We start from the raw sequence: 118,859 nt of genomic DNA on the forward strand, positions 1-118,859 counted from the left end.
TTACTGTAGTTTTAATCTGAGTCAATTCAACATTGTCCTGCTGTTGTAAACAGTTATTAGCTCAACAAATCCAGTCAAAGCACTTCTAAATAAAAGCTTTCTTCCTCTTTAACACCTGTTAAAATAACATTTCCCACTACATTGCTAGCATTTGCAAGTGTATACATACAGAATATATAGCATATATGTGAAAAATGTGTTAAATGTGGGCATCACTAAGATAAATGATATTTTAGACAAACCTTTTAGGGAATTCTTTCTAAATTCACATTCAAAAAAGTGATTTTAAACCATGTTGTGCTGTCTCTATCAATGTTGTACCTTAGATATTTTTATTCCATTCATCTCGGTTGGAAAAGGCAAAGCTGAGATCTGAAACTATTGCGTCACATCTACCTGTTTGGCTCACACTGACCCTTTGCTGAACCAACCACCATTTGATCTCCACTCCAGGCATAGCTGTGCACGAAACAGTGCAGTTCATGATATATCTGAGACACATCCAAGTTCAGCAGTTCACAGACTGCAGGTGATGCTTTCATGTCAAGCGAGAAGAATCAGTTGAAATGTGAAGGCTTGTCTTCATGTTTCTTTCGATATTTTGCCCGTTGGCTACTTCCAGGCTGGAGTCGTCTTGATAACTCTGGGCTTTGCTTAATGAGACTGACTGGTGTGTCGAACAGCTCAGCTCACTCAGAAAATGAGAGTGTGTGCGTGGCAACGGCAGCAACACTCATGCACGAACACGCACGTGGTAGATAAGATGGGATAACTGTGTGGGAGAGCTGACCAGTTATCCAGCCCTCACAGAGACCCCCTGTTTAATCTGCCTCACACATTAAAGCCACAGCACCTCAAAGCAGGCATGTCCTAACAGCTGTGGACATGACTCCGTCTGTCCCTCTGAAATGAGGCAGCACAGCGGTGTCCACAGCCGTGCAGCAGTGAAGGAGAGGATGAAAACTGGGAGGTTGCCCACTATGAGTGAGTCAATCTCACACCAGGGTTATGACAATCCAAAGAGCCCTCACAACCCAACACAGCCCTTCAAGCCCACACAAAGAGCTTTACTCCACCATTAAAGGCGTCACAGTGGTCCTTCAGCGCTTTGAAATGCTGATATTGTTTTCTACAGGCTTTTCGTCGTGCTTTGAACACAAAATCCCCAGAAGTAATAATAAAAAAAGATCAAATAAAAGCAACAAATGGCTTAATATTTAATCATTGTTGATCATTAAACAATTTAAATAAAGCTGATTACAATCTGTGCTCTGCCTTTTAAAGCAGTACAGAACAACCGCAGCTGTATCAGGATTTATTTATTTGCGACTTAATTAACTGTAGATGGCTCAAAGGCGGCCTGCTGCTGCGTGGAGGTCCAGCTTAGAGGCCTACGAGCAGTGTGAGGAAAAGCACCATTAATGACATCTATCATCAGCTACTAATTACGCTGCCTGTAGGGCCGACTGGATCCGATTTCAGCTTTGGGCCCCAGCCACCAAACACTTAGCATTCATATTTAATCACACCTCATTATCTACCGACAATGAAGGAAGGAGACACAGACCTTACCTGATATGCCAGACAGACACAGTCAACATACAGACAGAAAAGAAAAGCTGTCACCTGCAAAGACAAACAGCAGTAACACATATGTAGCCCCCCGTCAGTGGGCATGTGGAGAAAAAAAAAAAGTCTCTGCTCTTGAAGTGACTCAACCTCTTTGATGAGAGGTAGTGCTCCAATTCTGTGCTTTCTCAGCAACTTGGTCTTTTCATGTGAGATCCTTTTCTTTTCAGTGTTTTCTGGTTCAAAGAGCAGCAAAAGCAAACGGAGGCTAATCCTTTATCCTCATAACAACTGCTGGTTTGTTGCTGGGTTATCAGCTTAGAGTCATCCTGATGTCACACTCTTCAGGTGTACATAGTCAGATGTTGGACATCAAATATGACTTTAGTCTGCTCAAGCCACCTGGCCTTGTTGTTGTCATGCAGTTCAAACAGAATATAGTGATTCATGCTCTTCACTTATGGAACAGAAACAGGTTCATGCTAACAAATCAGTGTCAAGTTTTTCTTTTGACTTGACTGGACGTGAGTGTGGGCTCTCAAGTGGTCTTTACTTGTTTGTATTTGCACGAGCAAAGGTTGCCAGTGCGAGTTAGCAGCCAACTGGCGAGTTACTGTATCTGATGTGCTTCAGCAAGCCCTTTCAAGAGTCGGTCTGTGCAATTTGTACTTAACACTGGTGCGGATAATTATCCACCACTTGTTCGTCTAGATCTAGGACACCAGCCAGCTGTAACGGGAGCTGCTCCTGAAAGATGCAGGAGCTATTAAACAAAAAAACACTGCAATATCCTCTTTCTTCAAGCTGTGAATCAACACATAAATCTAGTCCCTCATAAAATATTTCTGTCTTTTTATGACTTTCTGATTCTTAGATTTAAAATTAAGCTAGTATATAGAAATAACCTCAACTCCCTTACAAACAAAGGGCTCTCACCAATTGAAACAATAAATAATTCCTGAAATTCAGATTTTGGGTGATGTTTCTTTTAAGAAGAAATATAGAGAATATCCATTTTTCAATGATATTTTGATCTTGTACATGTTAATTACATGTTGCCACATCTTATTTTCCTCACTACATTTGAGAACTCAGTTTTAGTCTTCAGAGTTCTCTAGAGCTGGTTCCGAGCCTATTCATTGTTGTAGAAGTGTAAACAAAACATTTAAGAGTCATTTGACCCCATGTGGGGACAAGTAATCAGTGTGTGACCTCAGACACTCTCATCTCACATTTCTCTTCACAGACAGGAGGCCAAGAGAGAAAGTCATCAGCAGGCACGTACTTGCCCCTCAAATTCCCCTAAGATTGCTCAGAGACCTATCTATGTATACAGAGATTCACAAATACACGAGTATGGTATTTGGATTAAAATATATATTAGGTATGTATTTCATCCATTGTAAGCCTTGTAAACTGATTGTTCTTATTAGCATTATTTAGCCTTTTAGTAATGTCCAAAATCTCGTGATGCAAAACATGTAATGGAATATGCTGAAAGTGTCACAAGCTATAACTCTGAATAATTCATTCAAGAAAAGCAGCCTGATAGAAAATCAATCATTCAATCCTGAGCTGATTCACAGTCTGCTGAAATATTAGCTGTGGAGAAACATCATGTATCAGCCCATGAATGCTCCTTAATGTATATTTCATTAAAAATTTACACTCTGGACAGGAGGACCTGAGAGTGTGTGAAGTATGTGCACGTATGGGTGTGTGTGTATGTATTTGTGCAGTGAAGACACTATATATGTGTATGTGTATGTGTATGTGTGTTGGGGTGGTGGGGTATGAGTGTGTGGAAGTGGGGTGGGGTCACTACGTCCACTGTCTACGTCTCGGTCAGGAGGGTTGTGATGGCCTGTCATCAGGGCAGCCAGTAGACAACAGGGGTCACAAGGGTGCAGTGACCTCCAGGCAGTGTTACGTGAACCCCCTCATGGACTCTGATGAAGTCAGATTGGCTAATCCACGGAAAACAAAAGTGCTGTCAGTCAGGCTGGACAAGCCATCAACAACAGCAGCACCACCAGCCTGAGAGAATTTCACCAGGTCAGGCCCTCGTTGTATATATAGAGGTCCACTTATGGGATATTGATGATGGAAAGGCGTCTGGCTTTTACACTACTAATGGTCTCTAAGTGTTCACCAGTGAAAATGCACTATGTATTTTGTGTTCAGTTAAATAGGATATGCTCATTATGACTGTGCTCTGTATTTTATTATAAGTGCTGTTGATGATTGGTCTCAGAGCGTCAAATAACAATCAATGCTGGTCCTTTAAAGCAACAACTGCATGTGGGACTTGTATGAAATGTATTTAGGTGGGAGAGTGTCTGACGGAATAAACAAAGGCGTAATGTGTTTGCCAATAGGGATGGATTATATAAATCTCCTGAAATTATAAACCATCTGACATGTAGCGGGATGGTGCTTATCACTTTCACAACACTCTCGAGCACTTTTCCCTTACTGCTCACCTGTGACTAACGCGCTTTTTGTTTCCCAGCTATTGTTTGGGTAGGTAGTTGTGTAAGATAACAAACCACTCTTTAGTGCAGTTACTGCCATTGGCATTTCGTTTCCATATCTGCCCGACGCACAGTGACCTTCTGTAATTTACACTGTTTACATACTGTCCATAGTGTGCATCACTCAGCTGATGATAAGCATCTCCAGTGAACCGTAATGAGCATTATGGATGAGATCATCATCCTCTGTAATGCTCATCCAGAACATGAGCCTTAACAGATAATGGAGAAAAGCCAGTCCGCCAACAGTTTCTCTTAGAGGAACCCCCCTTTGGCAACTTGCCCCACAACTGAACATGTCCTCTCCTTCCACTTCAGATGATGTCATTTCAACAGCTTTGTTATTCTTCGTGAATATTTAACCGAGATAAGCGGCGCTCAGACAGAATGGACCAAATAAGAAGTAAAAGGATGTGAAGAGATGTGATTGGTGGATGAGTTCTTGACCACATTCCAGGAGTATGAAGTGACCGGGTGTTGACTGCCCCATGAGGAATCCCTTTGATAGTGCTCCTATCTGCCTAGCGATCAATACATAGTACTGCACTGATAAAAGAACACAGCTCACATCAAAGCCTGCAACGATGAGGGGGATAAGTAATAAAATGTCAATTATTAATGGAGGGTAAGGGTCCCCTTTCAAGTGGGAGAGAATTTAGATAATGAAAATCAAACAGAATCCACCGTCTACAAATAACATCCTCAAGGTGTTTAGAAGCTTTAAAACTCTTACTCTTGTAAAGCCACTTCTCATGAAAAACAAAAGCTCTAATTTTTGTGTTGCTGATGCTGCTCAAACATGAAATCCAGATTGTTATGCATCAACAAAAGACGTAACCTTCCTGTAACCTTCAGACAACATTTCACCACAGCTGCTGTGAGGCTGAACCCGTAACCTTCACCTCCACATAACCCTGACATCTGGCCCACCAAACTAAGGATCCACAGATCCATATTCACATGCACCTGAACTCTCCACACCTCTCTGTGGCTCCAGATCAATATTTAGCCCCTAGAGTGGTTTTGTTCTTTCATGCTTTGATTCAGGTGGTCAGGAAAGTTTTTTGTGGTTCAATTTCAGCCAAGTTTGAAATTCATGTCTTTTTGATGCAGCCTGTCAGGAGCTATGATTTATTGATTGGCAGGCCTCTAATAATTGGCACCGTACTTTTCCACGATTTTGCCACTGTTATTCGACAACATAAAGCCTACATCCTTCTATGAGACTTCTGTTTGTCTAAATATTAATGGAAAAAGATTCAACATATGGATTTAGATGCATATTTTATGCTGGCATTCCCACATGACCAAGAAGTGTACTGTATAGCACCAAAAGACTTTCCAATAAAAACATCTTCCTTTTCTGTCCTTTTGCCCTTTCTCTTTACCCAAAGGCAACTGCTTGCAGCCTTCTCCCTGCTAAGAATAATCACTAATGAACCCGTGTGAGTGTTTCTGGCTCATTCTTTCCCGTGAAGTTCACATAAAAGCAGTTTTATCGATTTCTCAGACAAACAAATGTCCTGTGAAGTTTTCTCTCTGCTTCCACCTTCAGCCGTGTACCCCCTACCTCTGGTAAGCTCGACAGAGGGTCATGTTTGTTTATTTCTATCCAGCTGGTCAGGGAAATTAGTCTCTAAATGTTTTGCTTCATTACTTGGCTGATGGCTACTTTATGAACTCTTTGAGCATTTCTTTTGAATAATAATTTAAATTTCCTGGGGAGATTAATCGTGTGGTATTCATTCCACAGAGACTCTGTAAACTTTGGGTCTTAAACTAACTCTAAAACAAGTGCCAGAACAAATAACGGTAGATGCCTATAATAATTGTTTAAGTATGCATTGATGTGTAAACTAATCTTGTGGAATATTACCTGGTAAAACAAACATGAATGTTTACAGCTGTAAAGCAGTTGCGATCAGGGGCTGGCAGGTCAGAGGGGCTGCAAAGGTCTCTCCTAATCTGCCTAATCTGCTCCTTTTGACAGGCTAATGTGCTGACTCTGGGATTCTCCAGCGCTCAGCAGGGAGCTCCTGACCACCTGCAGCTGAGGACAGCCCAGGAATGATCACATCAACTTCAACAAAGGGGCCTCTTTAAGGTCAAGCAGGGATGCCTGTTTTTGTTCCCAACATCAGGGCAGCTGCTAAGACAAGTTTCTATACTTTGATTCCAGAGGAGCAAATGATTTCTTTCCATTTTTGCCCCCTTTAAATTTTAACTACTGTAACATAGAAACATTTGGATTTAGACTCTGCACCAGCAGCCAAATCCATAATTTATTAAGAGTGCAAGAACAAAGAGACTGAAGTGCTACAGTGGTTTTGCGCTTCATGCTGTGCACAGATGAACTGTCACAATTGTGGGACAGTTTGCAAATTATCTTAAGTATTGTGAGAATTGTTGTCTTGTGGTATGTATGTTCCCTTCACAGTGCAGAGGCTCAGCTTGTTTCTTTAGACTCTTAACTGACCCCGGAGCAGATAAAATGCACAGGTTCACTGAACTGTTCCTTCCCCTCGGCCATTGTTGTTGCTGTTCACTGAGTTAATGTCACCGCTAATTATAGTTTCCATAAGCCATACTTACCTCTTTCATTTTACAGTGCAGATTCAAAGGAATTGCTTTGAGTATGTGCCATTTTTAAAGTGTATGTTAAGATTAATACCATAATCATATATCTGTACTTCAAATATGAAGCCAGAGCGAGCAGGTGATTAGCTTGGCTTATGGCATAAAGACTAGAAGCAATATTATGCAGAGCTTAGCTACCTGTTTCGTTTACGTTTAGTATTTATGCAAAGCTAACTGACTGCTGGCTGTACTTGTATATTTACTGTACACTCCTAAGAGGAGCTTAGATTCTCTCCTCTAAATTTGAGCATAAAAGCAAAATAGAATTGAGCTATTTGTTTAAAAAGGATCTAGGTATCTTGCTAAATGTCAACCCACCCTACATATTGTCCACTGGCTCTTTCCAGGCAGGGATTCCTGGCAAACACCAGACAGACAGACAAATGAAGGCGCTGGCAGCTTTTTCAGACAGATAGCAGACAGTCACCAACACAATGCCACAACACAAAGAGAATGATGTCATGCTGTTTTCTGCCTGGCAGCGGTGGCACTTCCCAGTCAGTATTGTTGCTTTTAACAGAACAGCTTAGAAGAAATGGCCCATTTGAAAGACAGCAACAAACCACAAAGTACTAATAATATAGGCTTTGTAAAGAAGCACACACACCACGAGAAATCCACACCACGCCGCAAAGAATCTATCGTTTCAATCAAACCGCCTTGAAATATCCCGACTAGCACACATACGTAACTCTATTCCTGTGTAATGAAATTGTCAATTCATAATGAAAGTGGATCTGAGGCGTTTTCCAAAATGACATCATTGCTTTCCTCCTTTGTCCCTCTTACCTAGGAGAGTATCCACGAGACAGAATGAGGGGATGTGGTAAAGTGTGCTTGAGGAAACAAATACCTGTAGGGACATTTGGAAGAATTAAAAAATATATCATTTTTCAATTGGTTGGTTCTTTTCTATCTTTCTTTTTCTTGAAATTTAAAAATGACTTTTTCACACACAGGTTAAACTTTAAAGAACAAGTAGTTAACCCTAATGACCCTTCCAAATATCTAATTAAAATGTTTTTAACCTCACCCAAGATGTTTGTCCTTCTCACCTACCCACCCCTCTCAGGACACCTCCCAGTGACTCATCATCACCTGAACATCCGCATTTCCTTCCTTTTATTTCCCACTTTTTCACACTCCTCTGATACTCACCTCTTAGATCACACTTCTATTGTGACAAAAGTCTGAGGTTTGTAATCTTGATCCTGCTGGCTCTGTGTCAGGGCTGTCACACCTCAGTGTTGCCTCCACACCCCGCACCTGAAAGAATATCAACAGCCCATTAGCCTCCCCTCCTCCCTCCGCTTTAGCCCTGACTTCTCACTCCACACCTTGCTCCTGCATTGCCACATCTCCTCACTGCCCCAACTTACCCCCCTCTGACCGGCCTGCCTCTGTGTCAAGCCTGAGGTCCAGGATAAGGTTACTGCTCTGGGGTCACTGGACAACAAGAAGAGGTAGGTTATTGGGTCATGGGAAGGAGAGAGACACCCCCCGCCTGGGTGCAGACGCTGATGTCATGGCGAGATGTCTCGGGGACAGGCTGCAGACTGGTGATGTCATAGTATGCTTGAAAATCTGGTGGGTGGGTTTTGGAGGAGATTGGGGTATGAATGTGTTCAAAATTAGGCAGATGATGGCAAGGGCAGTGCGTCCAGATAGTATCACCCCTATTGTGTGTTTCTTGTTAACACAGTGACACAGTAATCTCATCTGAAGCAACTCATGAAAACAGGATGGAATTACTGACAATTGACATTCCCCTATGACCATCGATGTGTTTATGTGAGTTTTTGTACTGCCATAACCAGCACTGCAGTAAAATAAAAGCAGATTTTAAATCACAAATGTTCCCCCACTGGCCAAGGTGACATTAAGCGAGCCTACTGTAATTCTGGAAGGTGGCAATCTCATTTCAGTCAAACCACAAAGATTTTCCACCTCAGATGTTTACAGTGCTCATCTGTCTGTGTTTTTGTTTGTTTGGCTGGATGGGTGGTGGAGGTCCAGGGAGGCACAGTGTAGGGTGCAGCCTGCGACCTTCTATAAATGAGAAGTGATGAAAAATTAATGTAAGAAATTTGACCAGTTGTTTTTTTTTTTTTTTTTTCCTTCTGTTATTTAGAATCTCCACAGTTAATTAATTCATAAATCATTTTGGCTCCATCTTTTATCCCTTCACCCTGACACCAAACAATTGCATGGGTGACAAAGGCAGATGTTGTGGTTACAGTTAGATAAACATAAAGTAAGCGCAGCTGCATTAAAGCAATTTGGATCTGTGATGTCACATATTTTAGCTGCATGCCGATGAGGTTTTACATCAAGGCTGTAAAGAAGTTAGTGAGCTCATCACTCCACCACATCAGTCATGGTTGTGCAGGGTGACAGACAAAAACCAACAGTGCCAACAGTCAGGCATGCTCACCGACACTGTGCTGCAAATCTAAAGACACCATAAAAATAATCAGCTTTGATGTGTGGTTGCCACACACGAATGTGAGAGTGTGTTTGTGTTATTTACTAAAGCAGAATATGCACTGTTGATCCTTCTGTCCCCCCCATACCAGAATTAGCTATGCAACACAAGGGGCAGCTGTGTGTGTGTGTGTGTGTGTGTGTGTGTGTGTGTGTGTGTGTGTGTGTGTGTTTGTGTGTGTGTGTGTGTGTGTGTTTGTGTATGTGTGCACACAGGCTCAAACATGCAAAAACAGCATAAACAGGTGTCTTGGACACACACAACCTCAGATGTCCCACATTCCAGCACAAGGCCCACCCTGTTCCTCACTTTCCTCACACCCTTATGACTCCCAAAGCATCTTTGATTACAAGATCCAGTTACACTGCCAACCCAGTAGTGAAACATAAGTGGGATACAACTATCTGTCAGATAGTTATAGATTGTGTTGTATAGAGGATGAGGTCACGAAGTAAATCTATAGCTGCTCTGCTTCACAGTCACATTTGTAATTGGAACGACAGGCTGGGATGTATCGCTGCTAGGCTAAGATCTTAATCTCTTCAACAAGACTGATGCAGACAGTGTGTTCTGTCCAATGGACATAAATACTGGCATGCATATCCAGATGTGTATGGGATGATGTGTAATATAATGCTGTCTCTCGGCCCTGGACCTGCTGACCTGCTGTTGATGACAGGTTCATGAAAAGGGTGCAACGTTACAGCTGCAAGAGGGGGTTGGGTGAGCAGGCATGGTTTGACTGATGAAGTCACAGGCAGCTGTTGTGTGGCACAGCCACACAGGCAACCAAATTCACCAGGGAAGTGCCAAAATGGATGCCGACCACACAGCTCCACCACAGGCCTCAGTTGCACATGGTGGGAAAAACAGAGCTATGGCATGAGGGCTAAGGCTCCATTAAGGTCCATCAAATATTCATCTGCCATACGGCACTGAGCCCGCGGCCCCAGCCCCGCAGCATCATGCAACAAACCACCAAGAATCTGCTCCTGAAAACAAAAACACAATGAGGAGCCTGCAGTGCAGGGCTAAGAAACTCCTTTAATTTTCTTTGAGCTCACAGCAGGCAGTACTGATTTATTTATTGATGAATAGCGGCGGAGCTGAGAGATGTCTAATGGCTGTCTAATTTGCACAATACTTTTGTATTAGAAATTAGGTAAATGACTTTAATGGAGGGGGGGGGCTCCTTTTCTCACCTGCACACTTTATGCAGCATTAAGTTATCGATCAAGCAGCCATTAATGAAAATAAAAATGACATCACCACGCTGACCACAGAGTGCAGTATACTGAGTTAACGCCAAACTGTCAATACAAACTCCATCAATGAATCCAACCAGACCTATCCAGACTGGGATCAGATCATAAATGTGTTTAGTGCTGCTGGTGGGATGGCAATTGCCTTAGCAGGCTAGCAGGCTGGCTGTAATGACATTATCAACATGTTAACAACCACCGAGGAACTCGAGTTGTTCCCCTAAAGGCTCTGTCATCTGACAATTTATGGCCAGTGGTACTGCTGTTTAGGGTGCTATGTGTTCAGGACCCCCGTGGACCCCTAGGTTGCATTTTTCATTAATAATTCAATATTGGCACCATAATGACAAAAATGACAAAAATAAAATTTCAGTGAAACATGATCAAAACAAACAAAAAAATCCTTTAAAATTTAAAACTGGGTTAAGTTATGCTGACTTTGCACTAGGGGGCAGCATCAACACATTTTCCAACTACTTCAGCCCGTTTCACACATCCCTCCACACTTTTAATATAAGTAATTACATTTAATATCAGCACAAAAAATGTAAACCATAATGACAAAGTTTTTTTTGTTTTTTTAAATTGATTGTTTAAATGTGTACAGTTTTTTTAAAGTATCCAGGCTATTTGTTGTGTCACTCTAATTTCTGGTTGGATGCATCCTTTTTACTTTAATTATCCCAGCAGGAGTCTACTTATGGTAAAATTAATGTAATGGACATAGTTATTTTAGAAAAACACATGCATGGATCTGGGCGCAATTTTAAAATCATATCCAAAGCTGGGAGTGTTCCCAGGAGCACTGTGGACTCCACCAGGACTCTCCTAGACTTGGCTGACCAAACTGAGCAAGAAGGGCCTTGGTCAGGGAGGGAATCAAGTACCCAACTGAGTGTAATAGAGCTTCACACACCTGCGGAGAGACCTGATAATGGCAGTTTCAAACACCTCCCCACCAATTTGATGGAGCCTGAGAGCAGTAAGGAAAAAGAATTGGATAAACTGTCAAAATCCTGTAGCTGTAAAGCTGTAAATGCTGCCAGAAATCCTGACTTAAGGGAATTAGTACTTCTGGTATTGAGAGATTTCAGTTTAAATCAGCAAAGAATGTAAACAAACACATTTTTACTTTGTCATTATAGGTGGGTGTAAATTGGCTTTTACAGAGCGGGATTCAATCCAGACACCATTTAATAAAATACATGCAAAATCAATGTCTCTTTTCCTGCATCTGAAATTGTACTGACGTATGCCCTCAAAGCTCTGTACAATACATACATGTAATGCTCCCAACCCCCTTATGTAAAAAAGGAAACAGCTTAGATATAGTCAGCCAGACTCTACTTAACTTTCATCATAAACTGCACAACTGAGACACACTCGAGCAAAATAAAATGTGGTTAATAGCAACAATACAGGTGGCTTCTCACATGGCTATGCCCTGATTAAAGAAAACATTTTTACACAAAGACGATGAGAGGCTGCCCCCTATTGGTCAAACATTTATTTATTTAATTATTTTTACTTAAACTCACCTTTTATTCTCTGCGGGTTTTCTTTTAAACACTCACAACTGCATGTTTATATGTAAAATAACAAATTTACTGTGGCTCTAGTTTCCATATCACCACACATGTAACAGCAGCAATAGCACTTTTAATAAGGTGTGTTTCTAAAAATGAAAAGCTTCAATATATTTAAGGTAAGAAGAATATTAGATTGAGCCAAGAGAAAAAATGATGAACAAATCTAATTAATAATTAATAGAGACATAATCATTGACATAATCACATTATGTTAGTGTTAGAGTTAAAACTTCCTTTTTTCACCCACTCATAACTGTAAACAAGACAACTCTCAGCACAATCAACTCAGCTGTGTATTTCAACAGTGAAGCAATGGGAAATGAAATTGTAACAGAAATATCCAATCTACCACAGAGATGATCATCTTTAAATTGATGATGGAAAGTATAGAGATTTTTCTTTTTTTGTTCTAATACAGAAGAGAATGATTGTTTCTTGCTTGTCAGGTCAGGGCAAATATTTGTTTAATAGTTAAAAATGTTTTTCAGAAATCAAAAGTCCACTGTGTGATAGGGCTCGCTCCGTCACATCTTAGTTACCTTGTGCCTTTGTAGGAAAAACATCAGTCTGGTTCACAGACATCTGTCGAACAGTCCGACAGCAGCATCAAAGTGCCCTCATCTCCCATTTTTTTCTCCATACTGTTGGTAAAAGAAAGATAGTGTTACAAGTAATCGCAGCTTTATCACAGCTTCCACTGACATTTCACATTTCAGTGTTTTTCTTAGGAGTAGGCCTCTTCATGCATTTTCTTTTCAGATAAGGGCAGTTTTTAATTTGAACTTGCTCTATTGAAAATTTTTGTTGACACAAACTACGTCACTTCACAGACGAGGGAAAGGTGCCAAAGCTCTTTGTTGCCATGTTTACTGTAAACCTGTGCTTCGTGATAGAAGAAGTATTGCTAACATTAGGGTCCTTAGTGATGGCAGCAGTTATGCACGACATCATGTTTTCTTCTTGACCTGGTTTTTCATTTTTTCCTAGAGGCTCTGAACTTATGCTCCAACCACTACATGATAAAGATGTGCTTCACAGGATGGGGTATGAAAACTATACCAGCAATTGCATGTGTTTGTACTATGTTCCTACTACATAACCACCATGTCTTTCACTTTAGTCACAGCAGCTAGAGTGGTGATCTCCCTGCGTGCCTTGAAGAAATGTGATTACATGGTCATTCATACAGATGATGGTGGTTCTGCAAAAATGTAAGCAACTTTTACTGCTTGCAAGATCATTTTTTGCTGTGTCCCTCATCGTTTTATTGATAATTATCGGGCGCTGGATCTCTCATGCAGTTGGCCAGCAGGGGGTGACCGTTGGCCATTATGCTCATCTCATCACAGTTAGCATAATTAATGTAACTATGCATTGGATCGCTGTGTTTGAAACAGCAGCAAGGAACGACACATTGTCCATTCTGACCGTGCGCCCCATGCTCAGCATTAAATGGCTCCTAGCCTCCTACCATTTCCTCACTAATTGGAACTATTTTCAAAGTAGACTTTTGACTAGCATGTAGTAATCTGAGCTTCACTCAAACAGTTGAATTAACTTTTCAGTGAAACAATATTCACAACCCAACTACTTTATTTTCCTGTGAATCTGCTATTATAATAGAGAGATTGTTGGAGACAGCAGCAGCAGCACAGCTACATCACGTACAATTCTAATGTCTTCTTGTAAATAAGGTGTTTATATTGTATATTCTTAAAACATGGGCAGAAAATATTGACTGAGGTTATTTAGACACAAGAGGGCAGCATTATATGTCATATAGAGCCTCTGTTGAATGAGGGGCTTGAATGTTACAATAAAGAAGTTTCTCATTTTTCCTCAATCTCCTCTATATAAAATGCCTCCTTTGGCTCACCTTCATTGAGATAAATAATGAAACGATTGGATTGAGTATCGTCCTGGAAGTCATTTGTGCTGCTGACTGCAGCCCTGTCTTACTCACTGTGAAATCTGCAGAGATGGTTGTGATTTTCACTAAGAATCTACCACAGATCTCCTCATTCTGAACTTCAGTCATTCACTGGAATGCAGAGCGTAAATGTTTAGGAAGAACGATATGGTTGGAAATACTTGATTTATGACTTTATGATTTGGACCAAAGATGGTAAAATACAAAAAAAAAAAAAATAAAAAAAAAAAGTGAAGGGAAGGGAAGGGAAGTCTTGTCCCTCACACACGATGTAGTGTTGGGGGCTGAGCTAGACAGCTAGTGCTTTGCGTGCCTAGAGATAATTACCCTGTGCCTACAGAGAGCAGTATCCACTGTGTGGGGAGGCCTAACTGGCTAACCAGAAATGAGCTCATGGCTACCTATAGTGATAAAGAGACCTGAGGCCATGCCACTATGTTGAAACTATTTTCTGAAATACGACTCAATTTAAATTGTATTTTAATAGCAGTCTCTCTTGGCAAAGTCTTAATAGCAAGATGTCAATTGAAATTTGCATTGTTTGTATTAAAAGAAAAATTATATGTTGATGTTGATGATCATATTTATGATTTTGACCTGATGAGTTCACAAGAGTTTATTGGGGAATAAATGTTATGTCATTACCCATGTTATAGAATTTTTGGTATAAATATCTCTCTCCTGTCATTTGTTCTTTTTACTTTTTTATTTTGTTATACTGAAAAGGAACACTCTCAACTTGTACGTCATATTTTGTGTTTAAAGAGGTCTGTCAATAATTTGTTTGGATTTGAAAAGTAAGGATTGCTCCTTGCGACGTCCCTTTTTGTGCAACAAACTAGTCTTTCCTTATGCAGAACTCTGGATATAGAGTGATATTGAGAGAGGAAAGCCTGTTTATTTTACTATGATTGATTAGTCGTCTAAATGACCGCAGCATGCCAGCCAAAAACTAGGGTAATTACTGCCATACACATCAGATTTGTACTACCCCAAAAAAGGCCTTTCATGCAGAGCACAGCTGATTTTTATGGTATACCTGTGTGTGTCTAGGTTTGAGTTCTCTAGGGAAGCCACAGCAGAGCATTCATCCATGAACTGGGGTTACTATGCAGGCTGTAATTACAAACTGTGGTAAACAACGGAGAAACATGCTGGTGACAAAAATGGTAGTTTCGAGAACTAGATATTTGACAGGCCAGTATGTGAATTTATTTGACCCCGAGATCAACAATATTGCTTTTTGTTCATTCATTAACAAAATCAAAAATCAGCAATGGTTCCCATGCAGAGATTAGGATTTGTGTGGTTAGATTGCTGTGTTAAAAACATAAATCTTTGACATCTGTGTGTCTGATAGGAAGTCCACTCGTGGTGAGACTTCTGGCAACCTACACGATTTTTGAAACAAAAAGGGTGAAGAACGCTCGATTTTCACACTATCCCATTAAACTGTCTGCTTCCAGAGTGAAACTGTGGACAGCAGAAAACATTTTTGTGTAGATGTGTTTCCTTTAGTGAAGGGCAACTGAGAAAACACTTTAATTGCTCTCAGTCTTAAAACATATGTACAGTAGTGACGTACTCTTACATGCATTTTGTTCAAAAAATAACTAAAGAGCTTCTAGCCCCTGTTTCCTCCTGATGGGATGATCATTAGTCTCTAGTTGGAAATGAAAAGCACTGTTCTTAATCATAGCACAAAGTGTGACCAGGTTTGCTTTAATGACTGGCACATTTCAGGTGCAGGAAAAGAGACATTGACGTTGCATGTATTTTATTAAATGGTGTCTGGATTGAATCCTGCTCTGTAAAAGCCAAACAGCCAATCTCAAATGACCAATAAAACCTGAGGTCCTGGGACCTTGTATGTCTGGAGGAAATATTATTAGTCAGTTATAACAAGCCATGTATCTAGATGTTTTATTTAACTTAATATCGATGAACGGCTACCTACACTTTATTGCTTTTATTCATTTGGGGTTTCATGACGATCAGAATTTGACCTTTCATTCTGACACAGGTATTATAATGTGAAATAACTCAAGCCTGTAACCCTGTTTTGTTGTGTTCTTGGGGAAAGGCAGCCCACTTCCTAGCAACCCCTGTTCTGCCTTCTCCTTTTTCATAAATCCTCAAAAAGATTTATTTCCTGGTAATGTTTCTCATGAAACTGATGTGGACCCTGGGCCTTAGTAGTGTCTGGTTTCCCTGCAGGCTGTAGTAAAATCAGACAGAGGTCCAGGCACAGGGCAGTGCTTGCGTGACTGCAGAGTGGGGGAGCAGCGGCCCTAAGTCTCAGCTCAGGGGCACCTGTGAGCACCGCCGCTTCATTGCATGTCACAGTGAGGCCCCCAGACTCAAAACACTAAGGCTGATTAAGGGGCCATAGTTAAGTGTGCAAATTTACGATGGTAGGTCAGAGCATGTCGGAGAAATTGTGTTATGAGGAGCACAAAATGAGGCCTACAGGAAAATAGGGAGAGAACAGGGGGGAATCTCCAAAGCAGTTGGACTGCCCATGACTTAAAAATCCTTCAAACAACACACTATTGTAATTCAGTAGGGGGTGGCCAGATGGCTGCAGATGCAAACACAGCACCTGACTGAGATGAACTGACTTGGCTGCATGCTGCGGATTTGCTCAACCTCTGTTTTTGCTGTTCATCAACATCTTTCATCAGGTGGGGAAGATGATATGATGGGAACCGAGGGGTCATGCAATAAGAGAAGAGGAAGGGAGGAGATGGGGTGACCGAGGGTGTGACCTGTTAAAATGTTCAGACTAAAAAACCTGACCTCTGGATTTCAAGCTTCTCCCTCCTACAGTTGCCTGTGTTGCCTTCTCACGTCATGTGCAACGCCAGGAAGGATCATTTCCCCTTCATGTCACGTAATGGGATTCTCTTTGTTCCCCTGCGACCTTAGCAGCTCCTCATCGCTCATGCACCGCTGCATGAAACGGAGGGCCTGACAGAAGTGGGAAAGCTGAAAAACTCTCACATATTCATACCTGTCCATCAAATGCCACCACATTTATTCACAATCCCGCTATCATGCACTTTACAAGTGTGGGGTTTTGTTGCATGTTTTGCATGCAAAAACACAAAAGACATTTGGCTGTAAGATTGGTTCCGCCATCAGAGAGGATAAATAATAATACAAAACGGGTGGACATGTATTATAATGTTTGTTACCATATACTGATGGAATAAAACCACTAGCTAAGTAATCTTCAGTGGCAAAAACAAAAATGTGTATTTGACAGTTACCACAGTGCGTTAAGAGCAGGCTGAATGAATAAAAACAATTGTCAGCATCTTATATTTATAACACATGTGATTAATCCATAAAATCTCCACTGTAATTTATGTGCAAAACTCCGGTATACATGTCATTATATCGTCCTTTGATCTTAGAAGACACTGCATTTCACTCATTCAAGCAGGATTTAAACAGACCTCATAACTACCAGTTTGGTTCCACACTTTACAGACATGAAAGCGTATGGTTGGGAAGCTAAAGTTGTCTGGATTCACTCATACTGTGCCTAGTTTGTTTGCTATTGACTTGGCTGCTGTTTGGCCTTTAAAATTCACACTTGGCGAAGTTGTGGTATTTGCTTCACACAAATGGCGCAGAGTAACCCACAATGATGCAGAGTTTACAAGAGGGACTGATTCACCCACTGGTTTAATGCTGCACGATCACAAAATCTTCTTAGGTAATAAATGAGCACTTGTCTTATTTGGTAAATAGCATCTACAGTATAAGCCTTCAGCATAAGCAGATAGGAGAATTAATATTTCCATCCATCCATCATCTATACCCACTTATTCCTATTTAGGGTCCCAGGGACCTGCTGGAGCCTATCCCAGCTCTCTTTGGGTGAAAGGCAGGGGTACACCCTGAACAGATCACCAGTCCAACACAGTAATTAATATGCATTTAATTAAACACAAGCCTGATTTTATTGATTTCATTCCCATTTAACACATCAAATATATATATATATATATATGTATAATAAATATAAAAGAATGGAAACAGAGACAAACCTACAAAGAGCTGTCTCCCAATTTGTTCCCCTCTATTGAGCTTTTCTGGCTCTTTCAGTTACCAGCTGCAACAGCCTGAAACAGTAGGCAAAGTTATCAGCTTGCTTTTGATGCAGTGAAAGAGCCTGATATTTCCAGCACATGGGCCGCTGCTGCATGCTAAAGGGATGTGTCTGTTTTACTAACATCCATCAGGTGGTCAGAAATCTGACTCTAAATAAATGTTTGCTGCATGTCGGCTCCATGAGAAAATAAGCACTTTCCCTTTGAATTCAATGAGAAAGTGTGTCCAAACTTGTGACTGGTAGTGTATGTGTGAATATGTCTATGGCATGTGCAGTACACATCCTGAGCACACAGGGATCTGACTGTAGTTAAGCCACACTGTTGCCCAAGCATGATAAACTCTGTTTCTTCTCTCTGCCCACTGGGAGACCTTAATCACCTTATGCTGCTCTTCTGAGTGTGAGGTGATATTCCTCTGTGTTAATAAATTAACTCAACATCAGGAGGAGACAAATATGGAAAGCATCCAGTCTTGTGACTGTCCTAATGAAATCTTGTTTGTATCTGTGTACTTGCATTTTAGGGTTATTGGCAGTGTAATGTGAGGGACCTCCAGAAAGGTTTGTTTTCTAGGACACCAGAGGAAGCTTGTTGTTTCATCTTCTCCATGGCTCATTCTTAATGTCTTCTGTTTGTCATTTATGGCAGTCTCAAAACATAAGGATGTGGCTCTTCTAAGTAATTTGTGTATTGACCCAGTTTGCGATCCAGCTCTTTCACAAAATGGTATTGTACAAACCACACAGTTTAGGCTTGATGAGACTTAATTTGAAGCAAATAAATCTTAACATCCTGCTTTGAATGTGTCCTTTATATACATGCAGTGAAAAGATGGGTTTTACCCCTGTGATGCAGCAGGCGGTCAGTAATAATGTATTAAAAATGTCTATGTGAGCATTTCACAACTGTGTGCTGAGACTATAAAACTCAGACTCAGAGGCCAAAAAAGCACTGTGACTCAAAAAGTGTTGTCCTGGTCCACAGCTCCTTGTTAGAGACACTGATCACTAACTAGGAGCATCCAGCAGCATGACATCCAGCCTCCAGAGCCAGACAGATCCAAGTGATTCCATCCCAGCAGAGGCACTGACTGAAGCAGGGGCAGAGGTTAATCTGGAACATACTTGCAGACTATACTGACTATTTCAGGCTGTGTTATCCAGCCTGCTTGATTTATGGGCCTCATTCTGCTGCTGTTCACCATGTCTCTTCTCCGACTTAAGGGATTAGTGGGAAGTCACGTCAGTTCCCTGCTTCTCAGTCTATGCTCGTATTTCTCACTGATGTCTGTGGTGACCACGTGTAGCTGTGTGCATATGCCTTAACACGCACCACGTGGAATCACTATGCTCTGCTCCAGTCTCATTATGCTGTTGCATTAAGCTAACGACAATCCACTAAACACAGTGGAGAGTAAAATTAACCCAACCACTGAAACTCAGCCGGCATCTAGGGAATTACGACCACATGCCGTTTTCTGTCGAGTTTTTGCCACATTTAAAATAAGCACAAATACATATGGATGAGGACTGGGCTATGGATGCCGTGGTTGTGATAACCTAACCCTGTTATCTGCTAAGAGAATTCACAGCTGCTGTTAAGTCTACCTGCCCTCCAGGTGCTAAAGCTACAGAGACAACAGCTGTAGAGCAGCATCAGCGATAAACAAACAGCACATCATTTTTGCTAATTTACCGTTTTACCAAAATTCCAACAACATGACAAGTTTGCTGAAAAAAGAGGTGTAGACTCGAGATAATCAGTTCCATTTAGCTCTTAGCCAACTTCAGGCCAGTATGTGCCCAGATTCTGGTGGATTTTTCACTACTGGTAAGGAGCTGCTGGGCCAAACCATTTTAGCTGCCTGGAAGACTGAACTTAGAAATAAATCTCCTATTGACTTTCCTTGGTAGCTTTGCATCATTTCCGCAAATATGAAAATGATATAAGAAATTAACCTCTTTAGTGCTTTAATGCTCCTTGGTCTTCTTTACTTCTGCTGTGTTACAACAATAGAAAAACAGAAGTTGAGTGGGAGTTTTCATATGAGGCCAGTGGTTTAAGTGAATGAAGTTACGGCTGTACTAGTCTCGGGGTAAGAACTCAATATGACCCACATTTGTAATTACATTTAGGATTTGATTAAGTTGTTTTAGTGATTACATATAGTCTGTTTTTACTATCATCGCCAGGTGTTGCACAACTACACAGACTCTATATTAGTTCAAGTCTGAACCCTGAATCCTATTTTACAGATTTGTGTTAGGTACATTCCCATTGCTCTGACAGTATTTATATCTGTATACTGACTCAGAATACAATAGAGGAGATTTGGCAGGAGAATATGCAGAGACCTGAATGTTTGCGTGAGCATTTGTTCAATTACATCAGTGGGAGCAAGCGAAATCTCCACACACAGCCACAATCCTCATGCTCCTTTTTTTCCCCCGGCACTGTCTCTGGACGGCAACCAGGACGGTGAACTCTGAGTGACCCGCTTGTGCATGTCATTCCTCAAAAGCAGTTACAGTGCACCATTTTTCCCTTTGACCAAGCAGGGAGGTCACACTCAAATATATCAGCAACACATTACCACACACATGCGAAGCTCAGAGCACTTTTAGCTGCTCTTCCTACCCCCTCCACCCCTCCACCCCCCCACCCCACTCACTCACACACTCACACACACACACACACACACACACACACACACACACACACACACACACACACACACACTGCCACTAACACCTCTGTCATTGCTCCACTTTGATGACCCCTCCCTGAGTGTGGGCAGACTGTGCCTTTCACACGGGCGACTGGCCAAAGCAAATAAACCAGTGACATGCCAGGTAATGAGGGCATGAACGAGGTCAGGGGAGGGGGTTGGTGGGGTTGCTGGGGGTGGTTGGGCTTTCTGAGAGGTGCCAGGAGTGACAGAGGGAGGGACATGGTCACGCAAAGAAAACAAGCCCAGCAAGAGCGAACCAGCCTTCTCACGCAGGGGCCCAGACATGTGTCCTGTCATGCAACAACCACCCCATCAACCCAAATTAGGGTTGACGGAGGTAATAAAGCGAGGGAGCAAAAGAGGAGAAAGAGAGGAGAGGAGCAGTTCCCTCAGTTGTCCTTAGAGTGTGTAAAAGTGAGAGGGTGGATTTACTGTTTATGAGTGGCCTTGCAAAACAGCTCTGGTGACCTCAGTGTACCTCAGAGTGCCAGGTTGTCTGCAGGGTAAAGCCTCTCTCACACACACAAGTCCTCAGTTAACCCTCCAAGGCGAAAGAATGCACAGGGGCTATGTCATCAGATTTCCTCAATGCAAGTAGGTTTAGTGACTTTACATTAAGGATTTTGTCAGGGAAACAAGTCATCTCTGGAATCCATTTCAGTCCACACTGGCTACAAGAAATTTAAATCCACCTGTATATTTTCTACACTCATGTAATGACAGCAACGAAAGGGAGGGAAACATTGTGAAGAGGATGCCAGTACAACCCAGTATCCCAAGAAATTATGTCCATATCAGACAACTCTTCACATTCACGTGCACTGCCAACTTCAGTCCCTATGCAGGAAGCAGCATGCTCTATATATCGAAACAGAAACGTATGGGTGCAGAGGTCAGAGTGATGCAAGGGTGTATAGCACATCTGAGTTTCAAACAAAAGGTCAGAGTTTAAGTCCCATCATAGACAAGTGACTGTGGGCGCACTTCAGTATCAGAGAACTGTGGAATGCATACAGTCGGACTCCCATTAATATTTTGAGGATAGTTTAAATGAGGGCGGCACGGTGGGTGAGTGGTTGGCAAAGAGCGATGGGATAGGCTCCAGCAGATCCCCGTGACCCTAAATAGGAACAAGAAGGTATAGATAATAGATGGATGGGTAGTTTAAATGATTTCAGTTCTACTCCACTTCATGTCTTCTATGTGGGAGAAGACCATAGGGAACATTGAGAAACACATTTCAAATGAAAAGATGGAAAGAACTGGACAGTCCACTGCCACCTAAACTTAGAATTAATAGATACAAAGTTATGTACAATAGCTAACTTAACATTTTTGGTGACAGTAATCGTATTTATTTTCCCATACTCATAGATAAGCCTATCATCCCTATATGTGTTTACATTGAATGAGATCATTGGTGAGGCTGGTCTCCATCCACTGAAAGGCTGAGAGGCAGTCATTCTGATGGTCTGAGGAGGAATATGTAAGATAGGATAGGTGGTCTGTGCCAGATGTGCGGTACAGTGTGCCTCTTGGCCTCGGAGTGAGCACATGGAATACATTGTGCATGAAGGACTCCTCAGAGATTGTTGTCTCTTAAGCTGTTTGGGTTGGGAGGCAGCCGCTGTGTTTGGGGTTTACAAATGTATCAGCTTGAATGGGGGTTGCAACCAGGAAGAGGGGGCAATAAGAAGGTCAAACTTTAAGGTTGTCGGTGTCTGGATCTCTATGTCTCAGGCCTACACTTAAAATGTTTAACGCGTATGGATTTATGAAGTGAAACAGTTTTATTGCAGGAGAATAACATGACCTATCTATCTAGTCATCTCTGTATTTTTCACAAAATATGGGATTCAGGGTTCACATCTGCCTCAAATGCAGCTCCTCCCTGAGGTTCCTATAATAATGTCAATGAATTAGCAAAGCATATCAAATGGGGAGGAAAAGGGATATCATCCCATATAAAACACAGGACCAAGATTGGTCTTCATTACACGTCTGTGAAATTGTTCCCAAACAATGACAGAACCCCACTCGCTGCAGCTATGCCTACAGGCTCTGTTTCAAAAAACACAAAAACAGACTCCAGTGTTCCTCCCTGACTGAACTTTTTTCATAGTCTGTTCTGCAAATTAAGAAGAAATTGCCAAACTCTTCTGAGGATAAGGGCTTTCTTACTCTTCACTGAATACTAACCAGCACCTCCTTCCACTCTGTCCACTCAAATAGAAGCCAGAATAGGCCAAATATGAGTGTATATGCATGTAGAAGCTACAGGTGAGAGGATGGAAAGGGTGTAGGGGATGACACGTTGTGTCTAGTGTGAAATCAGGACGACAAACTCACATCAAATCACTGGCAGTCAACAATTTTTGCCCTTGTCAGTTTAGACATTCTCTCCTTGAACAATGGGACTCTGGATGGCTATTAGTCTGCTGACAGCTATGTGTTTACATTCCTCTATAAATGACTGTGGCACAGAGGAACACACCTTATATAGGCAAAATCCACTGACTGTAGCGTTTGAAGTCATCCCATTCTGAAACAGAAATGATGGCCAAGCTACAGTTGCTGTTGTAAATATATTTTTTTCTCAGGTGCGATATTCCTAAGTCTGACTACAGAAATGACAAACTACAGTGATCCATAAGCTTCAATCATGCAGACCTTGTTCCAAAAACACCATCTGTGTGTGTGTGTGTGTGTGTGTGTGTGTGTGTGTGTGTGCATGTGTATGATTGCGTGAAAGCATCCTTATGGCTGCTTGCATTGCATGAATACATATACATGAGTATGCGTGTAGAGCCTGTTTCAGCCAAACAGCTGAGCAGGTCATTGTTTCCAGGTTATTTCAACATGTGCTGGGACACATAGTGTTCGACAGAGTGTAGAGCAGCTGCAAATGTTGAACTTGCGATGATTTTTATGAAATGATGTGTTGAAGAAATTGCATTTTGTAAATAAACAGAGTTCTTGGTGCTCACAATTCAGTACCACACTGAATTGGGTCCAAAACATTAATAGTCAGATATATTTCTCTTGAAGTGCTAGATAGACTGAGTGGCGTAAAAATGTTTTGGTTGTAGCTCTGATGCCAACTTAAGTATTTTCTATTTCATGTGAGAGATTCATGTGTATTATCACTGTGTTGCTCAAACAAACAAGTAATCAGGAACCTGAAATATGTGGACTTTTGTTACTAATAAAATCAGAGGATGATGATTGTTAATCTTGGCTCATCTATGGAAAACAGCAAGAGAACAAACTGTTTAAAGATGAGACAAATTTAGAAGACCAGCCATTTGAGATCAATACTGTGCTGCAGCACAAAAATGTTCTCTGACACAGAAAAGGCCTGACCCTTGGAGATGCGAGGCATTCGTGGCCATCTGTCACTTAAAACCAAACATGACAGCTCTCACTTTTGAGGGCAAGAGGCTGCTGGGGTTGTGTCATTTCCAAGGATCAAACTGTTATTTAAGTCACCTAGAGCAGAGCTGTGATCACTCTCTCTGTACTCGTACACACAAGTACAAACATTTCTGCAGCTTATCTGTGCTCCTCAAGCAGCTGCGAGGAGAGGATCGAGTGTCGGCAGTTCACGTGAGAGATTCCGTCTCTACAGTAAGTGGGGACTAAAACTGAACTAATAAAGATGAACTGTGATAACGGGGTTGACAACCGTCGAAAATTGGATGAAAAGACACAGCCATTTCCCTCACTGAATCGATCTCAATCACAAATAAGCGTGCCTGGTTAAATGGAAGCAGATGAGCTGCAGAACAATTTTCAAGATTTCAGACAAATGAAATGTCAGTCTTGGAAAAGGAGCTGCAGCAGTGTCAGGAAGGTGACCTCATTTCCACAAGCTACCTTCACAATGCAGACAAATGACAAAGGTTGGCAGCAGTCATGATTTAAAGTAAGTTAAATGAATTCCCTGATCTTAGTAAAGATTGCACTGCACAGTAATTGCTCCAGAATTTACAACCCCAGATACCCAGAACTGCGGTGTGCGAATGCCTGTGTACACAAGGAGAAAGTACACAAGCCCATAAGGCCACCCACACACACACTCATATCACACTTTCCTCTAAGACAGCTCTGCGTGCTCCACTTCAGCAGAATATGACATTTGTGTTTGGCCTTTTGTATTTTTTTTTTTTGTTTGTTTTTAACACACAGATAATTTTAATATAACTTAACCATCTGACAAAAATATTTTACAGTACAGATGGATTAGATCATAAAGAAAGATCTTTTTTTTTTTTTTTTTTTTGCATTTCCTATATTTCAGGGGGCACCCTGACCGCACACTGACCCAGCTTCATTTTCAGGATGCTAAAATGCGCAGAGCTGCTGAAGTGGAACGCACAGAGTTGCACAAGAGTGTGAATCACGGAACATTATCCGCTCAATTACACAATGAGAAGGGCAACCCACTGGTAGTATCCATACTGGACATAATGCTCAGTGTGCCTTTGGCTGAGATACTGGCCCCGTCAGTCCTTAACAGACCAGCTCAGCTTCCATGCCTGCAAATAGAGATAGTGCCAAAACAGAGCTTAAATATGTGAGACACTAAAAGGTGTCAAGCAGAAACAGGAACATCTTGTATCTTGTATAGAAGAAAATGCAACCTGTCTTATCATCAGCAAACTGGGCAGATGGTCTGCGTACGATGTGATTACTGGGGTATCCCGGCTTTCATTGTCAACCCTGACAGAGAACAGGAAAAGTTTTTGTAAACGCACAAACATTTTGCATGACAGCCTTGCATGTTTTTAGTTGCTCATTGTCATGGAACAGGGCTCAGGAGAGTGATGACCTGACAAACACTGACACAGACTCTACCCTTCATCATGTGTGCAGACTAGGCAGAGAAAGGCTTGCATGCATTTGTCCACAAATTTAAATAACTGTCCTCTTTGTGTATTTCTTCACAGATACTTTGGGAACTTTTTGTGGTGAATAACACTTGAGTATGCATTTGCAGTTTTGAGGTTTTAAAATGTTTTTTATATAAAACACGAATAAACTGCACAGAAAGTACAGATTTAAAAGATAAGATGTAAAGTGTCCAGTATTTAGTTCTGCTCTCATGAAATTTGCCAAAAGGTTTTACACAACCCAATGAGGTCTTTTCTTTTTTCTTTTCTTTTATTTTCGTTTCTTTACTCTTCTTTACTCATAACAATCTCTGATAAGCTTTTTTTCTGAGTATTGGGAATTGAGATGCAACCTTTAAGGACAAATGCAGACTTTCCGAACAATCGGCACACTGGGTTGATGAAAATATCCTTTCTGGAACATCCTTCTGTATCCCTGTTTGCTCGGCTGTACTAAACAGAAGTTTGATGTTGTCAAAATCAGAATGAACGTTTCATTATTGTAACATAAAACTCGTTTATTAAAACGTGATATCATTTTTATATGATAATTGTATATACTGGATTATAGAGACATACACTTAGAAAAGGGGTCACCTTGTTATTTTTAACAGGTCAACCATATGTAGTAAAACCTGTAAAGAATTTTGAAAAAACATAAGTCTGGCTGTTAATAACGTGCAGTATAAGTGTGGCTAATTGTTACCAGCAGGGTTTAATGGAAGCACGTAAGATGCACGAGATGTGGTTGTCAAGCTTGTATGAAAGATTAAAGAGTTTATGAAATGCTATATTCTGGCGTGTCTCAAACTAATCCAGAATGTACAACCCAAACACTTAAAATGAGGTGAATATGGTCAGACGCGTATTAAAACATCCCAAACTCTCAAGTAAAATACTTTATTCTGAAAGTTAGGACTTCTGCTGTGACTTTTGTGCACAGCCTTGTGCATTATGGTCTCAGAGGGCAAGGTTTATGTCAAACTCTTAATAGCAACAGTATCGATCTTTCCTGCCTTTCTCCACTTTAAGATTATAAAGCATAAAGTGTAGTAAAGCTTGCATTTCACGGTTTATGAATGACAGATGTAGCAATTTTGCCTTTACAGAAAGAAGCAACCTGGGCCTAATCAGACTTCCAACAGCATATAGGCTGCAAACTGGCCTCTCACGACAGGCTGAAATCCTCAAATTTAGGTAAAAAAGAATCAACTAACTCTTTAAAAAAAATAAAGTGTGATGTTAAAGATAAAGTCTTTATGCACCTTAGAATCATTGTAACAGTGTGATCCCAACACCAAAGCTGCCACATTAATTAAATAAAAACAGAAATAAACAAATAAGTTCTTCTTTTCCCCCAAAAACCAAAACTGAATGACGTTTTTAATTAAAAACAATGTAAAATCCAGAATGTCCTGATACACATCATCCTGTAAAGTTAATGGGCTGAAAAACCCAAAAGAGAGTGGAAGCTCACAGTTGTTCAGCTGTACTGTAGTGTCAGATTTAACACTGGATTGGAGTGTAAAAGCTTTTAGCGACATGGAAACATCCCTCTGTTTATGCTTTTTAAAGTCTTTATTATTCTAACTAGTAATTTATTACTTAAACTACGTATTAAATGTAGAATCAGCCTATATGCGGCTCTCTCTTTGGGCTGGAGGTGGCTAAATGCAAACCGTGTCTTGTCGATGCTTCAGCCTGTCTTTGATGAGCTCACGGATTCGGGGTCATCTGGAAGCCATTTCTACTTGTGCTTTCTCCCTCGTCTCATTTTAATCTCTCCGCACTACCTCACACCTCCCCCCCAACCCCAACTCCAACCCCAACCCCAACCCCTTCCCCCCCTCCTCCCCCGCTCCCTGGGGAATCCTGGAGTTCAGTGACCGAGCTCCGCGCACGCCAGGCCGGCATGGCACGCAAGCTCTTCCCCGCTCCGCTCCACTAGCACGCAAAAACTCCACGGGATTAGGAACAAATACCCCTATACTGTACATAATACATGCCCCCCTGTCCTGGGTGCCACATTAAGTGGAGCTCTATCACGCAGCCTGCTTACAGCCAAGAGGGAAACTGAGTGTAGGAAAGAAACAAAGCAATTATCTTAATAAGTTACAATATGAAAAAAATAATAAAACTCAGTAGCCCGAAGTACTGAGCTTCGTTGTGATGGAACATTTCTCAGTCACTTCCTTAGTTGTATACTGTTTTATTTTTATGTTTCGGAAGGAAATCTGGAACTAAAATGTGCCGTTGTGTGTGTACGTGCTGCAGGATATTCCTTAAAATCTTGAATGTGCCTCTTTGGAAGAAGATCATATACTCTGGAAGCCATGATAAGGTTTTTGTATTAAATCCCCCCTTTGATTAATTCTTGAGTCTTACAAGTGGGACTAATGTGTGGTGTTTGTAGTCACTGGGTTGAATCAAACCTTGACTAAGTTGCTGCTACAGAACCACTAATAAACCACTGAGTAGAGACTAAAGTTATTTTGGATTCTACTTGTGGATCTCATTGTTTTAAAACAGACGTGTTTTTAAATCAAACACACAAATAACAAGGCAGCCAACAAGACTCAACACTGACATGTTAACGCCTCATGTTGCAGACCAGGATTCAGTTTTCTTTCATCCCACGTGATGAATCCTGGTCCAAAATGTACTTTCCTCTAAGTTCTGTTTTGGTTCCTGTGAACTCTGGAGGAAAATATTTGGCCCTTCACCTGCTAAATACTCATCCAGCCAACTTTACCTGCCTGTTGGTGCTGAGCAGCACACCTGCAGTGGGTTTATGAGGGCAGCTTCCTGATGTAACGTAGGGCTGAATGATTTTCTTATAAATGTGAAAGCACTGCCTAGTTCTACCGCTTTAGCCACGAGTCCATTTAGTATCAACTGACTGAAGTCAAATGTGTCTTTACTTTTGTTGGTTTTTTATCAGCTCAGACAGTGATGGTTTTTCCAAAAATCTTGATTTTTTTTGTTTTGTTTTTTTTTCTCAGACTGTGGTCTGGCAAGTAAAAATGCTTTCATTTCAAACATCACCAACTCTCACTAGCAATGTTCGGTGGTTACCTCCTGGCTGCCTGAGATGGTACCGGCCCAGAGGATGTTTTTTATGGGTCTGTTTACCAGTTTGTCTGTTTGGTTTTGGCTCACCTTAGTTCTCTCAAGAAAAACTAAAAAACTTAAACGTCACCTTAATTCCTGCATTCTCTCATTGCTTCCCTTTCCTAAGTCCCACCAGCTCCCAAACTGCCTGTTGGACCCCTGGCTTTCCTCTCCCTGCTGCCTCCCACCTCACACACACACCCTCTGTCACCCAAACCCTCACCCCCCCTTCCCTCCTCCTTCCTCCCCGTCGGTGCTGTGCGTGACAGTAGCTCACTGAGAAGTGGAAATGAGACTAGTAAACAATGATTAGCTCCAGAGCTGGCGCAGCCTGGTCTACCATTGGTCCTGTCTCCACACAGCGAGTGCCCACCCGCTAGCACATGGGATGCAGCAGCATTCAGACCCCATCCTCCCCTCCGCACCCCCAGCCCCAAACCTCCCTCCGACTACTCCTCCCCACAACCAGAGTCAACACAGGGTCAGGGCCAACCTTTCACAGCCAGGTTACAATGGGTAATCACAGGCAAACACAGCAGCCACACGCAAAACGCACACATGACACCCCCCCCAGCAATCCAGGCCTCCATCCCCTCCCACACACATACACACAAACCTATCAACCAACCACCCCCGTCCTCAGCCACAAACCTGGCTCTAATTAGCGAGATGGAGATGCAAGTGCCCACATGTGTATGATGAGCAGACTCAGGCAAGGAGGAGGAGGAGGAGGAGGAGGCAGTGGTGGTGGTGTTGGTGGAGGGAAGGGATTCTCTATAGGAACAGAGGAGAGAAGAAACAGTCATCCCCAGTGCAGGCAGTGTATTCGAAGACGTTGCTATGTCTCTGGTTAACCGAGGAATCATTCTGGAGGCTTTGGTGCTCGGCCACACCACATTTCTCAAGACAAACAGCTCTCAGGCGCAGCTCTGATCCGGCACAGCTCTCGACATCTGTAAAAGACTGTTTAAGGACCATAATTGTAAAAGAATGACACACAACGCATAATACGGTTACACTTAAGTTCCTTTTCTTGTTGCCTTTGTGTTTGTTTTCAATTCAGACATGATGTGCTTATGTGTGAGTTATCAGTTGAATAAATCAGAAATTCTACATTACGGTTTGTTACTGGGTGGACTGTCAAAGCATAACTTAATAAAAAGCGCGCTGTTCTTGAAGCTGTGAAACGTTTGCTCTGCAGATCCAGTGACTTAATCGACATGTAAAACAGCCAGTTAAACTTTATATGGTGACATATAGAGACAGTATATAGTTAATGATACATTTGACTAATGAGACATGCTGCGAGGCTTTAAATAAACTGTAATAATAATTCCTCCTGCCTACTTACCTTTACTATTCACTGCACTCATAACATCTAACATGCACTCATACGCTACATGTAATCAGTGAAAACAACTCAATGTCATCTTCATCATTTACCAGCTTCTACCTTTTCCAAGCCTCACCTTCCTCCTCCTCCTCCTCCTCCTCCTCCTCCTCCTCTCCTGCTGTTAATGACTGCCTGTGCTTGTGTGGTGGTGAAGTTTCTGTCCCTCTGACTTAGTGCCTTACCTCGGAAGTGTTTTAGTACATTCAATTAGAGTCATTACCTCCCTGCAAAAATAAACTTGGTGGGAAAACAAGAAACAAATTTTGTCTTCTGCACGGAGAAGGGAAAAGTTTTGGCTCAAAAAGTTTAACAGAGCAAAAGAAAGAAAGACTTATGCATCTGACAAAAGATTTCAACATAACACTCACACAGTGCCTACCATTGTGGAAGTATAATATAAAAAATATAAAAATAATAATAAATATAACCAAGATTTTCCTAAAATTTGATCTTGCCCTTAATTGAATGTGTTTTTTTTATCTGCTGAGCCCAATGTTTTTGAGGACTGTTCAGGGATGAGGGGGTGGGGGAGTGGGGGAGTGGGGGTACCTGAAGTTTGTGCTATGATGTAACCTAGAGTCTCATCCAAAACTGCAGTTGTTTGTTTTTTTGGGGTTTTTTTTTTTCTTTGCAAATTCAACCATCAATGTTTCATGGTTTGTCCACACTGAACGTTTGAGCTGGAGCGAGATTTCAGTCAAATGATTGTGCCACTGTATCATGCAGAGCTGAGCATAATTTAACACAGAAAGAAAGTGAATTTATACATTTTGATATCAGCATCTGAAATACTGTTACAGCTGCGGTATTATTAGTTAATTCTTAGTATAGGCTAATTCATATAAGTTGAAAGGTGCTTATGTATGAGTAGCTCATCTTTAGAAAACATTCTGAAAAAATCATGTAGTCCAGCTGTATAAATCAAATATCTGCTTTTTCTCAATTTTATTTTCAGCACTAAATAAATAAATTTACTAACGGAATGAATCTAAACTTCAGGGCACGTGGGATGAAGATACAGCGAAATGCAACAAAACTACAAGTTTAGCTTTGGACATACCTGCATTGCTCCTTTAGTAAAAACACATCTGGTTAAATTCAGCGACCCAAACTTTCCTAACAAGAGGATGCATTTAACTTTTACGCAGCTTAAGCATGCAGACTTCAGTTTTACGCACATCATAACATAGAGTAATAAACGGAATAAATCAAAATTATCGCGGTAACTTAACTAAAAATAAAATGACGCTTAAAGGTACTGTAGGTGAGACGAATTTAATTGAAGAAGTCTCTAAACTTGGTCCGCTGAGTCTTCTGCAGCCAGAAAATAAATAATGTCAGAAAAGATGCAGTCTGAGATGTGAAACTCTGCCAGTTTTCCAATTAGTAAAATAAATGAACTTGACACTTTTCCTACTGAATCGGTCACCAGTTGCTCAGTGTGTGTGTGTGTGTGTCCCCCACCCCTCTGAAGTGAACGGCGGTCGTTCACGCTGCACGCTCACGGTGTGCAGCGCTCACAAGTGCGCGCCTCCAAGAGCGAGCGACAGTAGAGAGATGATATAGTGGGGTCTGCAGGGCTACCACAATGGGAGGAGTATGAAAGTTATCCCGAGCCCTGCCCACCAACTGCAAAACATATAAGAAGCAAGGGTGAAGCAAAAAGCAGGCACTTAAGCCTTAAATCTTGATTAAAAGACTAAAGAAAAAAAAAAACTTCACCCCAACTCACTGCAGTTATAATTAACACATCAGAATTTTTTTTCTCACTTGATATGGATTTTCAAGAGCTTTGTTAACTTTTTTTTCTTCCAAACAAACAACCACTGAACAGACTTTGTTGAAAACTAAAGTTTTTGTTTCTTTGTGCAGAGAAATTTGCCACAATGCCACTGGACACTGAGTTTGGTGTGAAGGGCAGCAGCATCATCAGAGAATGGACTGGACAGGTTCAGCCTGCTCTGGTTGCCACATTTGTTTTCCTCTTCTGTCTGGAAGCCTGTCTGTGGGTCAGGAACCTCAGGCTCAAAAGAAGACTGCCGGGACCCTTCGCCTGGCCCGTGGTGGGCAACGCCATGCAGCTGGGCCAGATGCCGCACATCACTTTTGCCAAGCTCGCCAAAAAATACGGCAACGTGTACCAGATACGGCTAGGCTGCAGTGACATTGTGGTCCTGAATGGAGACAAGGCAATACGTCAGGCTCTGATAGAGCACAGCACAGAGTTTGCAGGCAGACCAAACTTTGTCTCTTTCCAGATGATCTCTGGAGGCAGGAGTGTGACATTTAATAATTACAGCAAACAGTGGAAAGCGCACAGGAAAATTGCACAGTCAAGCCTCAGAGCCTTTTCCTCTGCAAACAGTCAGACCAAACAAGCCTTTGAGCAACATGTTAAAAATGAGGCCATGGAACTGGTGCAGATATTTTTGCACAATAGTGCTGATGGACAGTATTTTGACCCAGCTCATGAGCTTACAGTAGCTGCTGCTAATATCATGTCTGCTCTCTGCTTCGGGAAGCGATACGGACACGATGACCTGGAGTTCAGGATGCTGTTAAAAAAAGTGGACAAGTTTGGACAGACAGTAGGGGCAGGCAGCTTGGTAGATGTCATGCCCTGGCTTCAGTCTTTCCCCAATCCAGTCCGCAGTGTCTATGAAAACTTTAAAAACCTCAACAAGGAGTTTTTTGCCTTTGTGACAGACAAAGTGGTGCAGCACAGAGAGTCCTTTAACCCTGATGTGACTCGGGACATGAGTGACGCCATCATCAGTGTAATAGAGCATGGAAAGGACAGTGGACTGACGAAAGAGTTTGTTGAATCAACTGTCACAGATCTTATCGGAGCAGGCCAAGACACAATGTCAACTTTCATGCAGTGGACCATCCTGCTCCTGGTCAAGTACCCAGACATGCAAGCCAAACTTCAGGAGCTCATAGATAAAGTGGTAGGCCGAGACAGACTGCCATCGGTTGAGGACAGAAGGAACCTGCCATACCTGGACGCCTTCATCTACGAGACCATGCGCTTCACCAGCTTTGTACCTGTCACCATCCCACATTCCACAACCGCAGATGTCACTATCGAAGGTCTCCACATCCCCAAAGACACGGTGGTCTTCATCAACCAGTGGTCTGTCAACCACGACCCTCTGAAGTGGAAGGACCCTCACATTTTTGACCCCACACGCTTCCTTGACGAAAACGGGGGCCTCAATAAAGACATAACCAACAGCGTCATGATTTTTTCAACGGGTAAAAGACGTTGCATTGGCAATCAGATCGCAAAGATACAGGTATTTTTATTCACAGCAGTGTTGCTGCATCAGTGCAGCTTCGAGAGCAACCCCTCAGAGCCCGTCACTCTTGACTGCTCCTATGGGCTCACACTGAGGCCCCTCCGATTCTCTGTCAGTGCCAAGCTCAGAGGAAACCTGCTTAGGTTAGTTTCCCCAGCATGAACAGCATGTCCCATTACTGTGACTCAAGGCCAGAATTCAATGACAGTGAGTATTGATGTTCCTGCACTAAATCTAGTTGTTGAAAAACTTCCATATTTAAAGGATATCTTAACACAGTCTGAGTTTCAGTGATTACTGGTGCAGGGCTGAGAATATGATTTCAAAGATGTCTCATTAGCTGCAGGTAGAAATCGAGCTTGTGCAAAGGTAATACATTTCTGCTTCACAAAGTACTCTATACTTGATTAGATTTTGTACATAATTCAGAGCTGTGTGCCTGTTTTATACCCACTATAGAGCATGTAAATGTACAGCGTGTACATCCTTTAAATGTCAATTTAAACTAATATAAATGTATATCTAATGCTTGTGGATGTTATTATGTCACTTGTGGACTAATTGTTGTCAAATGTAATATGTTAGAATATATTTAACCTTTGCCACATAAACCAATTACATTTTTTTTTTCATTATTTTATATTTCAGGTATGACAATAAAAGTAATGAAATGTAATGTATTTCACTATCTACTGTACTTAGATATGAACACATTAAACAAAGAATGCAGATCAAAGAGGGGAATGTTTGTGAAGGAGGAAGTCTTTCATTAAAACGCATCCATTGCAGTCTTAAGGATGAAGAGGAGGCACTTCTGTAGACGCTTCGCAGACTTTATGCATCCAGGGTTCAGTTTTACTGTAGAAGCACTGCAGCTACCCCCATGCCAAACACAAATCTCACCAGTACAGTAAAACACATGTGCAGTGAATTGCTTTCGTTTGAGACATTCTCAAAAACACGTTTGTTTACAGATTAACTTTTTTTTTTTTTTTTTCAAAGCTACGTGGATGTCACTGCACGCTCTTAAAGGCTCTGCATTCAGGAATTGATGTTATAATGGCCACAGGGTGTGTTTCTCTGTGTCAAGGCAACAAATCATACTCAGCAGGCCTGGAACGGCGAAGTGTTCATCATAGGGGATATTTTGTTTATTAATGTGTTTGCTTTATATGATGACAAAATAAGCTATATCTGAAATGAATAAAGTGAACTGTCAATGATCAATGTGTCACTGTGGTTTTGTGTAATTCTTAATGTCTTAACACTTCATAGATGCATAGCTCATCTCTGAGTACCATATGAAACAAGTTTCTCAGTCTCAAAACATTTTTTTTAGCCACTGTTGACACTCACTGTTACTCATTGTTCCAAAAATAGAATCCTCTGAAATACTTGACTTGGTTGAATATCACTAAAATAAAAACTGATGTTTTTTTTTTAAGTTCTTCCTTTTGTTGCACAAGCACCTACATAAGCTGAGTTGTAGTGTGACTCCTGTGTTCGGAGTCCAGTTAAAACTATTTTGATGCATGTTACATCCCTAAAAGTTACAGCATCTCAGTGGCCTATGTTTAAAGGGCTGTTACGCCAACAATAACGTTGAATATATATTTTATGGAGCATAAGAAATTCTGCTGATTGTATCTGTTCAGTGTTTGGACCTAAAGCATGCAGCTTTCATGCTGAGATTCAGGAGCCCTTTCCCCTCTATGATTAAATTTAACAGGTTGGCTCTAAATTAGAGAATCATTGTTTCAAGTGCTCACACACGTGAAAAAGAGCAGAATCTTTTAACCCCAGTGGAAAAAACTATCTGCTCCAGCACGTTGTCCATTACTTTTACAATATACTGCCACTTCCATCCTTTCCATCACATTGCCAAAATACTAACTATTCCAAATATTTTAACTAATTTATGTTAGATACTGTGTGAGTAATATCTTTCAGACCACACATAATATGTGGAGTTGATTTAAGTGATCTGTGTTTGGATATTTTTGCAACAAAACTGCAAATTTGTAGTTTTTGTTAACAAGGTTTATTAAATAGCTTCTCTCCTTTTTCCATCATCCTATGGAAGGATGCCTGAGTGGGAATAGGACTTAGGTCTGTAGGCTGTGGTCAAAATGGGAGGGAAGAGATAATAAAAAACCTGAGTGGCTGACCCCTCCCATCGTACAGATACATATAAGCGAAGCGTTAAGGCTTGAATCTGCTTTCTTCTTAAGTGGTCATCCGAAGACGTGCTGCACCACAGTTAACCGCTGAACCTGACCAAGCCTTTCTCACTAGCTTCTATGGAGGAGGGGTAAGGAAGCATAAGTGCTATTTGGAGTCCTTTTTCTTTTTTTTTTTTGTTATGGCTACTTTGTCCATCTGATTGAATTTTACAAGAAGACATAAACAATTTGTAGTTTAATATATATTTAAGACTTTCCAAAGAGCAATCACTTGATGGTTTGCTATTTCAAGTAGAAAAGCTGGCTTTTTGACACAGATGATAGATAACATCCAGGATAACACTATGACTCAAGCAGACACTGAGTTTGGTGTGAAGGGCAGCAGCATCATCAGAGAATGGACTGGACAGGTTCAGCCTGCTCTGGTTGCCACATTTGTTTTCCTCTTCTGTCTGGAAGCCTGTCTGTGGGTCAGGAACCTCAGGCTCAAAAGAAGACTGCCGGGACCCTTCGCCTGGCCCGTGGTGGGCAACGCCATGCAGCTGGGCCAGATGCCGCACATCACTTTTGCCAAACTCGCCAAAAAATACGGCAACGTGTACCAGATACGGCTAGGCTGCAGTGACATTGTGGTCCTGAATGGAGACAAGGCAATACGTCAGGCTCTGATAGAGCACAGCACAGAGTTTGCAGGCAGACCAAACTTTGTCTCTTTCCAGATTGTCTCAGGGGGGAAAAGTCTGACTTTTACTAGTTACAGCAAACAGTGGAAGATGCACAGGAAAGTTGCTCAATCAACAATCAGAGCATTCTCATCTGCCAACAGCCAGACCAAAAAAGCCTTTGAGAAGCAAATTGTGGCTGAAGCCACAGAACTAGTTGGGATTTTCCTTAAACTGAGTTCTCAGGGCAAGTATTTCAACCCAGCTCATGAGCTTACAGTAGCTGCATCTAATGTGATTTGTGCCTTGTGCTTTGGAAAACGTTATGGACATGATGATGTTGAGTTTCGAGCCTTGTTAGAGAAGGCACACCAGTTTGGACAGACAGTAGGGGCAGGCAGCTTGGTAGATGTGATGCCATGGCTTCAGTCTTTCCCCAATCCAGTCCGCAGTGTCTATGAAAACTTTAAAGACCTGAACCAAGAGTTCTTTGGGTTTGTCTGTAACAAAGTAGAGGAGCACAGAGAGACATTTGATCCAGAGGTAACGAGGGATATGAGTGATGCCATTATTGCTGTCATTGACAAGGCTGACAGTGACAACGGACTCACCAAAGCCCACACAGAAGGGACGGTGTCAGATCTGATTGGAGCAGGTCTGGATACCATCTCTACGGCTCTTCACTGGATAGTCCTCCTGCTGGCTAAACACCCTAACATCCAGACCGAACTCCATGAGCTCATAGACAAAGTGGTAGGCCCCAACAGACTGCCATCTATTGAGGACAGAAGTTGCCTGGCCTACCTGGACGCCTTCGTTTATGAAACAATGCGTTTCACCAGCTTTGTCCCAGTTACCATACCACACTCCACAACCTCAGATGTCACTGTTGATGGACTCCACATCCCCAAAGACACAGTGATCTTCATCAACCAGTGGTCTGCTAATCATGATCCCCTGAAGTGGAAGGACCCACATATCTTTGACCCCTCACGTTTCCTGGATGAAAATGGCTCTCTAGACAGGGATCTCATCAGCAATGTTATGATCTTCTCAGCAGGGAAGAGAAGATGTATTGGGGAGCAGGTCGCCAAAGTCCAGATATTTTTGTTCTCAGCTATTCTACTCCACCAGTGTAGATTTGAAAGAAACCCCACTGAGGACTTGTCTTTACACTGCTCCTATGGTTTAACACTGAGGCCTGTAGATTACAAGATCACTGTCAAACTCAGGGGGAAATTACTTAAAGAGCAATAAAAAGCTGTTTAACTGGGATTTTCATAACAAAATGAGGTATGTGTTTGAAAACAAGCACTTGTGCCAATGCTTTTTGTGTAATAAGATCTGATTAAGCCAATAAATACAAACAAGCTTTCTCCCCCCAGCTGACATTTAAATTGCGAACAAAGTAAATACTATTAGTGAGTTAGTCAGTCAGCATACACATCCTGACAATCACATTACAGATTTAAGCCATTTCTCAATTCAAAAACAATTTTACTCCTCAACTCTGAAAAAAATGAGACTGTGACTAAGAAATCCTAAATAAATCTATACTGGTTCTGCTACATCACGTACAAAACAGAAACAAAGGAAAGCTTTGATGTAGTTTCCCAAAACCACAATTCATAATAAACCTTAAGTATGTTATTTTTATTCATATGAGGGTATTTAGCAGAGTGATGAATATGTATCGCTGATGTGGAAAATCATTTGCCAACTGTGTGGTCTCAACTGGACAATTATTTACCCAGACGCTCATTTATCTACATGTGTATTCAACTTTTTTGTGGGTTGATCTTAATACAAATATAATGTGCATATCATCATATAATGTACTCTTAAATCATGCATAATACTGTTGTAATATCATGTCACATGTAACTTACATCTCAAAGCCACTAATTCAATTGTCTTACAGGATTTCTTTATAAAAAAAAACATGTTACATCACTGTAATGATTCATTATTACCACATTGTGTGAGTACTAAGCTAAATAAAATGGCTAAATAGAGATAGACACAATCCTGTGTGATGCAGCATGTACTCTACAGTGTGACAAAAGCCTTGAATAGTCCAATAAATATTTTGTATTCATTTATAACTGAAGCCGCCAAAGACCAGAGATCTTAAAGAGATAATAATAGGTCATGATGTATGGTCTCTGTATTGCTGTGAAAGTTTAATATGGGTTACAGGCCCTGCATGCTCATGTTCACTTGTGCCTTACAAGCAGGCTATGACTTGGTACACCAGCACAGGCAACAGAAAGCAGGCACTAGCTTCACTCATTAATATTTAACACGGGCCGTGCTGTACTTTAGAACTCAAATGTTCAAATTCTGCCAAGTCAGTGTTATCTCCCATTTACCAGTACACAGAGCAGCTGTTCATCTCTTAAACTGACATCATAACTAATAAAAGCTGTGAATTTCAAAAGACCAGAATAGAATTTGGCGTTCAGGAGTAGGCCAAATCATGTTAACGCTTCATGGAAAACCACTGTAGCTTTGTGGGTAGTAAATCACTTTGAAAAACACTGTTTACAAGCGGCGGGTCACATCAGGTTGCATGACTGCCTGTGCACTGTCACAGGTCTTACACTGACAATCACACAAGATTGTATTTAGAAGCAGACTCACTTAACAGCCCTCCTAAAATTCTTCCTTTGGAGTGACTTTTTATTTTGGAAAACCCAAAACCAGCCGTTGTTCAATGTTTCTCCCTACTGGAAGTATGACACATAAATATTACTTCAAATTTGAGTTAGCATGAGTGTGACTCAATTCTGAAGCCTGTTTCACCAGGTCTCATACAGAGCAGGCTGAAGACATTCTGTACCGTTACAGGCTCTCTCTCCCTCACTCTCTCTCTTTGCCTTTGACACTGAAAGGACTCTAGTGGGATCCTGACCTCCCCTGTTTCCATCACCGCTTCCCAAAACATCCATGAAATGTGTTCAGCTGAAAGACTCCCTTTCACCCCGAGTCACCCACTCTTTGCTCCACATCCCTCTGCAGCCCTTGACCTGCCCAGTTTCATTCCTTGAAGGAAAACAGAAAAGAGTACAGGCTGATAGTTTTTCAGCTCTGATGTTATTCACATTCTGCACGTACACAGAGCCACAGTGTGACCTCCCACAAGGTTCTGTCCGCTACCAGCAGATACAACAAAATTCAAAACCCACTCGTCTCTGCTAGTGGTTTGACATGCAAACTGCAGTCAGTGTTTGGTAGATGACACACAGTGAGGTAAAATTACTTGGAAGCGGACGATTGCAATGCTCCAAAGAAAATCTCTTCCCCTGTCCACTGCCATGATCTGCTGAAACACTGCGGAACATTGTGCCTGAGCATTGACAGGGAACGGCCCTGTGTGCTTATTCAGCCAGTCTTTCCTATAACACGGCCCTTAGCACCAACCCGCTGACCACAGCTACAGTCCATATCCAAAATGTTACAAATAACGTGATTTGTAATTTTGCATGCTCTTCAATCTGACCCAAAGCATCAAATATCATTAATCACTCCATTGCAAAAACATAACTGTCAGTATCCAAGTAAACAGTTTTTTTAGATGACAAGAACAAATAACTTGTAGGGTGAAAAAAAGAAGCTCACGCAAAGTAACTATGAATGCAGGTTTTCCAATTTCCCACTGGACAAAGGTGACATTTTCAACAAGTCAAACACTCATCTCACCTCTCTCTATGTACAGTAGGCTATTTATACAAGAAAATGTGCCCCAGCTTATGAAAGCAGTCTTGCTGTGCTAATTTGTCTCCAAAAAAGGAAACGAAAGCTTCTGCCTTTAATAATCCTGCTCCACAATCAACATACCCACCGTTTGAGAAGCTCAATGAGATACACATGTAGCAACTTTTTTGATCTGATTATAAAGGTTAAATTTTGAGGTTTCATAAAAAAATAAAAAATAAAAAAAAAAACTGGAACGAGCTATTTGCATTCTGATTCAGTGTAATATATTCCAGTTTTTGTGATGTGCCATGTTTCCTCTCTTTTGAAACCCCTAGTGGAATTATGTCACAGAAGTAAACACTGAGCAGGACTTATAATGATGTTCCATTTGACATTATAACCAAGTCATACCACCTTAAAGTTTGGTGGACCCACATTACACACACGGAGCCCAGTGATTTGTGACCCTTTGCTTCATGTTTTGGAATACCAGCTTATGCAACCATCATCGAGACATGTGAAGTGACCTTTTCAGTAAATAATTACCCAATTCATTATTATAGGGTGGGACGGCTGGTTGTTTTGTTCATGCTGGGATTGAGTTTTGGAGTAGTGGCAAGGAAAGGAGCTTTAATATAAAAAAATATGATGTGTAGTTCCATTTGCTGCATTTCTTTCCATATAACAGAGGATTATTTTCAGGAGGTGAGGGAGGATGTGATCCGTGCTGTTCAATATGGGAACATGGCTGGCATGTGGTTTTTGTTCATGGGTGGGAGAGTTCATGTCCAGGTCTGAAACTGTCACTCATATTAGCCCTGTTTAAAGTGGTCAATTTGTTTAATATGGAAACTGAGCAACCCTGTCTTTTATAATTTATGTTCAAGGGCAATGATGATTTCCAAAGCAGGAAGCCTGTAATGTGATGTTCCCAGAGAGGAGTGAAACAGGACAGTTGTGGTGAAGAAGCTTGCAAGTCCTCTGTAAGTCAGACATCCTGATATGGAGACTGAGGTTGAGTCAGGATCTCTCCTGTGTGCACTGTAGCAAGGTGATGTGGCTAAGAAGACTAACGTAAGTCATTTTTACCATTCATATCTTTCAGTGTCTAAACAGCTGTTCTTCCTTACTTCCTATTTAGATCAACAGGACTTGGCAAGATTGAAGCACAAAAAAAAAACTCCCTCTTTATTTGCCAGACCTAGAAAGCAAATTAGATTAGTATGTCTCCTACAAATAGCTCATGATCTCATTTATCTCATGAAAGATCAGTTCTGTTGGACCTTCAGAGTGAGTATCTGGTACTTCCCTGTAGGTTAGGCACCCTCAAGACGCCATCAGACTTGTACAGTGTCACAGATAGCGCTGTCTCCTCACATGATAACGATCCAGTGGCACCAGACTGGAACTGCAAGAGGCATATAGATGTGTCTCTGAGAAGAATTTGTTTTGAAAAGTGAGGACGTACATCAGATTATTGCTCCGCGTGTTTTCTTAAGTAACATGAGAATGCTGGAAACAGTTAACAGTGATATCCGAAGCACAAGTGAAACAGAGATGGGAAGATAAGTAGATGTGCAGGTAAGTGCTACCATTAACTGCAGAAAATATAATGCCTGACAAATGCAAATGTAAGTAAGTGGAGAAGAAAGTTCACGCAGTGAGTGTGTGAACACAATTATTCTACTCACAAACATAAAAACACATAAATATACAAATACATTTAAACACATGTACTGCTTTCTGAAACATAAAGAGAACATGAAAAGTGTGACACGTACCAAAGTCATACAACGCCCTCTTGGCAAAACACACACTTTTTAGCACACATCAAAACAAGCAAAAGTACACAAAGCAAGTTTGAAACCAGTGTCCATATGTTTTTGTTCATATTGTGTCTAACAGAAATCAAATGGTTAATCCTAGTCTGAAATTCCTTAGTCGATGCCAGTCAAAGAGTCTGTGTTTGTGGTCTGAAACAGTGGCATTGGCACAGTGCAGCCTGGGTAATCATCGGAATCCACGATAAATATGTAATATTTTAAAATTATCGTTAAGAATGCGAAAGCAACATATTACCATCATAGACATCAAGGCCAATCGAGCTGCGGTCTTTCATATCCAGTATTTCAGAGAAATAACAGAAAACTCTTATGTAATTGACGTTATTCATAGTGAACAATGGTGATTGAAGACAGCCTAATGACCCCTACATCTGTCATAACCCGCCTCTGTCTTAGAGTGTCAGTGCCCAAAATTCTAGCTAATGTACTGGGATATGAAATATATTGTAACCATCTCCCTGACAAGAAAAAAAAACAAAAAGAAATGTTGCATGTTCCTTTGTCAAACAAAGCTACCCATAATTCAGCTCTCCACTGCACCAGAACCCCTCTTTCACGCCATCCCACTTCAAGCCCTCTACTTGGAAATGCTTTCTCCAGACCAAAACAATTTAGCAATAAGCTATTTGTGTTCGTGGGGATTCATTTTCAGTTGTTTTTATATTCTCTTTTTGTAGTGGGCGCTGATTGCCTGTCAGAATTTCCCCACTCACTGAGAGAAAACGACTCGCTGGAGCTGACCACTACTGAAAAGGCATTTTTCTGTTAAGACTTGGATTGTCTACACTCGGAACATGTGTACTTGTTGACAGTGTGAGATGTTCGTAAATGACAATTTCACATCACAGCCTGCATGCTGCATGCTGAGTAGGGACTGTGCAAAAAATGGAAAGTGTATTTTAATATACACTTAATACATGTACGATATTTTGACATTTTTAGGAATAGTAGTTAAGTTCATATTACTATGACTGATGACATATGATATTTAGGACTTTGCAAAGGTTTGGTACAAATTTAGAAACACAGGTGGATGATGCAGGCTAAAATACCTTTGAATTAGGTAGGCATACTTCCTAGACATGCTAAACACACTGTGTACCCTAGACTTTATTCAGCACTCATTATCTTCATGACAGGACACAAGTTACATAGGACACATAGCTAGAATGCTAAAACTGGAAATGAAGTATAATGTTTTTGTCAGTGGCAATAATTGAACCTACCATCTACAGTCTTGTTTCTTGGGACACACACACAGGCGTCACTAATATTCAGTTACAATTCCTACAAAACAGATGTGTACAGGATGTCAAATGTGTGGGCGTTGGTTCCTTGTCTCTGTGAGTTTGCATCACACTATCAGCTGGTTTGCAATACATCCGGTGTACCCATGTGAGGGACTCCGTGCAGCAAACAGGCATCTGAGAGCGCAGAGTGCCGCTCAGGACGAAGTGAGAGGTCTTGTAAGATATCTTGAGTTGGAGCGGAGGTGCGGCTCACCAAGAATAACACAGCAGGGATGAAGGCTACTTATGGGGGTTAACATAAGGTTCTGGAAACCCTGTTTACTTAGCTTGGCAGCATTAAAGGACTTTGCCAGCATGAGGAGTGAGTATGATCCCACGGAGGGAAAAACGGAAATCGATCATGTTCGGACTTTTTATGCAGTGGCATCATATCCACTTTGAAAGAAATCATTATGAGATGTCAAAGTGAGATGGGTTGGCAGTATTACAGATTTCCACAAACTTGTATTCCAGTACATTAGCTCCAGTTCACACTTGAATGGACACATGGAGAAAACTGTTAAGTTTACTGAAGTGTAAAGCCATGCAGCACACCTGATGACAACAAATCGTATTTAAATGATTTTGGTGTGTGATCTCATAGCATTATGTAAGACACAGCGCCTGTGCCAGACCCTCAGACAGAGTGCAGGGGAGATTTTCAGGTGCATGCTGCAGAGCACGCAGCCCGCTTCTTTGCCTGCCATACTTGGAAATAGTTGATTGAGCATGCTCAACTTAAGTACACTATTAACAATCCAAAGCAAAAAATAATAATAATAATAGATTTTATGTTTACAAAAAAAATACATATAAATGTGAACAGTTTAAATCACTCAATTATCCTGCATGAGCATAGGAGCTCCTGCTGATTACATAATTGAGTATAGGCAAAGAAAGAGTTTCTGCAGTGAGCTACCTCTGTCTGAACCGTAGTGGATGGGGGACCTCTCACATGAGTCTGCAGCTCAGCTTTCAAGTACAATTGCATGTTCGTGCGAACTGTACACGCTTGCACAAACTCTTAGCCTGTATAATTGTTTCAAAAATATCTGATCTGACTTCTTTGGATGAAAATAAATTACTTTATTTTGAAAGGTAATAACCTGATGGAGAATTAATTGTGATTTTCTTCTCTTTACTATGGTGGTTGCTGAGTGTGAGATAAAAAACAGAAAATAGGGTAATGCACCTGGTTGCAGTGAGAAACCTTACACCCTTATGTGTTTGGATGAAAACTCAAGAAGCTGCTTGGCCAAGACAATTGACAGGAAATTTATGAACCCCATGTGTTGGCTTCTGTGTGTACGACGAACAGTGTGGCTCTGTGTCCCACACCAGAAAGAGCACCTGAGAAGAAGCCATCGTGTTTCAGTAAAGAAACGTGTCCTCATCCAGTTTGACTCAGTGCAGTGCATGGCTGCACTAAAGTGCCATTTGATGATTCAGAGGAAGGGGGACTTCTGGTATGAACGACAGCTGGTGACTCAGATTCCCGCTCACGGTGACAGGTGGTTTTGTTTTTGTCAGCTTGTGCCTTTCCTGTCATGAGACGACACCAGAAGTAAGAGAAGCATTCACAACCACAAGCCAAGCATGACCACAACAGGCATTGCAGGGGAGACAGGAGTCGGGGTGTCTGCTCCAATTCTCCAAACTGCGATCACATATTGTAGCAGAGGAGAACCCATTAAGCGACTCCTGGACTTTGGCTGACTCCCCAGTAGCAGAGGCCCCTCATCATACCCCCCTTCCACTCTAACCACCTCCCCTCTCTCTTCTTTGCACTCCTCCCACGCAAACTCCCCTCCCCTTCCCTCCACCCCTGGCTCTGCCGCCAGGAACTAAGATGTATGGTTTCTCTGCCGAGAACCGCTTCCAAGGTAGCACTTCTCTCCTCTGCCAGCAAAAATAAGACATTCTGCTCACTCTCGCCTTCTCTCCCGCCCACTTACCCATCCCATCCCAACAACACAAGTCCCTCTGCATCACAGTGGTCAGAGAGACGCTAGCTGCAGCCAACAGCTACACTCTGCTCTGCCACCTCTTCTCCCTTTGGTTCTGAGAGACATTGACTTTGCCCTTTATGTAGATAGGGGCCTGCCAGGTACAGAGGCAATGTGTGTTCTTTGAGATAGGTTACTATGTGTACACTGGAGCAGACCACTTGGTGGGTTTATTGTTATTAGGAAATTGGGAACTACATGTTCTGTAGAGAGTCTGGACTTTTTGAAAACAGACAGAAACTGTCCAAGACCACACTTTAGAAAATATCCTGCCAATATCTTTATCACAATGCAAAGATACAGGTAGATCAAACACATATACCAGCATGAGGATCCAAGACGGACGCACACATACACTGTTGTGGACACAAGAAATTGACTGGTGCTCATGTTATAACCCCTGGCACTAATGGTAACCATAACAATGAAAAGCCCCACAGTAATCCTTATCCCAACTTTACCTCATTTCTAATGGTAACTCTTTTCCAAACCTCTAATCCCTGAGCAGCCCCTTCTCAAAATAATGACAGGGCTTTCTAATTTTAGAAGATCTGAGTTATATTCTTTTTGGGAAATGTGATCATCATACAGATTTAAAAAACAACACAATCATTTTGGTCCTGAACATGTGTTCCAATGAGAAACGTCCTGCAATCCCAACGCTGCTACTTTTAAATGACCCTAACATCCAGCTCTAAGCAACAATTAGTTCAGCATCATGTATTTTAATGTTTGCAACTTTTATAGACTTTAACATTCAGTGAGTAAGTTTCTAATAAAAGTTTGAAAGGGACTTACATATCTGTTAACTTCCATACAGGGCAACCTATAAAGCAAATGGGTGCAAGTTAACAGACATGTATGTAACATACTGAAGCGTGAATGCTCACTGACGTAATGGATACATCTGTGTTTCAGGTCCAGTGCGAACATGTGGACTTTTGAGTATACAGGGATGGCTGCCTGCGTCCCCCTGGGTGGACCAGCTGAGAAAACACTCCCTGCTGCACACTCCACAAGATAAAAACTCCAGCCATCAAGACTTCCATCCACATCCCATTGCATTTGTTTGGTTTGACCCGGTGCTGGCATTACACCTACTCCTCATTTCATAACGTGCTGGACGAGAAGACTTTAACATGCAGTGCATCATGGGCTGATTTATGACGAGTCATAAAAGGTAGTGCTGAGCCTGATGTAGCATGTGAGCATATGAGTTTGCAGGGAAACGTATACTCATTGTTGCAGGTCAGTCGTGTCCAGTTCCGTACAATCAACATGGGTTGTTGAAAACTAAGCAACACATGACACAAAAACTCAGTGATTTATTACTGTTCCAAATGGAAAATTAATCTTTCCCAATAGGAGGACAAAATTTTTATAAGTAAATATTAAAGCTGCACTAAAAACATTTTGTATCAGCAATGGATCAAATCACTATTTGGAAAAATTCCACACAATTCTGGGAAGCATTTTTGCATCTTACAGACCATTGTTTTGGTGTCATGATTTGCAAATTGTGCCATCAATCTCTTTCTTTTTGTCAACACTTCTTGACGGTTTCTTGGGACCTTGAGTTGTGCTAGTAGCTCTATATTGCTGTACTTTGAAACTTTGAGCTAAATACTAATGTCAGCATGATACACTCATATTAACAACTGAAAATGAAAACTAGATACAGTTGAGGCTCACAAGCATGTCATTAGTTTTGCAGGTATTTGGCTATAAGCCAAAAAAACTCTGAAGCAAAAAGGGTCGGGAATGTGTGGATAACTTATTAAAAAAATAAAATGTGCATGAAAACTCAATGGACAGGTTTGCCAATAAACTTGCAATTTATCATAAAATTGTGGTTAAAGAAAGAAGACAGTACATGTGGAGAAGATAACCACAAATTCTTTTCTCAGTCTTTGCCTCAAAACAGGTCAAACATCAGCAAAAGCTGAAACAACCTCCCTGGAGCTGATAAGAGAGGGCTGGATATTTGCTGATATGAGTTTGCATGCACTTGGGATTTCACAGTGTACTGAAAATACCGAAAAGTTTAGAGTTTAACAAAGAAGCTCAGACACAGATCCTCCAACTGAATCAACATATCGCAAGAGAGCTACAATGTTGATCACTACCAACACTGGTCCCTAGCTTTCATCCCATAATGCATCTGTTTCCCTATTGGCTGTGGTGACCATGTCTCAACTCATAAAGCTTGCGTGGTCACATAGTGGTTTTAGTAGCACGGCAGTGATGTTAACCATTATCCCGGGGCCTTATTAAAACGCAAGAGATTATTGGATGATTTAATGAAACAGACTATCATGTTCTCTAGCACACATGCACCAGGTTCAAAAAGAAAATGATCACTTTAAGATCTAAATACACCAAATACAACTACCGGAGTGAAAAGTTATTTATGGAAACAGGGGACTCAACAACAAATGTAAGTCAATTTTTTTTTTTAAAATAGGGCCACAAATGCTAAGGCACATATTTGTGCTCAACCAGTGACATGGCCAGTCAATATAATGAGTTTAAAATAGTTCCTCTTCAGTGAACATACAGGACATTTCCATAAGGTATCAATGAATTAAGGTACAGTTACATTACAAACCAGTCTCTATTGGTTTCATAGAGTTTATCTGACAACTACCATTAAGAAGAAAAGAAAAGGTGAAGAAAGTACCAAGAAAAGAGGGATGTGTAAGAAGTGGCAGTGTCATCTCGACTGCTACACGTTTCCGGGAATCACGCTTGCCCATGCTGTGATTAGAAATAAAGCGGACATTTGCACAAGGGGTGTTAATGTGTCAGAGCGCTAATTAGATGTAAGCAGAGCTTGTTGCTCAGCATGCCAACTACAACACACGGGAAACAGTACACTCACACTGACGAAAGGCCTGAGCTGGATTGATGGAATTCCATAAAGGCCGAGGATATTTATCACTAGATGCAGAAACAGCTGAACTCTAGAGGAGCTTAATGCCTACACAAGAATCCATGTAGCTAAAACTGTCGACTGACTAACAGCATAAGGGAGTAACTCGCTTGAAAAAGGGTAAAGGAAAGAAAAATCTTGAGCCACATTTCACTTTGGCAGGTTCTCATTTCAGTAATATAAGAATGGTGGACCAGCAGAAGAAATATCTGTGGTTTGTAAGTATATGACAAATGGGCTAGCAAGACTTGCATTTGGCCTGAAATTCAAAATCCTTTGGAGAGCACTCTTAGCTGCTACATGGCATCTTATGTAGTCAAATAGCTTGTAATAAAAATATTATGTGTGATTACCCAACATTAGTTTGTGTTTTATAGGTATTTTGGGACACAGCAAAACAGAACCATATCTTTAAAGAATTAAAAGAAACTCTCACTGATGTGGGAAGGAGAGCAGCAACTCTTTCCCAATTTTCTGGATAAGTCTGTGACATCTCGTTCAGACAAGTGTTGGGAGGAAAGAGATAAAGCTTTCCATGTGGCATCTTCTTTTTCTGGCTCATTCCTTTGCCTGGCTGCCAGAGACCTCTGCTTAATGAAGTGGTACATAGATGACGAGGGGGAGTAAATGGAGGAGCTTTAGGGGGAACATTGAACATGCATGAAGGAAAATAATGCAGCTCTCCTGAATGACCGTGATGACTTTGGGGGGACAGAACGTGTACTAATCTGGGCCAGCAGCCAAGCCAAACCAAAGGGGGCAAAGGTGAAGCCATAGCCAGGAAAATGGGAGTTCAAATAAATGAAATGCTCAGTGAACGGGCCGTGGAGAGACAAATGACTTTACGGTTCAGAAACGAAAATCCGAGGAGCCAGAGGCAACATTGGAAGTTTTCAGGAGGAGGGAATCAGGTCATGGTTGCCCACCGATACGGAGCCACCTGTTAAATGGTGCCTAACATGCACAAACATGCTGCACAACCTCATGTGAAAACATACTGTATACTGTACACTGAATACAGTATCTCTACCGCTGCCTTTCCCCTCCTCCTCACATACACACACACACACACACTCGATGACCTCCTGGGTGCTGTGTGTTTTCTGTGCAGCGGTATGTACTGCCAAGTCACACAGCTTGAGCAGCAGGGAGGTCCAGAAACCCAGAGGGAGATGGTACGTGACAGAGAGCAGGCTGTGTATGAATGTGTGTGTGTGTGTGTGTCAGGTTGGATGAGCTAAAGTGGATGTTTAGTGAACACACTGGAGTCTCAGAGATCACACTAAGGTATACGTATAGAATATGATGAGCGTGTTTTGACAAATTTGTTTTCATGTGAAGCGAAAGGTTAGAAAAGGCAGCACAATGAGACAGAGGGCAAAACATCTGATATCCATATGTTCATTTGGCTGAAACCATTTTAATCAAGCCTGTGGCTTAATGGAGCCTAAGTAGCTGCCTGTAAAATAGCGAATACGACGAGAGGCAAACAACATCAGCCCCTCTCTGTATTGGTTTGTGTGCGTGTGTGACCGGTTGTATGCACATGTGTATACAAACTTGAGCCTGGCTTCACGGCAGGAGAGGAGAGGGCATATGAGCTTCGTGCTGCATCAATGGCTGACTCCAAACTCTGAAAGTGATTTTCTCACCGTATCTTGGAGGAAATGATTCATTAGGCTGCGGCCCAGTTGGGATCGCTCTGACGTGGAATAAGAAGCAGCTACTCACCCCAGGCTGGTGCATTTGGACTGTGCACCAAGACAAAAGGGGAAGATGGGAAGCAGCCCATGAAGGCCATGACGGGAGGGGTGATTTGAAATGGCAGGGATGACTACAAGCAGAGGAATTGAAGGCAGAGCAGGAGGAGAAGAAGGCTGGAATGACGGAAGAAAGGGAGGACAGGGAGGGATGGAGAGGGGGGGGGGCCTCTGTGGCGTTGAGTCAATGGTACAACAGCTCCCAGACAAGCTCGTCTTTCCTGGAACACCGCAGGAGCACTCAGCACGAAAGAGAATAATGCAATGTACTAATCATTCTGAGGTCATCCTGAACACATCTTTGTCAGTTGTTTCAGTATCCTGTCTCAAGCCTGCAGTGCTTGGGAAACCTGTATCAATGCAGTACTATTCAGATGAGTATACTGTAGCTAGATTTAGCAGAAAATGAAAAAATACTAAACAGAAATGTAATCAGTGATGGCAGCAAGATAGCAATACAGTTATATGCTGCATTTAAATCTTTCCTTTTCACCTTTCTTTCTTGTTTGAGTGTATTACTTTGTCAATAATCAGTTAGGTGTCAGTTGCTTTTGCTCTTCAAATTCTACCTAGAAATTCCTAATTAAAATGAGGGAAAATCCCGGGCTTGGCCTGATAACCTGATGTTACTAATCAGAATCTCAGATATCAGGCTGCATTCCTTTCAAAGTCGGACATAGGACTTTCCCTGTTGAAATCTCTGACCTCTCAACTCTGTGATCCCCAGTGTTCGGGCGTGGAAGAGACACCAATGCAGTGTTTAACAGCTGTGCTTGTCTAAATCCTATGATAACTATTCATCATAATACATAGTTTTCATTATTAAACTACAAATTTAACTAAGCAGTGCTTTTCAATAGTGCTTTATACTGATATAACAAGATCAAGATTTACAAGTTCAATAATAAAATATATTAAAACTTTATCTACTTTGTTATAATTATGCATTATAATTATCTATTATGAGCATTATGATTTTATCATTTGTTCTCTCCTGGTGTCACTGTGGTTGTTCATCTAAACAGTGTTTCACTCCCATTTTCTTAGCCTGGGAATATCAGTCCCAGTTGCATGAAACTGAGGCTCAGTTTAAAGCTCTGGGAAGCCAAATTGAGGCAAAATGTCCCAACAATCAAATAATTTACGACTCTTCACTTAGAAACAAAATGCATCAGCGAACATTTTCAAAGTCCAATCTAATAGTGTAGAGAAGCTCATGAGAAACACAGCATGCAAAGCTCCATCTGGGACATCGCTACATCCTAAAGTGACACACCAAAGTGAGTGCTGATAGGCGATAAGGAGGATCTGATTTATGTGGAATGTATGTGGTATATAAGTGAATGGAGGAGTGTTGACAATAACCTAGAAATTTCCTAGAAGCTTTTAGAGCTGGGAGGAATGAGCTAGAGTGAAAGCGAAGAAGAGGCCATGCAAAGATAAGAAAGGGAGGTTTGGATTACATGTTAATCCTCATTACTCAACCTCCCACTCAGTTTAATAACATGAGAGCCAGAGACAGACAGAGAATTAGAGTAAAAATGCATAAATAGTGTATGTCTGTGTGAGTGTGTGTGTCCACGTCCCCTCTCTGACCTCTTTCTTTCAGTTGAAGCTTGTAATAAAGCAGCAAACTATGAATTAGATAAGTGTCAGCGAGCTGTTGGTCCAGGATCACAGCAACCATCCCAACCACACAACATCTGAAAATGTGACTTCCTGCCACCAACTTCATCTATCATCTTATAAAACCATAACAGCCTGTGTGTCTTAGAAGATATGTGTGCTTGAAAGAATTGACTCTCAGTAATCGGGCTAGTCATAACGTACCTCAAAACCCCACGAACGTGTTAAATGGTCGGATTCTGGATGGATTCCCCTCATGGATTCAAACCCATGATGGTAATTTACTTGTTAGCTGTCACAACAAGACAGCAAAAATCTCACTGTCAGATGGCCATTTATTTTGTTCTATGCTGAAGTGGTGTTTTGCAATGATTCTGGTTCTATCTTGATTCTAGTCCCTTGTTCTCACTGATATGTCTGGGGTTTGTAACATGTTTTGTATGTGTCACCTACGGTGGCCGACAAGGGCAAACGCGCTGCAAAAGAGAAACGCTGCAAAAGAGAAACGCTGCAAAACAAAAACGCTGCAAAAGAGAAACGCTGCAAAAGAGAAACGCTGCAAAACAAAAACGCTGCAAAACAGAAACGCTGCAAAAGAGAAATGCTGCAAAAGAGAGAACACAACGGAAGTGCGCCAGGTCGATAGGGGGACCCCGAACTGAGGGGTGCAATGAACAAAGAACTTTTACAGAGGCGAGAGAGACACATGTAGTGACATAAGTCACGTCTCATTTTGGAGGCTGCGTAATGACGCAGGTTATAGTGTTGAATTGCAAAAGAATTGAATGAGCGACCTCTGATGATTGTTCTCATGTGCTAATATGTGCTAACAATGTTCTGTTACATTTGTTTACTTGATCAAAATGTCATACAACGTCGGGGGGGTTGGGAGATCTGAAGGTGCGTTTTCCATTTGTTACTTAACACTTGGCCGTCATCTTTTACAACATTGTACTTTTATAATACTGTAAAACATGACGGCCAAGTGTTTAAAAAATAATAAATGTAAAACGTACTCTAATGCCCGCTAAATTCACAGCCAGCAGACGTTCTTTTGTCACTTTGCTTTATTAAGTTTTTAGTCAGAACAGGTAACAGGTAACAGGCTACTGTTTCAGCCGTAGCCACGCTAAGTAGGGATGGGAATATCGACTCTCTGGAATCGATACTTCCATACTTTGGAGTCGATACTTTCTTAAGTATCGCTCGATACCACTCCTAATAAAAAACGTGCAATTAGTTTTCACTTCTGAGAGTTTTGGATGTGTGAAAACCAGCCCAAGCGTATTTTAAATGGTCTTCCGTATCACATGATGATGGCAGCCAATCAGATGTCAGAGCTTTCCAGAGCCAGTCATGCACTGCAGAAGGAAGTATTACTCTCTCCACTCTGCAGCGTGGAGGGACCTCCTCCGTCTGTGCTGACAGGCACGGCAGCATGAAGAGAGATAGAAAAAGAAGCATTGTGTGGTGCTATTTTTCACCCACTACGAAGGGAAATGCTATTTATTTATTATCATTTTATTATTAGCATTTAAACAAGTATTTATGTTCCTGAGCATTATTCATGTTGCCATTGCAATAAAGATATTAATCAACACTGTGCAATAATGATTTTCCTTTAAGGTGCAGAAGGTATCGGTATCGTCGATACTGACCCTGTAGTTACTTGGTATCGGATCGATACCAAATTCTGTGGTATCGCCCATCAGTAACGCTAACTCCCCTCACCGAACAGCTCTCTCTCACCCTCCCTCTCTTCCCTCCACACACACTTCTTCCCTCCTCCCTGACCCATCTCCCTCTAGCTCACCCCACCGACTCCCCAAAGAACACCCTGAACAAGACAACAACCTATAGTCATTACAGCACCTTCAGATCTCCCACCCTGCAACACCCCCCCCCCCCCCCCCGCCACGTCTCCCGACGTTGTATGACATTTTGATCAAGTAAACAAATGTAACAGAACATTGTTAGCACATATTAGCACATGAGAACAATCATCAGAGGTCGCTCATTCAATTCTTTTGCAATTCAACACTATAACCTGCGTCATTACGCAGCCTCCAAAATGAGACGTGACTTATGTCACTACATGTGTCTCTCTCGCCTCTGTAAAAGTTCTTTGTTCATTGCACCCCTCAGTTCGGGGTCCCCCTATCGGCCTGGCGCACTTCCGTTGTGTTCTCTCTTTTGCAGCGTTTCTGTTTTGCAGCGTTTCTGTTTTGCAGCGTTTCTGTTTTGCAGCGTTTCTCTTTTGCAGCGTTTCTCTTTTGCAGCGTTTTTGTTTTGCAGCGTTTCTCTTTTGCAGCGTTTCTCTTTTGCAGCGTTTTTGTTTTGCAGCGTTTCTCTTTTGCAGCGTTTCTCTTTTGCAGCGTTTCTGTTTTGCAGCGTTTCTCTTTTGCAGCGTTTTTGTTTTGCAGCGCGTTTGCCCTTGTCGGCCACCGTAGTCACCTGTACTTCCAAACACAAAATCCTGTTTCTCATGTTAAGGATGCAGGGCCATGAAGCATAGCAAGGGGACCCCATAAGGCATATGGCCCTGATTATAGCCAGTAGTACCATGACATCATTTTCACATAACTGACTCTCATCATCCGCCACTCTCTTTCCTCCTTTGTTGTCAGGGCAAGTGAAGGCCTGAGCTATTATTTTCCTTTTTCACATGTCTACTATGCATCTGTTAAATACAGTTCTTCCCCAACTGGATATGAGGCAGACGGTCTAGCTGTTCATTTCAAAGATCTGCTGATTTATTAATGGAAAACCATGTTGGGCTTTGAATGGGACAAAGCTCTGTCTGCCTGGATAGCTGACGCACAGCACTTAGCAGTCCCAATAAATCACAAACACTTCAGCCCTCACACCGGGTTGACTTTGCTAAGTAACCATAGCAACAAGTGATGACCAGAAGTCATTAGCTCTGAGTGGGTGAGGAAAAAGGCCTGTCTGCTGATGACATTAAGTGCTACACTAAAGCAGCAGCATCTGCTCGTATAGTAGAAGCTGCTGGTAAGACGTGATTCAGTGTAAAGCAGCAAAACATCTTGGAGCTCCTTGGAAGCTGAAGGGCAAGTACAAGTGTAGCTATTGGGCTGTTGTTGATGAGCATAAAGTGAATAAAGTCAACCTGTTCCTTCGCTCCTGCCAAACTTATGGTCGCGCTTGTCTTGCTAGGAGCGGCCATTCCTCCTGTACTGAAGCTGCGGTGATACACTGAGCTGATTACCTCTGACGAACTTGTTCATAAACAACAACCACATGCTGCAACATATAATAAAAAACATGACAATAACCACAGGCCTGATGGGAATCATAATGTGACTCAGTACTGGCGGTATGCATCCATGCTGTCATTCCTCTCTCTCTCCTCCCAGTTATCTTTTACAGACTTTGTACTCACCTTTATCCAGCCTGTCCTATTTTCCAGAGATATTAACGTTTTGTAAAGGTAAATGAAACTTTACAAAGTCATGTACTGTGACACACCATCAACTCATCACATGACTATTTTGAAATACAATATTAGGCTAATCATCTTCAATTAAGGCCTTTATTTAGCTTCCTCTCCACCAGTGGAAAGATGAATTAATTAGAACATGAGTTAAATTTAATTAAACAATTAAAGTTTGAATGTAAAGTTTGTCAGTAAAGAACAGTCTGAAAAAACCTAAAGTATAAATGAAGCAGACGGGAATGTTGTTATTTCTACAGGTATCTGGTCATAAATGATTGTAGTCAATGATATTATATACTGTAGATGATATTTTTAAAGTCTTTGCAATTTTACATTGAGGAACATTATTCTGAAATTGTTCGACAATTTGTCGACGTTGCTTTTCAGACTGGTGAATCTCTGTCCATCTTTACTTCTGATTGACTCTGACTTTCTAAGATGCTTTTTTTATACTCAGTCATGTTACTGACCTGTTGCCAATTAAACTAATTACCTGCAAGATGTTCTTCCAGCTATTCCCTGTTAGTACCACTTACTTTTTCAGCTTTCTGTTGCCTCTGTCCCTTTTTTGAGACATGTTCCTGCCATTAATTTCAAAATTATCTTATTTTTTTTCTTAAAATGGTACATTTGGTACAACATTTCCTATCTTCAATTGTGAATAAAATATGGGTTTGCAAATCATTGAATTCTGTTTTTATGTAGATTTTATACAGCGTCCCAATTTTTTTGGAATTGGGGTTGTATCTAGTAGCAGTGGATCGACTGACATTGCCACCCTGATTTACAGCTCATATGGCCAAAGGGAAGGAAAGGAATTCTTTAGATAACAGCATATTTAGTTAATGCAAAATAAGCTAAATTTGAATAGTAGCTGGTATAATTGACTGTTTTTATGAACATCCAAGGGAGTCAAAAAAAAACTTTATCTGTATTAGTTTTCCTTTAATTTCACAAACGAATGACTTTGAGGGAGGAAAATAGCAATAAAAAATTTTATGATCTGATTATGAGAGTAAATAAAACCTAATGAATCTGCTGCAATGGCCTGGCTGGAGCCTTTAAAGAGGAATAGTTCAGATTTTCTGGGAGCCTGCCTGGTCCATTGAAAAACTACTCTCCACCATTTAAATAATTAGGGAAATAAAAAAAAATAAGGTTGGCTACATGTTTGAACAATACTTCCAAACATGTTTTAATTAATCCTTTTGTGAAAAAAAAATAAATGTTGCACAGTGAAACTAATTTCTCATTCATAAACCCATACACTCTGATTTACTAATAAACAGCAGTTCCTGGAAATTCTGTGGAAGTGAGACAGAATTGAGATGACTCCCAGGTCAGGATAATTCACATTTAACAAAAAGAATGACTGTTCTGGATCTAAAGCATCCAAAGTCAGCTTTATTGTATCCTACTGAATGTACATTACTGTGGTCTACCTCACTGGGATGCAACACAGGCAAGAATGTGGAATGCAGACCAACAAACATAGCTGATACATTCGCACCCTCTTAAATCTCTCCTCTGTTCCTCTCTGTTTATTACACACCATGTTATTTCCTGTTACTAATAGACCAATCAGTCCCATTTGTGGTAGCCCATAGGGACATTTGCTTTTTGCACAAAATCAAGCACTGGGTCGAGGTGACGAGAGAAAAGACAGTGTGTGTGCGAGGATGTGCCGTTCCAAGTTTCTGATGACATTATTCTTAATCACCGAGAGAAAGTCTCCCTAAACAAACCCTTTCAGTCTGCAAAACCACTGAAACCGCATCCTGGTGTTACTCAACAAAATGTTAATGTGGTGACAGTGGTTGAAATGTTTCACAGCAATGTACACAGAGCCATGATGTGTTGTGTAAGTCGTAAAGCCAGCTGTAACTGTCTATCAGTGTGTTTCAGTGAGTGCAGCTTGAAAAAGTAGGAGGCAAGGTGAGGTAAGGTGAAAAGAATTAGCAGAGAGAGGAGGAGGAGGAGGAGGAAAGCAGAACTTAACTTTGCTATGGTGGCTGGGTAATATCTTTGCAGCTTGGGAACACTTTATGTAAGCTTCTGGGTGTAATCTGGAAAACAGCAAAAGAAAGGAGGTCAGTGATGTATCTCCTTGCAAAGTAGGGACGGTGAAGCTCCTCAGAGGGAAACAAGACTGCACAGCCAGATGGAGACACACAGACACACAGACACACACACACACACACGTATAAATTCACAAAGTATAAAAGTCTCAAGAAGAAATACAACAATGCAGTAATCTATCACAATTAGGGTAATGTAAACCTATATGGAGTGTAACACTAACACCCAATCTATCAGAGAGCTGCCTGTTGCCTCTGCTCTCCCACAGTTTAAGTCTCTCCTGAATATTGGAATATCACTCCAACATACAGCTACAGTAAATCATCATATCTGCACACTCTCTGCTGTATAATTCATTCCAAGTCATTTCCAATACGGTAATTTAAAGCGATTGCTTTAGCAGTGTGACTATCCAGTGCACGTCCTCACCCACACATGCTGTAGGTATGGAAAGTACAGTAAGTCTACATTTCTACTCTATCACTGAAAGCTTGATGTGTGTGGCGTGTCTGAAGCACTGGACTTTGGACAGTAGTAGACATAAAGTTTGTTTTTTTTAAATTGGACACTGCACTGGAAACAAGTAAGAAACCAGACTGAGAGACTTCATAAAGAGGGTACATGAGCATCAGTTAGCGACTCAACCTAACCTGAAATACAGCTGAAGAGCCACACTACTTGAAAAATAATGCCTTGCACAATTGATAGTTCATTGCTTGCAACTTTGTATTGAAAAAGAGTAAGTAGAGCACCAATTCCTATACACAACCAGTCAGAATAATGCTGCAATAAAAATAAAATATTAAAATCATAACTGATTGAAATAGATCATATAGATGAGATGCTATGGTACTTGCAGTGGTTTTAACATTTTAAATTTCAGATGGTTCTTCTATTTCATTACTATATAATTTGATGGAGGTGTTCCTATAACACGCCATCACACTTTAGCTGAGAAGTGAAGTCAAAGACCTCATCAAAAGATTAAACTGCTTCCTGTGCAGCCTCCAGGGACATGCTCCGCTGTCACCACAGGTCAAAGAAGAGGTGACCCTGGACTCCAATAACCAGCAGCAGATGAGCTGGCACAGGAAGACGCGGCAGGAGCACGGGAAGTGGCTCAGATAGGAACATGTTTGAACAGAGTGTTCTTTTTAGTAAGAAGGGGGTCTCTGGTTTGTTTTTGGGGCCTCAGCGACAACCCTGCTGCTTTCCTGTTTTCCTTCCTGAAGTAGGTCTCAGGTTAACTAAGACAGATAAAGCATGAGAACATGGGAACACCCTCTTTTTCTTCACAATAATGATTCAGGTGGAGGTTCATTCATCTCCAGAACAACCAACAATTAGCTGTCTTGAGAAATACAATGGGACGGTTATCACTAATTTACATGTACAGTAGGTGAAAGTATTATGACCAGTGTGGAAAAATGTGATGGACAACGCGCAGCAAAAAGCCACACAAACTGTGGATGACAATGATCTTAAAAGCCAGTAGATGGCAACATTCTCAGCAATCCTCACCAGGCACCTGTTGTCCCTTGAATGAAGGGGCTGCAATTTACAGGCTCCACATAATTTCAGAAGGTGGCGACGACACCATCATGGCAGACCTATTCCACAGTGAACATTATCGTATCCATGCAGATAGCTGATTCAAATGCAACATCAATATATGATTGTAAGAAAACATTTTACTTATGACGAATCGGGTGAGGATTTTGTGTTCTAAACTAACTGTGGCAGATACTAAGGTTCATGTCTGTCTATCATCACAATATCAAGCTGTGATCAGGGTCTGAATTACTGTTCCCACTGAGCATGACATGCAGAGTCTTACTGAGCAACTGTCTTACGGCATCAGAGAGAAATTGCATTCATATTGCTGATTTTATCAGAGTCTCTACTATTGTTGTTGGCCTTTGGTCTATGTCTTTCATTTCCCTCTCAGTCACAAGCCTGATCGAAAATTATTATTATTATTATTATCATAGCGCTGAGGAGGAAATGAATATATCTCTGGGAAGGAAATTACAGTTCCAGACAATGTGGACACGGTGTAATACATACATGCAAAAATCCATTGTGTTTGTATTTTTGTGCACAAATCAAGACTCTGTGGTCTGGAGTGTAAAATAATACATTTTTAATGCTTTTGGCTATAGCTGCTTAAGAAAGGATTTAAAGGATTCCCCGAGAATTTAACTTATTCTGCAGGAAGAAAGTACAATTCTTTAAATTTGTAATGAATAAATAAATAATTAAGGTGGGTTAATGAACTAAACAGCATAATTATCTGTGCCTGTGAACCATTTCCCCCTGGTTCCTGCAGATTGACCAGCATTTCTCATGTCAGCAGCTACTGATAGCTCTGATAGTTGAGTAAGCTCTCTCTGCAGACCAGGCAGCGCTGTTGACAGATGCTGAGAAAAGAGTTGTGATTGGTCCGGGTCGGTGGGTGTTTCCGCATTCCGCAAAGAGCTGTCAGCAGAAGCGCAAGTTGGAGAGGGGACTGTCGTGTCTGTGAAGAAACCTCCTCAGTCATTCCCAGGAGAGTAACGCTCCACCGCCAGTGCGCAGGGATGCCTTACGTGCTCATCAGTACGCAGATCCGACTGGTGTGTATCCTGCATCTCTAAACGATTCGTGTCGTGGTTTCAGGAGGAGGAGGAGAAGCACTCGAGTTGGAGGTTCAGGGATTTATTTATTTGGCTGCGCAGCAATGCGCGTTACAACTAATCAATTAGACTCGCCGCTTGCAGATTATAGATTATAGCTTCCAACTGGCCTATAATATTCCGCTTGCTGGAAACAACTATCATTCAGGGCTGCAAGCGAGGGAAAGCAACATGCGTATGTTTTGAATTTTTTGTTTCCATTGTGCCCTAAATTAAAAACACATGTTGCCCAATTGTCGGCCTCTTTTTGCGCATGTTCATTTCGTTGTCAGCACGACTCAATAATCTAATTCTATAGCCTCTGAGTACTGGATCATCTATTTTTAGACGGTCCAGATACAGTAGTTCATGATCCGCACCTGCCACAGGGCTGCAGGTGTACTCAGCGTTATGCAGCCAGTTGCACAAATGACAGGCAGCAAATATTAAAGGTTTTAGTAAATGAATTCTAAATATCTTCAATACGTGTCTAATTGTTGTCTTTCAGGAGAATGGTCCAACAAATGTAGGTGATGAATACTCTGATCCGGCTGTCATGAATTACCTGGGAGCAAGGAAAACAACCATGCTTGGAAACAACTTGTGAGTATTGGAAATGGAGACAGTCAGTTATTGTAGCAGGTGGATATTAAGTAACTGTGGCAGGTAGCTACTATAACAGTCTGAACATCTAAAGACCGAACTGTTTGGAGCCACAGTTTGGCTCCAGGCCTCATCCGCAAAAGATCTCATTGACTCTCACTGGATGAAGGATTTCTATGATGATTTTGAGAAAGTATCCACATCATGATCTCTCACACAGGAAGGAGTAACATGTAATAGATCTTTTCCAATATCAAGCTCCAAATGCATGAAAAGGTGACTCAGGTGTACTGTAAACGTGGTCACACTGAGCCGTATTCTCACATTAAGGCACTTAATGCTGGTGCTTCTATTCATTTTGCAAGTTAACGTGTACATATTGCAGACAGACCTGAGATCAGATCACATGGAGAGGGAGAAAAGAAAACTCATTGTGTGGTTGAGGAAGGCTGTTGCTTTGCAGATTTAGAATAAACCATCCAAGCTGATGGAATACAGATCAGGGAAGTGTTGTCATTGGCAATGTGATTCAAATGCTGCTGGGAAATGAACCAAGGTGTGGAAGGAAGTGAACAAACACCAGAACAGTTACCAGCATTCTGCTGTCCAAGTTCACTGAAATCCCACATCTGTGGAAAGTAGAATTATTTTGTGTTTATCCTCATTTAGTTCCGAGTACTATGTGGACGACCCACCTCGCCTGGTGCTGGACAAGCTGGAGAAAATTGGGTACCGCGTGATCACGATGACGGGGGTGGGACAGACGCTGGTGTGGTGCCTCCACAAGGAGACAGAGTGACCGGTCGTGGACCGAGTGTCGACTGCATCAAAATACCTCAGTGTTATTTGAAAAGATGAATGGATGATGCTTTGTCCTCTGTTTTACTTTGGTTCTCTGTTGACAGCTACAAATCAGCCTGTTCTAGAGATGACCACCATCTGGAGACCACAATTTAAGGACAGGAAGTGAGGATCAGCTTTACTGTTGCTGTCATGTGGCAGTAAAACCTCATTTAAAGCTTGTTTGTAAATTCAGCCTGTGCAAAAGGCCTCACCCAGCTCTTTCTCCTGAGTAAATAAACACTCACTGCAACACAACACAACACAAACACTGCTAGATGCATTTGTACTTACAGCACTGTGCAATGATGTTTTTGTAAAGCTATCATATGCTTAGAATTAAATTCTGTAATTATGTGGATTGCCTGTGTACTTGTTAATAAAAGAAAACTATTTGAAATCCTTCTAATATTTATCTCAGAAAAAATTGAGCAAGTGGTCTGATAATCCATCAGACAAATAAATATCACATGTAAAAATGCCAAAAGTGTTCATGTTGTGGACTCTTGCAGCTCTATGACACCTTACAGGGATGCTGTATGCCCCAAGCTAAGGCACTAAGGCTGCAGGCACACTGTGCAGGAGTCTGCCTGCAATAGCCAAAATACAGTAGGTGGTTTAGTACATCCCCCGGGTCTGCCGGTGCATGTCTGGGGCCAGCCCAGATCACTAAGCCGCAAACTAAAAACTTTGCCAGACCAGCTCACAGCCAAACTCTTACCAGACCTGCTGCCACACATGACTAAGCTTCTGCATTCACGCTAAAGTTCAAAAGGTGCTGCTGCTTCCAAGTTGTTGAAGCATAAAGTCAAGATACTTTTGCATTCACCCACACAACAGCGTCGATTCAGGTGATCTATGGAAAATGGCTGGGAAGAGGACACTATGAGGATTCCAGCATGCTGTTGTAATTGTTGATAGAACATAGCACACAACAGGCTCATCGTCCTATTCTGGTTCGCATGCAGCACAAGCCACTGTGAGCTCAGGGCTGGGTTGGTGGTGAATGTGTTTCCTGTAATTGTATTTCCTCTGTTGTCATTTGGACAGAGAGTCTGTGTGTTTCTGGGCTTTTTTTTTCACATTGCTGGGATATGAAAAAGGCTACACATAAACAAAACCATGTGATGAGGGGATTTTGCAGGAGAGGAGCAGATGTCTCCCACCACACCACACCGCTCCACAGCTGGACATTGTGTAACAGAACCACGGTGAGGCAGAGCAGGAGTGGCAGGGAGATGGATGACTCTGTTGGAAGTTGCAAAGCTGCCATGTGGCTCCTAAATAACACAATGACAAGAGGAAGGAGCAACACACAGGCAGACACACAATTACACCACAGTTCCCCATGGGATAGGAAAGTAAGACTATTTGGATGGATATATGTTCCAGAGGCAGAGGACCTTGTTACAAAACTCAAGGTGACCACAACAGTCTGGCACAGTTAGGTCTGACCTAATGTGGGTCACAGAGCAGTTGCGTGTCACTTCAGAGAGCATAAATAAGAAAAACAGTATATTCTAGGAATATGTTATATAAGCCTATTGTGAAACAGCTCAGTAATACCTTAATTTTTAGGTCAGTCTCATAGGACAGAACAGTTTTTAAAGCAAGTGGCACATTCTGAGGTAGGTAGGGTGCCCCAAAACAAGCACACCCATCCTGCAAAATCATACAGTAGCAATTATCATAAGGTTGCAATTAAAGCAGCAGTTCTTTACTTTACAAAAGAAATAAAACAACAAATTGTTTTCTCACTGAGAGCTAGATGAGAAGGTTGATACTATTCCCATGTCTGCCCTTTCAATTTTAAGCTGGAGCCAGATGCGGTTGTATGGGGGGTTGTGTGCCAGACTGTTTCTTGGCCAGGAGCAGTGACTTCCCGGAGTCTCCACTGGTTGCCTGGCAAACTCATGGTGACAAGACTCCAGAAAGTGAGCTCCCCCTGCCAAGAAATAGTTCAGCATCTAATCCCCTGTTAAACTGAAACTTGTCATTTTCAGATTACTCTTACATATTTCTGTTTTCAGTCTTTATGCTAAGCTAAGATAACCTTTTCCTGGCTCTAGCTAGGTAGCTATAAGCTCTTTCAGAGATTGATTATCCACATGAGGGATTCCAAACCTATTTGACTTGCTGCTTCTTAAAATGAAGCCAAGCCTACATCCATCCTACATTCATCTATACCCACTTATTCCTAACTAGGGTCTCGGGGATCTGCTGGAGCCTATCCCAGCTATCTTTGGGTGAAGGGCAGGGGTACTCCCTGGACAGATACCAAGCCTACATGATACCACTAATAAGTTAGTGTGGTCATCTGTTATGAGTAGTCCAAGCAAAAAAGGTTTTTATACTGCTAAAGAAGTTATATATATATATATATATATATATATATACATATATATGTATATATATATGGGAGTTTGGGAGTTCCTCAATCTCCCAGGCCTCTGGGGTGAGAAGGGAAATTTGTGTATATGTATATATAGATGATAAATATTTTTCCTCTAGTATTCCTTCAATAACTTAAGGCCTAGACCTAAAGAGTAGAAGCCATGAAGTCACTTATTTTTTGCATACTTGTGTTGAGCATCTTAGAGATTACATAGAGATATTGAGACTGTGCAGCCCACAAGTCTCCTTCAGTCCGATGAAGGACTTTAGATATATTCTATGCAATGCCCAAGGAACAATTACCTAAACCACCTGATCTATAATGAAGCCTCTAGAGTATATGCTCATTTTTCATCACATGGGGCCACAGGAATTCCCATAAAAGCCTACTGAGTTTTCCAATCACAGCCTTATTACAGGCTTAACATGGGGCGGGGGCTGATTTCTACACAGTCACATCACAGGGTCTGTGGTTTGGACTGCTACAACACTCAACTAATTTCAGAGTTACTGAACGAGCGCACAGACAACACAAAAGAATGGATTACGCTCAGTTGTCTACAATAATGACGTAATGACTTGTCACAGCTAATCAGACAATAGCTGACAGATGCAAATTACATCATTATACCGCCCTGATTACCTATTGTGTTGTACGGCCAATCTCCTCTGGCTCTTTTACAACACAGTGAACGAAGACTGGATAATTACTGGATGCCTTAAATTTGGGTTTTATAATAACCTATCAGCAAAGTTATTACTTCAGTGCATTAGATGTAACAATAACCACATTAATATGTAATGATAATGCACAGGCCACATTATAATATTTCTGGTACTCGGAGTGATATACCGCAAGTTATTATGTTTTCTGATCACAAATTATATCCTCCCAAACTGCCAGACAAACTAATAAGATGGTGATTAAATATTATCTAATAAACTTTTATTGCACTTTTTTTCCTTTTATTGCAAATAAGCAGACTACACAATGCTTAAAAAGCCTAGCTACACTGAAGTTTCTTTGGCCTCTATGCATTAGTACAATATGGTCTCACAAAAGCAATGACTCATATCTGCAGCCCACGTACAGAGAAAGCACTGCAGGCATCCCTGTCTTCTTCTCTACTCTGCATTTCACTCAGTCATCCTACAAAAAGGAAAGGGCATAATGCGCTGAGTAAAACCACCAATTTTGTTATTAAAAAGATTTATTTTGCTGCACAGTGTACATATAAAATAATAACAAAACTCCTAACAGGCTTTATGAAACTAAAGCTCAAAACAGATATTCACTTGATAGTTGAAGGCTGGTACCAAGCTGGTTCCTGCCACGCTACGACCCGGCAGCCTCTTCCTCATCCTCTCTCTGCATTTGTTCTATGAGTCTCTGTCGCTCAGCAGCCTGTCTCATCCTCATCATCACCACACTCTCATAGTCGCGTTCATTTGTCAAGGAGCCCTACGACAGAGAGAGAGAGAGAGAAAGAGAGAGAGAGAGAGAGAGACATAAGATGGTAACAGAGAGCGTTGTAGTAAGATATAGATAAAATGAGGCCATGATGTGAGAATATCACACATATTAAGCACATTTTAACACAAGCATGATAGCCTTCATCCTATATTAGTGCTAAAACTGAGACCAATGAAGTGGCAAAGGTTCTTCAACACACTTCAACTTATTTTGATGATCAATGTTTTGTTCTATTTCCACTTTGAGTTTTGGTTTGTTCATTGATCATTGTATGAACCAAGCAATGGAGAAAACATTCTACAGATTAACTGATAAGGAAAACATGATGAGCTGCACCTCTTGTCATCACATCAGTCCTTACTGAAACGGTACTCCAGCTTACTACCAATTTACAACTGCACGTTATTACTGCACTTACAGTGAAGGGACTGTGCAGCAGCAGGCCGAGATTTTAGTCCCTTGCATGGGTCACGCTCCAACCTTTCTTCATCCTACATTTCCCACAGTGCAACCCCTAGCACTTGTTCATTAGTAGCTGTGTGGTTGGTAACTGTTAATGCCTATCAGACTACCCACCTTTAGTTTATAATGTAGACAGGATTCGCATTATAAAATTGTAGTCTCCAAGCCGAAGACAGTATAACCCTGATGACATCATCAGGGGTTATTTACTTTTCAGATTTGTTTAAACTCCTAAAGCCGCAGAAAAAGTTTTATAACCAACTTCAGAAATGGTACTGAATTCACCATAAATAATCTGATTTTAATATATAAATTCAGTGAAGTGACCCAAAATAAATACTCAAGGAAAATGTCAAATGAGCCATTACATAAACATAAAAAGTTAAACATGGCCGTATTTTATATCCTGACAACAGCATGGAGCGAATGACATCACTGTTGCTGTCCACTGTCCGTTTGCTTTCACAACCGGGCTCGTGGGCGCAGAGAGGAGGAGATGCGGACTCGGAAAGATGCTCTCATCTCAGTTACCATCAGCATGATGGCAGGGGGAACATGCATGAGACAGCAGCCCAGAGAGCAACTTTGACAGGGTAATTCCGCTGCCTGATGTCATTAAAACCCAAAATGAGGGTTGGGATTAGGCCTGGCAGTCGTCTGTGTGGCACTATGTGTTTGCAATGTCTTTGAAGGGCTTGGGCTTGAACAACAATGGCCAGAGATTATCTTTCTGTGGGGGGAATCGGAGAGGGCAGCCACAAGGTAATGGCTAATCAAGCAGGGTGGAACACAAGCCAGACCTCTTCCACGCACACACACACACAGAGGCCATGATCGGTGTGGTCAGAAATGCCACATACAAGCCAACACACACATCCAGGGAAAAGAAGCAAGGAGACTTTTTTTTTTTTAAACTTCTGAGTAGGGCAATATTTATATGTGCATATTTATACACATTTTATACACTATTTTGAATGGGCAGGCCAGCCAAGTATCCATAGGATAAACCACTGTTTTACAGGATAATATCCAGGAAGTCTGCATGCCAAAGAAGTGTCTCTTTAACAAGACAGTAAGCTACAAGAGAGAGTGAGTGAGTGAGTGTCTGCACGATAAACTGTGAGAGTGATTTGATGAAGAAAGGTTGATGCACTCTTAGAGTTGAGGCATCTGGAAAACATCAGAGGGACTCCAACATCCATATATTGAGAGGAAGAAGGTAAACGTGGACTAAGAGGAGAGGAGAGGCTTGGTGGGGGGAAGTTACCCTCTATTGCCCCCACCTCCAGCCCACCCCTGGATTGAGGACAACTGCTATTATCATTCCAGTTAAGTGAGTTCAAGGCCTTGTCTGACACGTAACTATGAAATATCACGCAAACACCATTCGATAGATAAACAATGCTTGCATCTTCAAATTAAACAAGAAGGTACACAAGCAAGGTGGTGAGAATGCTCCCTCGTCTGCAGCAAACATAACTCCACTCTACCCTGGCCTCTACTGGTCACTACAGTGATATGCACCTGAACAGTCAGAACTGGTCTGTCCTGTTCTCTATCTGACATATTCGTGAGTGATACCAAATGGTGTAGGGGAATTCAGAGAATTAACAGGTGGTTTATGAGCAATATAACACATTGCCAGGGGTGTTAATTTACAACGTACATGTTTAGCCAGTGCATCACTCTGTAACTAAACACTTGGTGTGTACCTATGTATGCACGTGTGTGATTGTTGCAGTAACACTGGGGCCCAGAGTGAGTAGGAAACCACAGAACACAAACAACGGGTCCCTGTGCAAAGCCAAGAGACGAGAACACAAGGCCACCGCGGAGGAAGGATGGTAGTAAAACACAGATATGCACGCATACACACAAACAAGCTGAGGATTAGCTATGTGACATCAGCGCATGGCTAGGCCTCCAAACAGCACACCCCAGTCTGACCACAGGCCAGTAATGACATCATGAATACCACCAGTGCTGAGTCAGGCAACATAACACACACTCACACACTCACACACTCACACACTCACACACTCACACACTCACACACTCACACACTCACACACTCACACACTCACACACTCACACACTCACACACTCACACACTCACACACTCACAGCAGGAGGTGTCTCTCAGCACAGGTGGCCTCTGTGCTCCCCTGGCACAATTTGTCAGATCAGCTGCACATTACACCATTTCTTTGTGTGTGTTTCTGTCAGTATGTAAGCATGTCAGCATGAGTAAGTGTATGTGTGTGCAAAAGAGGCGCAAGTGTGTGTGGACTGGGGTGAGACTGCCGATCCCTACAAAATTAGACAAACGATATTAACCCAGCAAATTATCACAAATCAAACCCAGGACCTCATCCCAGGACAGCGTTGCAGGTAATTCACACACAGAACAGGGTCAAAGCAGCTGGGGCCAATTATTCTGAAAAACATTCCCCCAGTTAGTCTTAATAATGATGCTCTGCCTAATAAGTCATTCCAAAATCTGCCATAGGTGTTCAGCTGAGTTGAAACATGGTGGCTCTGATCACCACCACCAAGACAAAACCTCCTTCTGACATTTCTCTTTAGATAATTGAAAGCCCACTATTCTACAGGATCATACTTTGGTAATTATTTCTTTTTGTATTGTTATTGAAGGGTATTGTTATTCAAATCCTTGAAATTGAATTTTATTTTATAGCTGCTTCTTATTTTTTCAACCTGTCAAACAGCATCAGTGTAAATGTCAAAGATGGGAAGACATATGGCAGACAACATATGGTCAAGTAGCAACCTAATAAACAATGAAGTTGCCTCCTTGCTTAGTCTCCCATTTTCCCAAACGTAAATAAGGCTTTAAGCCAGTTTCAACTGAAATAGTTGCCATTCCATGCTTACAGTCTCTTAACCTTGCAGTGTGAGAGGTTACTACTCTGAATTTGATAACTGATTACACATTAGCACAATTACCTATCAGATATCTCTCACTAGATGGTCACTGAGCCAAGACTCAATAGATTGCCAAGAGAAGAATGGCCTCTGCTTAACAAACCCACTCTGTTGTCCAGGCTAACATTTCGGCCTCTAATGCACTCAGATGAAGTTAATCAAGGCACTATTTATCTGGAGTGTGTGCGGTGGAGTAAAGTGTGTTTCTGTGTGTGTTGCTGAGCTATAGATGTGATTTATGAGAGGCGAATACTTATCTAGAGATCATTTCTGTGTGATTATGTGTGTGTGAGTGTGGGTGCCCAAGCACTCTTGCTAACTCAAACAAACAGTCAGCAGGCAGAGGTACTGCACATGCAACACTGGAGCCAAGGTAAAATTCCTCTGCAGACAGAACTCGAGCTTTGTAAATGCTAAAGGATTAATCATCATTCATTATAAGGCACAGCAAACATAAAACCCCAAAGTCTGGTGTATTATATTGTTTGTGTTAGCGAAGAACAAGCACTACATAGAGATTAAGCCCCAAATCTACTTCCTGTATTTAACCCTTTACATGCACACATCCTGCAAACATCTGGTTTCTGAATAGAACACCAGCACAAGAGCTCTTTTTATTTGACAGCAAATGCAAGATTAGTGAATGCACCTACAGACTACTGACTGTAACAACAATTACACAGTTCAGTTATTTTATGCGCATGCTGCACAATCTGCAGGCATCCTTCAACGTACACTGGGAAAGGTATTTACTGTATGTAAAATACAGATACTGAAAAAAATCTACATGAAAAAGTTGAGCTGCAATGGAAGAGGGGCAGTGCATATTTCTCTACTTTCACAAATTAGTCAGATATAAATTATACTAAGACAAAAATCATGAGTTAAACCACATCAACAAAATAAAACCTGAAAGAACAACGGGTACAGATAATAGTAGTTGCGTGTGGACTGCAGGTATTGGACAGAATTAAAGCTTGTTGGACGAAAACGGAGAGTCTTTGGAAATTGTTAATGTAAAAGAAATAAACAGTGAGAAGAGAAATGGCAGCAAAGACCTGAACTTCTGGTGCCCTGGCCTTTCTCTTAATGATGGATGAGCTGAGGGATAGAATCAGGAGACGTGGGGGCTTTGCCTTTTTAATATCCAAAAGTACATCATCGTAAAAGCAAATTATGCTTTCCATGTCCTAGCCTTCTGGGAAAAGTCCTGTGATTGCAAAAAAATTCCCATTAAAACAAGTGGGACTGGTAAGAATGAGATGTCAAAAAGAGCTCAGTTATTATGAAGGGTTAAAAAAAAAAAAAAAAAAAAAATCAGAATAACTGTTCCCTTCCTGCATATACGACACGTTCTCATGTCAACATCGTTCTTTATCTCCAGCATCTGTGTAGCGTAGAACAAACAGCTGGTGGTATGTGTCCTGATGAGTTTACTTCAACTCTCCACTCTCCCCAGGTAGTGTAAACACATCAGTCATGATTTAATAATTGATTAATTGACTTAAGAAATGATTCAGTGAAATGAGACACAGCTACACATTCCCAGCCTTTACTCACTGCCTGCATTCACTGGAAAAAGTTATGAGTTATATACATGTATATATGTATATTTAGCTTTATAAACTTGCAAATACCAAATCAAGAGCAAGAGCAAGATTCAAACAGATGGCTTTGTGATATTTTACAAGCCTTGCCCACCAAAATTCCTCTGAAAACTCATATTTTATCTGGTAGTTAAATAGAAGCTGTGATATCCGGGTTTAATTAAGTAAGAGAGCAAAGTCCTCGGCTCATTTGTAAATGGTTAACAACAGGAGGGTCCCAGAAGACAAAAAGCAAGCCCTATCTGTTATCTCTTATCCAGCCTATTCACTTCCTTTCTGTGCTGGACCTGACGTGACCTTATAATTTTTGATTAGAGGTTACTGTAAGCTTTGTCATGCGTTGATGACTCTGTACTTGACGTTCAATAACACCTGGACTTTGACTGATATCAGATTTGGTGTCATGTGGCAGTCACATGTCTGCACTTCCTCTCAGCAGTCAGGCCGCCAAGATTCTGTTGGAGTGGCTTCAAAAAGCTCATTGTTGAGTCATAATTGTGGAGACAAACAGTAACGACAATGGGATGATGACAAATGCAGAACTGATGAAAGGACGTTACCAAGAGCAGCTACTTGAAATTGTTTTTGGAACAGACAGAGTTGCAGCCTGCCCCATTACAACAGAGGAACTGTCTAGTCATGTGCTGACTGTACTCTGGGTATTTGATAGATTTACTACAAGAAAACTTTCTATTTATTTTATCAAAGAAGAGCATGTCTTATGTCCATCGTGGACAAAAACGTTTTGATATAAAATAATTGGATAGTGTTGGCAGTCTATGGGGCCTGATGAGGAATATCCACCAAAGCCTCAGTTTGGGCTCATAGTGCCAATCAAAGCAATATCTGGAAATACTTTTTATCCTTCAACAACAAAAACATGCAGCATCCCAGATTTCAGGCCCAGCATAGCTGCATCAAACCACACTGCCCGCTGTGGTCAGACCTTAGAAAAGAGGCTTACACAGAAATCCAACCAGGGCTAGACGCATCCGCCTGGAGGCTACATAGCAGGACACCACCACTAAGAGAGCAGGCCCAGTCTTGGTCAGACAGCAGGTCTTGTGGGGTCATTCCAAAATACCACAGATAGCACTTGCTCCTCTCCCTGATTGTCTTTTAGCATGAAATTTTGTGTTTTGTGGTTGTAGGTGGAATAGGGATTGGGTTTCAAGAGACGTTCAAAAATGTTCTGTTTCACTCTTGAGTAAATGTTATGATAATTTCAATTGCGTGAGTAATTCTGTCTGGTCTTGCTGGCTGGAGCTGGAGTGCAGAACGGGAGAACACGAGAGGATCCGGCGGCACGCCTATTGTTTATTGGACAGATTTGAAAGGACTGGAGAAGCAGAGGAAGATATGATTTGTCCATTTCCTTTACACCCTCAATGTTTAGGTTTAGTGAAGAAAGAGAAGCATTAAGACAGTGGATAAAGAAATCTACAGCCAGGTCCTCCATTCTCATGAAACACAAGACTTGGGGGAGAATATCAGAGTATGTTGGTGTCTTGGCAATTTTAAAATAGCCTCTTTAAAACACAGGAACACTGGTTGTAGAAGAATTAAACAGAATCTTTCCAAAAACACCTATTAATCAAAGCAAGAAACAATAACTGTCTGTTAGAGTGCAACAAAATGCTTTGAGCATGCCATTTTTAACACAAACAAATTCCACAGAGCAGAAAAAATAGCTCTTCTGCCACAGTGTTCATTACTGTATTACTATAGCATGCCAAAGGCAATGACAACAAGCTGGGGGCGTGAGAACTGGAAATGTAACAAGTTATTTCTATGCTGCAATCCGGTATGCCTGTTTATACATGTCTGTGTGGGACCATGTGCTTTGATTATATAGAGAAGCTACTGGCCTCCAATCAGGCAGAATGGCCTGTGGAGTGGTGTGGACTCAGAGGCTTTAGAGAAGCCAACAGCAGGCAGGAAATCAGGAAATCAGCAAAGCAGAGGGACAATGACATGAAGATTAGAGATCTAACCCCGTCCTCTGAGTGACTGACCTGTTTCACTCATTGACTACAACTTCCTTTTTTTTGTTTTATACAAGCACACAACTTTGACACACACACACACACTTTCAGGCACAAACACAACTTGTCAAACACTCACTAACCTATTAAAACTCAAATTCTTACCCTTCTCCCAACTCAAACACACCATTCAACACTTAAATTCAGTTGTGTGCTGTAGTTTCTCCCACACCTCCAGATCACAGGAATTAAATGAGCAGGCACCAGCATTTCCCACAGGTAATGGGTGCAGCCAATCCACCAGTAAGACTTACACACTTATGACTAAAGAACAACTTACACCACAACAAGGGTGTCATGTGACAGCTGGCAACTGTTCTAGAGAATGATGACTGAAGATATAACGTAGGCAAGCTTGAGAAATAAAGCTGAAGAAAAGCCTCCACCTGGATGCCTTAACAGTCTTGTACCATGACCTCACCTTGATTATCTATTAGATTTTCACAATCAACACACCTGGAAGGTTCTGCAGTGCAAGTGGGAGATCACACTGTCAAGGATCAGAAAAAAAAAAGGATCAAAAGCGCAAGGACTAAGAACATCTATCTAGGCAGCCATATGGACAAAGGTAAGAACCTGTTGCTTGGCAGTTACAATGGAGTGTGTTAAATGCTACAATTGGATGTGGAAAGTTGATGTGTCTGTGTCTCCATTTCAAGGCTGTACAACGAGGTCTTCTCTGTAACAGTTAAACAAGTCTCATCATGTATAGGAAGAGCTTGTCAGAGGGTGCTGGTAGATGCAGCCTAGTTTTCTGACAGTGATTTGTGTGCATGTGTGGCATTCAAATATCCTGTATCTGCTCATCAAGGCAGGTAAGAAGCTAATCAATCTATATATAATCGATTTTATTCTTACTATATTTATCCCACTAGGTAAAGAACTGCATGAAAAGAAAAATCCAGAAATCAAAAACATAACTCATTTTCATCAAACTGTGTCCTCATCTGTCTCTAAGATGGATCGTTTATGACTGTACTGAGGAAGATCGTTCTGTTTCTTGGCCAACGTGAGATTCTTTAATTTTTACTTGGTCAAGTGTTTCCTGAACGTGATACTCGTGGCTGAAATTCTAAGACTCCTCCTTGGCCAAACTGACATGTTTGGAAAGGAATGCTGTTGTGTCCACGCTCTCCAAACTCCCGCTGCTACTAAAGTGCCGATAAAACTTTTACAGGCTAACAAAACCTGTTTGCTGTAGTGGCTTACAAATTTACAGAGTGAGTGTTTCAAGTCACGAACACAGATCTAATGTGGGCAAAGCTGTTTGGAGAGACTGTAAAATCACAAGGCACTGAGCTGATTATCTAATCGACCTGCCAGCATTGATTAACTAACTTCTGCTTTACTCAGTGAAATGATTACAAGTCACAGAATGCAAAGTTCAGATTTCATTTCAAGTGCTATTGAATTTAGCCAAAATGTTTCCTTTAAGGTTTTGTTGGTGGATGTGAAATTTTCATAATATAAACTCCCCCAACTAAATTACAAAAAGGATGATTTACTTTTGAAATAAAATGGAAGTGTAATGTTATTCATGGACTAAGAATATTTCCTTTTATTAACTTCCACATCCAGAGTCGCTCCATAACTCTCACGCCACAGAAAAATAAACTGACTGCATCCCAAGTGTTTGTACTTCTCAGAAAATTATAAACATGTGTCCATAAGTGATTTTAACATCATGATTTCTGACAGAAGTTACGGTAAAACCTCGCATTCTTCTTCCAAAACAAAATATGAAGAGATGCGATGCACTTGCGTACAGAATAACAATTGCAGTTTGGGAATCCTCTTTTTTTTTTTTTGTTGTTGTTGCTGTTGTTACTGGAAGTCTTTAGTAGGCTAATAGACTTCCTCTGGAGGATATTCAACAGACCACACCTGCACTTATCGGAAAAACAGGGATTTGAAAAGTAAATATTTAGAAATGAAAGCTTCAAAGCATTGCTGGAACATCCCACTGCTGCCAAATAACGCTGAATTTCATTTATCCAGCATTGAGTGGAGCAGGTGCAACCTCTAAACAATAGCTGCCGATTCCCATCAAGCATACTGATACAGTCCAATACTTACATCTGGTCCTGAATTACATGACAAGCACAGACCTGTTCCATATTCAAGCCTGATGAGGGGAAAATGAAGATTATAAGAAAGTGATATATAATGTAGTGTTATATAAATTACTTTCACAGGAAACTCAGTATCAGACTATCATTTGTCAAATTATAACACACTCCTTTCTTGTTTTTTTTTTTTGCACTAGGCTTTTAAACTTCACCACTTCATAAAGATTCACTATCAAACAAAGGAGGAAATACAAAAAGAAACAGACTGTCAAGGATATAACAACAGATAAAAATATTTCTCAACCAGCTCTCCCAAGATGCCACTTAGAACAGCACTGCACAGAAAGCTATCCTCTGGTCACTGGACCGGCAGGAGCTCCAAGCACAGAGAGGTGCTGTCAGTCAACACGATAAGCCTACCATTGGCTTTCCGCCACATCTCACATATTAGCAGCAATGCCCATTCAGACAGCTTTGGAGACCTGTCCTTCTTAAAGATGGACCAAAACCTGCTTTTACAAAGCTCTCAGAGCGAACAGAACCTCTTCTTGGCCTGCTCTCCACCGCCAAAGCCCCCTCGTCTGAACCTGGATAAGACACAGGGTTCAGTGAGCCCAGACTGGTCTGTCAGCCACCAGCAAAACACTTCCCAGAAGAGAAAGAAATGCAGCTCTATGCCACTGCTGGACAGCGAGGAAGGAGACGAAGAGACAGAGAAGCAGGACGGTTATCAAAGAGGGACAATTGTTGCTTCCAATCAAAATCTCAGTCATCAACGGGGCAGTGTGACTTCAGACCAGGATACAGACTCCACAAAGATCTGCAACACAACTGCCAGGCAGCAGACAGAAGAGGATAGTGGTTTTTCATTTAACTTGGACCTGGGCCCATCAATCCTGGATGATGTTCTCCAGGTGATGGACAAACTCCACAAGTAGACATATAGCTAACAAACATTTCAGGAAAGTTTTACTAAATGAACAGAACACAGGGAAAAGATCCAGCTCAAACTGCACACAGGGACACACTTCCTAGTGTACTACGCAGTGGAAAATGAGCACAGAAAGAACTGACTGCACCTACATATTAATGGGAACTACTACATTGGAAAGACTGATTAAGCCTTTTTTCAGCATGTTAAATTCAGATCCAGATAATCAAAGCAAGCCTCTAAGATGAACACTTTACTCTGTACTCTTTTTTGCCATCCACAAAAAAAAGACAGGGCTAATGTTAGATTAAGTCCTTGCAGATAAATTGTGTAAATTTTGCTTTGATGTCAAACTCGTAGCTGGACATTTTGTACCTTCTTTTACTTTCACCCTTTATTCTCATAACCTCCCAAACCACACAGCACTTAAGATGGCTGTTAAGACTTAAGAGTGTTGTGTTTAAGAAAAGAAAAGCTGCAGCTGGAATTTGAGGTCCTTGAGCTGTGATGTCTTGGCTCTTAATGTGCTTGCCAATCTATTGTGTTCAGAGGCCAATTTTTCCTCCGCACGCACACTAGAGGCCCCACTCTAAGGTAGACCAAGGTACCCCCCATCTGTCATACTAAGCAATTCAGTGAAAACAAACACTTAGTTCTGCTTCCAATAAAAGCCAACCAGCGGTGGCAGGTTGGGCCACAGCCCAAGCCAGGCCACAGGTCCAAGACCTCAGAAGAAGGAAAAAAAAAAAGAGCTGCAAATCAGAGTCTGATGCTCTCGGGAGTGGCACACAAGCCGGAGAGTGGCAAGGGGTAACATGATACTTCCACATATGTGGGGGGGTCTCAAGGGGATGGGAAGAGAGACATCCATTACTGCAGCATAGGGTCTGATGAGGATTTAAGTACTACCTTCTGACCAAACAGACCACCAAGATGGAAAAAATAAATGCCTGTGTCTCACGTACACTGCCATGCAACTAAGAAGCCATACAAATGTGTGTACATGTAACCATGCCAACTGGTCATTGTGCAGACAAGGTCCCTTTTCCTCAGGTCTGGTGTCAGAGCAGTCAGTGGGGGTTTGCCAGGAAAGGCAGAAGGGCAAACTCAGAACTATTCAAATTCCTACGTGCCCCACGGGTCACAGTGCAAAACATACAAACCAGAAGTTCACTGTTTAAAACAATAGATTTAGAATTCTACCTATGTCCAAGCAGAAAAAGCAATGTGGGGAACTCTGCACTGCATCTGTTTTGGCATTGCCTATTTTTAACTGAATATTATTGCCCCTGTTTCTTGTATATGTTAAGACAATAACATATTGTGAAACATTTTTTTTTTGTTTTGTACTTTTGGAAGTAAAAAAATATCTTTCAAATTCCAAGATTGTTGGTTTTGTGGATAGACATGTTGGTGTCAACAAGCTCATATGAAATAATTTACACACCCAGATGGACAGTTATTTGGCTTTTTAACTATCAGAAGTCACTGTAGAGGCAATGAGATATGTCACAACGGTGTTCTTATTTAATTATAGCCTTGGACAAGCAGCACAATATCTTATAAAAGGTGGAGAGACTTACAAGCCTAAATTAGACAGGTATGCCAAGCAGGATTTCACAAATGTAATACTGTAATAGACAAAGAGTGTATTACAGTTAACTGGACTTTGAAGCAACCATTGAGTTAGGCAGGCCCAGCTTTGAGGCACACCTTTATCACAAAGAAGTGGCATTTAACCATGATAACCAGGGTGTGTCTGCAATTTCTGACTTTTCTTTTTTCAAATACAGGCTGCTATAAGGGCCCCTGATGAACATTTACTGAGTGCTTGTTCTGGGAAAAACTCTTTGTTGTGTTGCTGGTATCTACACAACAGCCTTAGTGTAAAGAACCGCATAACTTATGGTCAACAAGTGTTCAGACACATGACTGATATGAGAAAAAAGAGCCTCTAATTAAAGACAAATTATCTTGTCTGCGCTGCACAAACTGGCCGAGCTACGAAGTATTAAAAACACATCTGGTACCACTTCTCTCCCTCCAAAATTTTAAACGTGCTGTCATACAAAATACCAAGAAAGCCTGTTATTTCATTAAATAGTAGCTATTATAAGTTATTCATTTTGTCAGGTACTAACTAAAACAGTTCTAAACATTGTTTTGGCAAATAAGAGATCTGCTTGTCAAGTACAACTGCATCTATCAGTACAACCTGATGCTTACTGGAACCTGCTGAATGATTTCATGAGGGTTCACACACAAAAGGTTATGTTGTGAAACTGATATTGTTGAAGATGTTTGCATCATTATGGGCATATTATCAAACTACAGACAGTTGGAGTCAAGAAGTCCTTGTGTACATAGACAATATCTTACCAAATATACAGTCAAAGCCAGTCTCGCATTACAATATCCACTCAGAACTGACACACAACTTAATTATATGTTCTAGCCAATAATACGGATAAAATGTCCTCCTTAGGGGTTTGATCATTGCAAAATACAGAAGCCTGTTGGTCCTCCTCCTAGACGTCAGTCCAGGGTTAACTATGCCAGCAGCATAGCCCCATACAGTATAGTGCACCTCTTCCAGACTCTGAGGGTATTTTAGGTGAGAGTGCATTTTTCAGTCACTTGAAAACCGACAGGCTGAAAAAACAATCCTAGAATAGCTGATCTAGTGCATCTGGTTTGTGTCGTGACAAGCCTGCAATCATTCTCCGGCTCTAGATGGAAGGAGCAGGCAAAGAAAGCTAAATTTAAACCCTTTACGAGAGATTCACTTTAAATAAAATGGTATGCCACACTAGACAATAAACCATAAATCAAGACACCAGAGATTGATGATGGCATCATGTCTCTAGAGACACAAAAATGATGTGTTGCGGGGAGAAAGCACATGGTTAGGTAGTGACTCCATATCCAAGACAGTCTGGGAGGTGAGATATGAATTATTAGTAAGACTGTGGAATCTGAAGTCAGCTACACATGCGAAATCCTATTTTTATGCAATTAGTTACAGCTCAGAAAATACTGCACTTACATGCACAGTATCTGACACTTAAACTGTATCGGTTATCTCACGTCACAATTAATATATAATATATGACAGAGATTGGTGTAGAATGGCTAAAAATGGCTGCACTTACGAGCATCACTAAGCACGTCTTTCGAAAAATCATATCATAGTATAATTATTAGTAATGTTCAAGGCCACTGGACCCTGTGTTCCCTGCTTCATTAGGCCCCTCACATTGGTCCCAGATTCATTTATTTAGCCCAGCAGAGCTAAAACTAAAGCTGATGCTGAAGTCATTTCTTTGCGTCTCTGAGCTCTCTTGCTCGCTCAGCACTGTTTGGATTGATGAGGTTAAACAAGCAAATTTTCACTTAAGCTGCTCCGATGTGATTACAGCTGGCTGAGATGCAGGGGTAGATAACAGAGAATCTGACTTTTAGATTTCAGATAGAGTCAGGAGGACCTCCAAGGCCCTGGTTTTCTTTACCTCTGTCTCCATCTGTCTTTCTCAAATACCTCCAGATTCACTGAACCTAGGCCAGATGTGGACCAAGATTACCAATATCTACAGTACACTGCTTCACCTATTATGTCATGTGGGGGTCTTTAGTGAGAGGTATTCTCGCTGAGGGATAATGTGAAAATTACCCCACTGTAGTAATGTTTTCACTCTCGGGTGCAGGACAAAGAAAAGATGAAGCAATCAACGTTGGACATCTGTAAGGCAAACCAGGTTACCATAATAACATTTAAAGAGATTAGTGCGACAAGTCCCAGTGTGCAGACTGAGTCTCATTATGTTAGTCGTGACAAGGGTTCTGAGACACGGCACTGGGCTTAGGGGTGAAACCCAGTTCAGCAGCAGCAGCACTGGAGACACAGATCAGCAGGGAATTTAACAATCTGCAGCCCCTCTCATGTAAATAAAGATCCCAACATAGCAGAGGTGAAATGGACATGGCCGACACAAAACATACCTTCAATCTAATACCATACCTTCTAACTAATCTGATGACAAAGAAACACTATATATTCTGGATATAGTGGAAATGAGAATATACTTAAACAGTAATGGAGCATGTGTGCTGGCAGCAAAAGATAAAATATTAGGCATGCAAAATCAGTAAAAAAAAAAAAGTTATGATACAGCCTACTGTGATTTCCAAATCACATTAGGCAACACATCAGAGGGAACATGTTGATGTTTGTGTTAATTAGGCATTCTAGTTTGTGCAGCAAATATTGGGAAATGTGCTTTGTGCAGACCAATACATTTATTATCAATAGCAACACAGTCGTGCAGGCTCTCTTGGCACCAGTGTGGGAATTTAGTCAGGCTCACGTGCCAGGCTGCTATTACAACACACTGCCTCTCTTGGGCTGCTATGTGCAGAGTAGCATTCCTGGGGTGTCCCAGGTCAGGCCCATAAATGAGCCGCCAATCAGGGGATTTGGGCCAGAGCCTCACCACCGTAAACCAAATAAACTAAAGTCCATTTAACCAAACACATTGTTCTAGGCCAGATGAAGAGTGTGCAAGCACTCGGGCAATATCTGCACCACTGATATGAAAATAAAACCTCTGATGGTTTACATACCTCTCTTTGGGGGACAGCGTTTATGCAATGCTATTTGTGTTGGAAGCATTGTACATGGGAAGGTTTTATAACTGAGTTGACAGACTTCATGAGAAGGGGGGAATTCACAACAACGCATTTTTGGGTTATACAAGCACCTGTGAAGACATGAACTGGCCAGGTTGAGATGCTGGAGCAGGAATGTCAGGCTGTCCTTCAAGCCATGAAATCTTCAAGGGGTTTCCACTCAGGCCGCTTTCATTCTTAACCGCCAGCTCCTAAACACACAAATGGAACTATAAGTGGTTTCTCTTTTTATATTAAGAAAGCCTGACATCTGTCAGAGTTGGCTTCTATTCATTTTACACCTGGACATTTATGCAGGGACAGTTGGTATAACACAAACTCCCAAATCCAAGCTAGATTCAGGAGATCACAAGCACTGTGCCCAGGTCCCAGTAGACTGGCAGACATGTTTCACAGGAGAGAAACCACACTGTGGTGAGGAAACCACAACAGAAATGTACTCCATCAGGACACAGGGCCTGAGGATCCAGAGAGAGGGAAACAATGAGGCAGCCAGAAGTTCTTCTGCCCAATGGTTTTCATCAACACAGAGATCTCTACATGACAAAATGACTAAAACACCAGTTTAGGTAGCAGAGACTGTCCTGAGGCTGCTGAGTCTATGACAGGTGTCATTCTTTGTAATAATCAAACTCAGCAAGTGACCTGAGACTCAGGCAAGTGAGTGGTAAACAAATGTGGTTCCGTGCAAATGTCTGCTTTGGAGAAGATTTTCATTACTGAACAAATAAAATGAGGACACAGACTTGGAAGAGTTATGTACTTACAGCTGCTCTCACAGTTGCAAATTCAACCACAGCACTTCCTCTCTTCTTACTCGATACAATCACATTCAAAACATCCCCATACTAGAGGTAAGGAATGGGAGAATAAAAGAAAAGTTAAATGAAATGGAGGAAGAGGACAGATGCATAATATTCAAATCAGTATTTCCTTTCACAGCACAACCCATAACCATGAAAACACAAAGCATATGCAGACTCAAAAGTTCAAAACACTGGTAAATATAACAGACTTCTGTAGTAAGGATTCAATATGTGTGTGATTCTTAAACCTAATCTGTAATGATATGGCTCATATGTTGAGGCCTGAGTAACACTGCAAAGAATATTAACTTACATATAACTTACAGTCCATCATGTATAAAAGTGAGATATCTGTGACTTCTCCAAAGAGGCAAGAGGTAAAACTGGCTATCGTCATTTCAGCTAATCCTTGTACAATGACATTTGATAAATTATATTTGCCATGCTTAATGTGGATGTGTCCTTCATGCAGCTGCCTGAAAAAATAAGAACAGGGAGGAAGGGTTGGCCAAAAAGAAAAGTTTTAATGGGGAAGGCTAAAACTGAATTTCTGTCAAATGCAGTTTTTAAGAGCATTTTAATCTTTTTAAAAAACCTCAGCATTTGTATCAGTTATATATCACCTGTATCATTAACCTTTTCCTGCCCTTCTCAGGGCCTTGGGAGCAAAGAGCAAGAGTGACGCAGCCTTTGAGTATCTCATTCTGTGAAAATGTAGTTTTCTGGGAACAGGAAGGTCTAGGAATGCTTATGCTTACTAAAGACACTGGAGCAAGCCAATAGTGACAAAGGAGACCCTCAAAAGGCCTCTGTTTCATAAAATATAAATATCTTAAGATGTTTTTTTTCTTCCTTAAATGAAGATGTATTATTTTAGGTGGCCAAAGTACACAAGTCCACACACGTATGCATGCACAAGTATACACATACCATACTTGCTTTCCCACACAGCGGTCGTTATTTCTACTTGACCAGACCATTAACTGTCACTCATTGGTTCTTGCCATCCCAAACATTTTTTTTTTTAAGAGAAACAATATTTTTTCGACAGTCTTCACTCTGACACAACCCTCCTGCCTGGGATCATATTTGACTGAGTGCGTGCGAAGGGACAAACTCAAACGCCTTTTTAGGCATGGCTTGACGTCAGTGATACTTGCCCTATCCTCATTTCAGGCCAACCTATGCTCCACCAAAAACCCTTGTGACAGATCATAGTATAAGGTGGTAGTAGTTGCATGAGAAGAGCACATTTCCTAATGCCTCCCTTGGCACTGCTTAATCTCTTGGTAAGAGGGGCACAAACAATGCCGTGCATGGCTTTAAAAGGGCACTGCAAAATTGCCCTCAGCACTTTGACTGCAACAAAACTTAATGGGCCTTGTTTAAGGGGAAGAATAAAACAATCTACAGCACTAATGTCGTGCAGACCTCAAATAAGATGGACTCTGCAGGCAGGTTTATTACTGTGGAGCTCTGCATTGGGACAGTGAGGGTAGAGAAAAAATATGTAATTTTATAGTGCTGTAGCAGTATGTGTGAGTGTGTGTGTGTGTGTGTGTGTGTGTGTACACATATTTATACACACTGTCATCATACCCTGTATGAAATAAGAGTCCTAAGGCAAGAATGTTCTTTATAAAATCATTATGTTCTGTAGCACCGGAAAACTACTTCTACCTATTCTATTTCTACCTTTTGCAGAAGTCTCAGTAGAATGTCTTGAGAATAGCCTCCATTCATCTCATCATCTTTTTTGCACTTCCACTTCATCTGGGAAAAGAAAGAACAGCAAAAGGATGGACCAGTATTAGCCTTGAGGACTTAAAGAAGTGCATGATAATGTCGAATGATTAGAATGCAGCTGATTAAACGCAGCTGACGAGGAGACAAAGCACGCCAGGTAGGCCTGGCTCCAATGACACACAGATTAATCATAATCATCAGGACAGATTGGAGCTATGGGAGAAAGCCGTTAAGCTCTTGGAACATCACCCTGGCACCACCTGTGAGACTTGCAGTCAATTTCCATTCATTCCGAGGGTCCCGAACAGCTAGGCAAGGTAAAAGCCCGGGACTAGATGATGCATAGTGACTCACCTGTGTAACTGAACACCAGACACAATGATGACTAAGTAATCCAAAGTAGGTCACTACCCAAGGTGCTCTGTTGTGGGCAAAAAGAGAGGCAGTCCTCTCCTGCAATGTGTTGTGTCTAATTTTGAACTGCGGCTAAGCTAGTTGTTTGAGTAACAGTGTTTCTCTGCCATTTTGCCTGTTTTTCTTCCCTTTTTCTTTTCTGTTTTTTGGATTGTAAAACTATTTTCTGCATAGCATCAGCTTCCACTAAAGGCAACTACATAATTTATCTTTTCTTTTTTTTAATTCTTTTTTTAAACACCACAGGAGTCCTGCGTCCAAATGCCACTGTCAGTTCCCGTAGTCCTAAAAAAAAAACAGTGATATTGGGAAACTTATCAAATATCAAATACAAAGCAGAACAAAGTCTAGCCAATATCACACTAACTGCTTGAAATAGCATTATAAATGGCAAGCACTAGAAGCACAATCACAAGTGTTGACTCAGTTTCAGCATTCTGCTCTCTGTCAGAAATATTATAATAATATTATACCAACAATTATGGCAAAAAATGTATAGTTTCCTTCCAAAAGCAGGCTCTTCTACCCACTGATGACTTTCTTAGCCATTAATCCTTGCATAAGATTTTACAGTATTTGCATGATGTAATGGTTTCCACCCACAACACCGACACACTGCTGTTCTCTTGCTGCTAGTTTATAAAAATATACAGAGAAAAGATTTTAGTTGAAACAACTCAAATGGCTATCTGCCTTCGCTATTCACCTACCTAATGAAAATAATATCATCATTGGCCTAAAGCTTGTGTATCTTCTTATTTCCACATTTAGTCAACACTCTTCTACATTTTGTAACCTAGAAATGAAGTTAAACAAGAATCACAAGATCATGTTGAATAAAAGAAAGAAAAAAAAATCGCACTGTTGGATGTGCAGAAATTTTCCTTGAACAATATTAAAAACTTGACACTTTATACCATTTTAAAGAGTAAGTGCAGTAAAGACTCAACAGCCTGTGAGACCTACGCAGTAATATTCCCATGTCCATGAAAATAACCCGCAATGCTGTCAGTCTTATGGCTGCTGTTTGTTTTTCTAAGTGAACACACAAACATCAGGGAATATGCTGGTGCACTAGATGGATATCAAATTTTAAAACCAGATTTAATGTCTAAACACATTAGCTAACATCCCTAGTGTCCGTTAATATGCGCAGGCTTGGCCGTTTCCAGGAGGAAATACAATAAGTCCTCTCTTGGAATAGTTACAGGTCTCCTGACGACATCGGGCCTCTGGAGGAACAGGCGTTACAATAGCCTGTTAACTCGGTGGTGAGACTTCCTATGTGGTCTCCAAATAATTAATTACACATGTCTAAGGTTCTATCAAAATCCCTGCTGAGGTTCTGCCTGCATTTTCATTCAGATGGTGCAGTTTCATCAAGAGCAAGCTGGGACAATCCCAACCTCTTCAATTGTCCTGGGTTATTCACCATTAACAGCAACTCGACCTCAACCTCTCTTTCCTATCTCTCAAAGTCAAAAGCCCTACCTTCAGTTTGGGGGTGACATTGCTCCTGGAACAGCCTGAAAAAAACAAAAACATACATGGGTTTGAGTTGAGATAGTGAATTGAAAAGACAAAGAAACAACTGTTTTGGCAGTCGAGGGACCCATGCAAATGTACAACATTTTTAAATTCACTTTTAAATTCACATGGTGAGCATATGGCTCTTGCTACAGTCTGCTGATCCACTGAGTGCCTCTCGAGATGGAATAGGCAGTATAATCCAGGAGAGGGCTACAATGGCCTGACTGCCCTCAAATGAAACAGACTTTAAAGATGTGCTGAGTACACACGAGTGATTGTCCAGACGCAAAAAGGGACAATACTTCAGACCTTGGTTTAATACTCACACTTCCAGAGCTTTCTTTTTTCAGACATTTTTTTCACATGTCCAGGATGGAGACACTAAGGTTTTATTTAAAAAATATTATGAAGAGGTTCAAAGTTCAAAGTGTGTGTATGGAACTTCGCATTCCTGTGTTACTCTGCCAAGTTGTCTTGTTAAGAAACTAAAGCTCTTCAAAGTGTTTTAAAGTAAAACATAAATTCAAATTTACATTCAGCTATTGTCATTGTTTTATTTTTGGGAATATTATTCGGTGAACCACAGGGTGCTGGATGGCCACTGTGGTCGAGCTGACAGTATGAGGACTGTGAAATGAGGGTTCGTTGAAGTTTCTCAATTCTAAAATGATTTGCTGGATCAAACTGGATTTATCCAAGCAGAGCAGGTCTATGTTAAACTAGTCTGGCACTGAATGGACAAGGCTAACTCTTGGAAGCAGACATACTTCTCTGATTGTGGTCTCCTATTTGCTGCTGCTGTGCTTCGCTTTCTCTCTGGATCTGCTCTCTGATAAGTCTCTGCTCCTCCTCAAGCTGCCTGGATCCCTCCTCCCTTAAACGGGCAATCTGGTGGAAACAGACAGACACAGTACAGTAATGTACAAAGACAAACTACTTATGAGTGACAGTAAAGTACGCATCTTGACTCTTCATTAAGACCTGATGTAATTAATCATGTATATATGGCTCTCTCATACTAAGACATCCTTCCTGCTATTTCTGGAAAGTCTACAGACCACCTTCTTTCATCAGTTAAGGCAACATCAACTTGACATGAGGCAGAAAATGAAATAGTGCCACCTACTGGTTACCTCCTCTCCAAGGCACATAGCCATGCATTTACATGCATTAAGCACATTTAGTGCATGCCTTATGACTCACCTTGGAAGCACGCACACTATTTTTATTTATCATTGGCTCTCTGAACAAAGTGCATCAAGTCATGCAATATCACATAATGGGCTTACTGATAATTATGATATGGCATTGAAAAAACCCTCTCTTGGATAGATCCTTTGTTCTTGACCCAAGCCTGTGAAATATTTCAACTCAATCAGAAGTGAGTATTTGATGCAGAACAGAATAAAAGCACCTGGGCGTGCTTCAGAGTTTCCTGGATGCGAAGAAACTACTTTGCTCCCAGTGCACGGCTGAGGTCTATATAGTACAGTGAAATTTTAAATTTTCACTCCAGGCAATGTGTGGCACAATATCATCTCTTATATGGCTTCTCTGAATTCTCTTACCTCTTCTTCAAGTGTTCTAGTGATCTGCACCTCCTCCTGGCTCTGAGCTTCTGCTAGTCGCTCTCTGGCCTCCAAGTCTGTCACAGCGACACACATGATTCATTTACCCATAATGAATTTGTTTTCCCCAAAGAAACAGACAAAACCATGCAAAATAAATGTTTCTTTCTAACAGCTGCTCTTATTTTATTTCATACTGGTCAATCCATGATGCTGTCTGCATTACTTATTGTGTTAATTCTGTATATTTTGGACAAACGAGCTGATTTAAATGTAACCTTTTCCAATAACAAAGCAAAACCAACTAACGATAAAATCAGCAAACCAAGAGCCTTGGGATGCTATAAGATTAGGAAAAGTACTCACCAAGCTTAATTTTCTTTCTCTTGTCATCTAGTTTCCTGTTTCTTTCTTCTGCTTGTTTCTTGGCAGCACAAACCTTATCATAGGCAGCCTGAAAGAAGTGTTCGACATCAGCATGAACTGTGTGTGTGTGTGTGTGTGTGTGTGTGTGTGTGTGTACTTTTTTGATAAGATAAGAAGCATCTGTGGTCTTACCCTAGCAGCAGCATCAGTTAGCACCTCAAGAGCCTGGGACAACTGGTGGAAGAGTTCCACTAGGAAAAATTAGAAAACAGAAGTGATAAGATTGAAAACTAGCGATAAAAAAACAAACACATTTGATTTTATGTTTTGCAAAGGAGAACATTTCAGCAGGCTTACACATGTACTATGAGCTGTAAAAAAAAATTTTAAATGGGTGAAAATTTACATAAAGACCAAAGAAAAAGATGATATTTATGTTGATGTGAAGGCAGTGAAATTCTACAGTATTGGGTGCTTAGACTGATACTTTCAACTGAAGCTGAAACACACTTCTGAGATAAACTTGGACATTTTATTCTTTAAAAGGTGCCACAGGTCTCACAAAATCAGATTCCTCAAATGAGAAAGCCATGCATTCCCACACAAACCCTTGGCTTCCCTACCTATCTCCCATTAGCACACTGCTGCAATTACCACTACAAGACTCTACTTTCCCAGTTATCATCCAACACACACATACACATGGAGATCACAATCCCACTCCCATTCATACAACTGTCACACTGCTGCACTATACTAGCCAGACAATCATTTACTTATGAGAGGCCTAGTGGACTGATTCTGTTACTCCCTGTGAGGACTTGCAGTGTGCACTAATAGAAGGCTCTGGAGTCCGTGCTGCCAGCAGAGGCGGTCAGATTACCTACACGCAAATAATGGGCTAGAATGAAACCCAAGTGGGAGAGACCCACCATGCCCACTAGGCAGCCTAGAGTGTCATAACATGGGTGGTTGAGGAAAATGAGGAATAGTAGGATAGGGGATGTCGTCAGCCAGTGAGGAATCATGACCCCCAAGTCACCTCGTACATGCATACAATCTTCCCCTGAGGGGCACCAAGTCCCAAGACTTACTCCGCTCTCGTGCAATAGAGACAAAGTCTGTCCATGTGCGGGTTCAAGTGTTGAGGCCCTCCAAACCGCTTCTTTTCCATTTCTGGGAAACCGACCCCCTGCTTTTGTGTTATCCCTCTCAACCCCCCCACCCCGACCAATTTCCACAATTTTTTTTTTTCCCCTGACTTAATCTGGAACTGTCTGAATCATCCAGCAACCACATAAACCTCACTTAAAAACATGCCTCATGGCCAGACTTTTGTCCAAGGTGCTTTTTTTTCCCCCTCCCAACAAAAAGCTACTTTGAGATTTGTTGGTCTAATTGTTGACATGCTGGTTGGCAACAGGCCGCGGAAGGACTCCTAAAGCCAAGGAGAGATATAGTGTGGAAAGTGGTGGTGATGATGGTGCTGGTGGTGTTTGGCTAGTCCTTTCCGGGTAGAAAGCCAGCAGGGGAGAGGAGCGTTGGTTAAGCCTCTACAGAGGTGCTGTGGCTAGGCTGTCTGGCAGGGTTTAACTTGCTGAGAGTGCTGCCCCAGAGCATTCATTTTTAAGTCTGGAGCTTGATGGCTGCTTGGTGAGATGATTAACCCTAATTCTTCAGAAAACACTGCCAAGATTGCAAAAACAAATAATACATCTACTGTGTGACTGACAGAGGTCTGTGGCGTAGAACGGAGACGCAGAGAAGTTGAGGAGAAAGCAACATGGACACTGCTCACTCACCTGCTTTGGGATTGTCTGGATTCTTGTCTGGATGACATGTCAAGGCTTTCTGTCGATAAGCTTTCTTGATCTAGGAGAGAAACAGAAGTACTGAAGTTATGCAGAGTAGTAAATGTTGATTAGGACACAAAAAGAATAAATCATCCACTTAAGCTTAGGCTCTGGTCATGTGAAAGTTAAATTCTTACTCTCAGTACCAATTATCTTTATCCTGTCGTCCTTGGCCCACAAAACCAAAGTCTGAATAAAAAATTATGGTCCCATTGAAATAATGGCACAAATCGTAACAGTCTGTCATGAAAGCGCTCGGGGTGAAATGTGGTCTGCATTTTGAATCAGTGGTTGTATTATCTGGATCAAATCAACACCTGAGCTGATCCTCTGCTTCGTGTCCTTTTGACACGTTGTTCACAAAATCTAACCACAGAGCACATACTGCACAGTTACCCGCACAGGAATTCCAAACAATTCTCAGGCCCACTGCCATTTTTTTTTTTTTAGCTAAATGTGGCCTGGGTTGCAGTCTAGCATTAGTACATCTTTATTCAAACAAAAAAAAAAAGTTACAATAACATACACAAACAGAGTGCCATTGTCCATAACAAATCTGAGAATCTGCCATTAATATCTTAGGCTGGCAGCCAAAAGTTTTGGGGGGTTCATGGAACAAAAGTGGAAAAACTAAACAATACTTTGGAGTATTGTAATATCATATGAGGTTTTAGTTATAGCTGATTTTTTAACTCTGGGTCACTGCTTGGAATGTTAACTATTCACTGGTCCTTTTAGGGACCAGTTAATGACAAGGTGGTTTTCATTAGATCTCTGCTCCTCTGGAGAAGGAAGGGAAGCAGGAAAATTTTACACAGAGATCAGAGGAGGCTGATGAGTACAGAAGCTTTTCTACACACAGCATACACGCTCATATATGTGCATTGCATGTTAAGGATTTGGCACACACATCTCCCCCATACACGCAAGCTCAGACAGAAACACATACAGACACAGTCTCACCGGCCTTAATCAGGCAGACTAGCATTTTGCATACCCCCACCCCAAGCATATTAATCTTCTGCCAGTATGCTACAGGCCACAGAAAGTGGGAGCTCCTTTCTTCATGTCTGGGAAATGTCTGCACTGCACCACTTGTCCTCTGGCACATGCAGCATTTCCCTGACTGTTGTTTTGTGCAATTTTATCTCTCGAAAGCACTCCAAAAAACATAGAGCTGATTTTACTGGGGGAAAACAAAAGTCAACCCTAAGGGAACTCAGCAGAAGGTGTAATCCATCAGAGTCCGAGCTATTTTAACAGAAACGCCAATGAGAGACTTTGACAGCCAACTTAGGCACATTAAGGCCGGATGCCCACTGTCCACAATACAAGAGCTAAGCCTCCATGCCATTACACAAAAGCAACAAGCCTCCATTAAACCGCCTGCAGGGTCCTTTCTACTATCTGTTGGTCGACATGAGATTTCTTCTCATTGTAGTCCCAACAGTGAACTTGGTTCATTGAAAGGACTTAGAGAGACTGGACATAATTATGGCATGTCCACTCTTGCTGCTTGGCACACAGAGAGTTTCTACAGACTCAGACTGCAAAAAAAATAAATTAAGATTTAGGTTAAGCAACACAATTCACAGCTGTGAAGTACGCATGGGTTAAAATAACAGAGGTGCTTTGCTGTGTCCTCAGTTCACACTCTCTTTACTTCTCATCATATTCATCACCTGCAGCCAGATGACAAGATAAACATGTCATCTGCTTTAAACATAGCAGATGCTTGACAGTGTCAGGACAGACATCTGACGTCTGGTGAGCTCTCTGACAAGTTTGACCTGTCACCGCTGTGATGCTGTTCTGCTGGAGAGCAGCCATGTTGCACACCATCGACATTGCCTCGCTGGGTTCACTTAACACACGTGTTTCTCTACAGTTCACTTAATTATCTTACCTCCCTTTCTCTCCATCTCCTACACTTTTCATTTTCTTCCCTCTCTCTCGAGCATCCTTCAGCATATCTTCTCTCTACTGTGCCTCCAGTGCTGTTTTGTTAAATAATACATGATTACTCCCTTCAATGCTGTAGCACACAAACCTTAATTGATGCTGGAAGCCCCTGAAGCCCCTTGCAAGCCAAAGCTGGCCAACTTCTGAAGAGATTAGCCCATGTGTGGATAAGAGTGAGTAGCATCTTCCCACAGGTCTAATCCAGTTAATTACAGTACCTGCAGCAATTTATTATCTGTGTGCAGTTCACAGTGACCTTTTAGGATTGGCTCTTGAATCAGTTATGAGACCAGGTGAGGACAAAAAAAACAGAAGAACTACTTGGCTAAGACAAACTCTCAATGAGCAAAAATACTAGTATTTAAATTTTCTGTATCCTTCATCTCTCGTTCTAGAGTCCCAATTTCCTTTCTTAATACATGAGACAATCTTGTATGCCACACTTCACTTTGTGGAAGGAGGATCCAAGAAATCAAGGAAAATCTCTGATCTTGCAGTAGCAGGCCAACAGTAGTAGTCTAATGGCTAGTGCCTGGTGAAAGCCAGACTCTGGGCTGCACTGATCCCTGCATGCCACAGTCTTTGATGCATGCCCACATCTTCTCCCAATTACACCAGTATATTTGGTGCCAATTATGGTACTGATCCCAGTTCAGCTGCAGCTCAGGGCCCCTGGCCTGTGTGGCTGATTAGCTGCCTGATCTGCCATGGGCCCATCCTCCTTAATTACAATGCTCTGCTATTTACAGGACATTATCAGCAGGAGGAAAACAATAACAGCCACAACAGGGAGAAGGCAAAAATGAGCAAAGATGGTGCAAAGAGGACGTGACTGTAGAGAACAAAAGAGAGCTAAATATCAGGACTCACCTACTGCAAAACTCTAGTTTAATTATCTCAAGCACATAGAAGTGAATTAAAACCATCAAAACTGGCTCTTAATATTTTATTTACTTTAGCAGACACTCGGAGCTATGAATACGCTACGTAATTCATGTGGGGTCTTCATAGGTAAAACACTTAGGCAGTAATGAACCAAGCCACGCTGATATGGATCAGCACAACTCTTTAAATAGTGGCTAACCTAAATCCTGGTCCCCCATGATCATTAAATCACAGGCTGTGATATGTTAGATTCCCCAGCAGTTATCAGCCAGCCAAGCTCAGAGGAGGGTTAACTGAACTGATAGTATAAAGAGAGGCTAAGTACAACCAGGGGGAGATGCAGACCGCAAATCCCCTACGTCAAGACAATGTTTTACAAGCTGTGGCTAAGACCACATAAACAGGCTCTGGATGAGCTTCTTCCTCTTTCTTTTTGATACAAACATGCCTGATAGCAGTGAAGCAGCGAGCCAAACAACTGGGATAAGTAGTCCATTTGATGACATCTGTCTTCACACACATGATTGATTTTTTTTTTTTAGCTCTCCCAGACTCAGTGCTCTACACACAGACTCTTACTATCTCTCTCGACCATCAACAGACCTCACAGAAACTGCCTTCTGCATTTTGGAGTCTCAATTTTGCTCAGACCACAACCACTAACTTCCCCCAGGATAATCCTCTGGAGAGGACAAAACTTTGAAATCCAATTAAGAAATTAACTTCTTCCTTCCTTTTGGCGGTGATTTAAATTTCCCTCCAGGCCTGTGGATTCTAGATGCTGGAAACTGTGAGGCGAGGCGGTGGAAGGGAAAAAGCTGGATTCAGGACATCACGATGAACCACTCTGAGCTGGGAAATGAAATGCAGAAGAGAGCACGGGGACCTTTTCCCAGAGATAAGACCCATGCAGGAAAACAGGTCATTCAAGAATTATGACTGTGGTATGAAGAGACGTGCAAACACATGTAAACTTGTTTCCTCAGCATCTTCTGCCCACAAATGATTCATTTGTCAGGCCTCATCAGATAAAATCACATCACCACTCTTCTTATAAGTGATCAGTTATGTTGGCTTAGACTATACACTGACTTGGAAGATTAAGAAATGTATTTATTTCACACCCCTCCTATATGGACTTCATTATCTTATCATATTCATGATTCTTGAAAGCAGTTCAGGTCATTCTTGAGTTACACGCTTCAGTACCAGTCTGTTAATCTATGTAATAGCGCCGCCCAGTGGCATTTTCGGTGTAGCACCAGTTTGTGATTTAGCAGTCTGGTCTGTCTCATGTCACTGGGGGTCTGCCTGGAGCGAAAATTTTAATCGTCGCTTTATTTAACTGGAGTTTCTCTTAACTGAAAGAAGATTTCCTGTCGTGCAAACACACGATGAAAACACACTCTGCTTCACAGTAGCAGGCTACATGCAGTCACCAATGACCTCCCATCCTAACTGTATCTCTATAATACAAACACAGCAGCTTTCTAACATTTAACATTTAACATTATCCGTCTGTCCAAACAACATCTCCAGCCTGTAATGTGTTTACTGTCACTAACAGCCAGTAACCGCTTCAGTTTGTATGGGGCTAACTAGCTTAACAGCTAGCGTTAGCTAATTTACACACCTCTTTCGTTGTAGCGGTGTTTTCAATACCGAGCAAACCGTACAGATCCATCTGTAGGAGGTCCTTGACCTTTCCGGACATTTTTGTTGTCAACGAAAAAGGCTAACACAAAAAACGACTAATGTAAACGCAATGCTCGGCTAATTCAACCTTTTGTTGTTGTTGTTCCAGGTCAAACGAACACGACGTTGACCTTTCACCTCGGATGTGCACTGCCGCATGGGAAATGTATTTTTTCTTTATTATTTTTTTTATTTTATTTTATATTTTGATGTAAGTAATTTTTTGTGAAAGTAGTTTTTATTAATCTTGATCTTTGAAAGTCATTTTAACATTGTTCACTGGTTTAAAATATGCCAACACAGAGTGAACTCAATTTATTTTAACACTAAAATATGTAGTATATTGTTGCAAATGTGACATATTGGAAATAAATGGCATACATACTGCTAAAGAGAGACCTGAAGTGAAATAAATATAATGTACTGTAAATATAAAGTATAATAAGCTATTAAGTAGAGTGAAAGCAAGAGTTAAAAATAAGACAGTATTGTATTCAGAAGCAAAGTACCTGACTAAGTACCATTCACCTAAATGAATGTAGGAATGCAGTTTGGATTAAACATTGATTTCACTGTAGGCATGTTGATGGCAGCCTAATTAAATAAATAAAAAACAATATATTTTGACTTGATAAACTGATACATTCAAAAGAGAGACTTACCAACTTTGCTGCCCTACTTTATGTTGAATTCATAGGTTTCCTGCTTTTCAAGGCCTAATTACTATTTACATTCACATGTATATTCATGGCATGGCTTCAAGTACAATGATTTGTAAAGGGAGTCTAGTTTCTGTTGCTTATCTCAGGCTGGGTCTTTGTGGTACCAGTCTATGTAGATTAGTTCAGATGTCCCCTTTCCTCAGCAGCCTTTTCAGGTTCCACCTGATGAATCCTGGGACCTTCACAGGGTGAGGTGAGCAACATAACCTCTCCAGCAACTTCTAGGTTTCCAACAATGAGTGTTGTCACACTGGATTTTTTAGGCTGTTAAAGAGTTAAAGGACTCTCTCTATAATAAGGATGATAAGGACATATTGGCATCAATTATTTGTTCACAAATACATGCATATTAACATATTATGATTATGACCCACTGTTTAGGCTGTTGTAATGAGAAATAACAAAGAAAAATTAACAAAATAATCAAGAAACCTCTTTTTATTTTCTTATCACTGTACAACAATAATAAACAAGTAACTGCTTAGTCAAGCCCAAAATCATATCAGCAGCCAAGTAGCTTATCTTACATAAGGGGCCTTGGAGCAAAACATGCAGTGTTTGTGCAGAATAGTTTCTTTTTAATATCCCTAACGAAATTTCATAAAGACAGATGAACTGGTGTTTTTGTTATCCATTGTTGCAGCATTTCCTGTAGGAAGTGGGATTCACGTGATGCTGAATCAGGAACATGTCCCAACATGTCAAGAAACCACTCTTGTTCTCTCAAATCTAGACAAAAGCAGACAAATGAAAGGTACTAATATTGTTCTTATATTGTGATCACTCTGTCACTTAGGAGGTTCCATAAAATTTGTTTATTTGTTCATCCTCCCATGTGATATATACCTGAAGGGCAAGAAATGGAAATGGGAAAATGTTGTTGACTTTAACTTTGATGATTAAGACTTTGATTCCAACTGGTTCAGGATCCTGTTCAACTAGCTCAGGTCAAGGATTTGTGGACTATCAACAACAAGTCCATTATAGTTGCTGAATAGCCTTTGTTGCTCAGTTTAAACAAAGCAGTTTTTTTTCAATGTGCATATTCTCTGCTATCATGTATATTCCTGAATATCCCTTTCAGATAAATAAAGTCTGCCTTATATTCTGTGGTGCTCTAACGTCTGCTGATTTCTCCATCATTTTCCTTTAGCTTAACAAAACGTATCATGAGGACACTAATGCAACAGCAATAAAATAATAATAATATAATAACCACATACCTAAACCCAATAGCCCAAAGTCACATGATGAATGATAACAAGATGAGAAAAGATGTAACGCAGCAACAGTACTACAAATTATAAACAAGCTTTCCAGATCCAAACAAAGTCATTATTGTCATTCAGATAGTGAAGATCATCAGATTCAGCTGCCAGATGAAAAGGTCTATTCATGATCTTTGATGATGTCCTTTTATTTGGCAGACCACTCAGAAAATACATAATAAAAAAATCATAATAATTTATACCATAATGACCACACTTTCCCTGTTGCTTCAGTCCAACTTATTCACCTTCACTGTCCTTGGGAAGAACTGCAAGAAGAATACAAATATGAATTTTCAGTTGTCTTCCTTTAGCATTTTTAGTTACTGGAACGTTGTGTTCATTATGGCACATTAATGCTGTTAAGGGTTAGGGTAGCTAAGAAAATGACCTCATGTGCTCTGTATTACACAGTTGACAAGTTGGTTTCTGCCCCTTTGTTGTCAATAAAGTGGCTGAAGATGTGTTCTATGGGAGATTTTATGCTCTTAAAGACCTGGAGCTGTTTAAACAAAGACTCATCTTATATCTGTGTGTGTCCAGATTATGTCTGGATCCTTTATTTTGACATTCATTTTTAAAGGGACAATTTTGAATGTTAAAATGACAAAGTGTAGACTTGTTCAAGCATGTGCTAATACCTCACAGGACCCTTCAGGGCAGTCAGATCCACACACACTTTGGTGGCTGGACATTGTTTCTTCAGTTATCTGATTGACTACAGCCATTAACTCAAGATTACAATAGAGAGTGTTACTGTTACAGGCAGCTTGTACTGTCAAAGGTCAGATGACTGATCTGGACAATCCCTGTGATGGTTCCCTCCAGCAGACACTCAGGTCAGGTCCAGCTGGGTGGGGAATGTGGGAGGAGGGCCCAACCATCAGCTGGATTCAGGATCAGACACTGCGTCAAGCTACACGACAGCCACACTAAAACCGGAAATTGGGCGCTTTTGCCTTCAAAATAAAACAGTCTATAAACAATTGCGCGAAACATACTTTTTCATACAAGTCAGGTATTTAACTCTAGTTTTCTTGATTTCATAGCTAATTATTGACCGTAGATCAACTACACATATCTTCTGTGTTGCTACAGTACCTGTATATTTTTTTCTGAATTGTGCTGTAACCACACTCGTTGATTTAGGTTTGTTTTTTTAAGTGTTAATTGCTTCAAGTTGAAGCGTAAAAAGTTTAATAATACTTTCATGATTCCTTTGGCTTTTAGAAATGTGGTGTTTTCTATGGCTCACTGTGCACACGTAAACAACTGTGTTTGGTTTACTCTGAAATTTTAAAGCGGATGTAGTGGTTGAGCAAGCCTGCAGCTTTGGCCCTGTCAGTCTCTCACAAGTGAGTGAAGCTCAGGGGCCGGAGAAAGCGGTGCCATCCGCAAAACCCTCGGAGGCTGAGTTGCCACGCCGTGCCGAAACCCCCATTTTCATTTTTTATTGGCAGAACAAAACATAATCTGGGTGAATGTAAAGGGATTCTCAGATTGAAACACCTCAAGAAGACGCGATTTTTTTTCCCAAGTGTGTATCTATGGACTAAAACCAGGTAAGGCATAACGGTGTAACAGTGTCTTAAGATGTGACGTGTAGTAGCGACAAGAACTGGCTTTGTTTTATTGTGTCTCTTATTCACCGTAGATAGATCACTAGTCCCGTTATGTCCTCGGGTGTGTGGGGGAGAATCGCAGCGCAAAGTAACGATGTTGCACCATTGATGCTAATAATCTCCATTATAATCACACTGGGCCAGTGCGATACGCAGATTGGAAAACTGACACTTGTATTGTGGTGCCACAGTCACACAGTATGTGGCAATAGACTGTTCCCGCTTATCCTCCCTGCCGTGGGCAGAATGAAGGGAACAGGGCTGTGTTGCCAAAAAAAAAAAAACACTTGAACTGAAAATAGCAGTTTGCAGACTGTGTTTGGACCATATGCGCTGTCATATATGTCCTGTCACTGTGCAGATCTTGAATCAGTCTGACAACTGCTGCAGAAATCCCCTCACATCTGGGAATAAACGATACTAAACTACAGCTAAAAAAACAAAAATGCTTTTGAATTCCAAAATGTGCTTGCAGACTTTGCAGGCATGTCGGTCACTCCCTTAAAAAGCAGAGAGGGGAGGAGAGGAGGTTAGGATTTTGGTTAAACGAGAACCAGATGGGTATTTGTTTTAATAATCTTCAGGCAAACAGGATAAAAAAGATTTGAAGGTGTGGATAAGGCTTAAATAATTATCAGTAATTACTGGATCTCCAAGCAACACAGAGGTAAAATCGGATGTAACTGTAGCTTTATGCCCATGGTTAGAAAACAAAACAACTTGAAAAAAGTGCTGCATGGTATGAATTCTCAGTAAATATACTAGTTTATTCACACACACACACACACGCACACTGTATATATTAATGCAGACATGCATTTGTAAAAGCATTATTCTCCTGCATAAGGTTTGCATATGTGTCAGAGGAAATAAATCGGTGGAAGTGTTCCTGCATGTTCCTAAGTGTTGATGCTGTACAGTATAGCGGTGGGCTGCTGTGTGGGCGGTTTAACCAGAGGACAGATGAGTAGGCTTGTCCTGTGCACAGTGAATCAGCCTGCTATTAGTGGTACACGTGGGAGCTCTGGCAGACAAGGTCGGCAAATGAAATTGCTTATATTTGATGAGTGCACAGGAAAAAAATGCAGATGTTGTGCTTCCAGAGCTTTTTGCAATGCCTCAAGCCCAGATGTTTGCACGTAAACAGTCTATCCCTCCACATCAGCTCAAATCAACAACTGCAGAAATGAAACTGAATTTTCACGAGAAGTACCTGAGCGGTTATGGCAGCATGTTTTGTTTTGAGCCAAGTTTCCTGTCCTGGGAAAGTCCTTCCCTTCCCTCTGAAAAATTCCTGAGCCTTGCTTTGGACTCCAGCTCTCACACACACACACACAGACACACCAGTTTCCTGTAGGTGTCATTTACAACTGTTTTCGCAGGAAGTGTAAGTCATTTGACAAAGCTCTCAGTCCATTTCAGAAAACCCCAGTAGCTTCACTCATAATCATGAGTGTGAAAATTCCCCAAATTACTACTTGGAAATTTTGTTCCATCCTCACACTGAAAGCAAAAATAAAATGTACTCCCAGAGTTCAAAGTTTAAATAGTTGCTGGACACAAGTCTTGTTAGTCTGAAAGGAGGCAGGGAGCATTTTGTGGCTGATGAACAGAGTCCTTTGAAGAGTATTGAGAAGGTCTATTGTAACAGCACCATTGTCTGCCTGCTGGCTGCTGCCACGGTAACACTCTCACACTGGCAGCAGGACTGAAATGCTGCAGTTTTTTCTCACATATCCTTGCCAGAATATGTGAGAAAAGAAAAGCCTCATTTTACCTTGAGTCCTCTGAGTGCATAGAAATCCTCTTTGTCCGATTTTTAACGAAACATTACTTCTGTTCCCTGCAAATGACCATGTCAAAAGACAGAGCTCCGAGCCATTTGCAAACAGCATGTAACAGTGTTGGTTTACTGAGTAGAGCCTTATGTGGACTACATGGTAAAGGCTGCCATTCCTTCAAGCCTGGATCTGTCAGTGACCTTTTTTGCGGCGCATTGTGTTTGTACGTGCTAACCACTCAGTGTCTCATCTGTATATCTTATCCATGCCAAGTGTGAAACCAACAACAGGAGACGCAAGAAGCACGTACATGGTCCGTATATGCTGGAACACCTAATATCAGAACTGCAGTGCAGAGAAAGTATTTTTAGTTTTGAAGAAAACCTTCCCCTTTTATGGTGCAAACCTTATCCTGTTGATTTTATTACAGTGTGGGAATGTAGTTATAAGTTACATGCACTGCAGTGGGCAGGTTTTAGAAGCTTGAGGGTTAGACAGGTTTGTGAAAGAGGAAACTGTGCCCTGGGAATGTGACAGAAATGGGAACTTGTGGGATGAATGGGCATATTTAAGTCAGTGTCAGATATGTTGGTTTGATGTTTGGAAAATGTTTTTCCCGCACTTGTGTCACTGAAATGCAGGTTTCCAATAATGAGCTTGAAAATGTGTCTATTGGTTTTGTATATTATCATATACATTGTCCAGACAATGCTGTGCCTGGCTTGTTTTGATGAGCTGACAGCAAGTCTCTTCTCTTTCATGTAGGATTAAGTTGGAGTGTTTGGCAGTGCTGCTGTTGGTTGACTGGACTGCTGACATATCTTTTACTCGTCCACAAAGTGATGAGTAATCATTTCCCCAATTCTGTTTTCCTTTCTGATAAGGCCTTTTTGTGGCCTGCTTCCCCTGCTCCAGATAGCAATGACGACGCTGAATGCTGGACACAAATCATTGGATATCGGTCCAAACAAACACCATCTGCAACTCAAAACAAATTGGATTATTTTCTGAAATAAGAAAATGCTGAAAAGTGTCTCTTAACATTTTCTCACTTACTTCCACAAAACTCTGAAGGCATTTTAATTTCTTCCCTCCACAGCCATCATGTCAGGGAAATCAGATGGGAAAAAGAAGTGGGCGACTGTCAGGGATCGCCTGGGCTCCTCGCAGGACTCCGATACCCAGCAGGAGGCCAACCTGGAGAGTGCCGATCCAGAGCTGTGCATCAGACTGCTGCAGGTCCCCACTGTGGTCAACTACTCGGGGCTGAAGCGTCGCCTGGAAGGCAGCGACCAGACATGGATGGTCCAGTTCCTGGAGCTAAGTGGGCTGGACTTGCTCCTGGAGGCCCTGGACCGGCTCTCAGGACGGGGATGCTCTCGCATTGCTGACGCCCTGCTGCAGCTCACCTGTGTCAGCTGCGTGCGGGCAGTTATGAACTCCTCTGCAGGGATCCACTTCATTATAGAGAATGAGGGATACGTTCGGAAGCTCTCCCAAGGTTGACTTCATTTTGTGAAACACACATATTAGACATATTTCTCCTTATAATGTCTTTCTCATTAGTCTCAGATTGGGCTTATGCATGAAAAGAATGGCCCACATGAATGAATCATAAAGGGCTGCTTCTGGAGTAATGTAGTGTCATAAGTCTGTTGTGAATATTGGATTTCCCAGAAACACTTGTTTATCTAAAGCACAACGCCACATCCTTAGAGGCTAAAGTTCAAGTAGAGTTGCCTGACAGGCAGTGAAACAAAGCATCTTGCTTGTGTGTAGCCAGAGGCAGGAGAGCCGAGCAGAGTATAGATGGGAAATATGAGCAAGTATACCTGTATTGATGTGTGTGATCTTGATTCTCCACAGCCCTGGACACCTCCAACACCATGGTGAAGATGCAGGTGTTTGAGCTACTTGCTGCCCTCAGCATGTTCTCTTCAGATGGGTATCGACTGGCTCTGGATGCACTGGACCACTACAAGGCAAGTAGATGAACATGTAGAAAATGTAATTGTTTTCTCAGTTGCCATCGGATTTGCATCGCATGATTCTACATTATCAGTCCTAATAATAAATCCCTTAACACTTCCCTCTAGTGGTGGGTTTCTATACAGAATCACAGTTTCTCTCAACCATAATAAATTGATGACTTGTGTTGACTTGGATTTTCCTTTCAGGGTGTGAAGACACAGCAGTATCGCTTCAGTGTGATCATGAACGAGCTGCAGTCCACGGACAACGTCCCCTACATGGTCACACTCCTCAGTGTCATCAACGCCCTCATCTTCGGGACGGATGACCTCAGGCAGAGAGATAAGATGAGAAAGGAGTTTATCGGTAGGTTCTCTGTTCCACCTTCATTTCACACCTGCAGAACGTCTCATCACGAACAAGGTCACACTGTGGTAAATTGTTAGTGCAGTATTGTTTCCCCTCTGCGCTGAAAGTGAATGCACTGGGGAAAGCAGGCCATCAGCAGGAGCTCTATTATAAAGATCTCTGTCAGTGGGTCTGCCTAAGAATAGGTCTAATGGCCTCATTCTCACTGACAAAATGACTGAGAACTAAGCAAACCTTAAGCAAAGAACGCTAGGGCTATTCATGCATTTTACAGCCTGGTGTTTTAACTGAGGCTACACTAATGAAATCACACTAACCTAATGTGTCTTTGGTGATATCTTTGTGAGGAAGTGCCCCTCCCTCACTGCTATTTCCATCATTTGCTGTGCAGTGAATACAAACATATTTTCCTGAAAACCAGGATCAACTTGCCGTGACAGCAATGTCCAGACTTGAAAACTTGAAAACTGGTTTCTAATGAAAAATAAGCATTACTCACTGTGTTGCCAAACTGCCTTAAAAAAAACCCAAAACACATGTATTCAAGTCTATACAAGTATACAAGTTTATTAAATGGCCACCTGCCAGCTTGGACCAATCAGCCATCTGACTGGTCACGCCCCTTTTGTGATTGCTCACCTGTGACTTTCCTCCAATTGCCAAAAACATATACCACTGTGAAGCAAAATGTGACTTCATTTTAAGACAAACTTACTTCAAAACCTGTGATTGACTGCTGTGATACAATACTCAAGGCTGTTTTGTTGTTGTCTTTTAGGGCTTCAGTTACTTGATATTTTGCCAAAGTTGAGGTGAGTGCCTTCTTTCTGTTGTTCAGATTTGAGTTTGTCTTAATTATGCAGAAATGCAGATTTTATACAACAAATTAAATGTGTGATTAAAAGTAGGACTTTTAGATTCTGAAGTCCATAATCATCTGCAAGTAGAATTGGGCTTTTAGGGAAAGATATTAAATTTTCTCCATTAACCACAGTCATTTAAGCAACGGGTCTTGTCATCGCTTTTGAAAAAAATGGAGATGGCTTTTAAGTAAGATGAATTGATCCCATCAGTGATCTGTACTGTGTGTGTGTGTGCGTGGTGCACAGGGAGCAGGAGGATGAAGACTTGATCATTCAGTGTGAAGCTTTTGAAGAGGCTATGGCTGAAGATGAGGAGGAGCTGCTGCGATTGTATGGAGGCATTGACATGAGTAATCACCTAGAGGTTTTCACTACACTCTTCAGTAAGGTGAGGACTGACTGACTGACTGGCTTTTGTTTTTTGTTTTTTTTTAAATCTACACTTTTCCCGGTAAAGTAGATAAATGAACATTTTCTTGAAAGAAATAAAAATGGGTTTTATTGTGGTATTTGTGGTGCTGGCACACATTATTGGACTTGGACTTGTAAACAGTACAAGACTTGCTTATTAATGGTTTTGTTTGTGTTTGTGCAGGTGAGCAGCTATCCTGCGTCTCTACAGCTGCTGTCCATCCTGCAGGCGTTGTTGATCCTTGGACCGAGCCGCTCTGATATCTGGCTGGCTCTGGAGACCATCACTAACAGAGCCATATTGCTGGCCCAGGACTGTGAGTCAGCACTGAAGCAGCAATACATTCACTTTAGGGCAACTCTCTGAAGAGGCTAATGGCTAGCTAATGGCCTCCTCAATGTTTAATGCGTGAAGGCGGAGTGATTGCCCAGGGAAATAGATCATACCAGTGAAACAGAGTTAGTAAGTGATAGGATGGCTGAAATCTTTTGTTTTAGTGGGAAAAGTAGTTTCCACTGGAATTCATCCCTGTGTGTATATGTGGATTTGTACTCTAGCTCAGATGGAGTCGTGTGAGAAGATCATGCAGCGGCTGATGTTCTCCAAAGGCAAGGGCTGTGAAGGTCATCATGAAGTGGACGGACAGCTAATGAAAGTGGATAAGGCTGTGCAAACTGATCTGGAAAAAGTGGACAAACAAAAATCAGAAAAAAGCACAGCATCCTCTCAGAAGTCACTCTGTGCCTCACCATCACCTCAGACTCCACCCCCAGCACCACCTCTTCCACCTAATATGACTACGCCCCTGCTCCAACCTTCTAAACTATGCCCGCCAACGCCCCCTCCTCCTCCTCCCCCTCCACCTCCACCTCTACCTCTACCTGGAATGATTGGTGGTCCACCACCACCGCCTCCTTTGCCTGGCATGCCACCACCGCCACCACCACTGCCCTGCAGTCCAGGGATGCCTCCTCCACCACCCCCACCGCCCTTACTAGGGATGAGTGGTGGGCCACCACCACCACCTCCCTTACCTGGCATGCCGCCTCCCCCTCCTCCCCTAGGAATGATAGTAGCTCAGAGTAGCCAGGTCCTGGGATGCAGTGCACCTTCAAAAACAAACCGATGTCCCACCCTGAGAATGAAGAAGCTCAACTGGCAGAAACTTCGTGCTGTCACTGGTGAGTGGATAAACTGTTCTTGTAAAACCTCAAATCATTCCAGTAGCAGGCTGTGTCATGCTGACTTTGATATATTCTGAAATCGTTTTTCTTTTTTTTCTTTTTTTTTTTATTGTTTCTCTCCATCAATGTTGCTAATCCATGAAAATATTATTTATATTATAATATATAATTCCCAGAGGGAATATCTTGTTGAAAAAATATAAGCCATGATGGACTGTCTAAACAAAATGGAGCCTCATGATAGATTACTCTTTTCTTCCACACACACACACACACACACACAGATGGTCACTCCATGTGGGCCTCGGTTCAGAAAGAGCCCCCTACAGCAGAGCCGGACTACAGCAGTATCGAGCAGCTGTTCTGTCTCCCGGTAACCACGCACAAAGACAAGGGGGCAGCTGCTCCTGTCAAGAAGGAGCCTAAAGAGGTGTGCCTTGTCACCACTTACACTGCTCCTCAGAGCTGCAACACTCAGAACAAACACACCTGACTATCAGCCAATATGCCTCTCTAACTTACGGCTTTTTTTCCATAGATTACTTTCATTGATCCAAAGAAAAACCTGAATGTGAACATATTTCTAAAGCAGTTCAAATGGTGAGAGAATACACAGTATTTTTATGCACTGTAGAAATGTATAATTTAGCACAACTCACTGTTTTTTATCCTCATCTCTGTCCAGCACAAATGAGGAATTTGTATCCATGATTCAGAATGGGGACCGTAGTCGGTTCGATGTGGAGGTGCTAAAACAGCTTCTAAAGCTCCTACCAGAAAAGCACGAGGTTTGCATAACACCTCTGCATCGCTATCTATAAAAATGTATGCACACTTACCTGCCAATTAGGGCCCCCGCTTGAAAATGACATTGCATGTCTGTCTGTGCCTTGGTCTAGATTGAGAATTTGAAGTCCTTTCAGGGAGAAAAAGACAAGTTGGCAAATGTTGACCGCTTCTACACCAACCTCCTCAACGTGCCATGGTGACTTTCTACTCCAGTTCTCTTTTAACTGTTAATTATGTGTTTGCTGCGTATGTGATATTTTCAGTCTCATGTATTCCACCAAATTTAGCTCTCCATTTACTTGGCTTTCTGGCATGTCTCCCCAGTTATCAGTTGAGGATTGAGTGCATGCTGTTGTGTGAGGAGACATCATCAGTACTGGACATGCTCAAACCTAAAGTCAAGCTGGTTGAGGAGGCCTGCCAGTGTAAGTAAACCCGACTATTAGCTGTGTTTTTGTTTTAGTTTTGTTTTTCTTAAGAAATCTCTTCTTTCTGCTAATCTGTGCTGAATTCCTCAGCCCTCAGAGCGAGCACACTCATGCCCAGTTTCTGCAGGCTCATCCTTGACGTGGGGAATTTTCTCAACTATGTAAGAAACTCTTCTATATTATTTATATTTTACATGAGCTGACATTTAGACAGCACCTGCATTTTTAATCACTGATCTACTTCCAGGGAAGTCACACAGGGAACGCAGAGGGGTTCAAGATCAGCTCTCTGCTCAAACTCACAGAGACAAAGGCCAACAAGAGCCGCGTTACGCTGCTTCATCACATCCTCGAGGTACACAAACTGGCTCACGACTGCCAGAATGTTTTCTCCCCCCAGTCATGAACCTGGTTAATTACCCCACTGTGTGGCTTGTTTTGCAAAGGAAGCAGAGATGAACCACCCAGAGCTGTTGACACTGCCAGAGGATATTGAGATCTGTGAAAAAGCAGCAGGGTATAGAAAGATTTCACATCCACACAAGCTTATGTCCTTTTTTTTTTTTTTTTTAATGCTTCTCTATGGACCCATAACAGACAATGTTTTTTACTTCGTCCTCAGAGTTAATCTGGATTCTGTCCAGTCAGAAACCAGTGCGTTACTAAAACGCCTGACTGAGACAGCAAAAAAGGTCTCCAATTCTGTCAATGAAGTGAAGGAGCAATATGAAAAAGTTCTTGAGGTAAGATAATGATCTGTTTTTCTGACCAAAATAGATAACGCACTAATATGATTTTGGTAGCTGGATCCATGACCCAAGTGCCTTCCTTCTCTCTGTTTCAGGAAAGTCTGGAGGCATGTCGAGCTTTGAACGAGAGGTTCACAGAGATTGAAAAGAAGAGGAGTGAGCTGGCTGTCTACTTATGTGAAGATGCTAATCAGCTGTCACTTGTGGAACTCTTTGGAACCATCCGGACTTTCCGAGAACTTTTCATCAAGGCACTAAAGGTCAGGGAGGACACTGTACACAGTCTTCCTCTTGTGTATAGGGATGTTGTTGTTTTTGAATCATGGCATCATACAGCAGGGGGGGAAAAAAAGAAAAATGTGAATATACATCTATCAAAATGATACAAAGACAAATTGCTATGTACAGTGCATACTTGGCAGTGAGTGACATCCTTTCTTTCATGATAACAGGAAAACAAAACCATGAAAGAGCAGGCAGCCAAGGCTGAGAAGAGAAAGAAGCAGCTGGCAGAGGAAGAGTCCAAGAGACAGAAGGGAGAGAATGGAAAAATAAGTAAGTCGTGAACAGCCCTCTGTTATTCACAGCACTAGATGTGACTTGAACAAGATGTGATTTGAATAGTGTGTATTTCAAGCCCTCTTTTTACCCCGCTTTTACCAGTCAAGAAAGGCATTGTTCCACAGAATGATGGCTGCATTATCGACCACCTCCTGGCGGATATCAGGAAAGGTTTCAGCCTCAGAAAGACCAGGCCAAGGTGCGATTCGGAAAAGCTTCCCTCTAGTGAAATGCGTAGGGATATCAACCCGCCTGGTAAGGACAAGAGACTGTGGCCTCCATCCGCAGTTCCTAGTTCTGCTCCTGAGCCACCTGAGAGTCACAACACAGCCTTGTTGCTTTCGCTTAGCTCTTTTATCTGTGCATTAACACTATTCACATCTCACTAACTAGCGCCATTGCTTTGCTGCTATGTTGAGCTACATTAACCTTACTGTACTTGATTTCTTTTGTCATGCATCATCGCAAATGTGTCACCCTATTTCACACGCAATATTATAAATATACCTCCTAAGTCAATAGTTTCTCTCTGTCAGGATCAGGTGTGAAGCCTGTAGACGAAGAAGCCGCAGAAGTGGCCACCATTTCCGATCCCACCAAACGTCAGACAGAGGGTCACCAGGCCATCACAGGCGACGTGAACGGTTTCATCAGTCCATCAGAAGAGAAGACTCCACCAGCACCGCCACAGAAAGCAGTTCCAGACACGCCAGCTGCACCTCCCAGCACACCCCCAGGAGAGCCAGCCATAACGATGCAGACACCTCTGGAAAGACCAGTGTCGCTGCAGGCAGTGCAGCACCCGGAGAAACCTGTAGTGTCATCCCTAGAAGCTACACAAACTCAGCCTCAGAGTGATGGGAGGCATCAACCATCTCTCACCACAAATGGCTTTTCTTTAGATTCAACTGAGACCAGTATCCTCAGCCCCTCTTCGCTTTCAGATTCCGACCTGCTAGAAGCTATGTCTGATGACATTTCCAGCCAAATACCTGACAACCTAATGCCTGAGGAGCCAGGGGTCATTAATGTGAATGTTCAGGTCAAGGAAACTCCTTTGCCAAATACAGACATTAATATGACACTGAGTAGTGAAAGCAATACAACAGAAGATGGAAAAGATGAAACTAGTGAAAAAATAAGCCGTTTAACAGAGACTGTAGAACAAGAGAAAGGTCAAAAGGTGAGAAAATGCAGTGTTACTAGAGCATCTGACCAAGACGAGCTCATGAGTCACGAACCTTTAGAGCCCAAAAGCAATGTGACTTCATTCAGTGAGGGCATGGAGAGGTGCGACGTCCCAGATGGACTGAAATTAGAAGACGTGCCATCAGTGTCTGAAGCAACACCTCCATCCCTTAAGCCTGAACCAAAGAAACGGCAGAGTCTCTTTAAACGAAACAAAAAGAAGAGTAATCCAGGTAATCTATCCATTAACTTCAATAAAGATCACATTTGGAGTGTTAGTCTACTGGCTGACATTACAGGGAAATCCTTACTTGTTTTATTTATTATTGCATTTTACGTTTCATATGTTGTATATGGACTATTTTAGTATATGTTCAGTATGTATTTTGCATGATTACATGCATTTTATTAAAAAGTATGGATGCAGCGTGCAGCACTTGATTTGTAGATTTTAATATTGAATGGATTATATTTATGGTCAGTTTGTTTGAATGCTCTGTTTTCCTATTCTGACTTTCTGAAACACAAGGCAACAGTGGGAAAGGACACACTAAACATAAAAAAGGCTGTGTGTTGCAGTGAGGTAGGTCAAGTCGATGGGATGGCAAACTGTAAGCAGGACCATCATCCTAATGAACTCAATCACCGTCGAAGCTTTGTTCCGAATAACATGTCATTTGTTGGTCTAACTGGAATCTGGATTCCATTTGTCTGTGTCGTCCAGCTTTTAACACTCACTCTCTAACAGTTTTGCAGTTCAGTGGTTGTCAAGCCAAATTCTTAACAGCGATTGATTCAGTGCACGTGTCTCGAGGGGATTCTAATGTACATCAAACCTGGTGCAAACTAATCTTAGTACTCTCACACATAGGAATCATTCAAATCTAATATCACAGACTTGCACTTTGTAACATCATCGTGGACAGTAATTTCATGAAAGCTGTCACTTCTGTGTCTTCTTCCATATTTTCTTGTCCATCCCCCTAAATCTGCAACTGGGACTGTTTTTAAATCTACTGTGTTTCCTGTGAACTGTGCTTTGTCTGATCAAAGATCCTGTATTTAAATATAAATGTATTAAAAACGTTTTCTTAAAACTTTTACATTTTAAAGATTTTAAAGCAGATGTAGTCATGTTTTTAAGTCAATCATGTAGACACGTTTCTACCAAAAGTCATTGAGGCAGCAGCTGTCCAGCTGTGTGTACAATTAACTTTAAACGGTATAAAAGAATTTTCAGACATCTTCTGATTCCATCTATTCATTTGAGTCTTTGTTTCCCTAGGTTTCTCCCGAAAAAGGAAATCGAGAGGGAAAAGAAAATGTTGATTTTTTTCCCGCCAGGAGTTCTGAACTGGAAGGATATTATATTTTATTTCCTGGAACAACGTGAATATTGACTCGTGCAAGAGGAAATCTTCCTTTTGCAATGATTTGGTTTTCCAGACCAGGAAGAGTAAAGTCATATATAAATGTATCTTCACAGCGTGGATGTAAACATGTCACTTTGACTAAACGAATTACAGGTTATTGTGTACACGAGAAGTTTTGATTCAGAACTATCCAAAAAAAAAAAAAAGAAAAGTTGAATATGCTTTATATGTTTTGTATAATTGTTGTACTATGAAGTGAATGTTGTTTGCTATAAATCGCTCTATAAATCTTTCAGCACCCATAGACGAAATGCGCAGTGTTTATGACGTCATTTATCTACTAAAAAAAAAAAAAAACAGCTACTTTGAATAATGTCTTTATTATTTATATATTATCTGGATGATATTTAAGAGGCACTATATGAACAGTTTATGATGGATTGTAACTTTTAAGGGTAAATATATTTTAATAAAAGTGAATTTACTGTTCAGCTGGTTGTTTTTAATGATCTGATTCCATTAGAAAGACCCTACGTGTAGTAAATATTACAATATGTTTTTAGTTGGTGAAGCGACGCTTGTAAACGTCGGTGGCTGCGGTGTAAAGTTGCTGTTTTTCAGATCTTTAGGAGCCTCGGAGACAAAACCAGCCCGAGCACGGCGACGCACTTCTGTGCGTCTGGCTCTGACATCACAGGCTATGGAGTTACAGATATGGCAATGCCACTCTTGGAGACGGTTTAGTCTTCTTGAGACCTAGAGGCTTCGCCATCATGTCGTTCACCTGGTCGGCAAAAGACCACAAAAACACGAATCAACCCGCCACGACTGGCCAGAAGCGATCGCGTAATGACGTGGGGAACAAAGTGACGGTGGTGCTCGGTGCGCAGTGGGGAGATGAGGGCAAAGGAAAAGTCGTCGATTTATTGGCGACCGAGGCTGACGTTGTCTGCAGATGCCAGGTAAATGTGTGGAGCCGTGTTTACATGGGCGTGTTGCTGAATTATCGTTGGGTGTCAGTTTTTGTGTGATCTCTGATAACCTCACAACGGAACCCGTCACTTACTGGAGGGCTGGTGACGCGCAACAGGTGCTCAGGGAGAAAACACTTGCACCTCAGTGATTTGCGCCTGTTCGCCTAGAACAATAAACCCTATACTCGGCATGTGTGTTTTCATGACTGCACTGTAAGGATTAAAACCACGGAGTAAGGGAAGTCCAGTCATTAAACTGAACTTATATTTCAAAACATTTGACTTATAAACAGTGCCAAGTGCCTTTTTTACACAAGCAAGTATAATTTATAAGGCACATTTGTTGTGAAACTATGTTGGAAGGACTCCTCGTAACAAAAACAAACCCAGACGGGTCAGCTTCTGTCCTCTTACATAAGACACATAGCACTCTGGTCAGAGACCAGAGCTCCCTCCAGCACTGGGCATGCAGTGAAATCTGCCAGCAGTTGCTGTGTTGTACTTTCTACACTGATAGGACTAGCACCATGTGACCTGAGGGCTTGAGCGCTCCACCCACCCGGCTAGTGCAAGGTCACATTCTCAGGGTGGCTTGATATGTGAGAAGGCCAGGTCTTAGCCATGGGGAAACAGACTGGAGGCTCCACCAGCACCAGCCAAGTCTGTTAAAATAGGTGCTGGAAAAGCTCAGTGAATTGGGAAGAGGGCGGCTTATCACTGTCTCAGAAAAGTAAGATGAGACGTGCATGTGACTGAATGTTCTGCGGCAGTCTTGGGTGTTAACTTCATACCGTATTTGATTATATCATCATCAAAACACTGGCATTATCATATGGTGCACTCTGGTGTGATTTCTAGGGGGGCAACAATGCAGGGCACACCGTGGTGGTGGATGGCAAGGAGTACGATTTCCACCTCCTCCCCAGTGGAATCATCAACCCTAAAAGCATATCACTCATCGGTAAAGGCATCAATCTTTCATCTTTATAGAGACAGCTTCATTAATCGTACTACTCTAACCGAGTCTGTCAACTCATCTTTTCTCCTGTAGGTAATGGAGTGGTCATACATCTACCTGGCTTGTTTGAAGAAGGCGATAAAAATGAGAAAAAAGGTATTAAAATATATGCATTTTACACATGATGCACTAGTGGAAATTTAGATTGCACTCACAAAAAATATGACTTATCTAACCAGGTCTCAAAGGCTGGGAGAAGAGACTAATTGTCTCAGACAGAGCTCACCTCGGTATGTAGGCTACTGTTTGTGTGTTTATATAAGTTTACTTTATTTAAATCTATACAACCTGTTTAAATCATTTCTTTAATGCGTATAAAGGCTGTGTCTTAGTGATTCGTTTTCTGCCTTTCCACAGTGTTTGATTTCTATCAAATTGTCGATAGCTTACAGGAAACTGAAAGACAAGCACAAGAAGGAAAGAAGTAAGGGTAGGGAAGGTGATGAGGGGAGGAAATGGTTCAGAGTCACACCTCCCACACTATAGCCAAAGTATAATGCACTATAGTGAACAACAGTCCTATATCCTATTATATATCCTATAATTATTCCATGCATTTTATTAACAGCATTGGAACAACCAAAAAGGGCATTGGACCTGCATATTCCAGCAAAGCGTCTCGCACTGGCCTACGTGTATGCGACCTCCTGGGTGATTTTAAGGACTTCTCCAACAGGTAGAGATGATAGAAAGATGACAAAAAGCTTACAATACCCTCATGCACAGTTGTGACACAATTCATAATTTCTTTTCCTTTCAGATTCAAAAACATTGTCCAGCAGTATCAGTCCATGTATCCATCCTTGACAGTTGATGTTGAGGACCAACTGAAAAAACTCAAGGTACACAGATAAAAAAGTGATTTATTGCCTCCAAGAAACATGAAAACGTATCTCCTCTTTGTGTTTCATGCAGGAATACGCTGAGAGACTGCGGCCGATGGTGAGAGACGGGGTCTACTACATGTATGAAGCTCTTCATGGACCTCCAAAGAAAGTTCTGGTTGAAGGGGCCAATGCTGCTCTGCTTGACATTGACTTTGGTCAATCAAATTGATTTGTTTTATTTTGTTTCTACCTTTTTGAAACATATATGTGTTCTTTGGATCTGGAAAGGAGTTTAATAATAACATAACATTTTTCTTTTTAGGTACATATCCTTTTGTGACATCATCAAACTGCACTGTAGGTGGGGCATGCACTGGTCTTGGCATCCCTCCTCTGAATATTGGTGATGTGTTTGGTGTAGCAAAGGCCTACACCACCAGGGTTGGAATCGGAGCCTTCCCTACAGAACAACTCAATGTAAGTGCTTGATGTTATTTAAGTAAATTACTGGGATTAATAATATATGTAAACAGCACATCGCCACATATGTTCTTAGCTTCACCTGCCATCTTACTGTATGAAGAAACGTCACATTTGGACGTTATGTAATGTGCTGATATTGAGCTTGACATGTGTAGTTTTTTGTGATCATGTGATGGATATGCAGGCAGCAGGGCTGGTGGAGTGCAGGGTGGGTTGTTGCTGGCAAGGGGCAGCTGTCACATTTTGAGGGAGACAGGCTCAAACTCTCTTTAACTCATATGCAGGTCACATGTTCACAGGGATAAATTTAGGGTCAGAATATATTTACTGTGTGAGGTGGGGTTGTGTTACTTGTCACAGGAACTGACCATTGGGACATGGGTCAAGATGTTAAAACTTTATCCCCCCAGTGCATGTGATGCTGTATTGTACTTAATTGCTTATATACATAGCAAATGTATATTTTTAGGTTTCTGATACATTCGATACCTGGTGCAAATAAAGTTTATAAATAAAATTGTAACATGCAACTATGTTTTTTTCTGTTTACTGTAGGCAGTCGGAGAGTTGCTGCAGACGAGGGGTCATGAGGTCGGCGTAACCACAGGAAGGAAGCGACGTTGTGGCTGGTTGGATCTTGTCATCGTCAGATATGCTCATATGATCAATGGGTTCACCGCGTGAGTGGATACAGCGAAATCATGAAGTGTTCTGTGGCTGCTTTGTTTTAAATATTGAAGCACATTTATCCTACAAATATATTGTATTTTTTTGCACCGTCACATAATAAGGAACAGCCTATGTTAAAACAGCCCACTAATGAAGTGTTACTTTACCTGCAGTATTGCTTTGACAAAACTCGACATTCTGGATGTTCTGGATGAAATTAAAGTTGGAGTCGCATACAAACTCAATGGAAAAAGAATTCCTCATTTCCCAGGTAATTAACAGAAGAGGACTAAGACTTACAAACTCTTTCTACTTTATTTGATGATTTGTGTGGGAGTGTGGAAACATTTATTTAAAGGTTGGTAATAATTAATTTCTTTCAATGTTAGCAAACATGGATGTTTTACATAAAGTGGAAGTTGAGTATGAGACTTTCCCTGGATGGAAAACGGACACGTCTGCAGCCAGGAAGTGGAATGACCTTCCAGCCAAAGCACAAAACTACATCCGCTTCATTGAGAACCACATTGGAGTTCCCAGTATGTTTCACACAAAATAGTAATAATATATGTCTTAATTATACTTTGCAGAGAACATAATTGAAAGTAATGACTACTAAAACCATTGTCAACACTTTCCCTGAAGGCCTCCAAGCCAAAATGCAGTAATGCAGAAAGTGCATGATTCATTAGGTTGTCCTGTTTTGCTCTTCAGGAACACCCTTGGTTATGACTTCTTCAATTTTATCAATTCTTCTAAACTTTTGGTTTTTCTCTTTCTTTCTCTCACTTTAGTCAAGTGGGTCGGTGTTGGAAAATCCAGAGAGTGCATGATCCAAATGTTCTAAATGGAAACCTTTATCCCCACTTGATGGAAGCACAGCAGGGCATGATGTGGCATACTTTCATCACCTAAAATGATCTTCTCAGTTAATAAATAAAACATCTATGTATGTATTGCCTATGCTTGTGATGTTGCAGTAAAACATTCTTGTTGTTTTATTATTACTGTTATTGAATTGAATTATATCACAAGTGGCAGTGTCACCATTGTAATCCAGCACAAATGTTTTCAAATAAAACTTAATTAGAGCCATTGTGGGCACTCTGTAGATCATTCATCATACTGTCTTAATTTCTGGGGCCCAGTCGGTCTGCAAAGTAAATATGATTAGTTGATGCAATCGTCCACAAAGGACACACTCAGTGATGTGTGACTGTGCTAATGTCGCTAATTAAAATCTTTTAATCATAAGGAAGACATCATCTCCAGATATCCACTAATTCCAATCACTATCAATGTGTTTGGTTTTTCATTCTTTGTGGGGACTTTACATTAACTTGCATTCATTTCCAGGAGACCCACCCTGACCTTAACTATAACCAGTACATGCCTAGCCCTCCTTTAAACAAGTCGTCACTGTAAAATTTGCACATGAGGAAGGCTGAGTCCCCACAATTTCTGTGTGTCAACATGTTTCGGTCCCCACAGTGAGAGTAATACCAGACTTTCACAGACACCAAACGGATGTTTTGTACGCCACGGTCCGTGAAGGCATCTTAGTGCTTAAAGAGTGCACCATATTTCACTAACAGCAGAGCAGCTCTCTGATTGGCTCTGAACGTTCACGTGACAATAAAGTCCATGTCTGATTGGCTCCTTTTTGTTTCTTTTACATTTTTCCCGCAACAAACAAGTGTGACGTCCATAGGAGCAAGCCAGGACTTTTAGCGGCTAAAATGCCTAAACGAACTTGTCCTTTCCCTGAAACATTTTCCTCGCAGTATAAAATACACATCGGACAACAGGAATTGAATAATTACGGCGTGTTTAGGAACAAATACAGACAAGAAGTCTACGGTAAGTAAATGTTAGCGGATATAAGCGTCACCGTGCCGTGTTAGCTCATGTTAGCTTGTTGGCGTTGACCACAAACATCCTTCAGACTCTTGCGTTGCTCATGTTGATGCAGTTGTTCGTGTTGACGGGACGACAAAATATTGTACAGTTCATGTTTTGTTATTAGACAAACCTATCGACTGTGCAGACGTGGCCTCTGAACTACTATGACTACTAATGCAGTCAGCGGACCTGTGTTAGTTCAAGTGAGACACACAAGTTGGGGCAAAGTACAATAATAAGGCGGGTTTTTCTGTTTTCCTCGGTACCTCTGGGCGTTCAGCCGAATTAGTCACACTCGGCTTTATCTTTCTCACAGAAAAGACTAAGGCGTTGCTATTTAACGGTGCCAAAGCTGTGATGGGCAAAATATGGACTGCGGAGGAGACATGCAAAGACGTGCAGCCCTCTGAACGAGCTCAGACGCCTGCGTGCAGCCAGACACTGCTGAGAGGACAGACACTGATTGGACATGATGGAAGACTGACAAGAGCGAACTCTGCACAAGGTGAGTCTGAAAAGAAAACCTGAGCAGGACTAAAACTAAAAGAGTTAAATCCAGTTGTATGACAACAGTGACCTCTAGTGTTGAAAGCCGAGAAGTGAAGAGGCTGGTACCAAATGCAACGAGCTGTGTCACATAACATTTTAAAGTGGATCTGCTGGAGTATCTGAAGCACTTCTCAAATAAGACTTCACAAAAACAAGTGAGCATGAAGTCATCAGTCCTCTTAACTTTAATCCCAACCAAGAATAATTTCTAAGCCATGTAATAGTGGTTGTACATGCCCTAAATACAACCATATCACTTATGTTCTCATGAGTAGCAATAAATACAGGCTGCAAAAAGGACCAGCTTTATTTTAAGCTGTTCTGTGTGGTTCTGTTTACTAGTGACTAAAGGATCATTCTTTTCTATATCTTAATCCAGTGCATGCATACTTAGATATATGGTGTCTCATTGTTTGGTGTAATACTAAAATTAGTAATTTTGAGAGAAGAAAAAATTTGGTTCGGATCTCTTCATGGCCAATATAATGGATTTTAAACAAACAACAATGCATACTAAATGTTATGTACATTTTCACATTTGTCTGTGTAACAAACATCTCATAAAAGCATAATTAGCTGGCACATGTTAATTATTGGAGATCAATGGTTGCAAAGCTTACATTTTCCTTTATTCAAAACTGGACAAAGGAGAGATTTTCTGTTTATATTGAGGATGACTTCTAAAATAGCAAGCCCAAAGTTAGTTCAGTTCATGCTTTTCACCAACAGATGGCAATGTTCTCTCAAGTTCGAGTTTGTTTGCTTTTAGATCCAATGATTTGCTGCTGTTTGGGTGTGTACCTTTGCCTCTAGGTACACCTGTGGCTTCAACTGGCTGCTGCGTGTGTGGAAAGAGCAAGGGATCCAAGACACCATGCTCGCAGTGTGACCGTCTAGCATGTTCATCCTGCACCCAACAGTGCTCCAGCTGCTCCAGCCTTTGCTGCTCTGTCTGCTCTATCATAGAGTAAGTTGCAATTTGATTCAGTTTACTGAAGGGCAGAGATTTATTCATAAACTTTATCAGCCACTGCAGGAGTTATAAAGAAGTGTCTATGTTAGTATTATTTTCGCTAATTGTGAGACTAATTATGTAGTGTTTTTTTTTTTTTTTTTTCTTAACATTTATACAACAGTCATATTAGCAATAGAACTTCTAGCATTTTATTAGACACAGGTTTAGTATCATAGGACATAAGAACTTATATCCAGTACCCCAGGTATGCGTCCAACAAAGGCATTGGACTATAAAAAGTCCCATAGATTTACTGTAATTGACATGAACTGAATTTGATACCTAAATAAATATGTTTAAATAGCATTTTTGGTTGCTCATCAGCTTTAGCTAGAGTAGTAATTTGCAAACAGAGCCAAAAAAATGAGTTTGCTGGAAGTTAAAACATCAACAAATAACATAAGTAATCAATATAGCAGATTACTGACCTTTGAGTACTACTTGAGATAAATTACACACAACTTTTCAGGATTGAAGGTACCCTCAAAGAATTGTTCATGGGCAGCCCAGGACAACAGCTGCTTAAAGTCACTGATGTCAGACCGTACAGGATGTTTTTGTATTGATAATATATTTACGGTGGCTTACAAGTTCAGAATTAGTGCAGCATGGTGTGAAGTTGGTTTCTTTTTACACATAAGATTTTGCACTTGAAAGTAAATGTGTGAATTTTTCTGTGGTGTTAATTTGACAAATCTTTTCTATGTTCTACAGTTACAGTGGGCGATATGATGAAGTACTGTGCTGCAGCTGTTCGATGTGAAGGAGGGATCAGGAGTATATACTTGAACATATTGTATATGTAGTTTAATCGCATAAAATATTACTGACTGCTTTTTATACCTGTGATGTTTTTTATGTGTACCAAATATTTTCTTGTGCATATGTATTTCATCCTGAAAGTAACTGAAATAAATATGAATACTTTTACATTTAGAAATGTCTCGAGTGCATCTGTAATTAAAAGTCTCTCTCTCTCTCATATACAGTATATATCGGTTAAATAAAAATTAATTTGCCTATGCAGGGCTATCCAGCCATTTTGTGTCCTAGGTGTTTCAGCAGATGGCAGCATACATCAAGATATTGGACTCAGGATCAATACACAAACCCAGCTTTCCTCACTTCCTGGATGAAGTGAGGAAATTTATCTCACTGTGCTAAAGTACAACATTTTCAACCTTATAGATGAAGTGTGAAAGTTTTGGCTTGGCAATGATAATGAAATTCTGGTCCACCTACCCACACTGACCTTGAGAATTTGCTATCAAATGTATTTATTAAAACAAGAAGATCCAGAGGTTGAATACAATCAGTTTTTTGTTTTTTTTGTTTTTTTCCGCCAGACAATTTGGCTACAATTCTCCCTGCTGGACATGACCTTGAGGTGCAGTCATCACTTTCTCTTGGCTACGGCTTGTCTCCGATGATGACTGGTTTCAGAGTCAAGTATTGTACGCTGTGAGTAATTGGTCTTGGTCCTCAGCACTGCTTTAAAGAAATCAATCACATGACATGGCGTTATAGATATTAACATGGATGAGTGCACTTCCTGGGGCCTATTGCAAATGTGCCTCTGAGCTGTTGAGTCACATCCCCCTGCTCAGTGGGCCAGTTGTGGCTCCAGTCTTTGGGGAGCTCTGCAGTTGGTGTCCGAGGGCACCGCTTGATTTCTGGCTGAGTGAGCAGACAGCTGCTGGCAAGCAAGGCGTCAAGTTGTCTGCTCATTTTTTGATAAGGCTTTTTAAGGAACTCGAGAGGTGGATGTAAAACACTTGCAAGAAACACATCTTCCTTTAAAGTTGCATACTTTTTTTAAATTTTTTTTTTTATTGTCATACCAACATAGATGTGTGTAACTCTTAAACGTAGTGAATGTGTTTTGAGGTGTCGGTGTCCTTTTTGTGACCTGGAAGATGAGTTTGTCATAACTAGCTGAGTAACAGTGTTGAATTATGCATTAAAGTGACCCAGAAATATCTGAATCCCTATTTCTGTCCATCAGAAAATCCCTTCATTAGCCAGTTGTTTCAGCCAATTTCCCGGAATCGATCATTGCATTAGGCCTCACTAGGACCCTTGTATCTGGAGAAAAACAGAGTAATACAATCAATGAAGCACAGAATCAATGAATGATCAACATGGCTGTCTTTTAACCAAAGGTTTACCATATTCACCTTTGACTTGTTAGAGGCAAGGATGCTCAGGCTCTTCTTCCCCTCTGCTCTGTTAATAACGATGGTATGTGTCTATCTTCAAAACAAGACACTGCAGCTGTTTTGTTTTACTTTATTTTTTAAGCAAACCCCAGTCCATTAAACCAAAAGAGAAAAAAAAAAGTTCACTTGCCCGAAACGATGGCCCTCATCTCTTGGTACATGTATAGCTGGGTGTCTGCTAGGGGGAAAGGGGCCACAGCTCTCCAGACAGGAGCAACTGCAGTCGGCCAGCGGGAGCACGTGGCTTTGTCTTTCACCCATTCTTTTGGGGACCAGCTGTGGTCTGAGTGTGGCGAGCGTCAAGCCCAGTGATGCTGCTGCTATAAATATGCGTCAACGAGTGTGAGTAAGTGACAGCTGTACAGTGGACCAAGGACACGCTGTCTTGGCACTGTCAGGCCAAGCCACTCCAAAAAAGGCAAGCCCAGTGTGAGAGCATTAGTGTTTATGCACTTGATATGAATATACTGTTCTTATGTGGGTTCTAGGTTGGTGTTAAATATAAATATTGCTCCATATGTGGATCAAAACGTGACAAAAATGATCATTTACTAAGATGTTTGTTTGTTTGGTTGGGTTTTTTGTTTTTTTTTTTTTTTTTTGCACCAGACTTATATTATTAATTAAGAAATAAATTATTGTTTATTCTTAGGAGCATGGTGATTTTCTGAAAGTCAAAAGAATAGCTGCTCTATAATTAAGTAGATGATAACTATATGCATGTGTGTTAATATGGAGAGAGAAAAAGAAAACTACTGTGTGTGTGTGTGCGCGCGTGCATGCATTGTCTGTACATAAGCGCATGTGTGTCTGTTTGTGTGCCCTTTTCAAGTGTGACCACCTGTCTTTTGTTAAGAAATAAATAAATAAACACAGACCACACCAGCTGTCCCTGGCAGTCTGTCCCTTCAGAGGTCAAGGGCTCCCACCGCTGGCCTTGTTGAGGTGGTGGACACTTACAACTTTCCTCTCAACTTCTCTCAAGTACCTCTAAACACACACATACACACACTCACATCAACTCACAGCTGAATGAGCCAGGCTTTAAGCCTCTGAGAGGAATGTTTTATTACACCATAGAGTTACACCGCACATATCCCAGCTCGTCACCCTGTAGCTAAGCCCTATCACATGGCTCTTAGGTTCCATGTGCAGGTTTTGGTCAGCACATACACCGGAAGACCTAAGCCCCGGATCCTGTTAGGCAGATGTGAGATGTGGGATCCAGTGAGCGCGCTCCGAGGCCTGCTGCTGTGGATGTTTACGATGTGAGGTGGCTGGAGCATTGCAG

General features: G+C 41.4%; 8 protein-coding genes across 18 annotated transcripts; 7 read left to right on the plus strand and 1 right to left on the minus strand.

The window, feature by feature from the left end:
- The first annotated feature begins 31,944 nt into the window (after positions 1–31,944).
- On the plus strand, positions 31,945–34,782 carry cyp1c1 (cytochrome P450, family 1, subfamily C, polypeptide 1). Its single transcript, XM_026308430.1, has one exon. It carries the CDS (start codon positions 32,144–32,146, stop codon positions 33,719–33,721), a length of 1,578 nt encoding a protein of 525 aa, XP_026164215.1. The 5' UTR covers positions 31,945–32,143; the 3' UTR covers positions 33,722–34,782.
- Positions 34,783–35,853: 1,071 nt separating this feature from the next.
- Positions 35,854–38,506, plus strand: LOC113130476 (cytochrome P450 1B1-like). Its single transcript, XM_033325018.1, has one exon. It carries the CDS (start codon positions 36,060–36,062, stop codon positions 37,659–37,661), a length of 1,602 nt encoding a protein of 533 aa, XP_033180909.1. The 5' UTR covers positions 35,854–36,059; the 3' UTR covers positions 37,662–38,506.
- A 21,048-nt stretch (positions 38,507–59,554) lies between these two features.
- Positions 59,555–61,593, plus strand: gchfr (GTP cyclohydrolase I feedback regulator). The gene is made up of 3 exons (XM_026298623.1): positions 59,555–59,711; positions 60,259–60,353; positions 61,023–61,593. Exons 1-3 carry the CDS (start codon positions 59,676–59,678, stop codon positions 61,150–61,152), a joined length of 261 nt encoding a protein of 86 aa, XP_026154408.1. The 5' UTR covers positions 59,555–59,675; the 3' UTR covers positions 61,153–61,593.
- Positions 61,594–64,780: 3,187 nt separating this feature from the next.
- On the minus strand, positions 64,781–92,746 carry dnajc17 (DnaJ (Hsp40) homolog, subfamily C, member 17). The gene is made up of 11 exons (XM_026298584.1): positions 92,571–92,746; positions 88,040–88,109; positions 86,430–86,488; positions 86,238–86,325; positions 85,872–85,948; positions 85,071–85,191; positions 84,265–84,299; positions 82,309–82,386; positions 80,575–80,655; positions 79,879–79,998; positions 64,781–65,049 (listed from the first exon to the last, which is right to left on the minus strand). Exons 1-11 carry the CDS (start codon positions 92,649–92,651, stop codon positions 64,924–64,926), a joined length of 936 nt encoding a protein of 311 aa, XP_026154369.1. The 5' UTR covers positions 92,652–92,746; the 3' UTR covers positions 64,781–64,923.
- On the plus strand, positions 72,251–75,863 carry LOC113125247 (cdc42 effector protein 3). Of its 4 annotated transcripts, XM_026298612.2 has the most exons (4): positions 72,251–72,340; positions 72,559–72,689; positions 72,781–72,936; positions 74,388–75,863. In XM_026298612.2, the coding sequence occupies exon 4, from the start codon at positions 74,508–74,510 to the stop codon at positions 75,126–75,128; it is 621 nt and encodes a 206-aa protein (XP_026154397.1). In that variant the 5' UTR covers positions 72,251–72,340; positions 72,559–72,689; positions 72,781–72,936; positions 74,388–74,507; the 3' UTR covers positions 75,129–75,863. The 4 variants fall into 4 exon arrangements, with proteins under 4 accessions (XP_026154397.1, XP_026154390.1, XP_033180899.1 ...); XM_026298605.2 differs by having other exon boundaries at positions 72,252–72,689; positions 72,781–73,130; XM_033325008.1 differs by having other exon boundaries at positions 72,252–72,689.
- A 3,213-nt stretch (positions 92,747–95,959) lies between the features above and the next one.
- On the plus strand, positions 95,960–108,118 carry LOC113133109 (inverted formin 2). Of its 7 annotated transcripts, XM_026311808.2 has the most exons (23): positions 95,964–96,184; positions 99,125–99,526; positions 99,892–100,007; positions 100,203–100,362; positions 101,144–101,177; positions 101,475–101,616; positions 101,824–101,956; positions 102,198–102,821; positions 103,109–103,254; positions 103,363–103,424; positions 103,510–103,612; positions 103,724–103,809; positions 103,938–104,038; positions 104,132–104,202; positions 104,289–104,396; positions 104,488–104,558; positions 104,664–104,784; positions 104,886–105,050; positions 105,243–105,345; positions 105,454–105,606; positions 105,888–106,772; positions 107,069–107,122; positions 107,825–108,118. In XM_026311808.2, exons 2-22 carry the CDS (start codon positions 99,130–99,132, stop codon positions 107,119–107,121), a joined length of 3,834 nt encoding a protein of 1,277 aa, XP_026167593.1. In that variant the 5' UTR covers positions 95,964–96,184; positions 99,125–99,129; the 3' UTR covers position 107,122; positions 107,825–108,118. The 7 variants fall into 7 exon arrangements, 6 of the variants coding, with proteins under 6 accessions (XP_026167971.1, XP_026167593.1, XP_026167679.1 ...); XM_026311894.2 differs by lacking the exon at positions 107,069–107,122; XM_026311727.2 differs by having other exon boundaries at positions 105,888–108,118.
- Positions 108,119–108,538: 420 nt separating this feature from the next.
- Positions 108,539–112,994, plus strand: adss1 (adenylosuccinate synthase 1). The gene is made up of 13 exons (XM_026312302.2): positions 108,539–108,874; positions 109,745–109,847; positions 109,938–110,000; positions 110,084–110,134; positions 110,262–110,328; positions 110,473–110,580; positions 110,665–110,746; positions 110,820–110,946; positions 111,054–111,208; positions 111,770–111,894; positions 112,057–112,154; positions 112,273–112,422; positions 112,678–112,994. The coding sequence occupies exons 1-13, from the start codon at positions 108,686–108,688 to the stop codon at positions 112,728–112,730; spliced, it is 1,371 nt and encodes a 456-aa protein (XP_026168087.1). The 5' UTR covers positions 108,539–108,685; the 3' UTR covers positions 112,731–112,994.
- Positions 112,995–113,543: 549 nt separating this feature from the next.
- siva1 (SIVA1, apoptosis-inducing factor) lies at positions 113,544–116,395 on the plus strand. 2 transcript variants are annotated; one of them, XM_026312508.1, is made up of 5 exons: positions 113,544–113,743; positions 114,102–114,290; positions 115,148–115,301; positions 116,064–116,126; positions 116,377–116,395. In XM_026312508.1, the coding sequence occupies exons 1-4, from the start codon at positions 113,623–113,625 to the stop codon at positions 116,110–116,112; spliced, it is 513 nt and encodes a 170-aa protein (XP_026168293.1). In that variant the 5' UTR covers positions 113,544–113,622; the 3' UTR covers positions 116,113–116,126; positions 116,377–116,395. The 2 variants fall into 2 exon arrangements, with proteins under 2 accessions (XP_026168293.1, XP_026168211.1); XM_026312426.1 differs by lacking the exon at positions 116,377–116,395 and having other exon boundaries at positions 116,064–116,289.
- The last annotated feature ends 2,464 nt before the right edge of the window (positions 116,396–118,859 follow it).

Source organism: Mastacembelus armatus, chromosome 22, assembly GCF_900324485.2.
Source record: "Mastacembelus armatus chromosome 22, fMasArm1.2, whole genome shotgun sequence".
Classification (NCBI taxonomy): Eukaryota; Metazoa; Chordata; class Actinopteri; order Synbranchiformes; family Mastacembelidae; genus Mastacembelus; species Mastacembelus armatus.

Bases quoted from the DNA above. Each gene is read 5' to 3' on its own strand.
- LOC113130476 (XM_033325018.1), top strand. From the start codon at position 36,060: ATGATAGATAACATCCAGGATAACACTATGACTCAAGCAGACACTGAG.
- siva1 (XM_026312508.1), top strand. From the start codon at position 113,623: ATGCCTAAACGAACTTGTCCTTTCCCTGAAACATTTTCCTCGCAGTAT. The intron at 113,744-114,101 runs GTAAGTAAATGT...TCTTTCTCACAG, and splicing joins ATACAGACAAGAAGTCTACG to AAAAGACTAAGGCGTTGCTA. The intron at 114,291-115,147 runs GTGAGTCTGAAA...CTTTGCCTCTAG, and splicing joins AAGAGCGAACTCTGCACAAG to GTACACCTGTGGCTTCAACT.
- LOC113133109 (XM_026311727.2), top strand. From the start codon at position 99,130: ATGTCAGGGAAATCAGATGGGAAAAAGAAGTGGGCGACTGTCAGGGAT. The intron at 99,527-99,891 runs GTTGACTTCATT...GATTCTCCACAG, and splicing joins CGTTCGGAAGCTCTCCCAAG to CCCTGGACACCTCCAACACC. The intron at 104,559-104,663 runs GTATAGAAAGAT...CTTCGTCCTCAG, and splicing joins ATCTGTGAAAAAGCAGCAGG to AGTTAATCTGGATTCTGTCC.
- adss1 (XM_026312302.2), top strand. From the start codon at position 108,686: ATGTCGTTCACCTGGTCGGCAAAAGACCACAAAAACACGAATCAACCC. The intron at 110,001-110,083 runs GTATTAAAATAT...TTATCTAACCAG, and splicing joins CGATAAAAATGAGAAAAAAG to GTCTCAAAGGCTGGGAGAAG. The intron at 112,155-112,272 runs GTAATTAACAGA...TTTCAATGTTAG, and splicing joins AAGAATTCCTCATTTCCCAG to CAAACATGGATGTTTTACAT.
- cyp1c1 (XM_026308430.1), top strand. From the start codon at position 32,144: ATGCCACTGGACACTGAGTTTGGTGTGAAGGGCAGCAGCATCATCAGA.
- gchfr (XM_026298623.1), top strand. From the start codon at position 59,676: ATGCCTTACGTGCTCATCAGTACGCAGATCCGACTG. The intron at 59,712-60,258 runs GTGTGTATCCTG...GTTGTCTTTCAG, and splicing joins TCAGTACGCAGATCCGACTG to GAGAATGGTCCAACAAATGT. The intron at 60,354-61,022 runs GTGAGTATTGGA...ATCCTCATTTAG, and splicing joins ACCATGCTTGGAAACAACTT to TTCCGAGTACTATGTGGACG.
- LOC113125247 (XM_026298612.2), top strand. From the start codon at position 74,508: ATGCCACTTAGAACAGCACTGCACAGAAAGCTATCCTCTGGTCACTGG.
- dnajc17 (XM_026298584.1), bottom strand. From the start codon at position 92,651: ATGTCCGGAAAGGTCAAGGACCTCCTACAGATGGATCTGTACGGTTTG. The intron at 82,387-84,264 runs GTAGGGCTTTTG...TTCTTTTCCCAG, and splicing joins ATGTCACCCCCAAACTGAAG to ATGAAGTGGAAGTGCAAAAA. The intron at 79,999-80,574 runs GTAAGTACATAA...TTGTGTGTTTAG, and splicing joins TTGCAACTGTGAGAGCAGCT to GAGCTGGCGGTTAAGAATGA.